The 144179-nt window shown below is 42.5% G+C and overlaps 2 protein-coding genes across 3 annotated transcripts; one reads left to right on the top strand and one right to left on the bottom strand.

The window, feature by feature from the left end:
* Positions 1-47392: 47392 nt before the first annotated feature.
* LOC147638612 (NAD(P)-binding Rossmann-fold superfamily protein) lies at positions 47393-103101 on the bottom strand. Of its 2 annotated transcripts, XM_086798533.1 has the most exons (13): positions 102899-103101; positions 102748-102803; positions 102583-102616; positions 101670-101768; positions 101420-101568; positions 71165-71203; positions 70843-70935; positions 70572-70670; positions 48480-48587; positions 48299-48382; positions 48133-48198; positions 47800-47890; positions 47393-47676 (listed from the first exon to the last, which is right to left on the bottom strand). In XM_086798533.1, exons 1-12 carry the CDS (start codon positions 102966-102968, stop codon positions 47807-47809), a joined length of 981 nt encoding a protein of 326 aa, XP_086654659.1. In that variant the 5' UTR covers positions 102969-103101; the 3' UTR covers positions 47393-47676; positions 47800-47806. The 2 variants fall into 2 exon arrangements, with proteins under 2 accessions (XP_086654659.1, XP_086654658.1); XM_086798532.1 differs by having other exon boundaries at positions 47393-47890.
* A 22987-nt stretch (positions 103102-126088) lies between these two features.
* Positions 126089-126894, top strand: LOC147638611 (basic blue protein-like). The gene is made up of 2 exons (XM_086798529.1): positions 126089-126369; positions 126456-126894. Exons 1-2 carry the CDS (start codon positions 126192-126194, stop codon positions 126770-126772), a joined length of 495 nt encoding a protein of 164 aa, XP_086654655.1. The 5' UTR covers positions 126089-126191; the 3' UTR covers positions 126773-126894.
* The last annotated feature ends 17285 nt before the right edge of the window (positions 126895-144179 follow it).

Raw genomic sequence — 144179 nt, 5'->3', positions numbered from 1 at the left:
AAAGTATTCTTGGAGAGCCTTAGTAAGGTCGGTCACAGACATTTCAGATATCTTGGGCTCCTTGGCAATTGGTTTTACCGTCATTGGCTCGTGCCCAGATACTTGCGAACTAACGGATTTTGTTTCTGAAGACACCTTTTTACCTGCAATCATCAAGTTGTCTTCTAACTGGATTGCATTGGCAGTGACTGCTTCCCACGTTGTAAGACCTCTAATGACTAGGCCATTGTAAATGTCCTCGTGGCGCAATCCTCGGATGAATCTATCGAGGAGTTGGTTGTTATTGAAGCGTTCATCGGGAGTGCAGCGAGAATTTAGATGCTTCAATCGACTTATAAAGTCTCTCACTGACTCCCCTTCCTCGCGTTCAGCTTTTTGGAGTTGAGATGCTACTCCCCAAAGCACACCCTCACGTATGTATTCCTTCAAGAACAATCTCTTGAGAGTGGGGTAGTGAGTGCGCTCTTCAACCCTTAAGGTTCGATACCAATCTCCGGCCTTCCCACTCAAGGTTAAGCCTAAAGCTTTACACTTATGCAGCTCATTGTGCTCTTCCAAGGAATCACACACGTGTTCAAAGACTTCAATGTGCTTCCTAACATCCTCGTTACCACTGAAGTTTTGAGTGAGCTTAGCCACTTGTACTGCCTTGCTTCTAGGTTCTCTCTCAGGCATACCCCGCATGTTTTCTGCAATGGATCGTCCGATCGTCTGAGCAAATGCTGCGAGATCACCTAAGTGAGCAGGCATAGTTGGTGGAGGCACTTCTGGGATAGCCTGGCTGATAGGAGTTGGCGTTGGTCTGAGTAAGTTGGCAAATGACGTAGGATATGATATGTGACTAGGCCTAGCTCCCCTTGGATAATGGTTATGATAAGGCGATCGTGGAGCATACGCCATTGGCATACTAAGAGGCGTAGGAGCTACCTGAGCATGAGTAGCGATAGGTACATAGGGTCGATAGGCACTGGCACGCACTGTTGTAGGTACTGTTCCACTAGGTAGCGGTGTCGTACTAACTACAGCGGTAACAGGTGCACTTTCAGCTATGCTCATCATTGGGGTAGGCATTGCGGATTCCTTAATGGAAAGTTGAGCCAAGGTTGGAAAACTAAAGTTACTGCTCGTGGGCTCAACCTGCATTGAGACTCCAGGCGAAACAACATACGAAGGGTCTATGGGACTCACCGAGGGAGTCTCCAATTGTGATAGGGTTGGTTGTTTGGCCTTGCCCGTATCCAAAAACCTCATAGGGCCAGTGGAAACTAGGTCCACTCCCCTATTTTGCCTCTCAATTTGGATAATTCTATGAATCACCTCACATATCATGTGTTGTTGCTCCTCTAGATTAGTGGCGCTAGATGTAGATCGTAGGACTTCTAACCAACCTACATGGTATGTGTAACCCGTGTATAGGTCCGTTAGAGTCTCTGTGTGTAGATCATATTCCCAATTTTCATTGAGAAATATCCCATCTAGACTTGGTGTGCCAAACGGTTCTCTTGAAGTGGACGCAATGTCACTTCTTATGGATTGGCTTCTAGGGACCTCTACTTTAGGAAGAGCATCGGAATGTGGTAGCTCAGTAGGGCCCTCATTAAACGAAGTGGGTAGAATATCCACATGGACACTCTTTGGGAGGGTAGGGTCCACATAAGATGTGAATGGCGAATCTACTACCCCTCCTTCCTCATTTACTTCGCTTGTCGCATGCTCAGAGCGTGTAGCTCTACTAAAGGTCTCTATTAAACGACTAAACATGCTAGATCTGGGCTGTGGGGCCCACACTGGCATGTTTTGGCTTGTCTCCTCAGGGTTCTTGGTAGGGTGCCCTTCCATGGCTTCTGAGTCGGAGGATGAGTCACTATCCACTATTCGTGGATCTTGGTTTGCACTCCCTTGGGTTCCCGCCGAAGGCCAAGATGCCAACGTGGAGGGATGGTGTGAGCCTGCGTAGACTGAAACGCTTTCTAGTGGTTCAGGCTCTAGCACCCGACCAGAACGTAGATACATATGACGTGGGTACCCTATGTGCGTTGGTAACTACCCTTGAAACTCACACAAGTGGTTTCTTAGGTGTTTCGCACCCCGTTTTTACTTGTTTTTGTGTTGTTTTTAACCCGTTTTTGACCCCCTTACTTACGGTCGAACTTGGACTAGGACGTGTGATAGCTCGAAACGAGCGTATCGTTTAAAGGGTCCTAGTGTGCTTTACAGCACCGTGTTCGCCTATCTAGAGCTCCTGTAATCCTCAAAATAGTCCGTTTCCTTTGGGGGGAAAGGGCAAAAGCCTATTTGCTTGTGGAGGAAAGGGTGAGGACTTTATCCCACATGCTCACTTTACTCCTTGGGGAGTGGGCTACATATAGGGCACAACTTCCCATAAGCTCTCACTTGAGAGAAAGCTATGGAGGCTCACTCTCCTATATATATATATCAAAAGACCGAGACCGAGGCCGGGGTCGGGGTCGTGGGTCGATTGGGGTTCTTTCTTTTCAAATTTTTTTTCTCCAATTAGAAAATCTTTCCTCTCCACATGTTTGCTTCTTTCTTTGAAAATAAAATTTAATTTTTTCTTTTTTATTTTTTATAATTTTTTTATTTTTTATTTTCTGTTTTTTTTTGTGGGATAAGTTTTCTAGGGTTTCCTTAGGGTTCAGCCTTGGCCGCGGTGCAGTTCGCACACACAGCACAGATCTGGGGATTCAAAAATCCCTCTCGCACGCAGAAACCAGATAACAGAACGTACGCCCACACGCGAAGCGAAAATATAACAAAAGAAACAGGAATACAGAAAACAAATTGCAGAAACAGAGATTGAAAACCACAGAAACACCTCAACAGCAATCAGACGCCTTTCCTACAGTGTAGATTAAACTTCACGCAGCAGCCGAGCTGCAAACTGGAGCTTGGTGCAGGGCAACTCCCCGGCAGCGGCGCCAAAAATGTGCACTTTTGCCGCACAGGTCGTAGCTGGGGACTTGCCAAACACCGTATGCGAGCCACGAATGGCTGCAAGCATACAACCAGGGAAGGAAGCTCAAACAGAATGCCAAAGGGTGTGTCACTCACCGCTCAACCGCCGCCTTGAAGGATTCCCGTGTCGCAGCCGTGAAGGAGGAGCCGCCGTCGCCGCTCTACCGCCTCTACGCCGCCGCCGTGCCGCTACACAGTGCTCGATCGCTCTCTCACTCACTCTCTCTCTCTCACACAAACGCAGGAGAAGAAAACCAAAGAGATAAGGCAAGAGCACTCTTGTATTCACAACACATGAGAATGAGGATTTTAGGGTTACATTTGACTCATATAGGTGACTTGGCCGTTCACACTTGGGCGCCCATACATGGCCGGCCGACCCTAACCCTTATCCTACTGATATCCAAGGTGCGCCTCTCATCGGCGATCACCCAATCCCTTCATCCTTAACATATGGTGCCGACAAGCCCGGCCCATGACTCAGAATATTTAAATTAATGACGTAAAATATAGTATGTCGCAATGTCCGCCATGGGTTAACATTTGGTTTCATGGCTAAACTAGGTTTGTGGTGGGTTCTTCTTAACTAACTCAACCGGTTAGCTAGTCTAGCTAGTTGTGTTGTAGCCAGCTAGCTAGGAAATTCAAATTGATATCATTTCACCACTATTAGGCTTGTTTCCTTCTCATAAAGCCATCACATTGATTTTTCTTTTGCATGTTCCTAATTGACCTTGGTGGTTTATCTTTATCACTTCCCAAATTTAAAAATAAAGTCATGTATTTTTTATCAACTATAGCCATTTCTGTAAAAAATCATAGATCTACATGAGCGTCTTTATCAGGTTTCTTAGCAAACTCTAGCCATTTTGAGCCAGGTTTGACATCATCTCCACTCAATCAAGTGTGGATAACTTGCACTGACACCTAAACAAGCTCAATGTTGCATATTAACACCAACCAAGGTGCGTACATACCAAAAATATCAAATCCCCTTCTCTGTTTTAAGAAAAACCAGTAAAACTAATAAAAACCAGTAGTAAAAGTGCTCTAATTCCTTTGATTCTTTTCCAAATTGAGAGACCAGGCATTCATGAGATTAGCAATGATGTCTACTAACTCCATGTAAAAAGAATTAGACCAATTGTTTAAGTTGAGAAAGTAATTAGCCGATTAATGACCCTCTGTTTCACTAATCACTGTAGACAGCTTGTTTATAATCAGCTCCATAATGCATAATTGTTCCAACCAACCACATAGAAACCTTCTCAAGTGTGCGTACCACAAAATTTCTAAGGAGATTTTAGGACACAAGACTTGAATTTGGCCTCCACCTACTAGCATAGTATTGAAAATTCTGCATTGTTTCTTCCCTACAGTCTGGACCGCCTGCTCTCCTGAGGAGAATTGGGTGGTTTGTTGTGGTAATTGAAGGTATATATGAGTCCCCAACACTCCTAGGTATGTACCCAATCCATCAATGTAGTGATTTTTGCAAAAAACCAGCTCCAATTTCATCCACAATGAACATCTCTTCTCTGTTTTTGTGAGGGCTTCAAAACAGTGAATTTCCACTCACTTAAATGCATCAACTTTGCTCCAAATTCAATGTGGTAGGGCTTGCACATGAGTTGCCAATACATTCCCATTTTCCAGATACATGATTCTTTATCAGATTTGCAACCATTTGCCTCATACATTCACCACACTCAAGCTTCAATGGAAAGCTTGCAAAACAAAAAATTTTCTTTGCTTTGGGCAACTCAAATCTAGTGTTGTTTGTGTTTTTGCACCTGCAATCCGCTCAAAGATGTTTAGTAGTCCTTACCTAGTAGGCCAAGCTCTCAGATTTGATGAAAATTGGTGTGCTCCAAGCTTCACAGCTCCAATGGCAAGCTTCACAGCTTCTTCTCCCTCTTCTCTCTCTCACTCATAAACCCTAATAGAGAGCACCAGGCTCTGATACCATGATGAAAAACAGGTAGAGGGAGAGGAGACACACACACAGGAGTAAACCCTAACCATAGAGGGAAGCCATCTCCCTTCTCACACAATGCATAAAGCCATAATCCATAATCTACAACACACTACATGTGTTGTGCCCACATGCTGTTAACCCTAGCTAATGTCCACACACTATGACCAGCTAGACGCGGTCATTTATGTCACACGTGTTACTACCTAACATGCCAGCACATAGTGCAACTGGCATAAGCTGACATCGAGCTTGAATCTCAACAAAAATGTGTTGACATGGGGCGTGGATGTTGTGTGCAAGAATGGAATACGTGCCTTAATAAGGTGTAGTGGGAGATTGTGGATGTGAACAATGAAAGGCATGAGTGCATGGATGGGCTTTGCATGGACCACAAGGTAGGAAGGACAACGGGGGCCAAAGTTCCTAAATGGATGTGAGTGAAGAGGGTTGACTGCACACCAAAAATTTTCCAAGGTTTGTTGGTTATAAGTGGAAGCTAATTTGGGTTTGGTTGTGCAGGATGTTCTTTCAGATTTACAGGTGGTTTGGTGATTGGTCTATCCGTCGATGTACCTATAAACAATCCCACAGCTAGCTCTACCCCCATGATTTGAGTATCTAGTCTATGACAGACCAGGTGTCAGACATCTATAGAAGCATGTAGGATTGCATGTAGAGAAGGGGCCAACCCATAGGGCTACCCCAGGAGGGCAGAGCCTAGAGCTCTTGTTGTTGGTATGGGGGAGGTGTGGAACCACCCCCAAGGGGCCAGGAGGGCCCCAGGCTGTGTCCACCAACCATGGCTTGGGCTGGAAAGGCTATCGGCTAGGCCCGTGGCCTCTGGTCAGTTAGCCGACTAGGCCCTAAGCCCTAGAGAGCCTATCAGCTAGCTATGGGATAGCCCACACCAGTAGCTAGCAAGTATGCTTGGTGTGGCCAGCCATGACAAGGTGTGAAACATTGAGTTTTATTAGCATTTAATGTTATATAAGCCAGTCGTGGAGAATATGTGCAGGCCGACTTCAGGAGGCTGGCCGACTTGATGCATGAAGGGGTATTTAAAGCCTTGTTGTCTCATAATTCACGAGACGGGTTGTTGCATTCCAAGGGCCAGCAAGATAGCCAAGGGGAAAGCTTCAATCAAGGGTGAAAAGTGTAAGTCAAGATTTTGTCTTTATTTTTTGATTTACATCATTCTAATAAAGCAAATGCACCATTTGTGGTGGGGTCCCTACACAGGGTATTTGGGGCCCAATACTGTCCTCTCTCTCTCTCTCTCTCTCTCTCTCTCTCTCTCTCTCTCTCTCTCTCTCTCTCTCTCTCTATTTTCTACACATCTACTTACATTTTGTGCCTTATATTCGTCATGAAAGATTGCTAAATTCTGAGCATTGAAGTTATTGATTCGATCACAAAGCTTCCACATGTTACATTGGTATCAGAGCCTTCTTCAAGTGTGAAGATTTACATTCCTCCATGGGAATTTGAGTTATGCAGGTTTTTAATTTGTCATCCCTTAACTTGATCCACTGGGTTGTGTGGTTGGTTTCTAGACTCCGGTGAACCACCCCCTTTCCGTGTGACTCCTGTCCCTCGAAGGATGGTTGGTTTTTTAGCCTCTGGAAGTCTCCCACATGCATAGTGGATGGTCAGATTGCACTCCAGAAAGGAAGTGCATTTTCCTACTATGGTGAGCTACGACAAAGAGAGAGAACATCAAACTTTAGAAAAGAGTGCACCAAGCAGTCCTTCTAGGGTGGAAGGCATGAGTGTATAGGAGATGTTCCAGCAGATAATGCAAGCAATCGTCGCAGAACACGGTACCAAATTGGAAGAGTGCACCCGTTCTCCAACTTATCTTTTTTTGTCTTTTCCTCCCTCCCCATCTATTTCCATAGCCATGGAAGACATTAAGGGCTCTTAAAGCTTAAAAATGGTCAAAAAGGGGTTTCTAAAGCTTGACTTGCTTGATTGGTGAGTGTTCTTGAGTAAATCTTTGATTTCTTGCTTAATGGGAGGCAAGAAAGCCTTATTAAAAATTTAGGTCTTTCATAAGTTTTATGTAAAAAATGCAATGCCATTTGGTCTTGTGATTAATGGAAGGCATATGCATGCTGTTTGAGAATTGAAAGAATCTTGTAGCTTCTTGATATTCTTCATTGATTTGAAAGAATTTAAGCATTCATAGCTTCTTGATATTCTTGATATTCTTCATTGAAAGAATTTAAGCATTCATGGCTTCATCTATGCCATTGGATGTGTAAGGATTCTTATGGATGCTATTTCATGTGCTATGGAATACGCAAACTCTTGGTTTCCTCTATACATATGTTCAAAGCCTTGGAAAGAGGCACATGATCTTGATTGGAAGAAGCTAAGAAGAAATGCTATGGAGTGCAATGATGCATTAATAAGCATGAGTACATGCTATGTGGAAAAGCTAATTCATGTAAGTGACCTCTCTCGCATACTTCATTTGCAATCTCTTTACATCCCAATTTTTCATCCCAAAGTTCATAGAATTTAGTATGCTAAGAGGAGTACCCTTAGCAAGAGGTGGAAGAAGGGACCAAGGGGGAGAGTGATCTTGAATTCTACTACCATGGTAGTGATGGTTAGAAAGCACTGTCAAAGGGCTACAAGATGAGTTGTCTACCAATCAGATACAAAATTCTAGGTCAACAAAAGATGTGAATGGATCCAAAACACCCTATTTTTGTCAAAAGTTATGCGGAATCCCAATAAAGAACTTTCATTCAAGCCCTAAACCTCCCATTTCTAATATTATTTTAGGGGCTAACTTGAAGCCGTTGACTTTTCCTAAAAGTTAAAACAGAGGTACATAGGCCATTGACGGAAGCAAAGTGGATCACATAGTTGGAGAATAAGTACTAAGAGTTGTCCAACAAGCCGTAGATCTCCAAATTTTGATAGCTCTACATTGATCATTTGGGAGAGACCAATTTTCTGTTATTCCTAGAGGAAGACCTCGAGAATTTGAATATGCTTCTAGAGCTTCTGGATCATGAGAATATAGAGTATGCAGATGATGTTAAGATGGTGCAAATAATGGTGAGAATGTATGTATAAATTCCAAGCATGCCAATGTGGGAAATGTCAATGCCAATGTGGGCACATCTAAGCATGCAAGTGAAGACCATCTACCATAGTAGAAAGACAGATAGCAAAATAAAGTGCAATTGACAATGCAATAGATAGAGAATGGAGAGAATTTAAAAATTTTAGAGATAGGTATAATTTGATAGTGCTATCCACCTGTGCACTCTCAAGTAGAGCTTAGATGGTGATCTAGATAGATGGAGGATGTACTAAGTGTAGAGGGTGTGGATACTCACAAACATTGGGTGCCCTAGCTTGTGAGATAACTATGTCCATATATAGTGTTGTAGGTGGTGTGGTAGATGCGTATACAAACACGGATGATTACGTGGCATAGACTCTAGATGGAGGATGTACTAAGTTGAGAGGGTGTGGATACTCACAAACATTGGGTGCCCTAGCTTGTGAGATAACTATGTCCATATATAGTGTTGTAGGTGGTGTGGTAGATGCGTATACAAACAGGGATGATTACGTGGCATAGACACTGTCATCGCCCTCAAAACGTGCCTAACTAACCATTGCCCCCACTAATAATGAGCCTATAACATCGAGACGGGGGGGGTCTCGCCCCCGGCGGATCCTTGTCAAGGGGGCTACTGGCTCTCCCCCAAGACCCCCCAACCCAACGTGCTGCTCTAGGCCCCAATTGGCACTTGAACGCCTAACTAGCTCCTAACCATCAATGGTCATAATAACAATTCCCTTGGCCTCTAAGCCGGGATTCCTATCAAAGACGTGCACCAATGGCTTCTCCTCATAATGGGCTCTTTACAAATGTGCACCAACGAACATAGATGTGAGATACATATTGAGAGGAAAATATTGAGTGTATACTAGCACTACATGCCAATGCAGGTGTACAAAATAAGCACCAACAAATGTGCACCAATGGCTTCTCCTCATAATGGGGGTCTTTACAAATGTGCACCAACAAACATAGATGCGAGATACATGTTGATATGCAAGCATTGAGTGTATACTAAAAGTATTTGCTAATGCAGGTGTACAAAATGCAAATGGTGGCCCTCCCATTACCAATGACATGCGAATGACGGTTCATGTTATGAGATCTATGATGGGACTCCATGATGGAAAACTTCAATCAATAACAATTCAAACTTCTCGAGGGTTTCAAAAGCAAGATGTTGGCCTTGAGAAGTGAAATTAAGAATGGAGGTATGCCACAAACAAGTCAAGATGCTAAGTTGCTAACGTACCAAGGTGATACTCCTTTGCAAGGTTCACACATGGAGAGAGTCTCTTATGATTTTGGGATTCACCAGCCTAAGAAAAATAGTGGGGATTATTTTACACCCCATCAAAGGGCTTAGTGTTTTGAGACATGGATGAGGTTGAGTATGGCAAGGAAAATCAGCCACACTTTTTGCCATCCATGGAAAATTTACATCAACACGTGCATTCCTCATTACTATGCTATACATGATGATAGATTCCATGAGGACAATGCACACGCTAGAAGAGATGAGTTCAAAGGAGTAAAAGATAGTGTCTCTTATGATTTTAGGATGCACTAGCCTAAGAAAAATAGTGGGGATTTTTTTACACCATCAAAGGGCTTAGTGTTTGGAGACATGGATGAGGTTGAGTATGGTAACAAGCAAAATCAGCCACACTTTTTGCCATCCATGGAAAATTTACATCAACACATGTATTCCTCATTGCTAAGTTATGCTAAGGGATAGGGAATAACCTTTGATTCTTCTCACCATGATGGAAATCAGAGGTACAAAGGGCAATTCTCAAGAGTGCATGGAGATACTATACATGATGATAGATTGCATGAGGACAATGCACACGCTAAAAGAGATGAGTTCAAAGGAGTAAAAGATAGGGTTGTTTTGGCAAAGTTTAATGATGAAACCACTTTGAGGAATTTAAAGAGTGGGGGTGAATAAATTGGACTTCTAATTTTGTGACGAATCCAAGAATAGTGAGAAAGTAAAAGTTTGCTTTGCTACGTTGCATTTAGAGAGGGAGATGCCCATATTAGGTGGAGGAATCTACAATATGACATTACAAATTGGGATGCCTTAAAAGATGAAATAAGGGAGACATTTATCTCTCAATTGCATAATGACAAGCGAGTGCGTGGTTGGGATGACTTGTAAAATAAATGCAAAGTAGTGTTAAAGACTATGCTACATGATGGGTTTAGTGAGAACTTCAAGATTGTCAAGTACATCAAAGGGTTGAGAATGAATATTAGGGCTAATGTGAAAGAGCAAAGGCCAACTACCCTCAAAGAGGCCATGTTATTAGTGGAAATATATGAAGATATACATGGTTAAATGAATATTAGGGCTAATGTGAAAGAGCAAAGGCCAACTACCCTCAAAGAGGCCATGTTATTAGTGGAAATATATGAAGATGAATATGGACATACATGGTTAAATAGAAGTAGCTACCAGAATGATTTTCATTCCAATGCATATGGGAAGTTTACATGAGATGCTAACTCTACTCCTACCATACAAACTCTACTCCTACCATACCTAAGTTTCCTACAGTCTATGGTAATGGTGTAAAGGCAAATTTTGGCAATGTTTTAGTGAAGGAAAGCCTTCCAATGGTACTAATAAGAGAAAGTTTGTTAAAGAGGACCATATAAATGAGTTATGAAGCAAAGGGCTATGCTATAAGTGTGGTAAAAAGTGGCATAAAGATTATGCCAAATCTTGTAAAGCACAAAATGTACCTCTTGACATGGTGCTTTCTAAGGTCACTGAAGAGGATCATGAGAAGGAGGGAGAATACTTTGATGATTGTTGCCAAGATTTTGTGGGGACGATGATCATAAGCCAGATGAGGAGTTTCCATTTGATTCTGATGGTGCTTTGTTCAAGCCATACGACTATGATGATGGTGCTTTGTTCAAGCCATACGACTATGATGATGGCTTAACCACACCTATGTGTACTCAGACTGATCCATGCATGAAGACCAATTTATGTACCTTATCTTATGATACATATGTCGATTGCAAGGGTGCATGTACCCTAAGACTCAAGGTATGTATCAATGGAAGGGTGACTCATGTCTTGGCCAATAGTGGGAGTGTGCATAGTTTTCTCAATGTAAATAGTATTAGATTACAACCCACCTCTTTGAAAAATTTGCATAATGTTCAAGTGGCAAATGGGGCTACAATAGATTACACAATGATGTATTATAATAATGAATTGAAGCTCTTACAAGATTACATATACAAAGTTTATTTGCTAACACTTGGCATGGGTCCTATCGATATCATTATGGGATGTGATTGACTCTCCACCCTTGGTGCTATTGCCATGAATTTTGAACAAGGCTATATGAAGTTTATGCATGGTAATAAGAGCGTTACACTGCGGGGAAATCATGTGTTAATGCTGAGCTTGATCAATGGCACTTGTTTTTTTCGGTGTAATCCCCACCCTAGCTTAGGAATCCCACTCTTTATATGGCCAAAGGCCTAACCTTGTAATAAAAACCAGCCATACAAGTCTTGTATCTAGTATTGATGGGAACCCCATCAGTGTGGGCGGTTGAGAAAAGCCCACTTGTATATAAGAGATGTATGGGAGTGTGAAAAGATACTTTTGTGAAAATAATCTCCATTTAGCTTAAGCTTATTAAGAGCTTTATTCTTCTTGTTTATCCTAATCTCTTGTTAATTCTTGCATGCTACCATGTTTATGTTAGTCATTAACTATGAGTCTTGTTGAATTGCTTGCTTACATGTGTGAGTGCTTAAGGAGTGTGTGTGCTTGAGGTAAGCTTGCTTGTCATCACCATAAGCTAGATTTGAGGTGTGATTGATATATATATATATATATATATATATAGAGAGAGAGAGAGAGAGAGAGAGAGAGAGAGAGAGAGAGAGAGGAAGCTTGCTAGCTTCTCGAAGGTCCAAGCATTGGATTGGTAAAGCTTGAGGGTTTGAAACCCCTTGAGGCTTCCATTCCCACGTTCAATGTTCTTTCACGCTCTAGATAGGGTGTACTCCTTGGTGAAGACTATGCTATTGTGAAGCTACAACTTCCTCGTTAATAAAAGATGCCATTGCTGAGGAGGAGAACCAGTGCTAGAGTAGATTTGGAGCATTCTATTGATTTATTGCTTGTTTTAACTTGCCCATAAGTTGCAAAACTAGGAGTGTGTGAAGTGATTTAGTGTGATTTTGAGTGGTTGGTGAAGTAAAAGAGTGATGAGTGGTTTTATCCTTATTCCTTGGTGTGTTTTATTGTTTTTTGATCAATGGGTGACGGTAGATGGATAGGTAACCCTTTGAGCACCTAGGTTGAAGTCCCACGACCTCCCAACAAGATACTAATCTCCTCGCCAATTGTATCACTTTTGCTCAATTTTTGCTTAGTTAGGCTAATAAGGAACTTTTAGTTTCTGTAAAAATTCTTGATTTTTTGAGGTTTGAGGATTGATTGATGGCATTAGCCTATCAATTGAGGCCCCTCTCTATGAGCCCAGTCGCACGGGAACAACGAACCAGCCTTGAGAGCAGAGAGCGGCATTAAAAGGCAAGTAGGCAGCAGCAGGTTGCATGTTGCACCGTCATCCTTCTTTTTGAGGTAGGCTCCCGCCTTTGTTTGTTTCTGGCTCTCTCCTTTTTTCCCCCTCTCCTTGCCGTCCAGGTGTCGCATCATCCACCATCAAGAGGGACTCACATGCAGCTGCGTCCCAATCGCACCGTCGAGGAATCAAGCCCACGCCATCCAAGAATAAAACTTGTAGTCGCCAAAACCTGTAGCTACATCCCTTAGCAGTCACGCTTTCTTGCAGCCACACCATGAGGGGGTGCGACATGTTGGTGAGGCCTCCTTCTCGTCGCAAGAGGGTGACAACATTGTCTTCTCCGGATTGTCATAAACTTCATTTAGCTTCGCATTGTCTTCTCCTTCTCGCCTTCGACTTTGTCTGTGCTGGTCGACCAGGTGGTGGGGCCTCCTCTCTCTATTTTTCTTTACTGTGTGCCGGTGATGTCTCTCTCTCTCTCTCTCTCTCTCTTTGTTTGCATAGTCAAGGTTCGTTTTGCTAGATTTGCATAGCCTCTTTTCTACACAAACCTATTCACCATCATGGGTTATTAGGCCCATTCAGGCTCTACTACTGCATTCCTTTAAAGGAAGTGTTAGTAAGGCTCCTCTACATATAGGGGAGGGAGAGAGAGAGGGCAACTTGGAAATCTTCCCATCCTTATGTGAAGCTAGAGGGGGTTGCACTTATGTGTGTTGGGGGGATGTTGTATGCCAACCAGCTTTCTCTTCCCTACATATCCCATTCTCTTTCTCTCTCGCTCCCTCCTCTAGGTTCATGTGCGGAGTTGTAAATCATGGGGGTTGTTGGGGGAGGTGCCTGTCTAGGGGAGCCAGTGGTGGAAGGCGGTGGTTATAAGCAGATGTCTGATAGGGAGGACAGAGTAGTGTCTCCCATGCGTGATAGGTTTCGAAGAGTACATGGGAGGAGAGAGTGCATAACACATAGGGGAAGGGATAATATGTATCTGCCATATGTGAACGTTTAGGACCTTCTCTACTGTGTGCCGGGTGATCTTTCTCTCTCTCTCTCTCTCTCTCTCTCTCTCTCTCTCTCTCTCTCTCTCTCTCTCTCTCTGTGTACATGTTGCAATGAGTGAGGGGATGACCTACAGCCTCGAACATGGTCTGCCCGTCTCTGTTGGGCCATCGGGATACGCCCATTGCGCAGGTGACTGGTGTTGGGGTCTTCAAAAAAAGTAGCCTCCCCATTATGGGGCGACGCCCACCCAGGAGATGGCTTGCTTTTTGCTCCTTTAATGAGGATGGCCCTTTTTTGTGCAGATTTCGGGTGATCTCTCTCTATGTCACGCAGTTCACGCGACCGACAGGTCCATCATGGGTGAGCTCTCTCTCTCTCTCTCTCTCTCTCTCTCTCTCTCTCTCTCTCTGGTTGGCATAGCTTGGTCGGCATAGCTCTCCTTTGTAAGTGTTGGTTCTTCCTCTCTCTCCCCCACTGAATTGTGGCCGTCCTTGGTGATGAACCGAGAGAGAGAGAGAGAGAGAGAGAGAGAGAGAGAGAGAGAGAGAGTATATAGCACACACACACCCATAAACACTCCCACACACATACATGTAGAGCACACATGGATGGACGTATAATATATTTTATATTTTAAATAGAGAGAAAGTTCACGATGAGACTATTTTCAAGATGAGCAACACACCCCCCCACACACACATGTAGAGCACACATGGATGCATGTACATATTACAAAAAATTGTATAGTGTAATGTATTTTAAATAGAGAGCAAGTTCAAGATGTATGATGCCCATGTTATGTTTTTTGAATATAGCTATGGAAACTTCTATTTTATGTACTGTGAATCATATATATATATGTATGTATGTATGTATGTATGTATATATATATAAATATATGTATGTATATATGTATGTATGTATGTATATATATGTATGTATATACATACATATGTATGTATGTATGTATGTATGTATGTATGTATGTATGTATGTATATATAGATATATGTATGTATGTATGTATGTATGTATGTATATACATACATACATACATACATACATACATACATACATACATACATATATATATATATATATATATATATATAGAGAGAGAGAGAGAGAGAGAGAGAGAGAGAGAGCCATATATGGTGAAACACACTCCCACACACGTACATGTAGAGCACACATGGATGCACGCATAATGTATTTTATATTTTAAATAGAGAGCAAGTTTAAGATGAGACTATTTTAAATAGAGAGCAAGTTTAAGATGAGACTATTTTAAATAGAGAGCAAGTTTAAGATGAGACTATTTTCAAGATGAGCAACACACCCAAACACCCACCCACACACACACATGGTATTACAAAAAGTTGTATAGTGTAATGTCTTTTAAATAGAGAGCAAGTTCAAGATGTATGGTGTAATAGACATGATTTCCTTTGTGAAAAGTTTGCATGTTGAAATTGGGGAGCGTCTAGGTGGATGTACTAGGGAATGTAAAGAACAAGCCGATTCAATAAAAGAGCAAGTACTGGCATTAGGTTCGGAGGTAATGAGTCTAAAGATATCCGTTAATTGACTCAATGCTATTATGAAGAAGATGAGCCGTATGTTGGAAAGCAGGACAGTTGCTTAGAGATTTTTGAGAGCATGATGTTTTTGTCTAGGAGAAAATTGTAAGCTTTCTTGCTTTGACTCCTCGGCCGATATTAATGAATTTCCTATTTTCTCAAAGTCTTTAATCTCCCTTTCTATTTTATTATTTGCTCTTTTTTCTTTGGAGTTTTATGTTTTTTTCTTGCTCTCTCTCTCTCTCTCTCTCTCTCTCTCTCTCTCTCTCTCTCTCTCTCTCTCTCTCTCTCTCTCTCTCTGTGGAGTAATGCTTTTGTTGGCAAATAAAGGTTAGAGACAGAGAGAGGTTATCACTTCTTAATGCAAACTGATTGTATTTGTCTCTCTAAATCTCTCTAATAATTACACAATGTTTGCTAATGTGTGGAGTCTATCCTTGAGAGTAGGGTCATATGTGTCAAGATCATATGTGAGGATAATGGCACTTAAAGCATAATAAATTTAATAAGACAATAAATGTGAAAATAGAATTCACATATTACTTTTTCCTTTTTCAAAGGAGTTTGAAGATGGCTAGGAGCTGTACATACCTAAGCTCGAACCAAGTCTGGGATGTAACATGTGCTTCTTGCTGTAATTGTTCGTTGCGAGAACAAGGGCTAGCATACAAAAAAAGATTCATGCTAATTTAATGTACTTCAATGTAAATAAGATCGAAACATTTGGAAGGGTTGAAGATGAGGAGTATAGAGAATTCTATGCTAGAATTCACTTGGATTTCGGGCAACAAAACAACTCCTACTGCTACCGTTCTTCAAGAACTTAGCAAAGAAAATTTGAATGTTTGGGCACATAGAGATATGGCAGGAGGCCCTGTTTCTTTTAATTTAAATAAGCCACCTATAGATAAGATTGGTCGTGTTGAAGATTTTTAACCTATTTCCTATTCGGTTGGCAATGTGAAAGGTATTAAATCCGGATGTCATTCTATAAGGTATGTTTTTTCATTCCCTTAGAATGGTAAACACCCACCAACCATGGTGTTATATTCTGGAGATTATACTCTTTACTCTTTAGGGACCCTTTCTTACAAGTGTCATTTCTGTGAGGCACTAATTTAGAAATGTGAGACATCAAGAAAGCTTCAACAATATGTAGGAAAACATTGTTGTGCAAGTAGGAATATCTCTTTATTGCCTTTGGAAAATCCTCTTCTTACATTAGCTGATCTGTTATTTGGTAATAACAATGTGGGTAAGGAATACATGAAGAATATACGCTTTTATAACAATGTGTTAGCATTCGTTTCACTGGGTGTTCACTTGGATGATTAGTTTACTAGGGGAGGAGTTGTATTTAATTTTTGAATCCATGGTACTACCTATCATTGTGTTGGTTTTGTAATACCTGATGAAACACGAGATGCAGCTCCTTAATTTGTGCAATTGTATGTGTATGATACAAAGCATGAGTTGGATGGTGCATTTCATACAATGAGAGAAATGTTATAGTCCAGTCCACATGCAGATCTGAGAATCATCAGTGAAGCTCGATCAACCTCAACGAAATACTTGGTTCCTGTGGGTAGTGAGATAGCGACTATCATGCCAAGTCAAGGGGATGATTTTTATGTAGGTTATAGAGATATTCAAATAATGTCTCGCATAGGTGTTATAAAAACAATATCTAATTTTCATCATTCATATATGCCTCTATTATATATTCTTCTGTTTCCTCAAGGAGAGGATGGTTGGCATGTTGGAATTCCACTCTATGGTAGGAATAGATAGGGTTCAAATGAGGAGACAAAGACTATAACTCAACAGTAATATTATGCATACAGATTACAAATAAGGGAGAATACAAATGCTTGCCTTCTACATGGTGGTCGACTTTTGCAACAATACATTGTTGATGCATATAGTAGCGTGGAAGAATCAAGATTAGTATTGATATGCAATAACCAGAAAGCATTGCGTGCTGAAGTATACTAAGGGCTTGTAGATATGGTTAATGTCAGTGATGGGGTCAATAGAGTCTCTGGGGGCACTTTTGGACGCTAGATAGTTCTACCATCTACATATACTGGGGGGCCTTGATATATGCATCAATTATATCAAGATTCAATGGCAATTAGGAAGATGGGTAAAATTGACCTATTTATTGCCTTTACTTGCAATCCAAAGTGGGATGAAATGTGTAATGCTTTATTATCGGGTCAGGCTTCCCAAGATCGACTTGACTTGACAGCACAGATCTTCTATGAGAAGCATAAGGATAAAAACATTATTTGGAAGGGTAGTGGGATTTATTTTTGTTATTGAATTTCAAAAAAGAGGCAAGTTGACACATATATCAGTATGATCTGCATGATAAAAAACGAGATATACAAAGGTTGCATGTTTATCTTCCCTTTCAAAATCATGTTATATTTAATGACCATCATGATTTGCATGTTGTAATTGGTTGTGATAGCAACTAAAGAACTACTCTCACTGAATGGTTCAAAGCTAATCAATTGCAAATGCAGAAGAAAATAGCTTGCTATATGTTGATTTCCCTTGCAAGTGGGTGTGGAATTCAACTCTTCGGTCATGGACTAAAAGAAAAAAGGGAAATGTGATTGGATATATGTATAATATTAGTCTGAGTGTAGGGGAGCAATACTATCTACGCATGTTACTCATAGTGTGTAAAGGTTGCAAATCTTTTGAGGAAGTATGAACAGTGAATGGGAAGTTGTATCCTTGTTTTAAGGCTGCATGTGAAGCGAGAGGAATGATGTTGGAAAGTGATGATGAGTGGTATATATGTCTTCAAGAAGCTGCATGTGAAGCGAGAGGAATGATGTTGGTGGAAAGTGATGATGAGTGGTATATATGTCTTCAAGAAGTTGCATGTGAAGCGAGATGAATGATGTTGGTGGAAAGTGATGATGAGTGGTATATATGTCTTCAAGAAGCTGCATGTGAAGCGAGAGAAATGATGTTGGTGGAAAGTGATAATGAGTGGTATATATGTCTTCAAGAAGCTGCATTTCAAAAAACAGGATTCCAACTGCATCAACTTTTTGTTGTCATTTTAGTTTTTTGTGAGCCTATATCTCCCCTACAGTTTGGGTCAAATTTTGTGTCGAACTTTCAGATGATTTTTTCCATGGCTTGTAGGGAAGGTGTGTTGATGAAGGTGTTTGTCAATCTATATCTAAGAATCAAGCTCTATTACATTTGCAAGACCTCTTACAACAAAATGGAATACGTCTACATGATTTTGAAGAGTTGCCTCTTCCTGATAGATCGTTGCTACTATCAACAATGGGTTGTTGATGGAAGAGATGATGTTTGATGCTATTCAACAGGTTGATTTGGCTCTTTCCATGGAAAGGAGTCTTAATAGTTGTCAATCTAGAGCATTTCCTACCATCCTTGAGGCCATTAATTTGAACAATGGTGGTGTTTTTTTCCTCAATGGACCAGGTGGATCACGAAAAACATATACATATATATAATGCCTTACTATCTTGATTGTGTGGAGATAATCAAGTTGCTTTGCCATGTGCATCTTTAGAAATAGCTGCATTATTACTTTCAAATGGACACACTGCCCACTCGCATTTCAAAATCCCATTGGTTTTGAATGCTTCTAGCACATGTAATATTAAAGCTAATATCCCATTGGCTGAGATGTTGAAGCTTGCAAGATTGATTATTTGGTATGAGGCTCTAATGATGCATATGTATGCATATGAAACATGGACAGGACATTAAAAGATATCATGCAAAGTGATATAGTGTTTGGTGGCAAAATTATGCTCTTTGGTGGTGGTGACTTTAGGCAAATCTTACCTGTTGTTGCAAAGGGATCACGTGAGGATATTATTGATGCAACACTGCGTCGGTCATATATTTGGAGACATGTGAATGTTTTAAAGCTCACCCAAAACATGCGGGTCATTCAAAGTGGTTATAATTCTACAGAACTAGAATTTTTCAATTGGACTTTACAAATTAGGGATGGATCTATAGATCATCCAAACAATGAAGGTAGAGTAGTAATTCCACCATGAATGTTGATCCATGGGAACTCCTTGCTGAGTTTGGTAGAATGGGTGTACAGAGATCTTCAAAGAGTGGAGGATTATGCATGCTTCTTTAGAGACCGTGCTATTCTTGCACCATAAAATCAAGAGGTGGATGAGATTGATGAACTAGCCTTGGCTGCATTACCTGGTCTTGAAAGAAAATACCTCAGTGCAGATTCAGCTGTTTCTTCTGAGAGTGACAGAATATTGTATGCAGTTGAGTACTTGAATAGTTTGAGTCTGGGTGATGGTTACCCTCCTCACCGCTTGCTTTTAAAGATAAATGTTCCTATTATTCTCCTCCGTAATTTGGATCCTCGGCGGAGACTTTGTAAACGGTACCAAACTGATATGTAAGCAATTTCACTCAAAGGTGATAGAAGCATAAATTATTACAGGTACAAACATTGGAGACAGGGTCTTCATTCTGAGGATAACATTCATTCCATTAATTCTTCAATTACCTTTTGACATCAGAAGGAGATAATTTCTTGTGAGGCTAACTTTTGCTATGTCAATAAATAAGTCCCAAGGTCAAACATTGAGGGTGTTGGGATTTTATTTGGCCACACAAGTATTCATGTATGGACAAATGTATGTTGCTATGTCATGTGTTAGATCATCAGATGCAGTGAAAGTGTGTGTAAAAGATACCGTTGACCATGAAAGAAGCAATGTGAAGGTACAAATGAAGTCTACACAGTGAATGTTGTCTACACAAAGGTATTGTAAATGGCATCTCGAAGAATGTAAATGTAATGTATGACCATAAGGTAGCCTACAAATTCTAGAGACTACATTTGTAGCTATCATTGTATTAATAAAAGAAACATTTGGAAGGAGAATGTTCATAAAGATGTGGCATGTGAGATCTATGTTGTCTTTCAATAAGTGTGCATGCTTTCAAGTTGATTGATGTTTCTTTTAGATTGACAGTTTTATTTTTGTGATGCGCAGACATGAAGATAAATAGGAGTCGGATGGAAAAATTCATGTAATTTATCTCCCACACTGGCGTTTCCATTGTCGGTAATATTGAATTAATATATATAAATATACTTACATTGTATGGAATAAATGGTTGACACTGAGGTAAAGCTACCATGCAGATCCAGAAGTATGTAGTGCCCCATCTATTACTGCAAGAGTGGTTTAACATTTTGAGATGGCTATAGGGGCATTGTGAGTTCTTCTTTGTTTTTAGGGACATTTGGATAAGAAAATGTTTTATTTTTGACTTGCTTTCCTTTACTGTGGCATTGTTAATTTGTATTGCTTAGTTCGAAATACTTAACGTCCAGAGAGAGAGAGAGAGAGAGAGAGAGAGAGAGAGAGAGAGCTCATGCTCGTGCGTAAATGATTAGTGGAGGTAGTGTTGTATTTGATATCAGAGATAATACTACATAGGATGGATGTAGCAAAGGAGATCATTTTCATTTCAAAGAAAACTAAGTGTTTTTTGGGAGCTTTGATATTGCATGGTATGGATATATATATGTAGGCCCATGAGGCCTAAAGTAGGCTTTAAATATAAGAAGGCCTTTTTCTCCTCTTCCTCTACAAGGCTAGAATACTCTTGCTTGTCAGAGACAGGTCACGCCGCTAGTATATTCCTATCGTTCGTTGATAGTCCTATCGGTCGATTTGCCAACTACACAGATCGATCATTGTATGAAAAATCATTTGTATGAGCGATTGTCGCTAGATTCTATCGCCAGCAGCTAAACTTCCTCGATCAAGGTTCAATTATTATATGACCAATCGTTGGTATGAGCAGTCATCTAGAAAGTCCTGCTGCTCGAAAAAAATGTTTTTTTCAACCCTTAAAATTAAAGGCAGTGGTTAGGGTTAACTAGGATTTAGGCGTAAAAATCGCTAAAAATTATACAAATACCGGGACTTATAACTAAAATTACAGATTTCATCCTTTTAAATTTAAGGCAATGTGAGATTCCAATTGGGATTTTCAAATTTCAGCCGAGAAAAGTATACTACAAACCGGGTTATGTGAGCACTGGAAAGTCCTATCGATGGGAGTGTAATCGCCAAGTTTGATCATCGACAGGGCCAAAATTTGACGGGCTACCCTAAATTTCAAGTGATGTAGTTTTGGGATGCATTTTTTAGATGACATAAAATTTCAAAATCTTGCCATTCAGATGACATGCATTATATCAAAATGAAAAGACCTTATAGATCTTGTGCAATCCCCCTCCCCCCACCCCTATCCATTCAAGCCATCTTGTTTGCCATTAGAAATTAGAATGAAAAAACAAGAAGTTAAAGGAAGAAATAACATCTAGGTTTGCCCTCACACCATAAGAAAGAAAGAGTACTATTATAATGAATATGCATTATAAATTGATTATGAATGGCCTAAATGCTTTATAGAAACCTTTAAACTAAGGCACTAACCTAGAAATAAATGGTTGCCAAATCCTTGTTGTTGTATCTTCTTGTGAAGTTTTGATAAGGATTACCTCTCCAAATCAAGATGGTCGGCTTGTGAATCTGTGAGAGAGTAGGAGACTTGAAGCCCATTACCACATGAAGTGGCTCCACGAGCTGCACTTAAGAGAGGAGGGGAATTGAGCCACTCCAGCAAGCTATGGGAGTGAGTCAACTCTCCCCTCGTCCCCTCGCCGTCCCCCCCCTCCCTCGCTCTACAAAACTATTAGAACATTAGTAGGAATTAGACACAAAAATAAAAACAGATATTTATAAATATTTAAAGCTTTTGAATTGAAAATCTTACTCTACTCCGTGAGATTTGACATACTAAACTCCTAAACACCAAACACACAAATGAGAGGACCTGAAGTAACATAACAAATTCACCAGCACCACCTAGTCTATATACGTAGATAAATAGATAAATATATGTTTAAGCTTATATACCTACATTTTTAGAGATAAAAATGTATGTATATAAGCTGAAACATATTTTTTTATCTATTTATCTACATATATAGATCCATATATATATAGATAAATAGATTTAAAAAATGTTTCAGCTTTACATTTTTATCTCTAAAAATGTATGTGTATATAGATAAATACATAAATATATGTTTAAGCTTATATGCATACATTACATGTATACATATTTTTATATATTTATCTACGTATATAGATACGGACAATTTTAGAGATAAAATGCATGCCTATAAGTTGAAACTTATTTTTATCTCTTTATCTACCTATGTAGATAAATAGATAAAAATATGTTTCAGCTTATAGACATACATTTTTATCTCTAAACATGTGTGTGTATAAGATTAAACATAATTTTATCTATTTGAATATGCACAACCAAAAACAACAAGAATATGATTCCATGTTGCAATTTGCAAGCAAAAGAACAGCAAGATCAAGCAACCATGGGCTGTGAAGAAGCGAGATCATAAGAGAAACTGAAACAGGATCTAGGTCTTTTTCAAGCTTTCAAAGAGAACAAACTGCAAAAAAAAATATAAAGTTAAGATTCAGGAGGGATCGCAATGTGCAGAACTTTATAGAGCTCGTGTAAGACTTCAGGGATACATGATTGGTGTTTGTGATGGTGGCTACGGCATGAAGCTACAGGCGTGTTCTGGTTGACATAGTAAACATCAAAGGCATAGGAGGCGGCCTGGGCGCAGCTAATGTGCTGGTGCAAGATAGATGAGCCAGCTCTGGCCTGTGACCCCCGTCTATGATGCAAGAGGGCGATGCTATGGCCAGAGATTATGGGCGGAAGGGATCCATAATGTGATAGAGCTGCTATTGTTGTCACATGTGATAGAGCCAAATTAGGGCTGAATCTTGGATGATAGAGCCAGATGTTGCTATACTGAAGCACTAGAACTAGATGAGGGGGAAGAGATCCTCGAAAGTTGGAAAGGGGAAGGGTCGGTGGTGCCATCGTGGTAGCAATTAAGATTATGATAACGTAAAATCATTTTTAATCTATATTATATATCTATGTAAATAATAAAGGTATACCAATACAAAGCATAATTTAGCCTATAAAATATATAGTGATATCATATATGTATATAGCTTAGAATTAATAATATAGTTATGAACTATAAAGTGTGTGTGTGTATTTTCAATCTTCTACAAGAACTCCAAGAACCTTATCTAACTTGACTAGTAAAAACGTTAATTCAATATTGTTTCCTATGGAAAAATAAGTAACACCTTAGTAGTCCTAAAAAGAATCAATAGATATCTCTAATCATATCAGCAGAACAGCCTATCAAGGTATAGGTACTCGAGTATCTCAAAGGATAGTCCCTAGAAAATATCACAACAATCCTCATATTGTTCATCATGTTAAACTTATCTTCGGAGAATTCAGAAAACTACCTATATGTAAAAAATCATCATTATCACTACATATCAGTAGTATTATGAAATACATTCTAGTGGCGGCTTCTAGACAACCCTATTTTGACAAAAGAAGCCATGTTCATTCTCATATGCACATGACCTCTCTTTATCTAACTAACCTGAGGGTTAAATTCTTAATTCGTGAGTTATTTTAACTAATTCTTTGGCCTATATTGAGGTCTGATGGAATTTCCAAAGTCCCCTAGTGTATCAGCATTGGGTAGCATCAATCGTGCATGACCAGTCACATGCCAATTAACTATATGCTGGTTATCATAGAAAAAGTAATACACAACCATATTTGGTGTGCCATCCATTTGGGACTGAATCCATGTCATTAGCCCTGCTCATGTCATTAGCCCTGCTCATGTCATTAGCCCTGCTCATCCCTCGGTAATATAGGATCATCATGCACAGAAAACTAGAGATATGATATTGAATCCATGTAATGAGCCGTGCACAAATTTATTTAAATTTTTTGAAAAAATAGAGTGTATAACAAGACTCATGTACTCTGATTTTATATTCACGTGATCACAAATTTTTTTTTGTTAATAACATGTGTTAACATGTTATTAACATGTTCACATGTTAACATGTTCTCAAAAAAGCCGGTGGCAAGCGACCTGGTAACCGGATAAAATCCCGCCGGGCTTTTGCTATACCCGGCGGGCCCGCCGGGATAAAGCAAAACCCGGCGGGTCCCTGCGGGGTCGTCATCTAGCCCGACGGGGTAAAATTTCCTATATATATGGGCCCGGGGGGGCCCTTTGGGAGTTCATTGCTGACAGCATACACAGGTAATGAAACTTGTGTGTGTGTGTGTGTATGTGGGTGTGTTCGTGCGGGCAGCCGCCCACTGTCGCAATGCGCGGCAGGATGTGGGTGGTCCGCCACACGAGGGATGTGTGTGTGGGTGAGTTCGTGCGGGCAGCCGCCCATTGTCGCAATGCGCGGCAGGATGTGGGTGGCCCGCCACACGACTGGTGTGTGTGTAAGGCCATTCTTCGGAATGGTGCTTACCCTGGGGCACTTAGTCGGTAACGCGGCTAGTCTGTGTCCTATGGTAAGTATGGCACGCCGTAGCGGTACTAGTCGGTAACGCGGCAAGCATAGTATCGTTATGGCGATGTCACCTTCCCTTCCCTTCCCTTTGTCAAATGCGGACATATGGTCGGTAACGCGGCCAGTGTATGTTCGTATCCTATTTGTATTCCCATAGAATCGGGCGGCATTTTGTCGTTAACGCGGCAAGTTGGTGTCGTCTGCTAGTGCATAAATTATTTTTTGCATATTGCGGCATTTGATCATTAACGCGGTCGAAAAAGTGTCGTAAATTTGCTTGCATATTACGGCATATGATCGTTAACGCGGTCGAATAAATGTCGTAAATTTGTTTGATTTGACTTGTATTGTTTTTATTGTGTTTGATCCATGCGATACTTGGTTGCTAACGCGGCATGAGTATTTCATGGATCAAAGATCGTGATTCGTGATTCGTAACTCGAAAAATATGAATATCTCTCTCTTCTTACCCCCCCTCTCTCTCTCATGATACACTTCACAACTCTTTCTCTATCTCTCTCATGATTCACTTCACAACACAATAGATGTGTAGATAATGATTTTTATTTATTGCTCTTAAAATATACATAATTCTTAATAATTTCTTTTTTCTCCCTCTATTTACTTAAAAATTAAAACAGTACATTATTTTCCTCTTTAGGAACTCACAAAAACATTAAAAATGTCATCTAATGTTTCTTCTCTCTATCTGTCACAACTCTCTCTTTCTCTCCTCTCTCTCTCTCTCTCATGATACACTTCACAATTCTCTCTCTCTCTCTCTCTCTCTCTCTCGCAATGATACACTTCACAACTCTCTCTCTCTCTCTCTCTCATGATACACTTCACATCTCTCTCTATCACGATAGGTGTGTAGATGAGGAGTGCTTTAGGATTACAAAACATTATTTTTCTCTCTTTAGGAACTCACAAAACTATAAAAAATGTCATTTAATTTTTTCTCTCTATCTGTCACACCTCTCTCTCTTCCTCCCCCCCTCTCTCTCTCTCTCTCATTCGATAATGTATACACTTCGTAAGCAATAATGCACTTGTTGCGGTTGTTTCACGTTCGATAATGTATTGCATGATGTTGAGTTCAGTAATATTGTTTGATATATTCTGTTTTTGTTTGATCATTGATAAGTAATGATACACTTGTTGCTGTTCTCTCACGTTTGATGATGTATTGGATGATGTTGAGTTCATTAAAATTATTTGATATTCCGTTTTTGTTTGAACATTGATAAGTAATGATATACTTGTTGCTGTTCTCTCACGTTTGCTTGATGTTGATTTCAGTAATGTTTGATATTCTGTTTTTTTGTGTTTAGTGATATTTGCCAGATTTACGAAGACGATCAACATGCTTTCCCCCGAAGAGCGTAAAATCGTTCTGCGAGCAATTCGCATTGAAGTGGTCATCACAGTGTCACAATGTGCTGATGATGTCGTCAAAAAGATCAATGAGTCTGAGATACTCATGCGAGATCTAATAGACCAAATATGGGAAAATGCACAGCGTCGGCTTCGAAGCGGAGGCAACGCTGAGTTGCTAGATAGACAGAAGATAGCAGATTTCAACCATCAACACATAACACGAACCATTTTGGGGAGCATGCGTGTAGCATGTAGTGATCTTAGAGATGCTGCCCCGCCTGAAGCCAATATGCAACGTCTACAGTTATGGGACGTTGTATGGAGCGAGCAAAGAGCCAAGAGCAAGCGCATGAAGGCGTTGGATGTAGAGTCCCTCCCCAAAAGAGTGCGCATTGCCCAGGACGTCGTTGCAACGTCCAGCCAGGCAGATGCAAGTGGTACAGGTGTCATTAATCGTACCATCTACAATTCTATGTGCACACATCTCATTGGCATCCCGCACGAGGCTTTGTTCGAAGGGCGAACAATAGGCTCCGGTGTTTTTGGCACAGTAAAAGAGTATACTGTTAAAGGTATATCATTTTTACCGGAGCACATTACTTTTTGCGGAAAGCGCTACAAAGGAGAAGGCAGCGCCAAATTCGAGAGCTTCCAGGCAGAGCAGAGTATGCAAGTGCTACATCCATCGATTGTCCGGTGCATTGCCTTTACAAAAGAGGCTCCTTGGATCACTATTTTCCCGTACTATAATGGCGGCGCTCTTGGTGATACTCTTCTGAAGGTTCCCTTCAGATTCAGTGAGTTCACCAAAGTAATTTTCCGTTTGGATCGAGGATGGAGACAACCCCCGCCTGATAATATCCCTCTAAGTCATCTAGAACTTTCGAAAATAAAACAAATAGTAATAAGCATGCCACATATTATGCATGGCCTTGGTGGAAGGCCTAGCGGCAGCACATATGGCAGGAATTGTACATACCGACCTACATCCATTTAATGTAGTGTTGGATTTTACAAAAGAGCTAAAGCCACGCATAGGTATTATCGATTGGGGGTTACTGCTGAGAGCGCCCAAAAAACGGGTGTCTCTCAATTTTGTATTTGAAGCAGACAAGAACCCTGAGAAGGTGGCACAGGCAGTCTCCTACGCAGACAGAGAGCGAAATAAACGACCGTGGATAGCCCCAGAGCTTTATGATCCATTTTTGGCAGATGCATACACTCCTGCATCTGATGTTTTTGCCTTGGGATATTTATTACAAACTTTATATGACTTTTGGCAGAAAGTGCAAGAGTTGTGGATGGATAATAGTTCCCATGACAAAGTTACAATGGATACTATTATTCATAGAGTCAAAAATTGGATGTTTCTGCCTAATCGCGATGAGCGAAAATCAATTTTGCAAGTAGTTGAATTTTTTAGATCACTAAATACTGACCCAACGAGGGCACAACGTCCTCTTGTAGAGCTATCGGTGTCATTCACCCCAACTTTGTAATGATACAGTATCAAGAGATTAAGTTTCAGGAATGGCATTTTGTTTCTCTCTTCAAAATTTGATGTGTCCAATGTTTGAAATATTATCTCATTAAGTCTTTGCAATATCTCTCTCCTCTTGTGGTGTTTAAGTTTATGTTTTCTCTTCAAAATTTGATGTGCGCGCATTGTTTGAAGTATTTTTGGAGTCGTGGATATTTCTCATCGAGTTTTTGCAATACATATCTCCTCTGGTGGTGTTTAACTTTAAGATTTTGAGAGTAATGGTCAATTTATCTTACGTTGATCTTTACAGTTCATTAAAATCCTAAAGTCATTTACGTTCATGCAGATATGGCAGAGGCGCAAGCGAACGAGCATCAGGAGTTAGCCAAGAAGGCATACGAGCGAATGAAGGCCCTTGCACATGGCCTGACAGCCCGCGAAGCTACAAGAACAGCATGCAGGTTGTCGAAATGGACAAATCCAACTTATGCCCAATGGAAAGACGTAAACAAACACGTAACCACAGAGATGATAAAGGAAATATGGCCATGTCCAGATGGCGAGATTAAGAAGGGAAGATGGAAGATTTCACGTTGCACTCACAATGATATCAAAACTAATGCCGAGCGCATTTTCTTGGAGGTGTACGGTCGTCCTCTCCATAACGCCGACGCTCCACTCTATTTTGCTAAGATGTTATATGCTCAATTTATCCTAGAAACTCCAGTGGACTTCGCCTCCAGAGAGGCCACTGTCAACACCCACGACATACGTGAAGAGACAGTGACATTCACAAGAGAAGAACTTGCTCTCATGGTGGAGGGCGCTGGATTGGAGTTAAACAAGGTCAAAGAAAGCTTAGGGGCACAGCTAGCAGAGAAGGAGAAAGAAGCTGATCGATTAACTCAAGCGTCAACTCCTCCCCCGGCCAATAGAGGGATTCAAGAGCAGCTAACAAAGATCAGTCAAGATGTGCAGAGCATCTCTTCACGTATTGCTCCTGTGCGCCAAGGAAACCACATCTCTCATTTTTTGATACATCCTGATCTTGTGGGAGTTTCTGCTGAGGCTACAAGTTCCTCCACCCCCCAATGTCCTGTATGCTACAAAGTATTCGATGGGTGGAGCGGCCAGTATATACTACCATGTGGACACTACTACCACTTAATATGTTTAGTGAGGCAAATGCAAAATACTTCCACATGTGCATTGTGCAGTGTCCCAATAAATCAAGGTATTTATACAGTGTTCGGCATGGCTAGCGAATATAAACCACCAGGACCTTTAGATGCAACTCCTAGTGCAATTCGTAATTTATTTCAAGATGAGAGCTAAGAAAAACAAATCCTACTTTTGTATTGATAATTTCTCCAAATATGATCATTTGTACAAGTACTTTTTATTAAATTAATGAAGTGACTTCTTCCTCTATGTCAGTATCCTGCTCCAAAATTCTTTCACCGTTTACTCTCTCGTCTGCTAAATTAAGCTCATCTAAGTCAATGTCTAAATTGTCTTCTATCTCAAGGGTGGTGCACAACGTGCGTCCTACATCAAAGTTCTCGTCTACTACATCATCACAATTGTACATCCATCTGGGCATATCTTCTTCATACTCTTCGCTTTCAATGTCTCGCAAGATCTTTTCATTGCAGTACATGTAAACAAGTTTATCTGCTCGATCTGCAAGAAGTCGATTGCGAATAGTACTGTGAATATATTTGTACATGCTCCAGTTTCTTTCTGAGCCTGAGTTTGAAGAGCACTGACTTAGAACCTTCATTGCAAGGTTGCGCAATAAAGCATAATGCTCACCACCATTCATCATCCACCACTTCCATGCAGGTTGCTCTTTAGCCATTTGTTGAACAAGGGAGTTGGAAAATAAACCCTCTTTCAATCGAAATGAGGTCATCTCCTTTATGCACTGTACACGATCATCATCATTATTATAGAAAGTGTTTACCACTTTATAAAAATCTTGCACCACCTCAACGTTGGACATCAAATCCATATTCCAATATTCAGGATCTAACATGTAAGCAGCACTGTGCAGTGGTGAATGCGCTCCAATCCATCTAGCATGAAAGTACTTCAACATGTAAGCAGCACTGTGCAGTTGGTGAATGCGCTCCAATCCATCTAACAGGATCTAACATGTAAGCAGCACTGTGCAGTGGTGAATGCGCTCCAATCCATCTAGCATGAAAGTACTTCAACAGAACTTTTCTTTGTCTACTGGAGAATGGTACACGCCATTGCTTTTCCACCACTGAATGCTCTAATTTCTCAGGACACTCCAAACTCCGCTGGACAGTCCACCATTGCATCCATGCTTTTCCGAGATTAGGCGCTCTTTGATCAAGACTTCGTACAGCATACATAACAGGCATCATTACATGGTATGCATCCATCACACTGTTCCACCAACTTCTTCTCGTAAGCGCTCCCTTCAAGACTTTGATTTTCTCTTTCACTTTTTCAAGTTGAGTGTTCTCCCAGTCATGAAATGCCATGCATGTAAATGTTTTGCAAACTGCATCTTTATTTCTAAGAAGAGACTCAAAAGTGTAAAAGTGAGTGCAAAACCTAGTCTCCGCTGGAAGCTTTAACATAACTGACATGCGAGGTCGAAACATATCTAAAACTCTCTGTCTCTTGAGCATGAATTTCACAAGCTGGTGAGCAGTGTCGACGATTGAGGCAAACCATTTGGTATCATCAGATTTATACCAATCTTTTAATACAAGATTCAAACTATGAGTATTACAGCCTACCGGAAAAATATGTGGATATTGTCGCTGTAGGATTTTGGATGCATTTTTACAATTTTTTGCATTGTCCATGACGACTTGGACTACATTTTTGGCACCCACTTCCTCTATCACAGAGCTAATGACTTGAGCAATGTAAGCCCCAGCAGTTTTGATTGAACCAGCTGAATCCACGGCACGGATGAAAGTCTCACCTCTAGGTGAAATAACCATTATATTAATTAATGGTTTTCTTTGCACATTAGACCATCCATCACTTACTATACTACATCCAGAAAGATCTATATTGCTAAGAATTATTCTTTGTACACGTTCTTTTACTTGCGCATAACATTTCTCTAATAGATCATTTCGCATAGCATGGTACGTAGGCGGTGAAAACCCTGGTCCAAACTCACCAATTTTCTTCCATGCTCTCTTCCAATGCTCACTGTCCACCATCATCATAGCACTCCCAGAAAAGTAAATCGCTTCAGCAAGGACGAGTTGTGCATCATCGAGTCGACCTTGACGTAGGCTTTCTTGCAATGAAGTTTGACGCATGGGTATATTTCCTACGTCAAAGTTTCGCTTGCAAGAAGATGCATTGGGTAGATTACTTTCTGGTTGCACATTGCCGTTCGGGGTACAAGTAGGCGATGTAGCGAGAGTTTGATGATTAGAACAACATTGTTCTTGCTGCCTTGATACATTAACGGTAGGAGTGTCGTGTTTTCTTGAATCTTTCTTTTGAATTTCTTCTCTTATGCGTTTGGCCACTATAGGTGCAGAGGGGTGGGTACATGACTTTTTCTTCGGTCCGCCTAAAAAGTGTTCTCTTAGTCGAGGCGCCCCACCTGATTTTACTGCATGGCATAGTTTACACTCCCAATCTATGAATCGATCACCAACATTAATTGCATATTGCCACTCTATCCCAGGTGCCTTTTTTTTCCTGCTATTTGAAATTTGGACTCTATTGGAGGTATCACTGGATCCAACATTGTCCTCCATCTCAACGAATAACCTATTCAACCAAGCATATAACAATGAATACACAAATGAAAAAACAACAAATCACTCACGTATAACAAAACATACATTAGCAGACAAAGTACTTCGAAACTATCTTGATAAATACAAAAGATCATCACATAACACAAAACTACTTCAAACTATCTTGCAAGGTCTTACTACAAAACTACTTCGAAACTATCATGCACATTGCACCCCCAATGAAGGATGCCTTTTGTACCCAATTAAGGATACTTTACACAATCAAAGATCTATGCTTGCCCAATACTCTAGTATAGGACAATAGACCTTCTCTAACATTCACAAAAAAAATCAAAGATCTATGCTTGCCCAATACTCTAGTATAGGACAATAGACCCTTGTCTACTCTAAACTATATCAAGTATCAAGAACCAATACAAGCCCCTAAGTAGGACTCTTGGCTCCATCAAACCATTCATAAAGCAGAATGAGGTAGATTACGTACGTGGCTCAAATGCAAAGCTGAATGACTCCAAAATTGTCCCTAAATCTCCGCAAGTATTAGCTACGAACCACACCCTGCCCCCAGTTCAAAGAACTAAGGACGAGTGGCTCAATAGCCTTAGGAGTGCCTACAAGGAAAGACGACAGCCCCTAAGATAAGGACGTTCTTCCCAAGAGGACACTTCTAGCAACTCGAGAGCTCTACAAGTACTTTGAGGAGAGATATCACGCCCCCAAAACAAGGACTATCTTCCCAAAAGTTGTACGATGGGCGTCGGGCAGTGTTTATATACAGAATAGTACCCCGCCGGGCTTTTATATTTCCCGGCGGGCCCGCCGGGATAAATAGTTTTCCCGGCGGGCCCGCCGGGAAAGATAAAAGCCCGGAGGTGTTACGGGACTAGTGGGTTCTGGCAGGTCATTGCTCAGGTCATGTGAATATACAATGTGATCACAAGTTTTAATATGTTAACAATAGGTTTTGTTAACGTGATCACGAAATTGTGAAGACGTTAATGAAATCCCTGCTCATGTACCAGTGTAGCCTATTTCATAAGATATGCACAACCAAGTATCATCAGTTAAATTTGATTATTTTAATAATTTATGCTTGCATAAAGACTAAGAATCTTTTTTGAAAAACAATTAAAACTTGAATGTGGCATAAGAACTGAGAAACATCTCTAAAAACCAGCATGTATATTATCTAAAATCGGATATATATCCCGTGTAGGATTCCCCAAAGGTCATCATCCAATCATGCAATACAAATCATACATAGGCGTATGGACATAGCACAATACGGGTTTCCATAGTCATTAACCCATAAGTCTATACTAAGCACATAATTACCATCTTTAATTATAAAGGGATTCAATCATCATGCGAGGTAGATCAACAAGAGTTACCTGTGAGAGGAGGAACTCCCTGCTGATGCTAGCACAAGAGACATGGCAAACAACCACAAGACACAATACATGGCTAAGTGAGTGTCTAAGCACTCACCTTGCTCCATTTATATAGGTAGAGCTTGAAGGAAGCTTTCAAAATGCCATAACTGCACCTCGCCGCACATCTGCAAAACCATGACATGCTTTCGTTGTTGGCTCCCACCATATTATGTGCATGGTCATAAATAATAGCTAGCTAGAGTCGACTCACCAGAAAGAAAGCACTGTCATGCGGCTAGAGTTGGCTCAGCGGAGATGAACACCTTGTCAGGCGAGTTAATCCTCACATGTATGAGATTAGGTGTGGTTAATCATTAAAGAGTCATTGTATGCGAATGGTCCCAAATTACAGGGTTGTATGTGTGAATCAACTTATCAAGGATTAATGCTAAGGGATGCACCCAAAATAAGATGTGCAAGTGAGTGTGTGTGTGTGTGTGTGTGTGTGGGAGATGGAGATAGATGAGTACTTTTTAGTGAGTTTTTTTATTAAAAAAACATGAAAAGCATATGTATGTTTGTGTGTATGTGTGTTAGGAGTTAAAAAGCCCTAAAACACTACCCTAACCAGAGTCCATAATGAATCAAAAAGGTCTCATAATTTTAAATGCAAGATTAAAACAATAAACAAGATCAATGGTACAATTGGAATCATGAACAACCAAGGTTACAACTTATGCAAGTAGATCACTAGGCCATAGTAGAAATCTTGAAAGAAGAGTTAGAAGCGGAGCCAGTAAGAGTGGAAAGGAGGCATCTATTACCTGCCACCATCAACAAAAAGCCAATTGTTAGTACAATTCACCTTTTCATTGGAAGACATGTGTCAGGGACACCCCCCACTTGTTATCGAGGTCACCACCTGTTTGGTCCTATTCTGAGCTATAAAACACATAAGCAAATATGTGGGAAAGTGGTAGATCACTTTATATTCTCATTAAGGTAGGTTTCATGTGAAGGTATTTTCATTATTTACTAGGCATGGGTTCCAAGGTGTGAAATCATTATTTTAATATTGCATTATTTTTTGGATCACTTTCCATGCATTATACTCAAAGAACCACTAATTTTAGTATTTACAACATCTTATGCATTAACATGTGTATCCCAGATTCAAAAGGTATGGTTAGTTTATATGATAAGTGAGCTAATATACTGTCTGTAAGGATTAAGGAAACAAGCATGAGCTATTATGTTAGCATCCTAGTTCTTAAGGTTAGAAAAGGGTAGGAATAAGTGATTAACTAAACTGTGTACTATGTAACTCAAAATAATGACCCAAATCTTAATTTATAGGATAAAATGGAGCACATTTTTATATTCTAAAAAGCTAAAAGGGATACCATTTAGCCAACTAAGGTTGATACATCATAATTCAGAAAAATCAGTAAGGCACTGTTAATATGTTGGCAAGGTTTACCCGGACCAAACCAGATTGTACAATATCAGCTTTGTATGATAATTTTGTGTGCCAAGGGAGTTCCACAAATAAACCAGCACAAAGGTTGAACCAGCCAGATTGAGTGAATATTCTAATATTTCAGATAACATTCCTGCATAATTAGGTAGTTAATGGTGGTAATCACCTCAAACCATAGCCAAGTTTTATCTTGAAAAATACCAGTCACAGTAAAATGGACTGCTATAGTAGATTATACCAGTCCAAGGAAAATTTGAATAAATCATTTTACGTTAGTAATAGCACACTAAGAAGGTTAACAATAATTGGAAAGTAATAGCACTCTAATAAGGTTAACATCCTTAGGGAAAATCATGAGCTTAAAAAACTAAATTTATTATCCAGTAAGGGAACCAATGGTGTTAAATTGAATCTAGACATTAAATTATTGAGGAGCCCTAGTCATGCTGAAGTCGGTTTAAAATAGCTCATCCTCAACCTACCCTCAGCAGATCGTCACTGCTCATGCATTGAAGCATACCATTATTACGTTGGCGATGGATACCAAAAATGGAGAATTGCAGAGGGTAATGTACATGCAGACCCTTCACCCATGAGAATACAGTAAACACAAATGCGATGAGTAGAGAAATAACCTAAGAATGGGAAGTAGACGATAACTATAGTGATTATACCTTCAGTGGGTTGTGAATTCGGTGGTGCATCTCTAGGAACCATTTCCTAGTAATGTCAATAACCAGAGCCAGCTTGTTTGCTGAGTGTTATCACAACCTTAAACTCATGTTCAAAGATCTAGACTAGGAGCAAAGCAACCTGATATTGTTTAGTACCGCTTGGTAAGGATAACCAATCAGATATAACCCCCCTCAATAGTGTAAAAGGCATAGTGCTAGGGTCAAATTCACAAATGGGGTTCAAAGATCAGAAACATTCAGTATAAGTGTAACTTTTCCAACACCTACAGTCACAGCCTCATCACTACTCATAGAAAACAGAGGAGCATATATTCCCGTAGCATTTAAAAATTGAAAATCAATAGTAATCAGCTTATACAAGTAAAAGGGACCAAACATCCTGCTTCCTAACAAGTAGAAGAGAGCACTAGTAGAGGGTTACTCTACCCGAGCCATGTTGGTTGCCAAGTACTCCGATTGGTAGATGTAGAGTAGAGGATGTACTTCGTAGTTTGTGACATTCCTTGTTTAAATAGAAAATCCAGGAGCCCTAGTCATCATCAAGGTAGAAATCGGCTTGAAACAACTCATCCTCAACCTACCCTCAGCAGATCAAGTCACTGCCTATGCATTGAAGCATACCATTACGATGGCAGTGGATACCAAAAATGGAGAACTGTAGAGGGTAATGTACATGTAGACCCTAAACACATGAGAAAACAGTAAACATGTGGTGAGTAGAGCGGTGACATACAACGTGTGCTGAAGTATCATTGATATAGAAGATACTATTGTGTTACAGGATTGTGTTACAGGTTGCATATAGAAATTGTCTGTTTGCAAGTTTCTAATTGCTATAGGAAAACATGTTTGACGGACTCAATCAGATTGTTAGTAAGAAGATGGACAAGAACAACTTCCCTACCCAAAAATTTGGAATGACCAATTTCTTGATGGGTGGACAATTTTGGGACTAAGACAATGAGGAGCCTCCAGAGTTGTCCAAAGAGAATGCCACTCTTTAGCAGATATAAAGGCATTCAAAGACTAGAATTAGGGTGTAAGGAAAGTCATGTATTGGCTTTCGATCAGTGTCGTAGACACAATGATAGGACACATACATGCAACACTCTAGCAATTATATGGCAAAACCTAGTGCAGATGTTCCAAAGGTACTTGTATCTTAGTCATCATGGGATCAGATAGCTCTTTCATTATGCCATGATTTAATACAAAGGCAAGGAAACTATAGCTAAAATAAGGGCTGCATATTGTGGAAAAGAAAAGCGTGTCTATTAATGAGTATTCTTTAAATATCAAGGGCATTGTTGAATTCCTTTGGTCTATCAATGTACTAGTGGAAGATGATGATTTGGTGAGTGTATGTTTGAATGGGCTTAGCAAAGAGTACAAGCCATTTCCAACTTTCGGGACTTGGTGTCTCGCTAATCATAGAAGAAAAGTCTCTAGGTGAGGACTCTTCTTCACAAAGCAAGAACACATTAGAAAAGGCCTTCTACTCTAATTTAGGCAAAGGCAGAGGTAGAGGTCATGGTCAGGGCCAAGGTAGTATCTGACAAGAAAATCAGAATTCTGGGCAGTCCAATGATTCGCAAGCAGTAACCATACACAGGCAGGGGGGAGCCAAAGAGGTCGAGGTGGTTGGCAAAGAAATCAGAGTGCAAATAGCATAGAGTGCTATTATTGTGGCAAACCAGGGCACATGGCAGAGGACTGCTATAAAAAGCAGAATGACATTAAAAGTGGAAAGTTGCAGCAAGGCAACTAAGAATCATCTAGTAAACATGGTGGTTCAGAAGTGAGCAGCTGTTTGTGATGCAGCACATGCTTAGTTTCACAAACAAGAGGAGATGTGTCAAGATCTCAAGATATATGGAATGTGGATTTTGGTGCCTCTAACCTTATAACCAGTCATGGTGAGTGGTTTAGAGACATGTAGAAAATGGAAAAACCAGGTTATATAGAAATAGGTGATGATATTGCACATCCCATTATGCATGTTGGTAAAGTGCCATTGTTTATGTAGGATGGCAAAATGAAGTACTTGGCAGATGTACTTCATGCTCCAAACATTACAAAGAACTTGGTTTCTATTGTGGACAGATGGTTGAGCAGGGTATACAAGTGAGGTTTAATCCTCAAGGATATTTTATGACTTCAAAAATTAGCGTCGCTTGGTTGCAAGGGATAATAGAAATGGCAGGATGTTTACTTTGGATGTGAATATGCGTGAGGTAAAGGCAACCATGTTTGTGTATGTAACATGTGTCATTGTAGATATTGACATATGGCACAAGCGTATTGGTCATGTGAATATACAGTGCGGCTGAAGTCTATGCACGCCTAAAATATTGTTATAGGTTTGCCAAAGTTTAAGGTTGATGGTATGCATAAAGTATGCGAAGCATGCCAACTTGGTAAGCAGGCCAAACATGCTTTCCCACATGAAAAGCATGTCAGTGCAAGGCCATTAGATGTTATACATTCAGATGTATGGGAATAGACCAAGATTGGAACAATTGTAGGTTATAGGTATTATGTTACATTCATTGATGACCATGCTAGGAAAGTGTGGGTTTAATTCATGAAGGAGAAAAGTGAGCTGCTCACTTTCAGAGATTTAAAGTCTTGGTTGAGAAGGAAAAATGCATGCAAATAAAATGCTTGATATCAGATAGTCGAAAAGAGTATTTCTCCAATGAGTCTAGTGATTTCTTGAGAAAGCAGGGAATAAATAGATAATTTACATGTAGGTACACTCCGCAACAACAGAATGGTGTTGCAGAAAGAAAACATAGGCACATTGCAAAAGTGGCACGTGCCTTGATGTGACTGAAAAGATATGCCACATTATTTTTGGATAAAAGCAGTAGAAATTGATGTGTACATTATGAACAGGACACCCATTGCAGCTGTTCATGGTGGTATGATGCTTGAACAAAAGTTTACAAGCATAAGACTGGATGTGTCTCATGTGAAAGTATTTGGGTATATTTCATATGTGCATGTTTATGATGAAGTAAGAACAAAGTTGGATCCAAAGGCAGAGAAATGTATATTTATTGGTTATGTAAGAAGTGCTGATGTTGTTGTACCACAAGTAAGAAGTGCTGATGTTGTACCACATGTAGAGCAGCAATCGCAGGTACTTAGTGGACTTGGAGAGTCCTCTAGCAGTGGATCCAATGTTAGTCCATGGTCAGGTAGGTTGAGGATAGATGTAGGTACACATGTATCACGCAAAGGGAAAGAAAAGGTAGAACAATCTTTCGTGCCTGATTTGTCAATAGGTCACTCATATGTGGATGGTGACTCTAGCGGCTCTAAGCAAAGCCTTGATGAGGAGCTTAGCATTTCATCTGTGGTTACTCCTGGTGTGTAAGGAGAACTAGGGATGTTTTCAGGGCGCATGGTAGTGATCCAGGTGTACAGAGGTCTACAAGGGTTCCTATATATGAAATTGAATTACCTAGATATAAGCCCATATTTCCTACATATAGAGGATTGAGTAAATGGGGAATACGATTGTCTAGATATATATAGGAAATTTCCATCTACATAACCAAGAAATCTCTCAAAATTTCCCATATATGGTAAAGTTCACTATATAGGAAGCCACAAAAAATTCCTTGTGTTGCAGGTTCTATGGGTTCTGTGGTGTGAGGAAGAACAAATGCTCCACTAGAATGTAACTCCCGTGGGAAATCAACGTCCACCTGCTTCTGTCTCTACTTCTACTAATACTGACTAACCATCAACGGAGTCTGTGCTGCTAGGAGACTGACTGTCAACAGAGGGGGTTGTGTGCTCTGATGGGCTCTGAGACTCTCAAAAGTGTGGCGGCATGTATCATTCTAGCTTGACTTTTGCTAAAGATCATGGCCACCATCATCTGATCCATCTAAGCCTGCAAGTTAGACTTCATGGTGAGTAAGATATCTCGCTGCATATCTAGCCGGGAATGAAGGGTTGGTTGCTCCTCACACGGATCGAATTCTTTGAGCTTCTTCACCATGAGAGGAGAATTTTTTTCCCTGCATAAATTGAGGTAAAGACGGCTTGTGACTATGTGACACACCATGTTTTAGGAGGGATCGATGGGCTGGAAATAGGCATTGATCGGAACTGAATCTGCACCATTGGATCTGAAGTGAACTACGAGTGAACTTAGGGTGGAGTGAACTAAGGGTAGACCAAGATGAAAATTATCCGACAAAAAAGTGAACTAGGGATTGCACAAACTTTTAGGAAGATTGCAAGGAATAATTGAGATTTCTTAGAGAAGCCTCAAAGTTTGTAACTAACATAGGGTTTTTATAAAAGATTTCGGACATGCCTATGTTTCACAAAATCAAGAGACACTAAGGTATAAACTCGGTCCCATGATCAATATTGTAGTAAACTTAGGATAAACTACGTGAGTAAACTATGACTTAATTAAGAGTGAACTAGAGATTTCTGGCAATCCAAGTAAACTAAAGGTGATCTAAGAGTGAACTAGAAGGTATCTGGATATAAAGTAAACTAGGGGTAAACATGGAGTAATTTGGGATTGCATACTCCTTCAATATTCCCATACTCCTATTAGGTTCCTTATTTATCATATAGGTAGATTTATTGCTAGGTTTTTTTTTAATTCATGTTGTTGCCTTGCTTTCTCATCACCTCTAGTAATGCTTCTCTTGTTTGATGTTTATTTTAATAGAAGGGATGGATTGCCTTGACAACTACACAAGTCACTTCGTGTGGTCAGAGGTTGATTCAGATGATGGTTCAAGCACCTATAAAACAAGCGACCATGAAAGTGATGACTTAAGCTCCTATGACACAAGCGACCCTAAAACATCAGTATGTTTTTCCCACATTCTACTAGACTTTCGATCAAAAAAATTACGACTTGATGAAGGTTGCAATCCAAAATTGTGAGTCACTATATATATATATATATATATATAGTTGACTCACAATTTTGTAATCATTTCCTTGCAAAGAGTCTCTTTTCTTCCTCATACAACTTTCATTCCATTTTTGCATTCACTACATATTGTATATGACAAAGGTGTCAATTTGTTAACGACGCTCATATGAGAGTTTAACTTGCTTACCTTTTCCTGATAGAACCTCTTGATTCCAATCCACTATGTGAGGCATAGTTGATTCATAATTTCGTAATCATTTCCTTGCAAATAGTCTCTTTTCTTTTTATTCCATTTTGCATACAATACATATTGTATATGACAAAGGTGTCAATTTGTTGACGAAGCTCATATAAGAGTTTAACTTGCTTACCTTTTCCTAATAGAACCTCCCAAATCAACTTTTGATATTGTTCTTCTATCCATATCATTGGTGCATTGGGATTCATGTTTGGCATGTACTCCGTTATATAACACAATAAAGGATGATTGGTGAACCGATCATCCTTGTGCCATGGATCCCTTCAGTCACACTCTCCGATGCACAAACCCTTTCATGAATTTCATAAATTGCTTAAAGAAGAATATCCATTGCCTACTTACGATGCCTAAAAGTGATATTCTTTCCACGATGTGACTGATTGTATGCACTTATATGTCAAAGAAGCTTCATGGGTAAATTTTTTTCCATAAGACATAAAAGCATTATGGAATCCAACTTCCTCTTTGGTAGATCAAGAAGGTTAATCTCTTTGGCAACAATACTTCTACATAATCAAGGCACAATATTATTAGAATTTACAAGCAAATGTATAAGCATGCCTATGACTATAAATAATATGCTTGTATTCTTACCTTGTAAGTTCTCCTAATCAATAAATAATATCACATATTCCAATCGCAAATGACACCTTTAAAGATAGAGTAGCAAGTTCAAGATATTTAAAAAATAATCATACTAAAATAATAAATAAATGGTTATAAAAAATAAGAAAGGTAAGCATAGCTTCTAATCGTATGACACTTTCAAAAATTTATGTCAAATTGTGGGACTTTAGACGTGATAGCTTGTTGTTATCATTAGTGAAAAGTTTTGAAACAAAGCTCCATGTCTGGTTGGTGTCCACACTTGCTTGATTCACAAGACTAAAGTGTGCTCATGTTTTGAAAGGATTCGTGGAGAAGCTTAATAAGTGGAACTATTTTGATATTTATTATATTGAGGCCATAGACGAGGTTTGTCTTGGCTTCTCAAAGATCGAACCTACAAGCATGCATGCCCTTCTCACCCGCCAAATTCCTCCATAAAGAGCATCCAATGTTTTGAAAAAATCATAGGATACAACAAATGTACCATTTTCAACTTTGACCAATTATACTCTAGTTTATAAAAGATAGACTCTTTCTTAAATTTATTCCATGCTAAATCCTAGTCTAGTAGAGTTATCATCAAAGGTGGTGGTCATTGCTCAATCTCACCATTAAATTCATGCACCTTAGTTATCCTAAAATGGGTGATCCATAGGTAGAAACTTCCTACAAGATGGGTACACACTTTTCAAGTTTGTACCCCACTTCGAATCAAGTTGATCTTCACATGTAGGACATACTTTATATACCTTTGTAATCCCTCCCATTATGATTATTTACTAAGTGGTAAATGATTAAGAAGTATGGAATGAGATAGTTAGAATGCAAATACCTCATATACAAGTGGTATTTTATACTTGACGTAGTGAAAGGCTAGGAAAGAAATGAATGGTTCATGTAAATCAAAACTATCATGCTCATCAGGCCAAGACTGATTGTAAACATCAATGCCCTTCTAGCGATACAAAGTAGATGTTAATGTTGGTTACTTAGCGCTTTCCTAAGACATTATGATCATTAATACTAAATCCTTAGTTAGATAAATCAATCAATACATCTCTTATGTAAAACAAAAAGCAAAATAGCTCACACAAATGTAAAAATGCAAGCATTTGCAAAAAATCCCACCCCGTTAGGAATTCCCAATACACCACTAACCTCTTCATTCATTAACTAGCTTTTCTTATTCCTTCCGGAGGAACAAAGACCATTGAACGTCATTCAACACATCAAAGCCATCAACAAAGCTTGTTCATTCTTCCCACATAAAGGTCTTCAACGTGATCACACGGACGCGATCGCCATCAGGAAGGGGGGGTGTTAATCCAATTCTCGGATTAACAAGAGCTACCGCCATTATCTTACATCAAGGAGTCACGGTAGATATACCAAAGAGTCATACATTCAAGATATGAAGCAATAGTGTCCAAAGCTACAACTTGGACAGGTGCCCGTAATGGTGGGATAGAGTATTTATGGCAATTCTCGCTTTAAGAGCGTGTGGTAGCAAGTTAGGATGAAGTCCTAAGTGATGTACTTCATGGATATATTATGAGAGTAGTCATTGTAATAGCATTAGGCCTCTTATGAGCCTAAAGTGCCCGACCGACCACAATTTAAGTGAGTGTGAACATTTATGGCCATGTGAATTTCTCTCATAATACAACATACTCTCATGAGCCTAAAGTGTCCGACCGACCACAGTTTAAGTGAGTGAACATTTATGGCCATGTGAATCTCTCATAATACAACATACTCTCCCATTGTGCAATTGAGTCTTGCTCTTACTAATCCCCTTGCTAATCTCTCCCTAATGCATGCTAGTGAGTGTGTGTGAGTGAGGTGAGGTAAGAGGAGGGATGAGGACCGGTAGTGCAACGCGACGGTGTGACAACGCTCGTGGGAGACGTGGTGGAATTGCTTCTCAAGGAGTTGTAGAGCTTGGAGACCTCAAGGGTTACGAGCTCAACCATTGGAAAGATCCTCACACGACAGTTGCGGTTCACCAGGTAATCTCCTTTTAGATGTGTTTCAACGAGGGTTAGGGTAAGCCATAACATTTTTGACGCTGCTGCCGAGGAAGATTCTATCATGGTATGGTTAGATTTCCCTACAGGCAATGATGTTCAGCACAAATGCACATTGATTAGCCCTCCGAGCAAGTCATAACATCATGACAATAGACACTTAGGTGTCACTGGGACAACCTAAACTCATCTCTACAAGCAATAGTCTTGCAAAAGGAACCAATGAACAAAACATTGAAGTTCCAGGTTACTTTAGATACACTAATCAAATAATCGATGGCGATATGGAATTTACATTTTATGTTACCCAAGATTCCCTTGAGTATGATGTCATCTTTGGTGGACCTTGGATAAGTAAATCGTTGTATTCACTAGATAAATCCATGCAAACAGTCGCCTTGAACACTCCTACACGCAATGTACAACTGCTATTACGGGAGGAAGAAACCTTACACAGGAGCTGAAACTTCTAACATATCTTACTGAAAAGATCCCTAGGATTTTGGTTGGATTGGAAATTTCAAATAAAATTACCACAACTTTATCCACCAACACGAGAACACAATCTCATGACTCTCGAGCTATGGGATTTGTTTGTTAGGTCAACCAAAACTCACGGCATATCCTGAAAGGATTACCTTTACACGAGACTTGAACATGCCATGTATGGGGTACTTTAAACATACAATGTATATTGAAACTAACCCCCTCACTTGCATGTTTTTTGTGGTTGAGTATGTGTTGGAAGCATATTTAATCTTGGGGCATAAATGGACTGTTGCTGCCCAAGCACCACTATGCTTTGCTAGCGCGATAGATTCATCATAATGGTCAACGCAAAAAAGTTGAGAATGCCATACTGCCAGAAAGAGGATCCAACTTTAATGGATATCTATGATGCTCAACGCAAAAGGATACAAGCCTCTTCCACAAAAGCCCCTCTACACAATGACCTACCATCTGCGTCAACAACCAACTCCGATAAAGCCTCTACTTCTTCAACCCCATCCTCACCTACGAAGTTCGATGCCAAAATCTCGCCAATCAGCAGTTATTCCTCAAGAAGTTCCCAGAGCCCAAACATCTATCTCTAACAGGGAACTCAAAGGAAAGGCCTTGGATCCTATGTATCTTCATCGACAAAACTCATCAAAGGAGACAACCACATGCTGACAGGCCTCGTCACTCATCGACCACCACTCCATAAGAGACTCTAACCTCATCATCATCAACAATGCCCATGAATCTCAAACCTGCAGACTCAACACCAGCCAAAGTTAAGGAGGGCCCCAATTCTTCCACATCAACCCTAAAGAAAACTCCACCAAGACTCCCACAATCATTATATCTTAATAGTATCAAAATGTGGGTGGAGAAGCAGCTACTTGTAGCTCAAGGATACTATGAAGGTCCCAATCAAATTTGGGCACCTCGACAGTCAAAACCTCTTTCTCGCGCATCACCAAGTTCCCTAAGCTTGCGCAAAGAAGAAAGCCTTAACACCAAGTATATCAGCCATCAAATTACAGTGTTCGTCAAAGATGGGTGCATGTGTATGTACTTGAACAACAAGGATACTATGATGGTAATTCCATCATATGGTTGCCGAAATCTAACAATGTGAAGAAAACCTCACCCATCGACTTCAACCCCAACAACTTCACCTAAAGTTCGACAAGAATTGAGGCCCAAACAACATTAAGCATATCACTCAACCACTCTCGTGCATTCAGCACCAACACGAGAGCTTGTCTGTTCAAACAAACAATCAGCAGTCCTCCCTACTGCCTCGACATCATTTCAGCAGCAAAACAAATTTAAGAAGCAATACGGAGACTTAGGAGCACATCAAGAACAAAATAACAATGCTCTTAACACCCCTCTAGAAGTCAGAGATGAGTGCTCAAGAAGTTGATGCTTGCAAATCATGACCTAGATGACCAAAAAAAAAAAAAACAAAAAAAAACAAAAAAAAAGCTACAAATTCACGAAATTCCATCTCACGAAATTACAATTCACGGAGTTCCATCTCACTCCTTAAGACCCTGCACTTTCACAATTTAAGCCCCATCACGGATTAAGCCATATCACGCAATAGCCACTATATATCTGTTAAGCTTATAGCTTATTATTGTTTTGGCTAAATTAATGTAATAGCTACTCCATGAGTACATATCCATACTAATTCACTGAAGAATATTTGCACCAAAGTCTCATCACATCGACAACTTCCAAGTACATCTTTGGACGGAAGACCATGGTGGACGAAAGCCTGGTCAATGGTACAACCCATCGCCTGAAATTTTTCTTCAAATTACAAACCTCTCCAAACGACGCCACTATCTTCACAAATCAATTATCTTCATTCCTTATTAGTAAAGATATCTATATTAGCCTCGCAAGTCAACGTAATTCCTTCAATCCTCACCAACAAGTGGCTACTTTAACATAGAGCAGTTCAATAAGAGTCTATATGACTTAATACTTGTACTTCATATAAATCTGCTTCATAAAGAGCACTTAAACATACATAAAAACATAAAAAGCACATGGACACAAGAAGACAGGATCAAGTCCTACTTAACAACATTTGACAAGAATCCTGCCACACAAAGAGACATCATCACAAGACAATTGCTTCAAATGATAAATGTCACTTCAATGAATCAAATGAGGAACTGAGAATCACCATCTCGTTCTGATGATTAAGTCTACGTTCCTCCGGATTTTTTCCTCCTCTTCTATTATTAACATCTCTTAGTGTCCCCACTAACAAAAATCAAATGTATTCTTGCATATGATTGTCAAAAAAAACTCACAAATGTAAAAATGCAATTATTTACAAAAAACCCCATCCCCCACCTCGTTTATGAATTCCCAATACACCACTAACCTCTTCATTTATTAACGAACTTTTCTTATTCCTTCCGAAAGAACAAAGGTCTAAAAGACGCAAAAACTCTATTAACATAGTTAACTGTTAACATAGTTAGCAACACGCTACAAGGTATACCTTCTTTACCTAAAAGGATAGCTCAATCTAAGATAATTAAAAAAGCAGCTCAAGAAAGTGATGATGAGGAAGTGAGCCAAGAGAACCTGCTCTAATTCCAATTGTTAGAGTGGAGACAAAGGTAGAACACACACACACATACAACAAGCAAGGAAAGACACAACATTCAAAAGAAGATTGATGAGAATGAGTTAAGTACAAGTGAAGTGACATGATAAGATTACTTACACACTCTCACTCATAGGAATGTGCATACGCTTTGGGGAAAAACCCCTAAGGAAGAAAAAAGTGTCCCAATCCATTATTAACCTGTATCCACACATCACTACCATGTAAATGGCTACTATACATGTTCTACCGTCGTCTTACAAAATATAAGTACATGTTCTAGTGGTAAGATAGCAAAGCGCCTTACGGTAGGTCAGGCAGATGAAACCATGTTAACCTACGAATTGCTTAACAATAAAGAATATAATGAAATGAAGAGTACCCATAAAGAGAAAGGCCTTGTTGTAACGGCACTACTTTCCAAGGTGATGTTTACAAAGATAACCCGTTCAAGCAGGTAAGATAACAAAGTGCATAATGAGAAAGCTCTTGTTGTGAAGGCACTACTTTTCAATGTGATGTTTACAAGGATCTACCACATTTATAAACACCCTCTCCATAGAGGAGCTTGTATTTAAGGTCTTTGTAAGAGTGCAAAGGTTAAGCTTTAAAGACTCTTTAACATATTACGATGAATGATTCATTATCAAGCACGCTACTTGAGTGATGCAAAAAATATACTTACCACCATGCAATTGTTGACATCTCAGGTTAACCATGCAAGGTGGGCATCTTTGCTTAGTCAATGCACAACACAGCAATGTGGAGATAAGAATACGATGCTTTGATTACCGGGTTGCAAGGGATGACAAGAATGCTTCTAGATATCTAATTATGTCCAACATGTATGCAGATGTGGGCATGTGGCGAGGAACAAAGAAGTTTGAAAGCTAAGAAAACATGCAAATGCATGGAAGAAGCCAGGAAAGGGCTTAGGGATGGGTGGTTGAAGAGGCTTCCCACAGAAACTAGATGCTTTCTTTGGACTTTTAAAGGCATTCCCCAAGGAAATACTTCCTAGTGTTCCAAGTGGAAGAGTGATATCAAGATCTAGCGTTCAGGCTCTGAAATAGTCGAACCATTGAGCAGTCCTGGCATTTGTATGGACAAGAAGCAACAGTTAGATGGGAGCAAGTGTTATTTCATCCATATCCTTCCCCCAATTTTTTTTTCTTTGGCTGTTTTTGCTGGCAGGTAGCTAGGGGCGATCAAGAGACGAGCCAGCTAACGGATTTGTGTGCCGATCCAGGGTGGGGATGGAGAGGCAAAGCCGGGAGAGGATGTTGGAGGTGTAACGCGGCTCGCAGAAGGCGTGGAGGGGCTAGTAAGGCTATGGGCTGCAGTGACGGCGAAGGCGGTTGGCTGGCAAGAGACGTGGCTAGGGCAGGTGTGTGTTCTGGGCAGTATCGGCTCCTTATGCTGGTTGTGTGCAGGTGGGCCAGCTGCTTTAACTGCTAGGAGGCGAGCGGGTGGCTTATGCAGAGGCACAGGGTGACGACTCGGAGTGCTAGCCAATTGTCCCCTCCTAGCTGCCCGCATAAAAATAAAAGATCGATTGCACACAATTAGAGGTAAGACAATCATGTTTTTAATCATTAAGATGATGCTAAATTTACATATATTGTGTGAATCGTGCAGCTCATGCAGGATAGGTGATGTAAAATCTAGTGCAATAATCACTCCCATGTCATATAGAGCTGCACAACATCCTATCATCTTTTGATGAACCAAGTACTTTTGCTGGCCTTGTATACATTCCCAACCAGGTGGGTGCTCTGTTTCCAAAGAAATGGTGTAACTTGTTGAAGAGCCTGTCCATTATAACCTATGCCTCGTTCCCCCCTCCAGCCTTTGTGATGTCCCATCAAGCTCCAACTCAATAAGCAACACTTAGTTACAAAACAAACACATGTAGAAATGTATTGTTTGCAAACGACTTAACTACAGAAATTGTTTCTCATAACAGCACAACCTGGTATTCAATTGTCCTTCTTGTTTTGACCGAACAGAAGACTTGCATTGTATGCCTGCTGGCTCTGACCTCTGACGCGGTTGGGTCCAATCTGCATTGCAAACACATCATCATTGCAAATACATCATCATATTGTACCAATCATCAGTTTCCAAATAGCCAATCATATCTTGAGCTTATCACTTGTGATACTCAAAGAACCAATTACAAACTTCATTCATGTTTGCATTAATGCATATATATATATATGCATGTATGGAAAGTGTGCATGCACATATGCATGCAAGCAAGCATACATTACATTATATCTACAGTTGGATCCTTGAAGAATACCTTGTCAATTATTGCATACCCTGCTGATGGTACATACTGAATCAAGTAGAGGAGAAACAACACTGGCTGCAAAACCACAAAACATCACCAGTTCATGGATCAGACGGATCATGTTTCTGAGGTTAACACTAGGCTCGAGCATAAGACATGTACACATTCTGTTTACATGATAAGAGATCCAGGCCTCCTTCAATCCATGTGTAGCTGCTACAACAATAAGCTCTGCACATCTTGATACTGGCATTCTTCGCTGGAAGCACACAAAGTGAGCAGTGATAACATGATACGAACATAAGGAGGCCTGCAGATTACATTTAGAACACTTTGAACACTTTGTTGGAACGTACCTCAGAAACCTGACGCTTGCTACCTGCTGATTTCTTGTCAGTTTCTGATGAGGATGTATCAATAGGGCCAGGGCAAACAACCGTTATCTTGACATTTTTGTCCGCTATCTGCCCAAGACAAGATAAACTGTCACTTAGTAACCCTTTCACAACCTTATCCTGATTAAAAATGAATGCTTTGTCTGTTACATGTATTGCCAAAACATCGTGATTAAGGCATGTGATAACTTAACTTGGTGCATTAGAAGAGACAATCATGCTCCATCAAAACCCTTTCACAAGATCCGAAATATTGGTTTGTGGGTCTAGCAAACCATGGCTAGCTTGGGCTCGTCTGCAGGAGAACATCATTGGTAATTGGATAAGCAAGACTGAGGGCTGAGGGCACCTTTTATAGGATGTTTTGCCAAGATGCAGCAGGCTTGTAGACTGTCCAGCTGCAAACATGTGGTCATGGAAAGCTGTCTGCTGGCAGAAATAGTGGTGGGCTTCAAATTGTTGATTATCAACCTTAATAATAAGGTTTTCCTTCACACTGCAGGCGCCCAGGCCTGACCCCATTTGGAGCGTCACTGTCCTCGGACGGACTGTGATTACTCACCCTCCAAACCAATTTCAAAACCCTTGGCGAACTGAGCGAGACTAAGCCAAGTCCACAGCCTCTCCTCATAGTCATGTGGATAGCATCTTGGAACGTCCAAGGCCTTGGGGATACCCATTGCCTGCAGACAAAAGATGGTCATCCCAAAAGGAGCTTCAGCGCGCCTTGGTGGGCGGCAGCATCAACATCCTATTCTTGAAAGAGCATCACCTTACAACAGGTCGCATTCAACGTTGTGTGAAGATACACTTTTTGGTCTCCTGCAATGGGCTTCTCTGCTGCGAGCAGCCAGCTTCCAGCCTAGGATTCTAGCACCATTACACCTGGACATGCACAGTCAGTGATTCTGTCTCTTGGAAAGAGCCGTGTTGGCCTCCCCAACATTTATGCCATGAGCAACTTGATGCACAGGATACAAGCCTAGCCTTCTGTTACCCATTAGGACTATGGATTCAGAGTTTGCTAACGGCCATCTTGCGGTTTTTTGGATGGGTGTAATGTGGCGGATTAAGAGACCTAATCTTGCGGTGAAACAACTAGCGAATAACTCCAAACAACACTTAATCAATTCACACAGCACAAATTAACACAGTACACCACAGTAGGGCCAAAACGTTCCTCCCCCCCCCCCCCCCCCCCCCCCCCCCCCCCCCCCCCTCAACAGGTATACTTTTTTTCAATAGAGAATTTGGGTACAAGAAGAAGAAGAAGAAGAAGAAGATATATATTAACGCCTTGCAAAAGACCCAACCAGTCTATGAGACAAAAGGCGTACAATGTGTCCATTGAATCTCATCATGTATAAAAAAGACCAAAAAAAAAAAAACTAACAATAATCTCTAGGTAAATGTAGATGCGTATGGATCATCATCATCATCCCAATCATCATTGATACAAAGTGGGTGTAGGGTAGCCACTAGTCAAACTACTCATCTAGTCACACTAGATAGAGAGAAGAAACATATAGTCATACTAGCAAATTCCAGTCACACTGGCAGAGCCCCCAGATTCTAGTCACACTAGAGTGAAGCGGTACCAGTCATACTGGCTATGAAGCATTACCAGTCACGCTGGCTAAAAATAGACACAATGGCTAGTCGTGCTAGTATTCATTATGTCCCAAAGAAGATCTTTTCAAATCAATGATGTACTTGCATCACAGCTAATCATGCTTAGGGAGCCAAATGGTGACATCTCCCCCCTCTTCTAAAGAGTTGGCCTCAACTGAAAAGCCTCTAGGTAGCTGTCAAAAAGCTGTGAATACTCTGTCACAGTCTACTCATACAATCACCTTGCATCCATGGCTAGATAAATGCCGAGCTTAACCAAGTATCTCCATTGTAGGCGGCCTTTAGGCAACCTCTTTTCTTTGTGGAAGACAACCTGCTCTAGTTGCTCCATCTCTTCCATCTCTGGTGGATCCTTAATTGGCTCAATTGGCTTAGGCCCCACATACTTGCATAGGAGGCTAACATGAAAGGCATTGTAAATCTTCCAATGATCCGGCAATGCAAGCATGTATGCCACTTCATTGATCACTTTAAATGGCCCATAGCATCTATTGAACATCTTCGGAGTGCTTTCCTCCTTAGCACGCCTTTTCTTGAGCTTGGATTTTTCAAATTCCAACAGGACCCAATCGCCAATTACGAAGTCCATCTCCCTTCAATGATTGTCAAAAGGAAAATACTTTTCCCACGTGGTCTTCTGAACAGCCACATAGCACTTCAGCAAAACCAAAATGGCTGAATTTGCACATGCAAAGGTTAAAGCAAGCCTTGTACGTTCTGTCTATCAAACTTCACCTTCTGATAGGTGATATACAGACACACATAAGCCTCAATGTCCTTCCGCAGAGTCAACCAATAGAAGTATGTAGCATCCATCTCCATCGTTTCTTGAATTGTAGAACACCTCACCTCTTTTTTTAGGGGGGTTCCCGTCTTACCCAAGGTAAGTCCTCTCACCACTTTTTTTAGGGGGGTTCCCGTCTTACCCAAGGTAAGTCCTCTCACCACCCTTCCCTTTTCTAACGTCTATGTACCCTTTAGAGAAAATAGAATCCTCCAGCACGTCACCAAATAAGTGGTAGTTAAGGGCCTTTATCCCATGGGATTCTGCATATTCCACGTATGACTCATAAAGAGAACCTGGAAAGGGAATCTTCTTGGCCCCTAAGGGGAGCTCGTGGCTCGGGCAATACCTAACCTTGACCGACATCCACCCCATTATTCCTGAGCTATCTCACCTATATCATTCAGCTCTTCTACATAGTCCTACCCGGGCCCACTCCACCTAGCATGGATAAGTCCCAATTGACCAACCCAATCGCGTCCTCCTTAAGCTTATCCAAGAGGTTAGCCACCTGGGGTGTAAGAAGGTAAAGAAATCAGCACGCCAAACCCACAAATCTTATCTTGAGCCTCCCATATAGAGTTCGTTGTAATGATTACAAGGGCCTTGGGATCTATCTCGCATAAATAGGACTATTCTTTATCTTGCACATTACCTTGTTGCCTGAGATTATCTTCTTGAGGATAGTGCACTGCAAGTTATTTACCGTAGAGGGAATGTTAGGTAACGTCAGCAGGTATTTATCCTGGATAGCCCTCATCTGAAAGCAATGATTTAGCCAAAGCACATCTAAGGCATTGATGGCCTCTCCCATTATGTGCTTGAGGAGCTGAACCAAGGTTAACTTTATCGCCATTTCACCCAGACTCCATAGATACAAACTCACTTGCTCCCTTGGATTCTGGATTACATTTATTTTTAATATGTCACCGTCCCCAGCAGATCAAGTAAAAACTCTTTCTATTAGGGACAACAGGGTTAATAGGTCTAACGAAATCCCATATCGAGTAAAAGACCGTAGACCCAACTGGGGGGTAACAGGGTATACCTGCCCTCCTGCTCTAACAACCACCCATTGTGGAAGTGCAAACCCTTCAAGGGTGTAGGTGTGTAATAGAGTAGTTGCCTAAGATTCTCCTCAATCAACTTATGAAACAGAAGTTTCTCCTCATCCCTAGGACTTTCTTCTTTGGTTTGAACATAGGGGCTTGGGTTCAAATTTTTCCTCATCCTTAGGAGCTTCTTCTTTTGGTTTGAACATAGGGGCTTGGGTTCAAATTTAGCATCTCCAACATTCATTATATGGCTGTTCATAATGTTCTAAGTGTAGAGATAGCTAGTGTTCACGGTGATCGTCTCTCACGATAGAAGTGAAAGAGAACCGTATGCTCTGATACCAATGTAACTTGGTTGAACACAATGCTAATCAATACACTAAATACACTAAGATTTGATGGACACTTGTTCAAAAACAAGAAGTAAATTGCTGAATTGACAAGAGACACACAATGAGCCGGAACAACCGACCCCTTCCTCAAATAAAGTATATTGATCTTGGGAGAATCAAGTACAGAGTGTCATGGGCATTTCTAACCAGATTTCCATACCAATGCATATGAATACAGTATTGCAAACAAGTGGTTGTCGATGTAGACTTGCAACCCACACTACCCTCTCAAGTGCCCATGTTCCCTACCATGTGCTCTCTATTGTTCCACCAACGCATGGTAGCAACAATCTGCAAGAGAGCACGTAGGACAAGAGAACACTACACAGGGTATGTGATCTTGTAATCCGGTTCCTCTCTCCTACTACTTGCTCCCATATTTAAGCATAAAAGCTTACCAATAGCAAAAAGACTCGATGACAGCAGAAGTCTTCGCGATGGAAGTCCTTGGAGTGTTGAGATCTTTGATTTGACGCCTTTCTTCGCGACAAAAGTCTTCAAGAGGATGAAGGGAACCTTGGGAAAGCTTCCCCTATGGTTCAACTTGAGAAAGGAAGGCTGAAATTAGGGTTTTCAGCAAAAAGACCAGAAATTACAGCAAAAATGAGAGCTGTTTTGCTGAATTTCAGTCATTGGGTGATTAGCACTTGGAAACACTCTTGGAAGCTTGGAAAACACCCTAGCAAGTTGGGTATGGCTATGGAGAGCTTGGAAATGGAGAGAAATGGTGGAAAAACAGAGTTTTCAGCCTCCAAAAATTTTCATAAAGAGAAAACATGAATTTTCTCTTAATAAGTAAGTGAATTGGGGTCCAATCAGGTGAAGGGACATGGAGAGATGCCCATTTATGAGTAAAAGGGGAGGATCAGGTCCTCGACATTGAGTCTTGTCCGCCTCGGGACTTCAGTGAGTGTGAACTTGGAAGCGGTCATAATTTATAAGTGACTTTTGGGCGCCCAAACTTTAATGAAGTGGGAACGCACTCACTTATAAATATTGGCTAAGTCCTAAGAGCTATTTGAGCCTACATTGGGTAATACTTACCACCTGTTCACATGCCACACAACCATGTCAACAGACAGTTTCACACGCACGGTTCACGGGCGGGCGTCCCCTTACCCGGAACTACACATTGGTCAAGCAAGCATGAAAACAGCATGCAATTTCAATTGCAAGCAAGCACATAAAGATGCTATGCAATGCAGCATTGGTATGGACAATCCCCGTTCATGAGACTATACCAAAATAGACGTGCTCCAGGCAAGTACACGAGGTACCAGACCCAATGGAACACCAATCCACTAAGCATTTCCGGGCATGTACATGGAGGCACAAGTCCCAACGGAAAGCCAAGTCTACAGTATCACATGAGTGGCATCAATCCCCGGCATAAACAACTACCATGGACACCAATCCAATGTACATACATAATAAGAAAGCAGAGGTGGACCAATTGGGTGGCCAAATGGTGACACAGAGGATGGAAGACACCTGTGTAAGGCCAAGGCTTGTTGCAGAACTTGTGTGAAGGCTTATCTAGCATGTCTCTATCTGAAGGCAGATTACAAGACATGAGTTTACAAGATTTTTACTCACTTATGGTTTATAAAGATACTTGTTCACACTTATTTATAAGTGGGTGGACATATGGGGATTTGGACAAGGAGCATATACATGAGGTGGACCTAAAATTTTAAGCCATGTGTGTGAACACTTCAAGTGGGTGCCTAACTTTGCATGGATCTTGCAAGCTTTTATATATATAAGTGGCGGTTGTTTATAACTCCCAAAAACAAGGGGCTTTTTGATATTTTTGGAGAGGCTACCACTTTTGGCACAAAAAGGGGAAAAAAGCACATCTATTTTTGGGTGGGTCGACTCTATAATAGGGTGGAGGAGCTTGAGGCATGATCATCATTGGGTGGCATCATCATGTTCTCTCTTTCCTTGGAGCGCTGGCCTACAGCAGCTTTTCCTCTCTCTTCCCACTTTGCTGGTCGTACAGAAGGGAGCAGCAGGCGGCAGCTTTTCCTCTCTTCTCAGTTTGCTGGTCGTACAGAAGGGAGCAGCGGGTGGCAGCTTTTCCTCTCAGGTTCTTTTTCTCTGTTCACTGGCCGTACAGGTGGGCAGCTCTCTTCTCCTCTTGATGGCCGTACTCTGTAGTAGGTGGTTGAGTGCTGATCGTACAGCAAGTGCAGCAGATTCTCTCTTTGCTGGCCGTACAGGTGGACAGCACACACTCTCTCTCTCTTCGCTGTCCGTACAACAACAACAGTGCGCTGGCCGTACAGAAACAGTTGTTTTCCTTTGCCGGACATCAGGCCGAACAGTACCACAGCTCTCTTCTCTCATTTGTTCTTGAAGTGCAGGCCGTACAGTGGAACAGCAGTCGGGCGGTCTCTTCTCTCTGTTTTGCTCAGGTTTTACAGAGGTACAGAAGCTGGGCCATTTCTTCTCCTCTCTCTTCACCACTCCCTCCTGGGCATTGGTTCAGGGGCTGTGTTTGGAGGTATCAAGGACTGTTTTGAGAGCCTTTTTCAGGGATTTTTGGCACAGAGTTCAGCATTGGGTTTGACAACGCACCGGGCTGTTGATTCATATTGGTTGGAGCGGTTTGTGCTTTGATTTCCGTGCAAGTGTTTGCTAAGGAAGCTTTGTGGAAAATCCGGTGCAGTTTTGCACCCGCACCTTGGTTTGGTTGTAACCCTTTTATTCATCGAAATAAAGCAGTTCCTATGGAGGGCCGGCCGTTCCAGCTCAGTGCTGTGTTTTGATATTGTTTATGGTTATTGTGTTTTCATATCTTTGTTTGGCATCTGAAGTCTTTGTTTATTGCTCTGGGTCCCCGATTGGTTTCACATATGCCTCAACAAAATGGTGTTGTGGAACGCCGTAACCACACAATCGTGGAAATGGCAAGGTGTAGGATGAAAGGGAAAGGGTTACCAAACTCTTTTTGGGCTGAAGCAATCAACACTGCAGCTTACATTCTCAACAGATCCTACACAAAGGCACTCAAAAGAATCACACCATATGAGGCCTATCCGAGTAAGAAGCCTTCATGTTCTCATTTTCGAACATTCGGTTGTGAATGTTACATGCATGTCCCAGATGCAAATAGAACTGCCAAAAGCAAGAAATGTATCTTACTTGGATACAATACAGAGTCAAAGGCATATTGACTATTTGATCCAAAGGCTAAGATAATAATGGATAGCCGAGATGTGGTGTTTATGGTGCATCCACATTCAGTGGAGGACAGGGATCTATCCACTTTATCATCAAACGAAGAAATAATCCACCATGTGCTGAGCCCAAGCACCGGAAAACTAGAGGAGGAGGAGTTTTTGGATCATGAAGACTCTCAAAAACCACACCAACCTGGCCCTGCACCTAGAGGACAGCCACTTCCTACGGGTAAGGAAGCTCTTTGATGATCGCAAACCCCCACCTAATGTTACAGAAACTTCAGCAGATGACTTACGCAGATCAAAGATGACTTACGCAGATCAAAGAGAATAGAGAAGCACAGAAGGTCTTCACAACACATTTTAAATATGGCCTTAATAGCTAAGATAATGGATTTAGTGAAGAAGTCCACAAATGTAGAAGAAGCCTTGGCAGATCCAAAGTGGACGGCAGCGATGCAGTCAAAGTATGACAATATCATAAAAAAACAACACTTGGGAGTTGGTTGATTAGCCACCAAAACGAAAGGTAATTGGCACCAAGTGGGTGCGGAAAGCTAAGTATAAATCCAATGATTACTTGGAGAAAAACAAAACTAGGCTAGTTGCACAAGGTTTTGCACAGGTTGAAGGTTTTGACGTCAATGAAACCTTTGCCCCAACAGCTCAAATGACCACTATTCGCACAATACTTACCTTGGCTGCTAATAATAAGTGGCCAATTTTTCAAATGGATGTAAAATCACGTTTTCTGAATGGATATCTCAAGGAGAAGGTGTATGTTGCTCAGCCGCCAGGATTTGAGCTTCCCGGATCAAAAAATAAGGTTTGCAGGTTGAAGAAGACTTTATACGGGCTGAAATAAGCCCCAAGGACATGGTACCAACGAATAGATACTTTTTTTTAAAATATTTGTCTTTCTAGAAGTGTATCTGATGCTAACTTGTATGTACTCAGAAAGGATGGCAAATGTGTGACAAGATCTTCATTTCTCAGCAAAAGTATGCAACAAAGATCTTAAAGGCATTTGGTATGATAGACTCCAAGCCAATAAGTACACCAATAGAGGTAAACTCTAGGCTTTCTTTTGAGGACACTTCATCTTTGGTTGACATCAAGATGTATGTCTCAAAGAAGGATTTCTTCATATAGATACTTTTACAGGCACAAAGACCCTTTATTTTGAATTGTGAGTGTCGGTGTATGTGCAAAGGCTGGCTTTTCTTCTCATCCTTAGTACCTACCACAATAGTGTGTTATGAATTCTTTTCATGTATTTGAGTCTCGTTAAAGAACGTTGTTTTTGGTTGTTTCTTTCTTTATGTAGGATTCTATCTCCTTCATATGGATTTTCATGACAACCCTAGCTCTAGCTCTTACCCCTTAACCGTAATAATTCTAACCTTGAAGCTTAATTGTACACTTGTGTAAAGGACACTCTCATCAACACATGTGACACACTTGAAAAGGAGACAAGGAGGGAACCGGGAGCAAAAGAGAGCAAGGGGGAGAGAGAGAGAGAGAGAGAGAGAGAGAGAGAAAGATATATTAACGTCTACGAGAGGCCAAAGTCGGCCTATGAGAGAGAGGAGTAGAGTGAAGAGAGAGAGAGGGGGGGGTAGAGTGAAGAGAATGAGAGAGAGAGGGGGAGGGAAAGAGAGAGAGAGAAAGAAAGATAGATAGATAGATATATTAAGCGTCTACTAAAGACCCAATGGGCCTATGAGACCAAAGTGATACCATAATGTCCATGGCATATCTCATCATGGAATGGAAAATAAATAAAACAAGAAGAAAACATAAACATAGCTATCTCACTGGGGGGATACAAAACTGTCCATGGAAACTCATCATGGAATACTAAGAACATAAAAACATGGGAGCAACATCAGCTCCAAGTAGATGGTATACCACTCTCCAAGATATCAAGCATGGGTATGGCAGAGAGGTCTCCCTCAGCTATGTCACGTGGAAAGGTAGCTTGACGGCGGTGGAGCATGTCCTCAATCTGGAGCTGATGAGGTGATCGTGGCCGACGGGGGGGATCGACGGCGTAGGGCACGCTGGAGTGCAGAGGCTCGGTCCGAGGTAACTCTTCTCGGGCGAGGTAGGTCTAGAGCAGCTCGTGGAGAGTCCACAGGATCACTTATGTCAGTGTCCTCCACCTCCTGGGTCCGGAAAAAACGGGTGATGGTTGGCTGGCGAGGGAGGGGGCGGGGTGGCTGGGGCCGAGGCTCTCTCAAGAAGGTGTCCCTATGTCTGCGGAGCTCAAGCAGGAAGAGGCCCAGGCAACGCTGGTCCTGGAAGTCAATGATCCTGGAGAGTGGACCGAATCCCTCACGAAAGACAGTGAAACCTCCCGCAGATCTCATAGTATACTGGGCAACGGCATATGTAATGCTCCACCGTCTCAACCTCTATGTGGCATAGTCGGCAGATCCTCTCCTTTGGGTCTCTGTATGAGCTTCCCAGCTCTAAAGATGCACTCAGCTCTACCTGTCTCCACTCTGAGGCGGTGGGATGAAACCTGTATCTGGCCAATCGGAATCTGCATGGCATGGGACATGTGAACACTCAAGTAGCACGGCTCCTCGATGAATCCATCCTCAGTGAGTGTGAGGAAGTGATCTCTGTAGAAGTGCATCTTCGTGGGGAGCTCCGAAGGTGTGATCCATCTGCAATGTATGTAGAGGCTAAGAAGATCTGACCGGATAACCCGGTTGGTATCCTCGTGAGACAGCCGGAGAAAAGGGGAGTCCAAACTGTACTGAAGGGGGGGTAGGCGGTCCATGCAAAGCCCATATACTAAGAACCAAGTGGAAACTAGTGCATACCATACTCCCGAGTGTCCCTCAAGTGCTAGCTGTGTCACATGCACTCTACACTGTAGTGCATGGTGACAAGCTGGCTCATCATCATCAGTGCAACATTATTAGTATCATTCAGGATCATATTTGTCATACGCCGTGACCCCATTGTAATCCTCAGTCCAGGATAAGTCAGGCACGAGCTACGTACGTCATTCTCAACCATAGCAAGTCAGTCAGTCAGTCTAAGTCCCTTAACCCACTTAAAGAGACGCATTCATGCATATACAGTCAGTAGAAACCTTAGGGTTTGCATCAGAAAGCATCCTGCATATTGCACATCATTCATGCATAGCATCTAGACCAATGCAAGAACGCCAGATATCATCCAATATTTATCAGGATTTTTTTGGTATTTTTCCCATCATTTTCAGCATTTTATACATATTTTATGCATTATTTATGGACATGAGCAGTCGGCCAGCTCTGTAGCCAGCCGACTGGCTCTTGTGGTCCATATAAATAGATCTATAGCATATTCATTCATTCATTCAATCATGTTCCTCAAAGGAGCCTTCAAGCGCTTGTCATCCTCAACACTAGGAGCATAAGCGATTGCAACTTCAGTAGCCTCCTCTCAGCGTTTTCCTCCTACAGCCCTAGGCACATCAACGCATGAGCATTCAGCCCATGCATCAGGAAAACGCAGCAGTTTCAGCATTCAGCCTTGTGTTTTCTGCATTCATCATATCATCGTTTTGCTCCTGCCACTTGGTGAAGGAAAAACGCAGCATTCATACTCAGTCTAGAACAGCCCCTCTCTTAGCCCTAGCTTTGCATCCCTCCCTCATTCCATTGGGAAGAGTGCATAGGCTCGACATTGGACATCTTTGGTGTTTCTACAGCAGTGTACAGTTCAGCCCAGCACTTGGTCTTCAGAGGTCTTGCGTTTGGCTTATCGACAGTCACACCGTCAGACTTTTTAAAGATAATAAAGCAAATACTATCTCGGTAACGGGATAGGGGACCCTTCAGTGGGTAATTCGGGACCCCATACGGTCTACAGTTCTCATCTCTCTCTCTCTCTCATATCTCTTTAAAGTTTGAAGTCTTAAAGTGGATTGCTAAACTCGTGAAACTCAGGATACAGAAGACGGTGTGAGCATTTGTGTGACAGGATCCTCCAATACAAATACTTCCGCTACATGTTACAAGCTGTCTAGAGGACTCCAAGGCAAGCCTCGAGTACCTGTGGGGATCCATGTGACTGATGCGATGGAGGTATGTGGTGCCTCCACTACCATCGATGCTGCAGCAAACTCTGCCTAGATAATCTGGTGTGGGACTAATGGTTTGCTGGGGTTCATACGAGAGAACATCATGACTTGGGGCCTCTCAACTTGCTGCCAATCCTCATCGGATAAATCTGGCGCAAGAAAGCTGCTCCATACATCAAGGCTGGTGTGACGAGAGAGTCAAAAAGCCAGCCCTTCGTCCGGCTCCTGGAAATGTGCCTGGAAGCACTGCCGCTCAAGTAAGCTCAAGGCTGCATATCCCCGCGTCACTCTGGCATGTGCTGCGGGAAGCATGGTAAAGTGTGGGCCATTGAAAGTGACACCAAGGTAGACATAGGATGAGACAATCACCATAGGATCCCCTCTATAAGTGAAGCTCAATCTGGATGTGAAGGGGCGAGAGGTATTGAAGACCATTACCTTGGTTTTACCAAGGTTAACAAAGACGTCCCGCTAAGTGCAAAAGTCATGTAAGGCATCCAACTGTCTTTGAAGCCCTTCGGCTGAGTCTGAGAGGACAACGATGTCATCTACATAAAGTAGTATGGGGATCAATATGCCTGCCAGTGTGGGACCAGCCCCGCCTAATCCATCAATGAAGCTCGAGATCTCGTCAATGTAGAGGCCGAAAAGAGTGGGTGATAGAGGGCAGCCCTGTTTCACCCCAATGGTGCTGGAAATCTCTTGTGATGTACCTCCTGAGGCTCTCACTCGTCTGGTGACGGACTCATAGAGGGCGATGATGCTCCAAACCATGTCAAATGGGACTCCGATCTCCTATAGACGGTGTAAGAGGCGGGCTCGGGGTACAGTATCAAAAGCTTTGCGGAAATCCACAAAGCAGCAGTAAATCCTCTGGTGTCGTGCTCTACCCTCCTTGATGATGGCACGGAGGGTGAAGATGTGGTCAAGGGTAGAGTAGCTCCTCTGAATGCCAGCCTGTCCTGAGGCTCTGCATCCCTGGCTCTCTGCAAATGAACTAAGCTCCGCCTCTAGCACTGATCCATAGAGTTTGGCTAATGTGTGGCCAATCATGAGGATGGGGGTGATGGTGTTGGTGGACCAAGAGGGTGTAAATCCTTCACAAAGGGCTCTATTGAACATGTAGGCTAGTAGGGGTGCCAAGGTATCATGGGCATGCGAGATGTACTCGGCAGTGAGTCCCTCATGATCTTGGGCTCGCCTCCTCCAGGCCTCTTTGCAGTTCGGCCCTAAGAAAAGTCGGTATAACTCATCCTCTTTCTAAGCACAGAACTCCCGTTTCTTGCGTTGAGTGAGCCGTTGAGAAATCCGTTGCGCTTGGCGCTTCGTGATTTGCCCAATCCGTACCTCATGCTTAAGACGGGAGCGTGTGGCCTGACATTCGTCATCATACCAACAGTTCTGGGGCATGGAACTGCAAGCTGGCTTGGCGGTAGACCGCCGCGTGCAGATGAAAGAAGCAGTGGCGGATGTGTGGAGTATGGTGGTGAGTTGTGTTGTGAGGGTGGATAGGGGGACAGTAGGCTCCACATCCTAGAGTTGGCGGTAGATGTGGTTGGAGTAAACAAGGTCAAGCTCATGATCAAAAAGGACCTGAGTGTAATGTGAGATGGGGGGGAGTGGTGGAGGGACGGGTGGTGTGCAGGTAAGAGTGAAAGAGAGGTAGGCATGGTCAGCTTCAAAAGGGTGTGGCGGAATGGAGAAGTCGGGGATAAGGTGTGCCAAAGCCAAAGATCCCATAAGGTAGTCCACAGTGCTAGTACCTCCTGAGTGAGGGAAGGAGGTGAGGGCACCGGAGGAGGGCCATTGGGACATCCCGTTATAGATAACGAGACCATGTGCAGCTTCCACCTCTAAGAAATATCTCCCATACACTGTGACCTCCTCACGGTCCTGTGATGATCGCTGCAGCCCTGTGTCAGTGATGTCCAGCTCCTATAGTCTGATAGGGTCGTCTAGATCGAGTAGTGGGACCTGCTGACTTCCCGTCTTGGCATTGAAATCCCCAAGCAAGAGGACTTCCCCCAACTGTGAGAACTCCATGATATCCCCATATAATGGTAAGTACGGTGACTGGCCATGCTGTGCGGCGTAAGGGGAGTGGCGTGGTGCAAAATAACACACAGCAATGTGGATGACTCTGTCACTGCTAAGCTGTAGCCAAACCCAAAGATATCGTGCATCCTCGTCCTTCCGGACGATGCTGAGAATATGTCAGAGATGGGATCTAAAAAGGACACCCCCCCCCCAAGAGCCACGTACTCCTCCTGATGTGCGGGTCTCGCCTCGAAAAGCTGACTCCTACTCATACCCAGCTATGTATGGTAAGCCCCTCTCAGGGCTCTGATGAGTCTCTGTATAAAAAATAACATCCCTACCTGTGAGAATCTCGCTCAAGCCTCTTGGATTCGACCACAACATGCCATTGCAGTTCCATACTGCCAACCCCAGGTGTTTGGTCTCATAGACCCCGCGTCCCTATTTGGGACGGCGGTCAGTGATAATGACTCTTACCATCTCTGTAGATAGCCCACTTGCCTGCTCTGCAGGCCTCATGAACAGTCACCATCGCCTCACGCCGGTGTGCCACCTGTGCTGGAGTGAGATCATCTCCCATGTACACCTGTGTGCCCTTGAGGGCAGCCCGCCTGTCTAAGAAAGCCTGTCTGCTGGTGGCATCAGGGAACTAATGATGAGGGGTCGCTCTCGTGTCATATCCTTTCCTGCCCTCCATGTATCTGCAAAGGGGGGGGGGGGGGGGGGGGCGATCCCGTCCACTCCTAGCATCTGGCAAAGCGTCATGGCATCCTTCTTGGGGGAAGCCCCCGTACTCGCACATGGAGGGCCCTATCCTTCCTGCGTTTCTCCTCCTCGAGAGTCTCATGTATGATGCTCTGTGGGGGTTTGTGCTTCTTCACCACCTCCACCCAATCTTTCTTAGTGGTCTGCAGTTCTTCCCGCAACTTATCACTCGCAGCTTTCAACTGCTCCAAGTCAGTTCTTAAACCCTCCTGAATATTCAGTTCCCCTTCCTCCACTGTATGGTCCTTGACCGTAGCCTTTAAGGCTTCCATTTCTGCCCGGAGTTCCCCTATCATTGGGGCAGCCTCTAGCATTCCTGTTTGTTGCAACTGGATCTCTTTCAACATCTGAATCACCTCTTCCTGGTGGTTCACCTGGGCTGCCAGTTCTTCAATCTTGTTGTTCTTTCCCTGTATCTCCTTGCGGAGGCCTTCCAACTGTTTTTCATGTTGATTCAGAACCCTGTCCAACACCTTCTTTTGTTCGCCCAGTAACTTCTTGGTGTTGTCCTCCACTGTCTTGATGTATGCCTCCAGCTCCTGTAGGTTCATTGTGGCTATTTCACCCTAGTTGCTGCCTTGGGGGCCTGAGCAAGGGCGGGTGGTAAAAATGGAGGCGAACAGAGGGCGCACAGGTGCAAGGCAGCGCAGCGTGCAGTGTACGAACAAGCGCAACACGACACACAGTGCAGCACTGGCGAGAGAGACCACCAACGCGCACAGAGCAGCACGACACAGTGTGTACGAACAGGCGCAGCACGACACACAGGGCAGCGCGGGCGAGAGAGACCACCAGCGCGCAGCGCGAGCAGGGAGGTGGGGGGTGCGCAACGTCACGCCATGAGCAGCGAGCGAGCGAGAGCGAGAGAAAGAAAGAAAGAAAGAAAGCTGTATTAATGTCTACTAGAGGCCGAACTCGACCTATGAAACAAATCAATGTACTACTGTCAATGTCGTCTGAATGTCCAGAAAAAAAAAAGGACAAAATGAACATGAAATAAACTATGAAAGTACTGAGCTAGTGGGGGGGTGTGATGGATGGAGCACTACTACTAGAGGCTCAGTATGCAACCTATATGCGCAGGGTATACAAGAATGCAATGCAGATCTGTCTAGCTCCAACCAGTACCATAATGGGGGTGTAATATGTGATACATAGGCGATGGCGAGGCAAAAATACCTCGAAGCATGATCTCCAGGTGTGAGTGTAAGTGAGCTAGCCGCTCCTGGATATGGTGTTGATGTCGAGCCCATATCTCTGTGATCTCCCTCTGATGTAGTCTGGGAGTCTAGTAGCCTGGTGCTCTCGGTCTCCGTCTGGCTCTGATGTCCGCAGCGCGCTGAAGTGTAACCCCCTCCTGTGTCAGGATAGGCACTGGGATAGATCTCTGGAAGAAATCAGTGCTGTCGCCCACCTCTCCCTGTGGTATGAGTCCGTAGCAGTGTCTCTCTGTGGCGTTGTGTCTCTAGCAAGAACTGGCCAAATCTGCGCTGGTCTGTGGACTCCATGATTTGGCGGAGTGAGGGATGTCCACTGAAGATGGTGGTGTATCTCTCTCTAATATGCTCTGCATCTGCATACATAATGTTCCTCACTCTCAACCTCCTCCTGGCATAGTCTGCATATCCTATCTGCTCTAGGGATCCGTGCTGCCCTACCTGCCTCAATCTCAAGCTGGTGTGATGACACTCTGAGCTGGCCAATCACCACTCGCGCACTGTGAGGCATGTACACATCCATGTATCCAGGTCTCTGTATGAATCCATCCGCTAAGATACGCATAAACTGATCTCTGTAGTATAGCATCTTCGGCGGTAGAGGCTGACTGGCTATAATCCAAGTCTCTTGAGTGTATCGCTGCCATAAATCTTGCCGAAGGACTCTGTTCCTCTCATTGTGAGAGAGCTAGATGTGTGGTGCATGTATATCATACTAGAAAGGTGGCAGGTGATCTATGTCGAGACCATGCTGTGAGCCACTGTATCATATGTGAATACCATGATCTCGTATCTCCACTGTGCAAGCTCCCTGGATGCCTCAAAAGCTCTATGTGAGAGTCGATCTGATGGCATATCTTTGATCCTCTGTATGAACATAGTTGCAAAAAAACGCGTTTCAAACTTTAGGCTACTCGTTTGAAACGTGCAAACGTTTCAAACGTTTGAAACGCGTTTTTTTGCTGGGCCAGTTTTTTTTTATGATAGAAAACGTACGATGCAGTATCTCCTGGCATTTCAGTTTTGAAAGTGACGCTTGAAAGAGACGTTTCCAGCCTTTGAAGTCTTCCAGGTTTGCTTGCACCCCTACCTACGCACCAGTCCTTCTCCCCCGGCCCCTACGCACCGTAGGTAACAGGTTTGTACTAACCCTAAATCCTGATTTTTTCTGATTTTGGACCAAATTTCAGATTTGAAATTTGGGCATTTTTTGCCAGGTTGCCTACATTGGTGCATGCACACCTTGCCTACGCATTTTTTGCCAGGTTGCCTACATTGGGCATTTCTTGCCAGGTTGCCCAAATTTCTTCATTCATTCATCATGCCTCGGGCTAAGGATGCCATGTGGAACCACGTAACTCCTGTGAGCAGATATGGGGGTTCAGGCACAGAAAGGTGGAAATGCAATTTTTGTGCCAAAGTGTCAGGTGGGTCTATTATTAGGGTAAAGGCCCATTTTACAGGAGTAAGAGGGGAAGGCATTGGCCCTTGCAGTCAAGTACCAAGAGAGGTTGTAGCGTCTCTTCAGCAATGGAAGAGAGAACATGAAGCAGCAAAGGGAATTCAGCCTATTGATGATGATGTACAGGATACAGATTCTGTAGGTGATGTGTCCAAAAGAGCTAGGACAGAGGATGATTTGCAGAGTCAAGCAGGTGGGTCTAGCTCCATTCCTGTAGCCCACAGATCTTCATTGCCCACCGTGCCTTCTCTAAAGAGGGCAGGCATTAAAGCAGGCATACAAAAGCAAGCTGTCAAGGAGGCCACACGTGAATTGACAAAGTTGTTTATACAATGCGCTTTGTCATTTCACGTCGTGCGTACTCCTCGTTGGAAGAAGGCCATTAAAGCTATCAGCCGCATTGGGTATGAGTGGGAGGGTCCATCTTATGAGTCCCTTCGCAAAACCCACTTAAGGAAGGAGAAGAAGGCAGTGGAGCTTGAGATGGAGCCTTTGAAGGCAACCTGGCAGAAATATGGATGCACATTGCTTTGTGATGGCTGGACAGACATGAGAAAGAGAAATGTATATAACATTTTGGTGTCCTGTTGTAAGGGCACAATGTTTTTGCGTGCCATTGATGCCTCGGTTCCAGGTACAGTTGTGCTTAGTATGTTGCTTAGTATGTTGTAAGTTGTAACTTGTAACTTCAAACTGGTTATGCTATTAATAATTATATGGGTTTTTGCCATCTATGATCTAATTCTTGATTCCTGAAGACTGCCATGTATCATGTATGATGTATCATGATTCATGTTACATGTATGATCATTGTATGATGTAAATTGTAATCATGTATGATGTATTAAGAATCAGGATTCAGTATGAAATTTGAATCATGGATTCATCATTCATGATGTATCATGATTCATGTATATGAAAGTTGAATGTAGATTTTAGCATTAAACTGTACCAAACATAAATTTATGGACACCCCCCTAAAAAAAACCTGGAAAAAACACCTGAAAAAAAATTTGAAAAAAACTTTTAAAAAACTTTTGGAAATTTGTTTGAAACGTTTTTGAAACGTTTCAAACACGTTTCAAAAACGCGTTTCAAAAAACGTGTGGCAACTATGTGTATGAAGCAGCAGATCGTCTAGAAGAGAGCGTCTACTAGAATAGGAGGTGCAGCAAACTCCATCCGGACAATGTCATGTGGGACGGAGGGTTTGCTACGGATCATCCGTGAGAGCATGAGAATCTGAGGCCTCTCTATCTGAGACCATGTGGAGGTCGCGAGCCCAGGTGCCCATACTGCTGCAACATACATCAAAGCAGGGGTGACTAGTGTGTCAAACAACCACCCCTTCCTGCGGGGCTCCTGGAAGTGTGCCTGGTGACACTCTCTCTCTAGCATGGCCAGAGCTGCATACCCTCGTGTGAGTCTATCCCTGGCTGCCTGTGCCATACCATAGTAAATCTTCCTGGCGGAGTCGTAAATCCTGGCGGAGTCGTAAATGTAATCCCCAGGTACACATATGAGTCTACCACCTCTACCTGTCCTCCTGCTAGTGTGAAGATGGCCTGTCGTCGAACCGGCCCTGAGGTGTGGAAAATCATGGCCTTGGTTTTCCCAAGGTTCATAGTAAGCCCCCTCTGTGTGCAGATGTCATCGCGAGTGCATGGAGATGGTGCTGTAATCCCATCCGCGACTCAGAGACCAGAATAATATCATCTGCATATAGCATAATGTGGACTATGGTACCTGAGATGTCTACCCCGTCCCCACCACCGTGACCAATGAAGTCAGCCACCTCATCAATGTATAGCCCAAATAGTGTAGGAGAGAGTGGGCATCCTTGCTTCACACCTATGGTGCTGGCAATAACATCACATAGCCCCTTGGGGCATCGTATGCGCCCGAGGACCTGCTCATATAAAGCATAGATGCCCCAAACCATCTCTGATGGGATCCCCAATGACGGTAGGCACTAGAAGAGTCTCTCTTGTGGCACCGTGTCAAATGCTTTGCGGAAATCCACAAAGCAACAGTATAATCTCTTCTCCCGCGCCCTAGCCTAGTCAATCAGACATCTCAGAGTGAATATATGGTCAATAGTGGAGAAAGCTCATCGGAATCCAGCCTGCCCTGGTGCTCGCAGTCCCTCCTTCTTTGCATATGAGCTCAACTCTGCCTCGAGCACTGCGCCATAAAGTTTGGCCAATGTATGACCGATCATCATAGTCCTGTAGTAGCTGGGGTCTAGCATGTCTCCCGCTTTGTGGAGAGGCACGATGGTGTGCATAGTCCACTCAGCTGGTAAGCCCTCCACTAGTGTCCTATTAAAGAGGTGAGCAACAAAGGGTCCCAGTGTAAGAGAGAAAGAAAGAAAGAAAGAAAGCTGTATTAACGTCTACTAGAGGCCGAACTCGACCTATGAGACAAATCAATGTACAACTGTCAATGTCTTCTGGATGTCCAAAAAAAAAAAGGACAAAATGAACATGAAATAAACTATGAAAGTACTGAGCTAGTGGGGGGATGTGATGGATGGAGCACTACTGCTAGAGGCTCAGTATGCAACCTATATGCGTAGGGTATACAAGAATGAAATGCAGATCTGTCTAGCTCCAACCAGTACCATAATGGGAGTGTAATATGTGATACATAGGCGATGGCGAGGCAAAAATACCTCGGAGCATAATCTTCGGGTGTGAGTGTAAGTGAGCTAGCCGCTCCTGGATATGGTGCTGATGTTGAGCCCGTATCTCTGTGATCTCCCTCTAATGTAGTCCGGGAGTCTGGTAGCCTGGTGCTCTCGGTCTCCGTCTGGCTCGGAGGTCCGCAGCGCGCTGAAGTGTAGCCCCCTCCTGTGGCAGGGTAGGCACTGGGATAGATCTCTGGAAGAAATCAATGAGTTGGAGCTGTCGCCCACCTCTCCCTGTGGTATGAGTCCGTATCAATGTCTCTCTGTGGCACTGTGTCTCTAACAAGAACTGGCCAAATCTGCGCTGATCTACATCTCTCTCTAATGACACTATATGCTCTGCATCTGCATACATAATGTTCCTCACTCTCAACCTCCTCCTGGCATAGTCTGCATATCCTCTCTGCTCTAGGGATCCGTGCTGCCCTATCTGACTCAATCTCAAGCTGACACTCTCAGCTGGCCAATCGCCACTCGGGCACTGTGAGGCATGTACACATCCATGTATCCAGGTCTCTGTATGAATCCATCCGCTAAGATACGCATAAACTGATCTCTGTAGTATAGCATCTTCGGCGGTAGAGGCTGACTGGCGGTAGAGGCTGACTGGCTGTAATCCAAGTCTCTTGAGTGTATCGCTACCATAAATCCTGCCGAAGGACTCTGTTCCTCTCACTGTGAGAGAGCTGGATGTATGGTGCATGTATATCATACTGGAAAGGAGGTGGCAGGTGATCTATGTCAAACCATGCTGAGTGAGCCACTGTATCATCTGTGAATACCATGATCTCCTATCTCCACTCTCTGAGAGCTGCCTGGACGCCTCAAAAGCTCTATGTGAGAGTCAATCTAATGGCTCTTGTGGCACCATGTCAAATGCTTTGCGGAAATCCACAAAGCAGTAATATAATCTCTTCTCCCGCGCCCTAGCCTGGTCAATCAGACATCTCAGAGTGAATATATGGTCAATAGTGGAGAAAGCTCGTCGGAATCCAGCCTGGCAGTTACTCTTCAAGCAAGAGCTACAGGAGCGCCTACAGGTGGTAGCACGTGACTAGGAGGCTAGATACATGTGGATTAGACTGCAGCTCTCAGCAGACAGGGTGTTATACATTGCTCTATGCTACTTCTCTCCTAGAGGATCGAGATATGCCATGACAGTAGAGGAGGAGAGTAGAGGGGAGGAGGAGGACACAGGGCCATTGGGAGAGTCACCATATGCAGCCCTTTCAGATGAGATCATACACTACTCCAACCTAGGGGAAGTCCTCCTTATGGGGGACTTCAATGCACGGACACAGAGCCGACAGTGCGACATTTATGATTTCGAGCACCCCGATGTGATGCACACACTAGAGGTGGAGGACACGGGAGCTTTTAGGGTGTCAGAGGACATGGGGCCAGATTACACCAGATATGGTCATCACTTACTTACACCATCTCGTTTTTTATAACGGGATGAGACAGTGGCAAGATTCAGGAGCACTGACATGCTTTCCACGATCACGGGGGGGGATGGTGAAAGATATGGTCATCACTTACTTGAGCTGGGAGCGCAACACCATCTCGTTTTTTTTAACAGGATGAGACAGTGGCAAGATTCAGGAGCACTGACATGCTTTCCACGAGCACTGACATGCTTTCCACGATCACGGGGAGGTGGTAGGTCGGGACTCCTGTGGCTGTGGTATGGGCGGCTGCTGAGGGTACGTGTGATCCGCACCAATAGGACAGGGGGGGATGGTGAAAGATGTCACTGCCTGTGTGGTCTCCATGGACCCCATGATGTAGTCCACTGTGCTACCCCCCCTGATCGTGGAAAGCATGTCAGTGCTCCTGAATCTTGCCACTGTCTCATCCTGTTAAAAAAAACGAGATGGTGTTGCGCTCCCAGCTCAAGTAAGTGATGACCATATCTGGTGTTATCTGGCCCCATGTCCTCTCACACCCTACAAGCTCCCGTGTCCTCCACCTCTGGTGTGTGCATCACATCGGGGTGCTCAAAATCATAAATGTCGCACTGTCGGCTCTGTGTCCGTGCATTGAAGTCCCCCATAAGGAGGACTTCCCCCAGGTTGGAGTAGTGTATGATCTCATCTGAAAGGGCTGCATATGGTGACTCTCCCAATGGCCCTGTGTCCTCCTCCTCCCCTCTACTCTCCTCTTCTGCTGTCATGGCATATCTCGACCCTTTAGGAGAGAAGTAGCATAGAGCAATGTATAACACCCTGTCTGCTAAGAGCTGCAGTCTAATCCACATGTATCTAGCCTCCTGGTCACGTGCTACCACCTGTAGGCGCTCCTGTAGCTCTCGCTTGAAGAGTACTGCTATACCTCCAGATCCTCTCGATGTGCTCTGCTTTATTTAATAGAAGGGGGAAGGGAGGAGGGGGGGAAAGAGGGTAAAAGGCTTGTCTTTACACAAAGGCAACAGTTCTGTTCTCACAAAAGAGTTAATATCAGGACCCAACGATGGCCAAGAGATTTACATCGCATGGAAGTGGAAGAGCCCCCTTGAGTTATGTGCAAATCTAGTATAAGTAGTCCGATCAGTCAGACAGTCCTCTTTAAGTTGATTGGGTTTTAATGTAAAAGAATGGCCCTTTGACCTACCAGGACATTAGTACATGTGAGCATTATTTTTTTAGAATTTTTATCATAGTACACCAAGTTCCGAATTTTCAATAGCCTTTCAGAAAATCTTGCATATTCCGCATCAAAAAGAAAAGGTTTTGGGAGACAGCAAACCTCAGCTCTGAGAGAGTGGAAGTAGCCATTGACAGCATGCTTTGAGGCCGAATAGATAGTTTGCGCAGGTGAAGGAATCTTTCCGGCAACACTGCTGACCTGAAAACCGGTGACAAGAAGTACTTAAATTATATATCCCAAAAACATCAAAAACTTGCCAGAAATGATGAAGCAGATCAGCATTCATCACATATCTCGAATCACAGAGCCTGTCGAGGTAGTAATGCCTTCAACAACAGAAAGAAAACATAAAAGAATCCAGAGAGCATACCAACACGATATTGCCACCACCTCTACTAATCATGGATGGGACGAGGAAACGTGTTAGGTGGATCGTCCCCATGACATTGATATCAAAAGTAGCCTGTCTTCAAAGAGCCTCCATCAAAAAGAATGGAACCATCACGTATGCATGAACATGTGTGAGTGCCTGCCTGCCTGCGTGTGAGTGCATCAATGTGCCAGATCATGTAGCTGGAAAAATGCTCAAATTAATGAATCCGATTCATTTCAGAATCATTCCATTGCATATTATTCCATTTCAGTGATTTACTTTTGCTTTTAAAATATCAATTGAGAGGGTGATGGTGTACCTTCAAGAACTCTTCGCTTGCATCTAAAGCTGCCATTTTCTACAACAATGAAATGCACAAGGAAGCAATTAATTAGACTTATATGACATGATGCACAAGAGAACGTGAAACGAAGAGAAAGGAAGGTTTTATTTACCTCTACAAAAGACCCAAGGGGTCAATGAGACCAAAAGTAGTACATGTGAACTGTGAGCAATCGTATGCGTTAACAAGGCAACAAAAAGAAAAACTAGGTAACCAAAACAGAACCCACGTACTACATGAATCCTGCATTTACAATGGAAACAACCCAACCAATCACGCGGTATCCTCATGAAGAGCTGAATAGGTGGTGTCATTATCAGCCTCCCATGGCAAAGCCGCTCTATGGTGCTGGCAGCTGCAGTATGTCCCTGATCTGAAGCAGGCAAGAAGAGGGTCTAGATCTTGAGGCTTGGGGGTGTCTAGCTCTCTGAAGAATTTGTGCTCTCTACATGTCTGATAACAGGGTGTACTCTCCTGCAGCGGTTGGTGAGGGCTCCCAATAACTGGTTGTGCATCCAAAAAAGCTAGCTGTCACCAGGTGAGGGCCAAAGAAATCAATGACAGTAGTTTGAGTGGTGTGACATGTCATGGAGTGTCTACATCCTGGCCTGTAGCCTTATTCGAGCCTCTAGGTGGTGACACATGTCTAATCTCTATAAACTTGCAACAAAGGACCAAAATCCTCTCTGAAGAAGCAACGGAATCTCCCTGGTACCTCATAATATGATGGGTTTCTGAACAAGTAGTGCTCCTCTGTCTCTACCCCACTGTAATGCATCACTTACGACAAAGGGCCAAAACCCTCTCTGAAGCAGCAATGGAATCTCCCACGTATCTCATAATATGATGGGTATCTAAACAAGTGGTGCTCCTCTGTCTCTTATCTCCCCCACTGTGCATAATCTGCAAATGTGCTCCCCCCACAGAATACCCCCTGCTCTTCCTGTCTCAATTCAAAGGCAATAATACCCTCAATTGGCCAATGGCAATCCTAATGGCATGACACAAAAAGTGCTCTTTATAGAACTAGAGTTTTATGGGGAGCATTAGCGCAGACAGCCATGTCCCATCCAAATGAAGGCTAGGCGGATGATACAGTGGATCTCTTGGTGTGAGCCAGCAGAGACGGGCATCCAAGGTGTGCGCAGAGAGGGGGGGGGGGGTGTGAGAGAGAGAGAGAGAGAGAGAGATGAAATGAAATGAAATGATATATTAACATCTCTAAGAGACCATAATGGCCTATGAGACCAAAACTAAGAGTACATCTAAAGTTGGTCTCTCATCAAAGAGAACAACCAAATGAAATTGCAAAGTACAATAAACTGACTATCTTACCGTTATAAGAACTGTAAGTAAGACTCCTAGATGATACTGAGTAGAAAATACTGGAAAATGTATATCAAGTAGATCCATGTATGGTGATCAGTTGAAGTGTTGCCCTCTCCTCAGATCAAGTATCTCCGCCATGGGGCTGTCTAGAATGGAGAGGTCGTAGAAGCAAGGTAGGCGCCTCCGATGCCAAGCAATAATGGCTCTGATCTGGCGATGGTGAGGATGCCGTGGTCGGGATCCTGGTGGGCGTGGCCGACGAGCACGACATAAGACAATTGCTCTATCAGTGGTGACTCCCAGGAGTGTGGCTGGTGCCCTGATGGTGGGAATGGATAATGTTGACCCTATGATGGGCATGAATGTTGGGGGCAGCAATCTTGCGAAGCCACTTCCATATGATAATCTAACACCTATGGGAAAGGCGAAGGATTATAAGGAAGGGGGAGCTGCTGTGAAGTTTGATACATTCAGTGGAGCCAAAGATAAATTAAAAGCACTTACCTTTTTACAGCAGTTTGATGCTGCTTTTTCTGGTGGGAATTACACAGAGTCCTCTAAGGTGAGGAAAGCTGCCACTTTTCTCAAAGGCAATGCTTTGCAGTGGTGGTCTACTCTTCTTCTGCAGGGCATAGCACCCACTACTTGGGTACAATTTAAACAGGTGTTCTCTTCCCTATGGCTCACATCTACATTTGAGGTGGATGTTATGACTGCATGGCACAAGTTGGATGCTTCAAAATGTGAAAATTTGGAAGATTATAATAAGAAGTTTTGGGAAGCTTTACTCCCAGTGACTTCTTACCGTGTAGTGCCTTTGTCTGAGCAGGTAGAGAAGTATTGTTGTGGGCTGCCCAAAGAGGTGCGTGATTATTGTATCAAGACTCGAGTAACGAACATGTCACAGATGATAGAGAATGCTATGACTGTTGACAGCTAATGCGTTACTCACTGGGGGTTCATCTGGGTTTAAAGGAAGTAAGAACTCGAGCAAGAAAGCTGAAAAATTTGGGCATGCTTCTCGTGATGCTAAAGGGTCTTCAGAGACGAGGTATAAGAAGTTGCCAATGCCCAAGAGAACTTCTGAGGAGAGACAGGCTTTGAGAGATGCTCGGAAATGTTTTTACTGTACTGAAGAGGGACATATGTCATTTAATTGTCCCAAGAGAAAGTCCCAAAAGGACTCTGACAATAAAGGAGAGCCCAAGTCAAAGAAACCAAAACCTTCTGTAGGGTTAGTTCCTGATCTTGTGGGGGAACAGCCAGGTGGTGAAGAGACAGAGTTGTGCAGGGCATGGGGCAAAGTGAGAGATCAGAATGCCTTGATATTCTTTGACACAAGTGCTAGAGCCAACTTTATTTCACCGGATTTGGCTAGCCGATTGGGGATTCGTGCAGAGGAGATGGGGCCGTTATTTGAGGCTAACATGGCTTGTCCAGGGTATGCAGAACCCGTTACTCCTATCATTGGGAAGCTCAGGCTTCATTTGCAAGGTTATGTGGACAGCGAAGGTTTTTTCATCATGCCTCTGGATGGCTGTGATGTTTTGTTGGGAATGCCATGGTGCCACAGAGTACATGCGGTGGTGGATACTTACAATAGGAAAATCACTCTGACTCATAGAGGGAAAGAACATGTTTTGGATGTAAAACTCAAAGGGGAATCTGTTCCTATTGTATCTGCTTCGGCAATTTCATCAGTAATGAAAAAGCATCTTTCTGCGTACTTGATTTATGTAAAGGATGCACAAGATGATGAGTCTAAGTCTAATTCGTCTAAGGACAGGACTGATTTCTTATGTGGGTTCCAAGATTGTTTTTCCGAGTCATTGCTAGGAGAACTTCCTCCTGAGAGGCCAGAAGATCATGCCATTGATCTAATTCCTGGTAGTACTCCACCAAATAGACCGCCGTACCGTGTTAGTGCAACGCCCAACAGGAAGAGATTATGAGTCAGGTACAGGAGCTTTTGAATAAAGGGTTGATACAGCCTAGCTCATCACCCTTTTGCTCACCTGTACTCTTAGGGCAAAAGAAGGACGGTTCTTGGCGCATGTGTATTGACTACAGGGCGCTGAACAAGAATACCATCAAGAATCGATTCCCCATACCGAGGATCGATGACATTTTGGACCACTTACAGGACTCCACAGTTTTTAGTCGCATTGACTTGAAAAGCGGGTACCATCAGATACGTATTAGACCCGAGGATGTGCATAAGACAGCATTCCGAACTACGTTTGGATTGTATGAGTTCTTGGTTATGCCCTTTGGTTTGACAAATGCACCTGCCACATTTAACAGAATGATGGACAAGATTTTCAGGCCTCATAGAGCGTTTGTGGGCACATTCTTTGATGATATGATTGTGCATTCACAAACTGAGGAAGAGCATAGAAGGCATATGGCCATTGTGTTTGTAGAACTCAGGAACCATAGGCTGGTTGTTAATGGCAAGAAGAGTGAGTTTTTCTTGCAAGAGGTACATTTCTTGGGGCATATTGTCTAAGCATGGAGTCCGTATGGATCCCGCGAAGGTGGAAGCAATTCTTAACTGGCCAGATTTGAGGACCGTGCATGATGTACGTAGCTTTTTGGGATTGTGTTCCTATTACAAGCGGTACATACGGTACTTTGCTGAAATTGCTTCGCCCCTTCATGCCTTAACAAAGAAGGCAACTCCGTTTAGATGGGCTGATCGGGAAATTACAGCATTCAAAAAGCTCAAAGAAAAGCTTACCTCGGATCCAGTATTGGTGTTACTCGACCTCCGAAAGGCTTTTGTTGTCCAGTGTGATGCATGCGGAAATAGCATTGGGGCAGTTCTCATGCAGGAGGGACATGTGATCGCCTATGAGAGTAGAATATTGCAAGATGCCGAGAAGCATTTACAGGTTTATGAGAAAGAGATGTTGGCTATAATTCACGCTCTTTCTACATGGAAACACTACTTGCTTGGGGCTGATTTCACTGTGCGGACAGATCATCAGACCTTGCGTTATTTCCTCACGCAAACTAAGCTTTCAGAGAAGCATATGCGTTGGGCAAACTTTTTGTCTATGTTCCACTTTCAGATTGTGCATGTGGAAGGCAAAAAGAATGTAGTGGCAGATGCTTTGTCACGCAAGCCACAGGTCTCTGCAGTTTCACTTGCTTATCATCATGAGCTTGATGAAATGAAAGAGCAGTATGCCCATGATGAGCACTTTGGCAGGTTGTATGATCAGATGTCTGAGGGTCAGCGGCATGAGCACTATACTCTCAGAGATGGATTTTTATTGATGCATGGCAGACTGTGAGTTACCAAGCCATTGCGACTCAAGGTTATGATTGAAAGTCATGCTCCACCGTACGCAAGTCATCGAGGTATTGACGCCACGGTAAAAGCAGTGGAGACTTTCTTTTATTGGCCAACCTTGAGAAGAGATGTTGATGCCTTTGTGAGGCAATGCATCGTATGTCAGAAGGTAAAGTTTGACCGTCAAAAGACACCAGGGTTATTACAGCCTTTACCTATTCCAGATAGACCTTGGGAGAGCATTGCCATGGATTTTATATTTGATCTTCCACAGACACAAACGGGCAATGATGGCATTCGGACTATCATATGCAGGTTCAGTAAGCATGCTCATTTCATTCCCGTGCGTAAAACGATCAAAGTGGATCATATGGTGAAGTTGTTCATGGCGAACATCTTCAGGTATCATGGCTTGCCTACGTCTATCATTAGTGACCGTGATCCACGGATGACGAGTTTGTTCTGGAGAGGGTTGTTTGACAACATGGGTACAACTCTCAAGTTTTCATCGTCATTTCATCCACAAACAGATGGTCAGTCGGCAGAGGCTAACTCTACAATGTTGGATCTTCTTAAGTGTTATGTGTCAGAGCACAAGCAACAATGGGAAAAGTATCTTCCTTTGGTGGAGTTTGCATATAATAACACCGTTCATACCTCGACAGGCAAGGCGCCTTTTGAGATTGTGGAAGGAGGGAAGAAGGTACCACCCATTTTGCATACAAAGGATAAGATCTTTGAGGCTGATCAGTATGTGGAGAGTATGGATGAAGCTTATCAGAGAGTTAAGTTGGCACTTCAGAAAACTCAACAGAAGCAAAAGAAAGCCGCAGACCGTCACAGACGTGATTTAGAGTTTGCATTGGGTGATTGGGTTCTTTTGCGCTTTGAAAAGGCTAGACTCAAGAAGATGAAGGGTAAAGAGCACTTATTCCCTAAGTTGAGCATGCGTTATTATGGGCCTTTTCAGGTATTGGAAAAGATTGGTGAGGTAGTCTATCGTTTGAAGCTACCAGATCACTGGAGGATTCACAATGCTTTTCACGTGAGTCTCCTTAGACCTTTCCGTGGGGATGTGCCTGAGGATGTATCAGATGAGGCTCAGCCAGAAGTTGAGGAACTTGATGAGATTCTTATTCCAGAGCAGATACTGGCGCATAAGGAAAGAAAGGTACGAGGTAAAGTTTCCCGTCGCTATCTTGTGAAGTTTAAGAACTATTCACCGATGGATGCGAAGTGGATGGAGGAAGGTGACTTAACAGATTCACCTCAGGTTTTGCAGCTTTATCTCGATGCCTTTGAGTTAGAGCCGACTCTTGTTGTGGCTCATTCAGGTTCAGCAGAGCATGGGTCTGGAGCATTGCCTGATGCTCAAGAGGGGGGTAGCACCTCCACTCCCTTGATACAGACAGGCTCAGATGACATCTAGAAGTCGCTTGGTGCAGTTTTTATCTCACCCGAAGGTACTGATGGCTGACAGTACATCTGTTTATGGGACTTCTATGATATATGTGTACTAGTCACATGGGATATTGTGGTTGTGTATGGTTCACAGTGGTATACAACTTGGACTACTACTACGCCATTGGTTTGCAGTGAATGTTGATACATGTGCATGGCTTAGAGAGATTGGGACGCTGATCTTGCCATATTGCATATTTCACTTTGGATATTTTGTTGTATCACCAAAATGCAATCGAGGACGCTTGCCATTTTTCAAGAGGGGGGTATGTCATGGCCTTGTGAAAATGGAACAGCACAAGTGTGGGCATGGTGGTTGCTGAGCAAAAATATTAAAAGATTCACATTTGGGGTGCCCGGACAAATGAAATGATGTGTGGACACTTCAGATGTGAAAGGGGGGACCAAGACATTAATGTTTTTAATGTTTTATTGATGGTTGCCCCTAGGCCTTAGTGGCCCCTAGGGAACTTTAATATTTATTAAAGTTGGGGCCCTAGGATAAGTTTGAAGAGAGGCCACTCCACTTTTGGAGTTGCATGCCTCTCTCACCTCTCTCTCTCTCTCTTGCTTTTGGGGAGTCGTGTAGGCTCAAGCGTGGAGAAAAAGAAAGGAAGCAACGTCGACTGCTGGCTGTGGGTTTTTGCTGCTGTTTTCTGTGCAAACCTGCCCGTACAGTCCACGTGTACATGTGTACGGCTGCTGCAGGACAGGCGGCTGTTTTCTCTGCTGCAGATTCTTCTGCCGGTACAGGCGGCGCTGACAGGCTGAGCAGGTACAAGTGTTGTGGGTTCTGACAGAAGGTGTACAGTAGGTACAATCGTACGGCCAGCAGGTACAGGTGGCTGTACGACTGCTGTCAGGTGGCTGCGCTGTAGGTACAGACCTGTACCATCAGGTACAGTCGGGTACAGCAGGTGCATAAGTGGACTCAGGCAACAGTAGCACAGTCCGTACAGTTTTGTACGGACAGATTGAGTAAGGTGTGCAGAGGCTATACGGACAGGAACAGTACTGAATTGCTGGTTTGTACAGGCAGGAACAGCACCTACAGTTGCAAACAAAGCTTTTCCAGAGCTTGGTTGGTGCGATAGTCAAGTGGTTGCAGGGGAAACAATACAGACAGTCGTTGTCAAGTGCAGACTGGTACGAACTGTTCACAGGTGCAGAACCACGTACTAACTTGGTAAGCTCTGAACTTGTTCATCTGTCTTTCTGCTTATGTCTGCTGCAGAGTTGTGCTATCTGGCCCCTTGTGAGAGGAGGGGTATGGCAGATTGAAAAGGGTGGAAACAAAGATTGGACAGTGAATGTATGTTTGTGCTGAGTTGTTGAATCATGTGCATGAGATATGCCAGATGTATGCTCAAGGCTGTCCTGCTGAATGGTCTTGGCTAATCAGAGGGAAGCACAGAGTGTTGCTGTGAGACACAGATCTGTGTGTGTGAATCCTCTGTGCTAAGAGGTATTGTGGACTGCCAGATTGGACATACAGGTGTATTCTCTTGGCTGGTTTTATTGTACTCAGCCTTAAATATTTTTGAATTTGAATAAAGAAATACCGCAAGGGACGCCAAGCTTTGGGGCCAACAGGTGTCGTTCTATTTTCAGATTTGGGGCACTCTAGCTCCAGTCAAATTTGTTTTCATATCTGGACTACAAGTGGAAGGGTGACTGCTAGTCTACCGCACTTCGGTTTCTACCAGAGGCCGGTTTCAGTAGCATTTATTTGCTTGACAAACTTGACACTTGAGAACATAATCTTCTACATACCCTTTCATCTTCGGCCAATAAAAAGTGTGTTTCACTAACGATAATGTCCTGTGTACCCCAGGGTGTCCAGCAAAAGAGGCGTCGTGACACTACTTAAGAATCTTGGACCTAATGTCCGGGACCTGTGGTACACAAATTTTGTCATTACGGATAGTAAATCATTCCGAATCGGAGGCCAACTGTCCGACTGCTGCACGACTTCGCCTGCGAGCTCCGCCTCCCCCCCCCCCCCCCCCCCCCCGCTGCTTCTCGCCGTCGCGTCCCCCTCTCCCCCCCCCCCGCCAGTCCCCCGCATTCTCCTCCGTCCTCTCCCCCGCCTCCTTCATTGCGCCCTTCCTCGCCTTTTCTCCCCCGCCTTCTGCCTCGCATCCTCCCCCGCCTCCTTCCTCGTTACCTCCCCCGCCTTCTTTCCCCCCCGCCTTATCCTCCTCCGCCTCCTTCTTCGCTGCCTCTCCCGCCATCCCCCCCCCCCCGCTTGCTTCCTTCCCCCGACTTCTCTTCCCCCGCCTCTCTACCCCCCTCGCCTTCGTCTCCTCCGCCTCTCTTCTCTCCCCCGCCACCTCTCCCCCCTCCGCTGCGCGTTTTTTGTTTTTTGTTTTTTGTTTTTTGTTTTGTTTTTTCCCCCCCCCCCCCCTCCGCCTTCTCCCTCTCCTCCCCTTCCGTCTCGCCCCTCCCCCCACCGCTAGCTCCCTCCCGCCTCAGCTCCCCCCTCCCCCCCCCCCCCCCCGCCCCCGCTATCCTGTAGCCCTCCGCCTCTCCTTTTCCTCGCAGGGCTGTGTCCCTCCCGTTGGTGACCCCGGTTTCTGGCCTTTTCCCTCTGGAGGACTCCATGGAAGCCGCTCCGACTACCCCTGCCGATTCCGGTCTCCGTCTGGAGTTTACAGCTGAAGATCTTCAGTTGTTTGTTTCCACAGTATCCGCTCTTGAGGCCTCCTCCTTGGTCTGCAAGATAGTGGGTAGCCGTCCGATGCGGAGAGAGCTTCGCGACCTTCCGCAAGGCAACCTTGTTGGCGTGCCCGCCAAGATCGTCAGCGTAGATTTTTTGGGACGTGGCTACTACCAGGTGGATTTCGAGTCCCCCCAGGCAGCTCAGATGGTGCTGGCTCGGAGCCCCATTGCCCTCCGCTCATCCCAGGCGTTCCTGGCGCGATGGACTCATGGTTTCGACCCCGCTTCTGACCCGCTAGCAGGCGCGACAGGTTTCCCCGTCACTATCTGCTTTCCTGGACTCCGTAGGGAGTACTTGCCCCTCTTGTCATCCATTGGCAAGGCGTTCGGACAGGTGGTGGAGACGCCTCAGACAGCGGCTTCAGTGATTGCTCGGGCAGCAGGACTCCCGGCCATTCGTGTTGTGGTTCCGTCACCGGAGTCCCTCCCGAAGACGATCCTCCTCCCTTGTCTTTCTGGAGGACATCTGATACAGCGCGTGGAGTATTCAGGCCTCCCCGGCCAGTGTTACACATGTCGGGAGATGGGCCATCTCGCACGCGCCTGTCCCCGCAAGGGGGTTCATCCTTCACGCTATGCCGCCTCTGGACCCCTTGCAGGAGACCCGAGTGGTGGCCATCCACCTCAGAGACCGGACATCCCTGGCTCGCCACAGCAGGCGCCATCATCTGACGAGCAGGCCCCGGCGGAGGATGCCGCGCAGACCCAGGAGGCTGGCGGATGGCAGGAGGTTCGCCGGCGGAAACGCCCGGCCCGCAGGGACCGTCGCAGACGCCAGCAGGCAGCACAGGCGACTCCGGCTGGCGTACAGGCACCTACCCGCACTTATGCTCCAGTCAGGGATAGGCGGCCAGCAGGTCCCACCCCGATGGACGAGGATTCAAACTCAGTGCCCGTTGGAGGCCGCTGGTGGAGCCTCCCATGTGGAGACCCCGCTCCCGCCTCCCCCCGCGGGGGGCCCCGCCCCCTCCTTGGAGCAGATTCCTGAGGATCCCGAGCCGCACTCTGCGACCCCCGGCTCCCCTTCCCCTCACCCGGAGAGCACTCCTTCCACCCCCCCCCAGCCCCCCCCCTCCCGCCTCCCCCGACGGCCCCCCCTGACACCTATCCTCTGGCAGATGCCTCTCCATCCTCTCCTCGCTCTCCCCCCTCCTCGCCGCGAGCCCCCATCCCTCCCTCGGCCTCTCCAGGATACTTCGCCAGACCACCCACTGCCCCGGGGCAGCGCAGCTGGGTAGGCCAGAGTTCAGTCCAGCGGCTGTTCCACCGCCACTCCGGGCCGGTGGAGATGGCGATCCTAGCTTCGCCCGCCACAGAGTTCTCTCCAGCCTCCCCTGGGGGGCCCCCGCGACAGAGTGATGGGGCTACCAGTGGATTACGGTTTTTTCAGGTGCCTCCAGCTGGATGCTGGCCCGTTCGAGACACTGGTCGCGCCCTTGCGAGTTTGCGTGGTGTGCCATCCCTCTCGTTCTCCTTCAGTGGTGAGCAGCATGGTGGCCTTCTCCTTTCCTCTCAGTGTTGCCCCAGACACAGCATGGGATTGCAACTCTGTAGAGGAAGTTTTGCGTGATCAGATACTGGAGTTTTCTCACCACTTCAGCGACTTGGGGCTCACGGACCTACTGCAGACCCGATTACACTCAGCCCGCATGAGCTTGTTTGGTATAGGAGATTGGCGGGCGGATCCGGTCCACACCTCAATTGAGGCGGTGCTACTGATTCTCCTCCATGCCGCCCCGAGGGTGCAGCCGACCTTTAGATACATATATGCAGAGGATTGGTCTCACGCCTATGCCCTGGACAGGGCGAAGGCGGAGTGGGGCTGGACACAAAGACAGGTCACCCTTTTTTTGGAGAGACTCCGCACCCGGACAGACAGTGACTATTCTCCCTCCAAGCCGGCGCCCAAGACTCACAGAGTGGAGGGCAGATCATCCGGGCCGGCTGAGAGGGGTGAGCCAGTGGCGGCTGCTTCACTTGCCATAGCTCATCCATGAGGATCCTCTCATGGAACATCCAGGGTCTCGGTGGACATCGCTGCTACATTGGTCGGGGCAGACTTCGCCAGGAGATCCAGAGGGCTCTCGTTGGAGGACCCATAGATATCCTTTTCATCCAGGAGCACCACCTTTCTGCCGGGCGTACCCGCACCTGCAGGAAGATCTTGCCAGGCAGGAGTCACACTTTTTGGTCACCGGCATATGGCTCCCAGGGGAACCAGGGTGGAGCATGCATCTCAGTCAGCGAGCAGCTTCTATCCGAGGTTGTGGACTCTGGCACTCTGGTCCAGGGTCGAGCGCAGTGGATCATCCTTCGGGTTGGGGAAGACCGCATTGGCTTCCTCAACTTCTACGCCCCTAATGGGGCGACCGGGAGAGCCGAGTTCTGGAGCACCATTAGGCAGTCCCTCCCCTTGGCAGACCACTGGTGCCTAGGAGGGGATTGCAACATGCTGGAGGATGCAGAGGACAGGATGGGGGGCAGCCAGGAGACCATTCATGGGCCGGAGCTCGCTGCCTGGGAGGAACTAGTGCTGCAGGTGAGAGGCCAGGATCCGTGGACTCTCCCGGAGTTTGGCAGGTTGCAGGGGAGTCTATCTTTTTCGCGCTCGGATAGACGGGCCACAGGAGTTAACCTTTCCCGCATCGACAGGTTTTACATTGATGAGTGGGCTTGTGATAGAGGTGGCACTGTGGGCATACTTGCAGGCTCCTCGTTTTCAGACCACTTTCCAGTGCTTCTCCAGATCGAGGACCCTACGAGAGGAGAGCGGGGCCAGAGCGTCCGGATTCCAGATTGTCTCATAGAGGAGCCCGAGATTGCGATCAGAGTTGAGCAGGTCTGGCAGGAGCTGCAGTTCAGGAGAGGAACGGCAGCCAGCGATCTTGCCAATGGCTTGCAGGAGATCAGTCGGATGCTCAGACAGGCTGCCTTGGACCGTCTGGAGGCCTTCAGAGAGCAGGAGAGGAGCCTACGGAGGAGTCTAGCGTCCCTCTAGAGACTCCAGGAGAGGGATCCTACGAGCCCTTGGATCTCAGAGCAGATGGAGTCAGCTCGCACTGAGATCAGATCCATCGAGGAGAGGAGGGTGGAGTTCCGATTCCATGCTCGGGCTTCTTTTTGGGGACAGGCTGGAGACAGAGTGACTCGAGATTTCTTTGAGGCGACAGGGCCTCGCTTCAGACGAGAGGGTCTCAGGCGTCTTCGACAGGCTGATGGCCAGGTTGTGGTGGATCCCCCCAGGGTTCGGGCGATAGCCACAGATTTTTACAGGGATCTTCTCTCTGCTGAGCCAGCAGATGACAGGGTGAGAGGCTCGGGAGGCAGTCTGGAGCTTCACGAGACCGGTTGTGCCGGCCCATTTGCAGCACTCCCTTCTCTCCCCCTTCTCGGATACGGAACTGGAGGAGGCTCTTCAGGCATTACCTCGGGGCAAATGCCCAGGAGAGGACGGTCTCTCAGTGGCTTTCTTCCAGAGGTATTGGGGCCTATTACATAGGGGCTTCAGATTGGCATTCCAGGAGATTATGGAGTCGGGAGTCATGCCGGACAGCATGGCAGAGGGGTTGATTCACTTGATCCCCAAAGAGGGAGGAGACAGACTGGAGATTAGACAGTGGAGACCGATCACCTTGCTAGGCACGGCCTACAAGGTCCTAGCTAAGGCGATCAGCAGGCGGCTTCAGCCTCACCTTCCGGACATCATCCACTCCACGCAGACAGGCTTCATCCAGGATAGGAGCATTCTGGATAACATTTTCTCTTTCTGGGAGGCTACGGCTTTGGCTAGATTTCGGCAGGAGGATCTGGCAGTGCTCCTTCTCGACTTCGAGAAGGCATATGATCGGGTGGACTGGGCCTTCTTGGAAGGCACTATGGAGAGGATGGGCTTCCCCCCTCAGTGGATCCGTGGGGTCTCTGCACTCTACACATCGGCTCATAGCCAGGTGCTGATACAGGGCGTGCGCGGAGAGAGGTTCCAGCTCTCGCGCTCGGTGCGGCAGGGGTGCCCCTTGGCGCCCTTTCTTTTTCTTTTTGTGGCGGAGGCCATGAGCACTTTTTTGACGGCACAGGATACAGGTTTGCGGGGCCTCCAGCTTCCCATCCGCACCTCGGAGGAGCTCCTAGACTCGGAGTTTGCGCACTGCTGTCTATCTTCAGGGAGGTGAGGAGAACCTCCGCCGCTTCGCCTCAGCCATGGACAGGTTTTGCAGAGCTTCGGGTGCTTTGATCAACTGGCACAAGTCGTGTGGGTTGTGGGTCAGTTCTATGCCCCCCCCGACTTGGAGGCCAGTTGATGGTTTTCAGTGGCTGCCCCCCGGCACTACAGTGCGTTATTTGGGATGCTACGTGGGCATTGACATATCTCCGGAGCAGCAGATAGCCCCCCTTCTTCTGAGCATTCGGAAGAAGCTTCTGTATTGGAGTACCGCTCGTTTATCTTTGGCTGGCCGAGTAGTTGTGGCCAACCAAGTTCTGCTTGCTACCATGTGGTACATCACTTCTTGCTGGGCCTTCTCGCGGGCGTGCATTGGCCAGGTGCAGAGGCTCATCAGGAACTTTCTTTGGTCCGGTGGCGACGGGCGGCCCGCCAGGGCCAAGGTGGCATGGGCTGTGATCACTCAACCGAGGGAGAGAGGCGGCCTGGGCATTGTTGATCCTATTTGCCAAAGCCGAGCTTTGCTTGGCAAGTTGGTAGTTCGTGGCCTCCTGCCAGGCGCGCTGAGCCGTGGAAGGAGTTTCTTGTTTCCAGGATGCTCAGCCGCACTCCTTCTCTTAGCGGCCCCTAGACCCCCAGCATCAGGTGGATCTTTACAGAGCAGCGATCCAGAGGAGTAGGCCTTGGCTTTGAGGAGCGTTTTGCAGCTAGCCTTCTGAGGGCCTGGGCGCATCTGAGGCCGTCACTCTTCCAGACGCCCCCGGGCACCGATGAGGAGCGCCTGAGGCAGCCATTGATCTGGAACCCCTTGATTCGACTTCCCAGCGGCCATATGGTTGGATTGCGGCCTCACGTGTCGTGGGGCCCATTGAGCTCCGGCCCAGCCCAGTCCCTAGACGACTGGATATGTTTTCAGCAGCTGCCTCTAGAGGCTCAGGAGAGGAGACTCAGTGGGATGAGGGGCAGAGAGTCGATGAGACAGGACATTGAGGCAGCCATCCCTCGGGAGTGGCGGACCCCAGTACAGGACCCTCCACCTCCACAGTGGATGGGTGTCTTTACTCGGCATGAGATCCTTCTACCGGTCTGCGGCACAGCGGAGAGAGTCGCCCCACTCACTTTCGAGGTGGGAGAGGGTGGCCAGCTTCAGAGGACACGACTGGATTTGGATGGGCTCCAGGGTTGTATTCTTCAGAGGGTGCGGGTGGTCGGCTTTCATCAGAGACAGTGGCATGTAGACCCCTCACCGGCCTCGATAGGGGAGGACTGTTCTTGGAGATTATGGGCTTGGGACAGCAGGCCTCTTATTCGCCTTCAGTGGGATCCAGGTGAGTGGTTTTGGCGAGATCCCTACTCGGCCCCCACCAGCCCAGGCATCCCCTTTTTTCAGTACACAGCGAGGCTGGGGCGGCGGATTCAGAGGCACAGGATAGCGAGCACCCCGGCGGCGGCCGAGCATTGGCGGCGACAGGGGCTCTCCCCTGCCTTTCTTAGGGACTACTGTGCTGCGTGTATACAACTCTGAGAAACTCGTAGCGATTATGAAGTGCTCGGAATTCCTTTTCTCCACCTTTTTCCACAGCCAAGGCATCCTTGTCGACTTGGGTTTTCACGGAACACGCGTAAGGCTTCTGGTCTACGAAGTCTGCCCAGAAGCGTGCAGTATGGGTCCTTTGGAAGGAAGCTCTTCGCGTTGGGTTCGCGCAGGCCTCAAGAGGGCAGTCGCAGGCACAAGGTGCAAGATGCCTGTTCCGCTTGGCTGCTGCAGGCGTAAAGCCACGAGGTGTGCGTCGCCTGTGTATTCGCTCGCTTTGCTGCCTTCGTTCACGCCCAGCCTGCGACCTTCCACGCTTACGGCTGCTGCCTTCGCCACTCGCCTAGGTGGCCAGCCGACTCCTTCACGTGTTCACGTAGAACTCCTCCACCTGCGCCTTGCGCAGCAGGCCGCCCGTGCTGCCCCAGAAGATTGGTGACGGCGTGTCTGGCTTCAGCTGCGGAGGTGTGAAACCCGCCGGGGCCTAATCTGCTGAAGCTTGCGTGGAAGGAGCAGTGCCTGGCCAGACCTCGTGGCTGTTGGGCAGCCCACGCTACTGGCTGGGCAGAGAAAGGGGTGTAATGCCCGCTTCTCTTACTGCTGAAGAGTGGGAAGATATGGATGAGCTGGCAAGAACTACTATCATGTTGTCTGTGTCAGACTCATTACTTTTCAGCATTCGTGAAGAGAAGACAGCTTGGGGAATGTGGCAGTGATTGCAGGACTTGTATGCTGAAGATGAGAGCTTCATAGCAGGCAGCCAACCGTACATCAGCTACAGCAGCTTCATCATCAAGCCCCCTTTTCCTGCAACAACAAAACCCGCCTGCAAATCAGAGAAAAAAAAAATCAGAAAATTACAAGGTATTTTCCTCAATTTTTTTTTGGGAATTTGCAATTGAGCAAGTACAATCAACAATTGAGCAGATACAGTTGTCGAATTGCTCAATTTTGAGCAAAATTGGCAAAATTGGGTGACATTGGTCACAATCAGGATCAATTTGCAGGAAATTGGTCACAATCAGGATCAATTTGCAGGAAATTGGATGTCGAAATTTGGGGCTTTTGATGTAATTGTGCAATTAAGCACTCATACATGCTGTATGATGTGAAAAATCGCACATTTGGGCAAAATTGCAGCAAATTGCAGTGCAAATCAAGGGGCTTTTGTGCCGATTTGGTTGATTTGCATGCAGGCAATCGCATTTGATGCTGTGGAAAATGTGCTGATGTCTTACAAGCACTCAATGTGCCTGTAAATCAAGGGGCTTTCATTATTTGGATGTATATGTGGCCAGGGGGAAGCATCGTGAACACTCTGGATGCCTTCATGTGCGTCAATGTACCATGTATGATCAGAAATTGATCTTAAATCAAGGGGCTTTTCAAATTTGAATGCTTGTTGAGCTTGGCAAAGCAGCAGGCAAGACATTTATGCCTTGAATCCTCAAAAGTCAGCTTGCAGTCAAGGGGCTTTTGCCCAATTTCTGTTCGGGACTGTTGTATGCAGTGTACAGGACTGTAAAAGTCTGATTTTCACTCATTTGGACAGCCAAAAGAGCATTTATTGCTATTGTACCTGCTAGTACAGATTTGGCACAGCTTTGTGCAAGTTCTGGCATGGCTGTACACTGTTTTGAGTGACCAAAAGGTTCAATTTCAGCTGCTGTACTTGCCGGTACAGGTTTGGTACATCATTGGTGAGCACTTGGTACTGTTGTACAGTACTTTGGAAGGGCAAAAGAGCACATTTAAGGTGCTGTCCAAAATCTGCAGCAACCAGATTTTGGTGTTTTCATCACATACAGTGGGAGAAAAGTTGCATTCTTGCTTCCGCAGTGGGAGATAAAGCTTGGGAGAATAACTGTGAGCACTTTGTGTGCTTTTGGTGCAGTGTTTGCACATTTTGCAGGGAGTCAGGCATTGACAGGTTGCATTTTGCTATGGCAACCACAGGTGAGAGCTCTTCATTGCTTCACATCAAGAAGCTTGAAGGCTCGCATAATTATGATATTTGGCAAACCCAGTGCTACAATGTGTTGCTCCAGAAAAAGCAACACAAGCCTATCAAAGAAAGGGGTGTAATGCCCGCTTCTCTTACTGCTGAAGAGTGGGAAGATATGGATGAGCTGGCAAGATCTACTATCATGTTGTCTGTGTCAGACTCATTACTTTTCAGCATTCGTGAAGAGAAGACAGCTTGGGGAATGTGGCAGAGATTGCAGGACTTGTATGCCCAACAAAGTGCCTCAAGCAAAGTGTATTGGTTGAAGAAACTCATAGGTCTTCAGATGAAGGAAGGGACATCTATGACAGCCCATCTAAATGAGTTTAATGGTATTGTCAGCCAGGTCATTAATCAAAAGTTGGCAATGGACGATGAGTTCAAAGCCACTTTTTTGTTATGCACTTTGCCAGAGAGTTGGGACACATTCAGGACAGCCACTAGCAATTCGCATGCTATGCTGTCATATGCAGATGTTGAGGGTGCTCTTCTTCAAGAAGAGATGAACAGGAAAAACAACTCTGTTGGAAAGTCCAATGCAATGAATGCACGTGGGAGATCCCAGCAAAGGGGGAAAAGCTAAGAAACGGGAAGGAGCAAGTCTCGCTCCAAAAAGGATTTGGAATGCCATTATTGTGGCAAAAAGGGACACATTAAAAAGCAATGCTACAAATGGAAAAATGATCAAAAGGAAAAGGGAAAAGGCAAAGACAAAGACAAGGATGAAGCCAAAGATGTAAAGCCAAAGGGCAAAAGTGGAGTCAAGATTGAAGAAATCAATGTGTCACATGCAGGTGGCAGTGAGGATGAGGTCCTATTTACGTCTTCACTTGATGCCCATTCACTTCTTACAGGTGGTCATGGTATGCACTCATGGATCATTGATTCAGGTGCCTCCTTTCATGTCACAGGTTGCAGAGACTTGTTTGTCAGGTATACTGCTGGCAATGAAGGAGTGGTTTATTTGGGTGATAACCATGCATGCAAGATTCTTGGCAGAGGTGATGTGAGGCTTGTGTTTTCAGATGGCTCACAGCTTATGCTCCATGATGTCAGGCATGTGCCTGAGATCAAGAAGAATCTGCTTTCTACTGGACAGCTTGATGATGCTGATTATGTTACCACATTTGGTAGTGGAAAGTGGAAAATTAGTAAGGGCTCACTGGTTGTTGCCAGAGGCTCTAAGGTGGACACTCTTTACTTTATGCATGCAGGTGTTTGTCACCATGCTAATGTAAATGCAACCGAGCTGCCGGAAATCTCTATGTGGCATAGCCGGTTGGGACACATGAGTGTCAAGGGAATGGAGCAATTGTCTCGTTTGGGTTACTTGCCTTCTCTAAAGTTTTCAAGTTTTCAATTTTGTGAGCATTGTATATATGGTAGGCAACTACAGTGCCCCCACAAGAAAGCTCTTGGACAGAAAGATGCTCAGTTAGAGCTTGTGCATACAGATGTATGTGAGATGCCTCAGCTTTCTTTGGGAGGGGCAAAATACTTTGTGTCTTTTATTGATAATGCCACACGCAAGGTGTGGGTCTATCCTCTTCGTTTGAAGAGTGATACATTCTCAGTGTTTCAGAAGTTTGTTGCTCTTGTTGAGAATCAAACTGGCAAAACACTGAAGGCTTTGCGTTCCGACAATGGTGGAGAGTACATGTCCAAACAGTTTCAGGACTTTTGTGATGCTAAAGGCATCAAGAGGGAGCTCTCTACTCCTTATGATCCTCCACAAAACGGGACAGCAGAGAGGATGAACAGGACCATACAGGAGAAGGTCCGTTCTATGTTGTCACATGCTGCATTACCTCATGGTTTTTGGGCTGAAGCTGTTATGACAGCCGTTCACCTTATAAATAGGTCACCTAACACGAGGCTTGGTGGGAAAGTGCCAGAAGAAGTATGGACAAGGAAGCCTCCGTCATACAAGCACTTGAGAGTGTTTGGTTGCGTTGCGTACGTGCACATACGCAGGGAAATGCGCACCAAACTTGATCCTAAGTCTCACAAATGCATATTCCTAGGATATGGTGACAGAGGTGAAATGGGGTATAGACTTTGGGATCCCATGAATAGAAAGATCATACTTAGCAATGATGTCATTTTTTATGAAACATGCATGTATAAGGAGCCTGCAAGGCAACAGGAGCCTCGCAGAGTCATCTTTGATGATGATGGACATCATGGACAACAACAAAGGGCTGTAAATCAGCCATTACAGCAGGAAAACCAGCCCTTAAATGGTGCTGAAAATGGTCCAAATGGACAGCCAGAGATGGCAGAAGATATCCCTATGGATATACCACAGTTGGAGGAGATACCGGGCATGACATTTCAGCCTTATGGCATGGAACAGGAGCCACCAATGGGTGATATGCAGGCTGGACAGCAACCTGCAAATGATGGTCATTGGGTACGGAGGTCCACTAGACCCTCCAGAGCCCCTGACAAGTTTGTTCCAGGGGTTGACTACTTGATGCTTACTGACTGTGGGGAGCCCTCATGTTATAAAGAGGCTTTACAGAGGGCAGACAAGGCTCTATGGGAGCGTGCCATGAAGTCAGAGATGGATTCTCTGCATAAAAATGGAACATGGAAGTTGGTGCCTTTGCCTGCAGGCAAGAAGGTTTTGCCATGCAAGTGGGTTTACAGGCTCAAAGTTGCACCAGATGCAAAGCCAAGATACAAAGCCAGGTTAGTGGCTAAGGGCTTCAAGCAGGAATATGGTGTGGACTTTGATGAGATCTTCTCTCCAGTGGTCAAAATGACCACACTTAGAGCTGTGTTGGCTTTGGTTGCGCATGATGATCTGGACTTGATTCAGATGGATGTGAAGACTGCTTTTCTTCACGGTGATCTCCATGAGGAGATATATATGCAGCAGCCAGAGGGTTATGCAGTAAGTGGAAAGGAGAAGCTTGTATGCAAGCTGAAAAAGAGTCTTTATGGGCTCAAACAGGCACCAAGAGAATGGTATCATAAATTTGATACATTCATGAAATCTCAAAAATTCAGGAGAAGTGACATAGATCACTGCTTATACACCAAGAAAGCTTTGGATGGCAGTCTATTGATCCTCATCTTGTATGTTGATGATATGTTGATTGCCGGGAAATCTCGTAAAGAGATGGATTCCTTGAAGAAGAGGCTGCATGAAACCTTTGATATGAAGGATTTGGGTGATGCAAATCACATTTTGGGTATGCGGATACTTCGGGACAGAAATCAGCATGTGTTGTATTTGTCTCAGAAGGAATACATTGGCAAAGTTTTGCAGAGGTTCAATATGGACGGGGGGAAGAAGACTAGTACTCCTTTGCCTCCATATGTGAAACTCAGTGCTATGGACAGCCCACAGTCGGATAGAGACAGGGCTGATATGGCCAAGATTCCGTATGCTTCAGCATGTGGCAGTCTCATGTATGCCATGGTTGCTACTAGGCCGGACATTGCATTTGCAGTGGGAGTGGTTTCTAGATACATGGCCAACCCTGGCAAGAAGCATTGGGAAGTAGTGAAAGGTGTCATGAGATACCTGAAGGGCACACAGGATATGTGCATTTGTTTTGGCAAACAGGATGCATTAGTGCATGGTTACACGGATTCGGATTATGCCGGTCATCCAGATAACCGGAAGTCTACTACCGGTTATGTGTTTACATTCACAGGAGGTGCTGTGTCATGGATATCCAGGATGCAGAAGTGCACAGCCTTATCTACTACAGAGGCCGAGTATATTGCAGCCACAGAGGCTTGCAAGGAGGCATTATGGCTATCTCGGTTAGTGGTTGATTTGGGCTATACAGGGGATATTCCATTGTTGCATTGTGACAGTCAGAGTGCCATCCAGTTGGCAAAGAATCCTGTCTTTCATGCAAAGACGAAGCATGTGGATGTGAAGTATCACTTCATCAGAGAGGTGATAGAGAACAAGCAAATTCAGCTTGTTAAGATTCATACGGATGACAACCCGGCTGATCTGTTGACAAAGAGTTTGCCTCCGGAGCGGTTTGCTCATTGCAGACACTTGATGGGCATTGGATGAGGCCAGTTTCAGCCTTGATATGGCCTTGTATATTATCATGTACATGCTGATTTTTTCTTTTCCTTTACTTAAGGGCACTTTGCCTTTAAGTGGGAGGTTGTTGGGGTAAAGGCGTTATGCCCACCCTTATAGTGTGTACAAGCCCATAAGTTATAGTACATAGTACACTTAGTACATTTAATGTACTAAGTGCACTATGTGTACTAGTGCAATATACATGTGTGATAGGGGAGTCACACACTCATATCATTATGAGTTGACTTATCCCCACAACTCTCTCTCTCTCTCTCTCTCCCTTGTTTCTCTGTGTATGTCTCCCACATGACCTAACCCTAATTCTCCCACATCAAAGAAAGGCGACCAAAAAAAGAACAAGGCGACCCTCAGATCAGAATTCAGCACGACCAGTACGACTGCTCCAGGGCTCTGATACCAGTTGATGTGGGAGAATTAGGGTTTGGTCATGTGGGAGACATACACAGAGAAACAAGGGAGAGAGAGAGAGAGAGAGAGTTGTGGGGATAAGTCAACTCATAATGATATGAGTGTGTGACTCCCCTATCACACATGTATGTTGCACTAGTACACATAGTGCACTTAGTACATTAAATGTACTAAGTGTACTATGTACTATAACTTATGGGCTTGTACACACTATAAGGGTGGGCATAACGCCTTTACCCCAACACTTCTGGCAGCGCCTTTGGGCCAGCTTCCGACCCCGGAAGGTGACGCTTTTTCTCTGGCTCACAGCGCATAGAGGACTGGCTGTGGGGGCTTGGCTAGCTTTTGGCAGACACCCAGCGTCCTGCCCTCGGTGCGGCCATGCACAGGAGTCGCAGCAGCACTGCTTATGGGATTGCCCACAGGCACAGCAGGTCTGGCAGCGCGCTCTCAGGATGGTTTTTGCAGGCTCACCAGGTGAGATGCTGGTGACGTGGGGTGCGGTGGCTTGGGCCACGGACAGCAGCCCGGCCCTTGGATATGAGGACGTCCCTGGCAGTGCGACCATCCAAGTCTCTGACAGGGCGATGGCGGTGGTTCCGACGCCAGACTTCTCTTCGGCAGCCCCTCAGGAGGGGGTCGGGCACAGATGGGAGATGATCAGCAGCATGACGGCTTGGAGAGCCCGATGCAAGGAGGCCATTGACCGCCAGGCGACTCCACCGGCGGAGGTCATACAGGCCCTCTGGGTGGACATCATTCACACCTTGAGAGGACACTGGGGGAAACTCCAGGGCGACTCGGCCCGCATGAGAGGGCGCCGCAAGGCTTTCCTCCGCACGTGGCAGCCTGGCCCTTTCCTCACCGCGAGGGGCGAGGATGTCACTTGGCACTATAGGCCTCCAGTTTGGCTTTTCTCACCTCCCACATGTACTACTAGGTAGCCCCCCCCCAGAGAGCGGCCAGCCACGGGAGTGGAGCTCAGGTGTTCACTGTGTTTTTATCCCTCCTTGCGAGGTGAGCTTTGTAGCCTTATGGCGTTTTCTCATTAACTAATAGAAGAATCGTTTTTCCGGGGAAAAAAAAAACCATTCCGAATCTGACCTCCTGCAGCCTAAATGGTAGGCTGCTCAGTCACTAAGTCTTGGTCAATCAATGAGCTCCCGTCCTGGATCTTCTGCCAAAATGGACCAAAATAATTATCAGTCCTGCAAAGCCCTCTCAATGACTGAAATAAGTTAGTAGAAATCTCGATGAACGACAAAGTATTCACCTCTCTAATTCGACTAAGCGCATCTGCGACGCTATTCATGGACCCTTTTCTATAACGAATCTCAAAATCAAAATCTTGCATTAATTCAGCCCATCGAGCTTTCCTTCCTCTCAAATCATCGACATCACACACATACTTGATTGACTTATCATCAGTCAATACCACAAACTTGGAGCCATATAAATAATGTCTCCAAACCTTGAGAGCGTGAATGACAGCATAAAGCTCTTTCTCAAGGGTTGGCCAACGAAATTGAGTGTCGTCTAGCTTTTTACTTTCGAAAGCAACAGGTCTACCATCTTGAAATAGAGCAGCCCGATTGCATAGTCACTGGCATCAGTTTCAAGAACATAAGGCCGACTAGGATCGGGTAATGCTAAGATAGATGCTTCCTTGACTTTATCTTTCAAAAGTCTGAAGGCCATATCCAGATCGTTATTCCAAGTGATAGGTTGATTCGACTTACGTCCATGACCTTTCCACAAGTCGGTTATCGGTAGTGTGAGCTGAGAGTACTCCCGCAAAGATTTCCGAAGAAAAACAATTCAATGCTCAATCCATTTCTAGTGATCTTGTGTCCCAAGTAAATGATATCTGTCATGAAAAACTCACATTTACTTAATTTAGCATATAGTCGATTCTGTCTTAAAATAGTTAAGACAATCATGAGGTGTCTAACGTGATCCTCAAGAGTACGACTATATATCAAAATATCATCCAGGAACACAACCACAAATTTTTCCAAATGTTCACGAAAAAGATCGTTTATCATTTGCTTGGAAAGTGGCTGGAGCATTGGTTAACCCAAAAGGTAATACGAGAAACTGAGTCCAACAAAAAGAAACCTGTGCCATACGTCAACACCCCACAAACAATTTGCATAATGTTACATCCAAAAGCAAACTCATTCTTGAAAGAGCTATCATGCTACAAAAGCTACTTTTTGGCAATTCATCTATCGAATCTATTAGCTCTATTTCCGTCATGCCTGTACATACTAGCATTCTTCGTTCAAACTTGCATTAAATAAAAAAATCTGAACACTTCCTTATGTGTGGTGTAGAATAACCAAATGGAGACTTGGCTGGACACATGCAGTCCATCTTTGGACCTAGATAGCACTCACCCTGACCATCAAGGGAGCTACAGCATTGCACCTTTTCAGACGCACTCCCGATATTTTTATGCCCCAGTGGGTAAGGACATGCCTTTCATAAATGCGTATCTGGTGATAGCCAATACATAAATCTATCTTTGTGAAATATTTCGCTCCGGCTAATCGGTCAATCAGGTCATCTAATCTAGGGAGAGGATAACGGTTCTTAATTGTGAGCTTGTTCAATCTCTTGTAATCTATACACATTCTCTAGGTGTTGTCCTTCTTTCTCCTAAGCAACACAGGTGCATCCCAAGGTGATTTACTTGGACGGATCTGGCCCATCCTTAAATAATCTTCGAGTTGTTTGGCCAACTCATCTTTCTCAGCTTGGCTCATCCTGTATGGTGGAATACTAACAGAGTAAGCACCAGGGACTAGGTCAATACGATGATCTACTGCTCTTTCGGGTGGTAAGCCCAATGGCAGTTCCTTAGGAAATACATCTTGAAACAAATCAAGTATCTTCTTTAATTCTTTGCTTTCAAACACACTTAATTCATTGACATCCATAGTAGCTATGAGAAATGAAGAAAGTGGAATCAAGACACAATGGAAAGCAATATACAAAGAAGAATCCATTATATTACCAAAATCAACTGTATGTACAAGAGGTCTCTAAGAGGGATGTATACAATCACCTAAGATACTATACTAGGTGTTCCTATGTTCAAAAGAAAAAGTATGACTAGACCAATCTATCTGGACTTGAAGAGTCTTAAACCACTCAATCCCTAATAACAAGTCTACATGCTCTAGATGCATAATATAGCATTCTAGAGTATCTTTGTAGTCTTGAATCCGGATCGGTAGCGTCTCCACCTTTCGATCCCATACTTGCCGACCCGCAGGTAGGCGTACCTCATAGGTATGATCGCTGGGTGTTGTGTCAAGACCCAATTAACAAAATTGTGTGAGCTGCCAAGGTCTTGAAGAATGAGGATTCTATGGCCATTCACTTCTCCATAAACTCGGAGAAGATCATGCACGTCAAAAACTTTAGAGTTGAACACACAATCATGAACTAAGACGAGAAAGTACAATAACTGACGTACTTGTCAAAGACAACTGGTTAGCTGCCTTTGGCTTGGGTCCTGCGTTGGTCTTTGTACCCTTTTGCTTCGGGCACTCGTTACGCATATGTCCTTTCTTCGCAGATGAAGCAACGTCCCTCCTCCTTGAGCTTCAAGGCCTTAAGGAGACGTTTTTTCTTCGCTGGGATCGAAGTGGAATTCTTCGAAGGTTGGTCCGAAGACTTTCCTTCTGTCGTGCTAGCCATCGGTGCGGAGAACTTCCTTTTGTGCTTGTTCCCCTGCTCGATAACGGGTTTAGACTTGGAAGAGACCATTGTATCATTATAGATACGAGCGGAATGAATGGCCTCGTCCAAAGTTTTGCATTTGTTGTTTTTAACCTTTAAAGAGAATGAGTCGGGTAAACCGCCTACGAAGAAACCCAAAAGAGTAGTAGGATCCATCTTCGTAGTTTTCATCTGCAAGTCCTTAAATTTCTGGAGATAGACCTCATAAGTGAGGTTCTGCGAGGTCATTGTCAAAGTAGCAAACCGGGCAACAATATCATAGTCATCCTCTTTCTTGAGGAACTCTTTCTTGAAGACTTCTTCGAATTATGCCCAAGTCGTTGGTTTAGGGTTGAGTTCTTTCCACCAAAGCAAAGCTTTGCCTAAAAGGAAACCTACTGTTAATTGGATCTTTTTGCCATCGTCATATGGATGAAACTAAAAATGGACCTACCACTTATGTAGGCATCCTTGGTACGCTGCTTTTGCTCGCCCCCCCAAGCTGTTCCGGAGTAATATTAGAGCCTAAAGCAGATGCCAAAGTATCCATACCTGAAAGAGTAGATAGGGTAGTGGTCAACAAAGAGATGGAGTACTGTAAAGCTTGCATCTGCGCGACGATTTGTGCTTGACGTTTCGAGGAAGAAGCTTCGAGAGCAACTTTAAACTCTTGGAAATCTAATTTTGAAACAAAATCATCGAAAAGATCGCCATCGGTGGCTTTCGTAGCCGGCAGGTCTTCACGTTCGGGAATGGCCTCCAACTCGGATTCTTGGGTCGACATCTTGAAGAGGGCAAGATGAGAGAAAAGATTGATCTCGCACAAATAAGAGTGCTAGAGAGCTTGAGAGCTTGAGAGATGTGTGGCAAGAAGCCCACTTAAGGGGAATTTATAGGCTTCCCCAAAAGCTTACTTAGCTTTTGCTTTTGTGTTTTATATATATATATATATATATATATATATATATATATATATATATAGTCTGTTTTTCTTTTCTTTTCTTTTTTACACTTATAAAGCAATACTTGGGTTTTTTTTAACCCTTTCACTAAGATTCAGCAAAAACAAAAGCAAGGTAAACGTGGCGTGGGTTTTTTTTTCTTACAAAAGCTAAAAAAAAATCACCACACGTATGCTTTGCGCTAATTTCTGCGGTACCTTAGCACCCATCGCCTGCCACCCTTACGCCTGTTTTCGTGCGCCTGCAATCGGCTGTGCGCATACACGTGCCCCTACGCCTGGGCGCCTACCTGACCGACTGTGCTTGTTTATACACGGCGCACCTGCGCTGCCTGCGTGTACATCCAGCCTGCGTGCAAGACTTGCCTGCATACGTGTACCAGATGCGCACGTCTACCCGCTTGCTTGTGAGTACCACCTGTGTGTACCAACGTGCCTACTTATAGGTGTCGTCACTCAGGTGGGCTACACATCAATCATACAAATGCTACACAGCGACAACCGGCAACTCTCTCTCTCTCTCTCTCTCTCTCTCTCTCTCTCACAAAAACAGCCAACAGGCCTTTTCTTTTTCCTCTCTCAAACTGTTCATACAGTTGCAAACACATCCAGCCCTTCTCTTTGCAAAGCAAACAACCCATACAAGACCACACCTTCATCACGGGTTCCTACGATGCAAAAGCAACATGCTGAAATTGAAAAAACAGCAGTATAAACAGAAAAACAGCAAGCTTCTCGAACTCATACCTTTTCTTAGACCTCATCTTCTCTACCTACCAATTTGCTCGTTCCCGAGGCTTGCTCTAATACCACTGTCAAATCCCCATAGGATCACCTCGTAGAACGCTCCTGGTACAAGACTCGAAACTTGCAAACTAACCAAGCAAACGTGAAGGGGGTGTAGGCCTGACTCACCTCCCAACCTTGACAGCCGTAGGCAAGCCCACAAGTCTTGGTTGTCCCCACCGAGCCACAAGCCGAGCTAACTAGATGGACGTACCGACCAATCTCTACCTCGTGACGTCCCATACCGCCACGAAGCTACCCTTGCGGGCCTCGAGAGTCGAGACTACTGTCGGCCTCGGCTGCATGAAGCAGGTGCACGTCTGCACTAGATCCAGGCTCCTGACCATAGAGCTCTCACAAAGACACGCAAGACTCTATGAACTAATAACTAACCTTGGCCACCCTTTTATAGGCTCTTGGCCGGTCATCGGTCGTCCACACTTGGGCACCCGCCCGTCAATACTAGGGTGCCCACCCGTTAGTCTATCCCTAACTCAGCTCGCCAACAATCAGTCTGCCTAGCTCCAAGCTTCCCCAAACCTCGAAGCTAAGTCTTGTGTGCGTGTAGCACACGGTAGATACACACTGTGCACATGACATACTTGGGCGCCCGCCCGTCCATACTAGGGTGCCCGCCCGTTAGTCTATCCCTAACTCAGCCTGCCTAGCTCCAAGCTTCCCCAAACCTCGAAGCTAGTCTTGTGTGCGTGAAGCGCACGGTAGATACACACTATGCACATGGCACCCGGTGCGTGAGTGCTTCTACATGTGCCTAACATGGGTCCGTGCTATGCCGCTCCCTTGCACCTCATCCCCATAAAGATGCAATTTCCTTGGCGCGGGCTAGCATACCCCCAAGGCACCAAGGGCCTTGGATAGTATTCCCACCTCACAACAGACACCTTGGATGCAGGCCTTGGTGAGATTAGGAGTTTACTGCGGGAGGCAGCTCAGAGCGGATTGACTAGATTCCATGAGTAAGAGAAGAGCATTCGCCCGAGGCCTTGCTTCTCTTCAGCAACTTTAAGAGAGCTCCCCAGATAGCCCGTGGATTGAGGATCAATTGGTTGCCGCCCGTACAGAGCTAATATCCATAGAGAAGCGTAGGGTTGGAGTACAGATACCATGCCAGAGCTTCCTTCTAGACCTAGGCCGGAGATAGAGTCACTGGGGATTTCTTTGAGATTGCATGCCTCCACAGGTGGAGAGATGGTATCTCCTCTTGAAATCCATGGACAACATGTGCATGAGCAAGATGATTAGCCTACACTAAATCTAATGTGATTAGAGTGGATTAATCTAAGGTGGGTGTAATCTAAGTGTACTCATGTTGATGAGTAAGTGCAATAGACTTAAGCACAATTAGGTTACAAGATTAAGACTTGTACTCATAGACAGGCTTGAGAACCCCCCCCCCCCCAATGTGAGAGCCATAGCCACTGATTTTTCCACATCCCTTCTCACGGGTGCCCCCTTATCCTTACAGGTGGTGGATGTGTGAGAGCAGGTCTAGCAACACGTGAGAGAGGTGGTTTCCCCTACTCTCCAGACTTTCCTATTGACTCCCTTCACAGTTGAGGAGCTCGTGGAGGCCTTGTTGGCTCTTCGTAGAGGTAAATGCCTAGGGGCAGACGGGCTTCCAGTCTCCTTTTTTCTCCATCATCACTGGGATCTCATAGAAGGCAGCCTTAGAGTGGCCTTCAACGAAATTATGACCACGGGTGCCATGCCAGAAAGGCTTTCAAAGGGTCTAATACACTTGAGTCCTAAGCAGGGTGGTGATAGATTGGAGATTCGGGAGTGGAGACCCATCACCCTCCTCAGGACTGCCTATAAGATTTTGGCCAAGGCCATCATCCAGAGACTTCAGCCCTTCCTCCCCGACTTGATTCATGATACTCACACAGGTTTTGTTCAGGATCGGAGCATTCTGGACATCATCTTCACTTTCTAGGAGGCAACAGCTTCAGCCCCAGGATGCAACAGTTGGATCTCATTGTGCTCTTTCTGGATTTTGAGAAAGCCTACGATAAAGTTGATTGGGGCTTTCTAGAGGGCACGATGTGCCAGATGGGTTTTCCAAAGGAATGGATCCGTGGTGTTTCCGGACTTTATTCGGCCTCTCACAGTCAAGTTCTCATTCAGGGAGCTAAAGGTGACAGATTTCCCCTCTCGCACTCGGTTTGGCAAGGCTACCCTCTTGCACCCTCTCTCTTTCTATTTGTTGCCGAGTCCATGAGCAGTTTTCTCTCAGCTCAAGAGAGGGATTGTGTCTCCCCATCCGTGCATATGAGGAGCTGCTAGACTCAAAGTTCGCACATGACACAGCAACAAGAGATGTGGGGAATCTTCAAAGATTTGTTGAGGCAATAGAGATCTTCTACCACGCATCGGGAGCGTAGATCAATTGGCACAAGTCGTGTGGATTTTGGGTTGGCTCTCCGCCTGCCCGTGTGCCACAGCACGTGAGGCAATGGAAAGATCTTTGAATTTTACATGCAAATTTTGCAGAGATCCGTCTCTTTTCTCGAGAAGCTGAAGCCATGTGGCACGGCACTCATCATCATACAATCCATTTCGAGGCTAAGAACCCATGGGAGGCTTGGAGATGGAACAAATGATGCAAGGGAAGTTGGCTTCAGTGGACTCATGAATGATAGAGGTTAGTTATGCAATGAAAATGATGCGGATTTGAGGTGGAGGTGGGAAGATAGTGAGGTGGTGATGGTAGGGAACGGGAGATGGTGAAAATAAGATATATGCAATCCACTCCAATAGGATGGTAAACTCTGCAATCTGTCACATGAGTAGAGGCATCAACTAAGTTCAAGCCACCACCGTATGCAAAGCAGGTCAAGCTGTCCGACAATGACCAACAAGACATCCCATTACATATCAATGGCTCATGCATGCCACCCATCTATAGTAAGCTCCTGCCATAGCTAGTGATATGCCCTATGTTCATTGAGTCCGTTTGCCCCTCTTCTTGTAGATATTGTGAAGTTCACCCAACAAGGAGACATCCTCCTATTGGGTGACTTCAATGCATGGACTATTGGGATGCTACCACACATGTATGACTTACATGCAAATCTAGTGATACATTCGGAGTTGGATCCGACAGAGCGAGGGATACACTGGACATCTTACAATACGTCCTATGCAAAAGTCGACTTCTCAACTGAAAAATAATACACCGCAATGTGTAAAAATCTGAAAGCCTGCCAATGAGGTGATAGCTCAAGAGGTGAAGATTTTTCCTAGGACTAAGAGGTCCTGGGTTCAAAACCCCCCTTGGTGCGCAGCATCGCCTATGGGTGGATAAATAAGCACCTACGGGCAGCTGTCTACCAACGAGATTTGGTAACTCTGGGAGGATCTTGGGCCAAAGGCCAGTTGAAAAAAAAAATCTGAAAGCCTAGCCAGATGGGCCACCTCATCCCATCTGACCCTTGTGAGTACCTTATGCAAATGAGGCCTAAACAAAATTGCCACAACTCCAAAGTCCCCTACTCCGCCAGAAGTACCGTTCTGGCCTCTCTATGTTAACTCCCATAATTATCCAGACACCTCGGGTAGCCCTCCTTCACAGTTTTGATGCAAGACAACACATCTCTTCTTCTTGTGAAGCTTTCTACAAAACCTCCTGTGTCTGACCATAGCCTGCCATCATGCTCAATGCATCCGTAGTCCCAAAGACCTCGTTTCACTATTTAGGACAGTGATCCATGGTGATGATGAAAGAGACAGAGCACTTACAGGGCGTGAATTAGCGGCATTGTGCACCATGTAATGAACTCCGGCACCATCAAAAGCAGCCTCTGCCTTTGTAACTGCCTCTTGGAGTACTTCAACACCTGCAGCTATGTCCAAAGGCAGAACCACTACCCCGTCTGGCACATTCGGGCCTGACAGCACCATAACCACATTACACTTTTCCCTTTGCAAAGTATTTGCTCTATTTTGTAGCTGCACAACTAAGGTTCCTTCACACAAATGGCAAACTCACCTGAGAGAGAAGCTTTTACACGTTCCAGCTCTTCCGGCCTTCTGGAGGAAAGGATCAGTTTTGCACCTAGCTGTGCAAATTCCTTTGCAAGAGCTTCTCCTGAAATACATATAACAAATATGAAACACTTTGAGGAGTCGAGACGGAACAAATTGCAACTAGCCTGTATATATTGATAGATGATAGATAAAAGCCTGTACATATATGTGTGTACAGTGTATGTATGTAGAAGCATACACATCATTGTATATCTCCAAACTTTATGTTTTGTTGAATAAATGTTCGTCGACATCATGTATACATACACACACATATTGTCATGCATGCATGCCCGCTTTCAACCTCCAAATGTATATATTGATAGATGACAGATAAAAGTCTCTACATATTAGATGCATACATATGCACACATATTTCAAACATGCTTACATTGATAAAGACACAGTAACACAGAGAGAGAGACTTTTCCTATCTCCAATGATAGAAAAAGTCTGCACACACAAGCACACGCACACACACGCTTCTGTCTCCAAACATATATAATGACAGATAAGAGTCTGTACACATTAGATGCATACATACGAAGTCATATATCATTTAGACACACAAACACATGCATGAGTGTACGTATACACACGTTTGCAGTGTGTACAAACATGTATGTCATCAATGCACAGTCAAAGAGGGTGAGTAATAAGGTTGTTAACTTCATAAATAATACAAGTGAACGTGTAAAAAGCTGTCGACCAAGGGTTCAGTACAAATAAACCGCAACAGGAGACTGATGGCAGTTAATAGCAAAACTAGTCATGGTTATCGCATAATCAGAATTAAAGGCGAATTCTGTTACTGTATTCAGCTTGCTCCAAGACGAACCCTAAGTGCAATACTTACAGCAGGTTAGATGGCTTACCAATGCCTTGGCTTGCTCCAGTAATCCATACGACCTGAGGAAAACCCAGCACAAAAACCTTTTACTTCGGCATATAAGCATGATTAGCAGAGAATTAAACTTGTTTAAACAGCAGGTGAGGCCGTCCACTGCAGATAATTGTTGCAAACAGGGGGCAAATTTGACCTTGTTTTCGACAGCACTGCGGCGTGCAGGGCCCTTTCTCAGTAGGGTAAGATCGCCTGCAAATGATAATGCATAAAGAAACGCTAAAAAAGAGATTAGGGTGGTGTATCAGAAAGAAAAAGAAAGGAGAGGGTTGTGCTGAAGAACTAACCATCTGCAGTTACAAATCGATAGGCTAGCCAAGCCACAAAAGAGATCAAGAGGAGCAGGAAGATGACCATTCTGGAAACTGATCTCTTTCAACGAGATTGCCAGTGCTGCAATCCAAATGCTTCATTGGGCTTGAAATCCCATTTTAATCCACACCTTTGAAACTTGAGTTTGAGTTTTCAGAGGTAAAACAAGGGAACTATGGACATTTATTGACGTATGGCCATCTGATCCAAATTTCACAATAGGTTCTCTTATCATACATTGGTTGCAAATAAGCAGCCAAAACGTTTTTATGTGCGGATGAATAATTAATGAATTTTGAATTTCCGGATTTGATGGATAAAGCCGTCGATTAAAGTGGAGTTTTCTATTCGCATGTTTGGACACGTGATGCTAGTGGGTTGTTTTTCCATGCTGGTGGTAGGCTTTTTTCTTTTGAGTTGTGTTTGCGACAATCGTATGGCGATCTTGTGGCCTCCTGCCGGGGGATCACCTTGTTGATGATATGCGTTCTCCGTTGCGGACGTGCTTATGTTCGTCATCGGTCTTCGTGAGACGGTGGTGCTGCTGCTTTGGCTTTATATGGCGTCAGCTTCTGTGTACCTACTGGTTAGTTCAATGCTACTAGCACTTGTGCTTATCGGGCTCTGCGGTTTACGTTTCTTCTTGTGTTCTCGAAGGTGCACGCTCATGGTTCCGCTATTTCTTATTTGGTTGTGCCCTGCCAAGATCCTCTAGATGCCGCTCATTTCATGCATGTGTTCGTTATTCCAGGCGTATCATCTTTGACATGTTGCTCTGCATGGCTTTGCGTGTTGTGTTGATGTGTATTCTGGAAGCATGCAACATGTGAACTTCGCGTGCATGCAGCAAGTGACGTTTGTGCTTAGTTGTGCTACGTTGCTCAGCTTCTCGAAACTCTAGCGGAGTTTATAAATATAACTTGTTGCTGCTTTTGCCTATGTGTTTCACGATGCCGCGTAGAAGGTTTCCTCTCTGTGATATTACAAATTCTACTCCTATCGGTGCTTCTGCCTCTTTTGTGTGTGATGAAGCACAGGGCACTGCCACCACAGTACCTAGAAGAACATGTGTCGACTTTGCTCCAGCAAGGGTTCTCACTCCTCCTACATGATCCGCGTCTGTGCGTAATCTTGTATCAATCAAAAGAGCTGCTAGATCTCAAGGTAATATATACATATTCGCTTGTTATGTGCATTTATACACTTTCTCTTCGTGCTTGCAAAAAAAACCTACTTTGGTTCATGAAAAGTACACCTCTCTTCCCTTTCTGGAAAAAAAAAGTAGCCAGCCTCCACGTCTCATCTGTCATAAATATCTCTACGCTCGATTATTGAAATTTCTAGCCTTTTCCTTGCAAAATGAAGAAGTTGCTTTTTGAGGCATCGGTTAGCCAGTGTCAAAAATCTCCTCCAGCCAAAAAAGAAAAAAAGCTTATCGAAGCCTCAATCCCCATAGGTGTTGGTAATGGGGACATTGACTAGTCAAACTGGGAGGCAATGGAGGAATTCGTACGGATGGAATGCGTTAAAGGCCCCTTGCGACGGAGAAAGGCAGCACTCTCAATCATCTACACTTCCAAATGGTCGTTACAATTATGGCCCCATCTTTGATAAGTATTGGAAAGCTTATTAAGATGTATATGCAGTGGGATTTATTTAAACCACAAGGTGGTCTGGTCACGTGTAGAGCACTGAAACGTACCCATATTCTGTTCCATGATCTATGCATAAAATTTCTCAAGATTTACAAAAAAATCACATCATACTTCAGAAAACAAAAAGATTTTCAATAAACCATAATCGTTGACAATCCAAAGTAACATAATAATCGCTAATACAAAATCTCAAAATCAGAGAGAGAATCACCAACAAAAGCTCTAGCAAATCTAGGCCTTTTATCCGATGCCCGTCCACCCAATCTCCACGCTGGACGTTGCGGCTATCCCAGGTATGCCTCTTCTAAATCTTGTCCTCTCTAGGTTCTACCAAATGGCTCCCAGAGAGCATAAATCACATTCTCTATCCGGCGTTCCCTGTCTAAGGACGGCCGGCCCGAATCTCTCTCTCTCTCTCTCTCTCTCTCTCTCTCTCTCTCTCTCTCTCTCTATATATATATATATATATATATATATATATATATATATATATATGTATGTATGTATGTATGTATGTATGTATGTATATATATATATAGATCCTGCACAGAAATCACCTCAAGGATCTAGAAGAAGCCAAAAACAACAGCCCATGAGAATTAGTAGATTATCATGCATGAAAACGATAAAGATAGAAATCCCTTCATGATCTTGAACCAAATTAGAGATGATACGTTTTTTTTAAAACGCTAGAAAGTAGTGTCGAATTCGTTTCGTTAATACCGGCCACCCCGTGCGGAATCTCCAAATTATCCGAACACACACTTTGTTCTTTTTATGAAATGAACTAACTTTCTTTAATACTTCTCTCTGACAAATAAAGTTATCTACCCCCTCATGTGAGGTTGTTATTGAAAATTAAGGGTCAATTTAGTGCTGGGCCCTGTTTCGAGAGTCCGTTGCGGTTATATTTACTATATAAACCCCCATATGAGTTTTCTTTAGGCTAAACTACTGACTATGACCCTCTTATACATTATCTAACATGGTTAAGTATAGAATAGAAATCGCTTACAAATGACACCACAAAACATGCATAAAAAGCCCCGAATTGACCAAAAATTAATATCTCTAAAATTACTAAATTTGTGACCAAACTTAATCTTTTATGTCCTCTAAGTATTTCTCACTTTTCAACATTAAATAAAGACGCTAAAAATCGTCGAGTCAAATGGACCCAAAATTACGGACATATTAGTACATTACATTCTTCCCGAGTTTAAAAAAAGAGCGCTGTCTTCAGCACATGAACTGAGGATAGTGACTCCTCACATGATCCTCGCTAACCTTGCGATCCAAAATTGTTTGTGGTTCTATCTCAAAATTTCCCACTTCTTCCACTCTTGTATTGTCACCAAGTATGTGATTTGGATGAGCCACATACTTCTTGAGTAAGCTAATGTGAAATACATTATGTGCTTTAACTCCTTCTGGAAGTTGTAGGCGATAAGATTGTCTTCCAATCTTCTTAAGTATCTTGAAAGGTCCTGCATATCTAGGTGCCAATTTCTTAAACTTTCCTAGTCTTAAAGAACTCTTCTTTGGTTTCACCTTTAAGAATACCATTTCACTCTCATTGAATTCTCTTGGTTTTGTTTTCTTGTCTGCATAACTCTTTTGACGAATTCGAGCAACTCTTATGCATTTACTTATGTCTCTTGTCTCCATCTTCATTTCATCAAACATCTGTTTACTTATCTCAACCTTCCAAACAGGATCATACCATAATACAAGTGACATGCAATCTTGCCCATATAATGCTTTGAATGGAGACATTCCAATAGTAGACTGTGGACTACTATTGTATGCATATTCCACCATATGGAAGTATTCATCCCACTTTCCAAGTTTATCGATGCAATACATTCTTAACATGTCCTCTAAGATTTGATTCACTCTTTCTGTTTGCCCATCACTTAGAGGATAATATGTTGTACTCATATTAAGTGATGTCCAAACAACTTTAAAGACTACTTGCCAAAAATTTGAAGTGAATCGAGAATCTCGATCCAATACTATACTTTTAGGCATACCATGTAACTTGAAGATATTCTTCACGAACACATTTGCCACATCCATAGCGGTATATGAACTCTTGATAGGCAAGAAATGAGCAGCTTTGGTAAGCTGTCTACCACCACAAAAATGAGCAGCTTTGGTAAGCTGATCTACCACCACAAAAATGCTATCATAACATCCTCTAGTCCTTGGTAGCCCAGTAATAAAGTCCATTGATATACATTGCCACTTCATCTCTGGCACATCTAATGGTAACATAGAGCTTGGTTTCTTTACATGCTTAGATTTCACCTGTTGACACTTTAGACATTTCGCCACATAATCCCTTACATAAGCTTTCATTCCTAGCCAAAAGAAACTCTTTCTAGCCTTAGTGTATGTCTTTTGAAATCCCGGATGTCCTACTATGGCAATATCATGAAGGTCAAGCAGCAACTTGCTCTTGATCTCCACAACATCAAGTAAGCATAACCTTTTCTCAATACATAATATCCCATCAATTACTTCATACTTTGCGAATGCATCTATTTCCTTTTGTGACCTGTATTTCTTTGTCAAACTCGCAAAAGTTGTTTTGAGGAAAGAATCTCTTGGGATTTCACTCTTTACATGTTCTCCCAAACTATTATGTATGATAGTGATTGCACTCACTAAAGCAACTTCTGGTTTTCTACTCAATGCATTGGCAACTTTGTTTGATGTGTAGCCATCTTGTGACTGTACAACAAAATTGTTTTAAAAAAAAATCTCAAGAAAAAGAAACTCTTGGCTATATCACAAAAATAAAAAATAATATCAGTCACCAAAGACATGCAACATCCACAATTAAGTGCGGACTACCCAACCTATGCTCTGATACCAATTGAAACGTACCCATATTCTATTCCATGATCTATGCTCTGATACCAATTGAAACGTACCCATATTCTATTCCATGATCTATGCACAAAATTTCTCAAGATTTACAAAAAAATCACATCATACTTCAGAAAACGAAAAGATTTTCAATGAATCATAATCGTTGACATTCCAAAGTAACATAATAATCGCCAATACAAAATCTCAAAATCAGAGAGAGAATCACCAACAAAAGATATAGCCAATCTAGGGCTTTTCTCTAATGCCCCGTCCACCCAACCTCCACGCTGAACGTCGCGGCTATCCTGGGTATGCCTCTTCTAAATCTCGTCCTCTCTGGGTTCTTCCAAATGGCTCCCAGAAACCATAAATCATGTTCTCTATCTGGCGTTCCCTGTCTAAGGATGGCTAGCCCGAATCTCTCTCTCTCTCTCTCTCTCTCTCTCTCTCTCTCTCTCTCTCTCTCTCTCTCTCTCTCTCTCTCACAGAAATCACCTCAAGGCTCTTGAGAAGAAGCCAAAAACAACAGCCCATGAGAATTAGTAGATTATCATGCATGAAAACGATAAAGATAGAAATCCCTTCTAAAAACATGATCTTGAACCAAATTAGAGATGATACATTAAAAAAAATGAAGACTAGTGTCGGATTCGTTTCACAAATACCAACCACCCCATGCGGAATCTCCAAATTATCCGAACACGGACTTTGTTCTTTTTGTGATGAACTAACTTTCTTTAATACTTCTCTATGACAAATAAAGTTATCTACCCCCTCATGCAAGGCCGTTATTGAAAATTAAGGGTTAATTTGGTGTCAAGGCCCTGTTTCGAGAGCTCGTGGCGGTTATATTTACTATCTAAAACCCCATATGAGTTTTCTTTAGGCTAAACTACTCACTATGACCCTCTTATACATTATCTAACATGGTTAAGTATAGAATAGAAATCGCTTAGAAATGACACCACAAAACATGCATAAAAAGCCCCAAATTGACCAAAATTTGACATCTCTAAAATTACTACATTTGTGACCAAACCTAATCTTTTATGTCTAAGTATTTTCCACTTTTCAAAATTAAATGTAGATCCTAAAAATTGCCGAGTCAAATGGACCCAAAAATATGTACATATGAGTACGTTACAAGCACTTCGACAAGTACGCATGCATACCTTTGAAGGTTTGATCGAGTATTGTATGAAAGACCTACACAGGAATCATTTTAAGTTCTTCTACCACTTATAACCAAACCCTGGCAAGATTTCGATGTCCGGTCAACCCTCTTCACTCGCATCCTTTCACTCCACTTACACTTGGGAACTTAGACCCGGTCACTTCTTCACACCCAATGGTCTAAATTACACCTTATCAAGGCACATCGACACCAAATCTCCTTTTTGCATGTTATATCCATATCAATGTCAACTCCTTACATGTTTGCCTTCAAGCCAATTGCCTTGCCTAGTCTCATCTTCATCATTGAGTCTTGTTCTTGTTCAGTCCATCCCTCTTTCCATCCATGACTCACAATTCCGACATCTACACACTCACAAGGGCTCCTAGCCTTCCATCTATGCACAGCATACTGGGAATTCGTGATGGTATCATGGAGAATCCTCCATCTTGCCTAATCGAATGGGCATCCTAATCGTGGTCTATGGAGTTGTCAGATCCATGCACCTAAGCAAAGATCTCCACACAATGAGATGACTCCCTCAAGCGCGCTCTGCATCTACCCCCTAGGCACCAAACTTGCCTACATCTGTGCTAATCAAGCGAGGTAGAGATACACAACAGGTCAAGCAATGTCGTAACGCCCAAGGTTAGTAATTTTCGGTGTTCCACAACTCCACCCCCAAGCTACCGATGCTCTATAATGCTTCCCTTCTTCTGTCCACCGACTTCACCCTGCTCTTCAAGCAAGCAGGGTAAAGAGCCACCAACACTTTAAAAAGAGGCTCGCAAACATGCTCGGATCCATTCGGCCATATCTAGCCACACAGGGTTCGTGGCTTACCAATGTTCCATTCAACTTAGATGTCTTAAAATTCTTCTATTCTCATGGAAAACCTAACCTCAATTACACCTATCTTATGGGCTAGCATTGGTACAAATCAACCACCAATTCTCTATCTCAAACCATGTGTAAGAGTCAAAGAAAGTAGACTAATAAGTGTCGAAGAAAGTGGAGTGTTGGAGTTTTCATGGAAAGAAGCTTCTACATGATCCCACCTTTTACCCAATGCCCATGCACATCACCTACGATATCCATGGGCTTTACATGTAATAGACACATAGGCATTATTCTTCATGAACCTACATTGAGCCTTATAAAGAGCCATCCACGTATATTTTGGATGGGGGGACCATGGTGGGCAACAAGCGTGGCCCATGGTACGAACCTGCATTGAGCCTTATAAAGAGCCATCCACGTATATTTTTGGATGGGGGGACCATGGTGGGCAACAAGCGTGGCCCATGGTACGACCCAGTGCCTGGACCTTCCTATAATCAGTAGGGGGACCTTTTGTGCCTCGTCTTTGACCACCCCACCCATTCAATCCACCTTGCCTCTAGCCAAGCGCTCGACAATGCCAAGTTCATCAAGCCACAAAGGCCACATAGCTCCCTTGCAGTTGTGAGCACAACCTTGCAAAAATTTGATGTCATGCCTCTAACAAACTACTAATCTTGACTCCCCAAGAAATGGGATGTCAAGTAAATGTCAAAAAAGTAGCAAAGAGAGTCGAAGAAAGCACTTGAGTTGGAGAAGCGTTTGTTTGGAGGAGTGTACACACACGGGCAGACCTTCTGCCCATTGCCCGTACACGTCACTTATATATTTCACTATGGACATCACAATTATTTTAACTTTTTGCATCTCATGTCACGCATTAACCTCATTAATGCTAACCCTCGAGGTCCATCTCTGAATGGAGGGACCACGGCAAGCGTAAGCTTGGCCCATGGTATCGTCTGAAGAACCCTCGACCTTGCCGGTACCTCCAATGCACTTCTATGATTATATCCTCTACTTTGACTCTAATTTAATACCAACACAACCTTGCCCTAGTCAACGTATTCATCTAGCAAAAGACCAACCTCTAGGCATCATGCTATGAGATCCAAACATCATACCCTATCTTGCCAAGCTATCTCGGACCTCCATCTGCCCATGCCAATCATTCCATAAAGTCCTAGCACCCAATCCGCCACTCATAAGGTGTGGACTACTTCTACCCACTACCTCATGTCGAAGGGTCCACGCCACTTCCACAACCAAATGGAGGCCCGACATGAAGAACACCTTCTATCACTTTCCATGCCGCCTCGATAAGTTGCTTGCCATCAAGGCTACCTAGAATTTCCATCACTTTGCCTTGTATTTAACCACAGATCGGTCCCGAACTATTCCACATAACCTCTCCATGGCATATCATGACTACCAATACCATTGACTTCTCGGTAGTAGTAGGCCTCACCACCAACTTAGGGTGAAGTGAGGATGCGGTCTTACCATTAGGAAGGGGGGTATGTTAACCACTTCGTAGGTTAATATTGTTTTGCCCACTCAACCTACTATAAGGCGCTTTGCCACCTCACCCACATGAACGGGCACTTATCTTTTATAAAAACTGTGTTGGAACATATAAAGAAGCCTTGCAGCCTTACCATGTTAAGCTCATGGCTGATAACAGCAATGATGTATTTCGCATGTTGTCTGCTGATGACAAATTGGATGGAGACAGCAACTACCCACTTTGTGGGCATACATGATGCAGCATGTTTTGGTTGCAAAAGGAGTGTGGAACATTGTGCAGGGTATGGATGTACGTCCAGGTTCTGTGGATGTAGGATCTGTTGAGAATGTTGCAGGTTCTAGCAGCTCTACTGACTTGGGTGTTGGACAGGAGTCTGCCACCTCTATCTACACTGACAGTAGTCAGAGCGCATTGGCAGTTGCGAGAAACCCATTTTTTCATGCTCGCACAAAGCACATTGAGGTGCATTATCACTATGTCAGGGAGAGACTCTCACCAGGAGAGATCAGCTTGGCCTATGTGCCAACACAGGACAACCTCGTCGATCTTTTCACAAAGACGCTTCCTCGTGAGAAGTTCGAAGCTTTCCGCAAAGCTTTGGGCTTGCTCCCCTTTGTGGACTGATCTACTTCGAGCATGGCACTTCCCTATACATGAGTGCCAGCTCTCGTTCACACCATCACTCCCAGGGGGGATTTGTTGCCATATAGATAGGCAGTGATGTGTGTGAACACACTTAGGACTGCCGGGACACTTTTTCCCTCTTTAGGAGGTTTTTTCCCCAGCTTGTATATACGCCTATCATTCTAGGCTAACTTATCTTTTGTACATTGACACAATCTAATATATTGTGTGTTGTGTGCATTCTTGCTTCTTCTTCTCCAAGCTTTGTGTGCTTTCCTGCAACCCTAATTCCAACATCAACAAATGTGTAAATTAATGTATAATTAGAGATTAATTAAACTCTTAATTAATATATCTTTTCTTTAAGCAAAATTAAGTAAACGAGAGGAAATTTTATCCAATTAATGAAGAAATTGATGTAATTAGGTGTTTTGATGCATCTAGATGCTCTCAAAACACTTAAAAACACTAATTTCAACTACTTACATGATCAATTTTTTGGGTTCACGTGAGGCCTTAAGACGTGAATGGCTTAAGGCGTGAAACGTCGATTTTTTTTTTTCCGCGTAAGACCTTAAGACATGAACGGCTTAACGCGTGAAACACTAATTTTTTATTTTTTATTTTGGTCACGTGAGGCCTTAAGGCGTGAAACACCGATTTTTTATTTTTTGCACAGGAGACCTTAAGCGTGAAACATAGATTTTTTTAAATAAAATTTTAAGTCTAGGGAGGAATTCGAATTTCCTTGTTTGGGGAGTATTTTTTGAATTTTAAATTAAGGAGATATTGGCATTTTCCCAAAAAGACAAGTGGGAATCAAAAAAGTCAACCCTTTTGTTGAAATATACAAGTGAATAGAGTGTGTGCGGGAATAAGCCCTTGGTTAGAGGCTGTAAAAGAGATTGAGTAAATGTGAAAGAACCTGTGAAAAGGTGAGAAGAATCTACTGGGAGAGAATAAAGGGTAGCATGAGAGAATTTAGGAAGTGTGGAGTTATTCTGGGAGATATTCAGGGAAAAGAGAAGAGGTGGAGAGAATCAAGCAAGAGGTGGAGATATTCTGGGAGTGAATCATGGAGAAATCAATGGGATTTGATGCTTGATGTAAACTCTATAAATTGAGGCATAGCCCTAATGAGAATTTGCTGGTTTTTGAGTATCCATGCCTACATTAATCTATTTGCTAATTACCTACTAATTACGTCTTAATTATTTGCTAATCACTTTGTTAATGATGTTGATTCTAGTGTTTGATCCACCATAGCTCATCACAATGCTCAAATTTCAACATGGTATCAGAGCCATGCCTAGAATCCATCAGGTTTATGAGCCCATTATTTAATTAATCAAGATTAGTAGATAATTAGGAAATAATCTAATTTTTAGTTATTTTTCAACTAGCTTATGTACCCCCAGCCAGTGGAGGAACTCCCTCTCCTTACACACATCACATTAGGCCAAATCCTTCCAGCCATAGCTAGCCAACTCAGTGCTCCTTCAGCCTATGCAAGAAACGCAGCAAACCGCCTACGCTAACGTCGGATTTTCGCAGATTAACGAGCACTCTTCTTCATCAGTTCAAATGTCTCTAATTCCTCCTAGCCCAAGGTGTTTTCAAGCATGCTCTACAAGCTAGTGAAGACAGAATTCAGTTTCATTAAGTCTACAGTGAGATCCAAGCTCTTCATCAAATCTGCAGGTGACTTTGGTAAAAGAGAGATTAAGCTTTCAATATTTGGTCAAATCTTGTGTTTCTTGGCTTAAGCCTCTACTAGACTCATTGCTATTGATGCTTTGAAAGCATTTGAGCTCATTTGAAGTGTAAGGTACCAGATCTGGACTCCCCGCATACTCTGTTTTCTGCACACAAAACAAAGCATTAATTTGCTAATCAGTGATTAATCAGTACTAATCACTGTATTTTGGTGCAATTGAGGGTTCAAATTAACCATTAGGTATTTGATACAGATCCCTATAGCTTCAGATTGCAAATCGGAGTTGGTTTGATACTCCAACCATCCCGTACAAATTGGCTACCCTTGATTTAGTGTAATTTCTGGGGGTGATTTTATGCTGATAAATTTGTTGTAATCATCTATTAAACACCAGATTGAGTTGTAAAAGGGTAGACACTGCCCTTGAATCTTGAAATTGGATCAAGAGGTAAGACCCCCTTCACATCACCATGAGTTCAGCACAGGAAATAGCCAAATTTAATGGGGAACAATTTTATACATGGCAGACAAAAACCATGTATTTGCTGATGAGGAAAAATCTGTGGGGATTAGTTGAAGGGAGAGATGAATGCCCAGAGAGAGGAAAAAATGAGTGGAAGAGCAGGAATGAAAAAGCATTGGGACTTATTGCACTCAGTTTAAATGATGAAATCATTCATCACATCACAGGGATACAATGGGCAAAAGATGCATGGGATGAACTCAATAAATTATTTGGTACACAAGCAAAAAATTCAAAGATAAATCTGTTAATGCAATTCTACAAATTGGACATGAAGGAAAGTGAACCTTTAATCACACACTTGAACAAATATAAAAGCATTAAGCTGGCAGCCATTGGCAAAAAGGTCGAAGATGATGAGGCACTAGCAGTGCTTCTGAAGAGTGTGGACAAAGGTGATTATGAAAACATTGTAGCAACACTAAAGAATGTACCTGAATTGAAGCTACACGGGATAGAAGCAGCTCTACTAGAGCAAGAGAGTAGAGGCAAAGAGAAGAAAGGGCTCGACTCAACAGCAGGAGAGGAAAAAGCATTCTTCACCTGAGGAGGATTCTCTTGAGGACGAGGACGAGGAAGAGGCAGAGAAGGAGGAAGGACCTTCACTTGCCACAAATGTGGAAAGCCAGGACACATGGCGAGAGACTGCTACAGCAAACCCAGTGGAGAAGGAACAACATCGGCAAACTTCATGGAGGCTCCAAAGAAAGTGGAGTCGGATCATCTTTTCGGAGAGAGAGAGAGAGAGAGACCCCACAACCCAATGTAACCTGCCCCAATAAAGTAAAACCACCTCTGAGCCACCGATGATGTAGGCCACGTGGTAGATGTATGTGTGAGCACTTTAGTCAAGGTCGCGGCCACTTATAGTAGCCTTGGACACATAGAGAGAGAGTGTGTCAAGGACTATGGAGTTTAGGGACTTGAGGCACTGGTCACGGGCTATCAAGTAAGAGGGAAACTTGGTATAGGGTCCAGGTGTGCTAGGATTATTCACTTGAGGGGAGGTGTTGAAATATACAAGTGAATAGGATGTGTGCGGGAACAAGCCCTTGGTTAGAGGCTGTAAAAGAGATTGAGTAAATGTGAAAGAACCTGTGAAAAGGTGAGAAGAATCTACTAGTAGGAGAGAATAAAGGGTAGCATGAGAGAATTTAGGAAGTGTGGAGTTATTCTGGAAGATATTCAGGGAAAAGAGAAGAGGTGGAGAGAATCAAGCAAGAGGTGGAGATATTCTGGAAGTGAATCATGGAGAAATCAATGGGATTTGATGCTTGATGTAAACTCTATAAATTGAGGCATAGCCCTAATGAGAATTTGTTGGTTTTTGAGAGTATCCATGCCTACATTAATCTATTTGTTAATTATCCACTAATTATGTCTTAATTAATTACCAATCACTTTGTTAATGATATTGATTCTAGTGTTTGATCCACCATAGCTCATCACAATGCTCAAATTTCAACACCTTTTATGACACCCCTTTACACCCTTTTATGACACCCCTTTACACCCTTCATCAATGACTCCCAAAATGGACAATTTGACATTTCATTGGCATCTTCTCATTTAATGCGCATATTAGCCTTAATGAGTTATGTAAAAAAGTGTTTAAAAATTAAACAAAGATTAATCCTTTCTCCTTTTAGACTAATCAAGAGCTTTAATTAACCATTAATCACTAATTAATTCACACCATTGAGCATATCATTGGATAGTGCATGGAATTGCTAAGCTATGTGCATCAACAAATGTGTAAATTAATGTATAATTAGAGATTAATTAAACTCTTAATTAATATATCTTCTCTGTAAGCAAAATTAAGCAAAGAAAGAAAAATTTATCCAATTAATGAAGAAATTGATGTAATTAGGTGTTTTGATGCATCTAGATGCTCTCAAAACACTAATTTCGACTACTTACATGATCAATTTTTTGTGTTCATGTGAGGCTTTAAGACGTGAACGGCTTAAGACGTGAAACGTTGATTCTTTTTTTCCACGTAAGACCTTAAGACGAACGGCTTAAGGCATGAAACACTGATTTTTCATTTTTTATTTTGGTCACGTGAGGCCTTAATGCGTGAAACGCCGATTTTTTTTTTTTTTTTTTGGTCACGTGAGGCCTTAACGCGTGAAACGCCGATTTTTTATTTTTTATTTTTTACGCGAGAAACCTTAAGCGTGAAACGTATATTTTTTTAAAATAAAATTTTAAGTCTAGGGGGGGAATTCGAATTTCCTTGTTTGGGGGGATATTTTTTGAATTTTAAATTAAGGAGATATTGGTATTTTTCCAAAAAGACAAGTGGAAATCAAAAAAGTCACCATTTTATGACACCCCCTTACACCCTTCATAAACGACTCCCAAAATGGACAATTTGACAACTCATTGGCATCTTCTCATTTAATGCGCATTAGTCTTAATGAATTATATAAAAAGTGTTTAAAAATTAATCAAAGATTAATCCTTTCTCCTTTTAGACTAATTAAGAGCTCTAATTAACCACTAATCACTAATTAATTCACACCATTGAGCATATCATTGGATAGAGGATGAAATTGCTAAGCAATGTGCATCAACAAATGTGTAAAGTAATGTATAATTATAGATTAATTAAACTCTTAATTAATATATCTTCTCTTTAAGCAAAATTAAGCAGAAGAGAGGAAAATTTATCCAATTAATGAAGAAATTGATGTAATTAGGTGTTTTGATGCATCTAGATGCTCTCTAAACACTCAAAAACACTAATTTCGATTACTTACAGGATTATTTTTTGGGTTCACGTGAGGCCCTAAGACGTGAACAGCTTAAGGCATGAAACGTCGATTTTTTTTTCTGCGTAAGACCTTAAGACATGAATGGCTTAAGGTGTGAAACACTGATTTTTTATTTTTTTATTTTGGTCATGTGAGCCCTTAAGGCGTGAAATGCCGATTTTTTATTTTTTGCGCGGGAGACCTTAAGCGTGAAACACTGAATTTTTTTAAGTAAAATTTTAAGTCTAGGGGCAAATTCGAATTTCCTTGTCTGGGGGAGTATTTTTTGAATTTTAAATTAAGGAGATATTGGCATTTTCCCAAAAAGACAAGTGGGAATCAAAAAAGTCAACCCTTTTATGACACCCCCTTACACCCTTCATAAATGACTCCCAAAATGGACAATTTTACAAGTCATTGGCATCTTCTCATTTAATGCGCATTAGCCTTAATGAGTTATGTAAAAAAGTGTTTAAAAATTAATCAAAGATTAATCCTTTTCCCTTATAGACTAATCAAGAGCTCTAATTAACCACTAATCAGTAATTAATTCACACCATTGAGCATATCATTGGATAGAGCATAAAATTACTAAGCTATGTGCATCAACAAATGTGTAAATTAATGTATAATTAGAGATGAATTAAACTCTTAATTAATATATCTTCTCTTTAAGCAAAATTAAGCAAAAGAGAGAGAAATTGATCCGATTAATGAAGAAATTGATATAATTAGGTGTTTTGATGCATCTAGATGCCCTCAAAACACTCAAAAACACTGATTTCGACTACTTAGATGATCAATTTTTTGGGTTCACGTGAGGCCTTAAGACGTGAACGGCTTAAGGCGTGAAACGTTGATTTTGTTTTTTTTCTGCGTAAGACCTTCAGACATGAACGACTTAAGGTGTGAAACAATGATTTTTTATTTTTTATTTTGGTCACGTGAGGCCTTAAGGCGTGAAACAGTGATTTTTTATTTTTTATTTTTTGCGCGGGAGACCTTAAGCGTGAAACGTATATTTTTTTAAATAAAACTTTAAGTCTAGGGGGGAATTCGAATTTCCTTGTTTGGGGGGATATTTTTTGAATTTTAAGTTAGGGAGATATTGGCATTTTCCCAAAAAGGCAAGTGGGAATCAAAAAATTCAACCCTTTTATGACACCCCCTTACACCCTTCATAAATGACTCCCAAAATGGACAATTTGACAACTCATTGGCATCTTCTCTCATTTAATGCGCATCAGCCTTAATGAGTTATGTAAAAAAGTGTTTAGAAATTAATCAAAGATTAATCCTTTCCCCTTTTAGACTAATCAAGAGCTCTAATTAATCACTAATCACTAATTAATTCACACCATTGAGCATATCATTGGATAGAGCATGAAATTGCTAAGCTATGTGCATCAACAAATGTATAAATTAATGTATAATTAGAGATTAATTAAACTCTTAATTAATATATATTCTCTTTAAGCAAAATTAAGCAAAAGAGAGAAAAATTTATCCAATTAATGAAAAAATTGATGTAATTAGGTGTTTTGATGCATCTAGATGCTCTCAAAATACTCAAAAACACTAATTTCGACTACTTATATGATCAATTTGGACCCCTAAAAACACATTTTCTAAAATTTTTACCTCTTGAATTAGATTAATCACCCTTAAAAACTAGTCAACTAAGAAAGATTAGTCGATTTCAAGGTTTTTTGATGGTTTTGAGAAATTTTTTGAAGGATTAAGCTCCTAATATTTGCTAACACTCTAATGCATACAAATCAAACAAAAAACATAAAAAATCAAGCAAAAATTAATGATTCTAACTCTATGTTCAACTCTAAATAAAGCTAAATTTCACTAAAATTTGTATTCTATTGCATTATTTGATGCAATGGATGCAAACTAAGCCTAATACACTCTATGTGCAAGCCCTAGGAACATTAAAAACCACATTATCAATAACAAAAATAATAATTTAAGCTAAAATTTAAGCAAAAAAACATTCTTTACAAAAATAGAAAAGAGACCTATTTCTTACAAAATCGTACACAAATCTCCATCAAATTCACATTTTTTTCATGGGAAACCATTAATCAAGACAATGGGCAATGGGTAATGCATAGCTTAGAGAAAAACGATGGAAAAAGCTAAGGGATGGCTCCCCGACAGCGGCGCCAAAAATGTTATGGCTCACCCTAACCCTCCTTAAAACACATCCAACAAGAGATTACCTGGTGAACCGCAATTGTCGTGAGGATCTTTCCAATGGTTGAGCTCGTAACCCTCGTGGTCTCCAAGCTCTACAACTCCTTGAGAAGCAATTCCACCATGTCTCCCGTTGTCACACCGCCGCATTGCACTACGTATACTCGTCCCTCCTCTCACCTCACATCACTCACACACACTCGCATGCATTAGAGAGAGAGATTAGCAAGAGCAAGACTTTATTGCACAATGGAAGAGTATCCTTGTATTATGAGAGAAATTCACTTATATAGATGGCCATAAGTGTTCACACTCACTTAAACTGTGGCCAACCGGGCACTTTAGGCTCATAAAAGACCTAATGCTATTACAATGACTACTCTCATAATATATCCATGAAGTACATCACTTAGGACTTCATCCTAACTTACTACCACATGCTCTTGAAGCAGGAATCGCCTTAAGTATTCCATTGGATCATTACGGGTGCCCGTCCAAGTTGTAGATTTGGACACCATTGCTTCATATCTTGAATGTATGACCTTTTGGTGTATCTACCTTGACTCCTTCATGTAAGATAATGGAGCTCTTATTAACCCTAGGAATCTGTTAACACCCTGATGCTGTGAGCATAACCTTTGGCAACCAAATGAGCCTTATGATGATCAATAGATCTATCAGGTTTACATTTAATCTTATACACATGCTTAGTGCTAATAGTATGCTTGTCACAATAGACAAGTCACATAACTCCCAAGTACTTTTCTTTTCAATGGAGTCCAACTCCAAGTGCATGGTTGCACCAATGCTCACTATCCAAAGCATCAACATGAGAAAAAGATTCCTCATTACATGTGGTGGCAAGAAGAAGAAGAAGAAGATGTTAACAAAACGTGAAGATGCATGACGAGATATAGCACGAGTATGACCATGTATAAGAGTAGGTTGTTTCCTATCATGTAAAGTGTCAATCAGCCAATGAGGTACATTCTTGGTCTCACGAATAGCTGCATTCTCATTGTCCAATGCATCACCCAAGGTCTCCTGATCTACATGTGGCACATCAGGACTAATTTGAGTAGTGTTAGATGTGGCTGAATTTTAAGAAGTACAACACCATGTGATGGCTGTAAATGAGCCAAAGCAGGCTTTACATCATTAGCAAGTAACCCAAATAAAGGCATCAATGTATCAAAGACATCTTCTAGTATGATTGATGGCAGTTTTTTACATGAAAGTAATGGGTTGAGATACAAACTCATCAAAGGTAACATCGCGAGACACAATGATTTTGCTTGTAGTAGAAGGCACATAAAGTTGACACCCTTTGCTTTCAATGTTGTAGCCTGTAAAGATACATTGTTGTAGCCTGTAAAGATACATTTAATACCCTTTGAATCAAGTTTATGTCATTGTTGTGCTAGGACATGCACATAAGCCAAACAACCAAAGACTCTCATATGGGTAATCACTGGGATTCTGCCATTCCAATCCTCATAAGCTATCATAATTTCAAGGCTTTAATGGGATAGCAATTCGTCACATAGTTGGCACACATGATTGCCTCAAACCAAAATTTACTAGGCAAATCCTTGCTTTTAAGCATACATCTGGCCATCTCCATAAGAGTACGATTATGTTCCTTAATAACACCATTTTGATGAGGAGTATAAGGTGTAGTACATTGATGAGATATGCCATGAGACTTTATAAAAATTGTGAACTTATTGGATAAATATTCCCCCCTCGATCTGTACACAAAGCAATAAGTTTATGCCACAAGCATTTTCAGCCGAAGGTAAAAGAAGCACGGAAGGATGCAAACACATTTGATTTGGCGTTCAAGCCATACACCCAAGTGTAATCATGAATGAAAGTGACAAAATATAGATGTCTCCCAAGAGATGGAGCCTACATTAGGCCACTATGTACAAGCTGCAATGATTGAGTAGCTCGCACAGTGCCATCTTTGGAAAATGAATGTCAATCTCATGTCAATGCATCTTCCCAAGTAAACAACCCTCTCATACATGCTTAATAGGGAGCTACAAAGAAGGTAACTCGAGAACCATGTTATGCTTTCACAACCGTATAAGAGATGGAAAATTAAGGTGACCAAATCGAGCATGCCATAACCCAGTGTCACGTAGAATTGTAGGGGTAGAAACAACCATAGCATCATGAGACTCTTGTATCCTGACATGCATATCCACCTTGTACAAACCATTGCACAATGTACTAGACATGACAATAGACGCTACATCTTGATGGTGATGAACTGAGCAACATGATTAGAAAACTGACCTTTAAACCTAGTTTTAGCAAGTGCAGATACAGAGATGAGATTCTTATGAATTCCAGGTACATACAATGTGTAAAGTGAGAACTGCATGCTATCAAATCTACATTACCAATGCCTTTAATGGCATACGATGCATTATTAGCACACATCACTATACCACCTTTAGGTGCATCTTGTAAGGTGGCAAACAACATCTTACATGGAGTGATGTTCTTTATAGTAATGCTATCAAAGTACCAATTAGCATCAGAAACTGACATACAGGGAGAAAGCATAGATAGGGTACTACATGTGACAAGCAATGCATATAGCCATCATGGACCAAGTTGGCCTCTTCCTTAGTGTCATCTATGGTAGCAACCAAACCTTGCTGCTTTTTCTTTTGCTTACTTGCAATACACTTTTTGCATTCTTGAATGACATGTCCAAGTTTTCTACAATAGTTACACTGTTTCTATTTGTCCCCACCCTCTTTTGATTTAGGAGGATCTAAACAGGTAGGTGCCTTGCCCTTAGGCTTAGCACTAGAAGATGTCCTAGATTTCCCTTTGCCACAAAAGGAGGCGGCAAATGCGTGATCCAATCATGCTATTTCGATTGCACCTGGATTGCTCTTCTTGTAACAAGAGAGCTACCAAATCATCAAATGTGTACTACAAATCCCAATTTCTAATCATCAAGTGCCAGAGTGGTAATAGGATTCAAGCAAACATTGAGAACTGTAGAAATAAGTGAACTGTCAGGTATCACCTCATCAATATTGGTTAATTGCTCTCACAAATCCTTAACATGGGTGAGAAATACATACATAGAGTCACCCTTGGTCATATGCTCGATGTCAAGCTTTTTTCAGTTATAAGCTACATGAGCTTCATTGTGGATTTGATGCAAAGAGGCAAGTATATCCCATGCACTCTTAGCAAAAGTACATGAATGGATATGAGGAATGATTTGTTGTCTACATGAGAAAGCAATCAATGCATGAGGTTGCATATCTTTAGCATACCATCTGAGCCGCTCTTATGTAGAAGGGACAGGTGTAGGTGGTAGAATCACTAGTCCTAATAGTGGACCCCCTAACATGCTAACTTGCATGTGCAGGACTAGCAGGTCTTAACTTAGCACTAAATACATATACTTATAAATTCTTTGCAACCAGTACATGTTTTATCATATATGCCCACATGGGATAGTTAGTCCCGTGTGGGCTAACTAGCAGGTGTAGGTCGAGCTTGTCCTCGTCGGTAGAGAGCATCCCGAATACATCATTATTCTAGCCATGACTTAAAGTAAACTAACAACTTCCCCAAGCAAAAGTCACTGCATCCCGAATACATCATTATTAGCTAAGACTCAAAGTAAACTAACAATCTTCCCCAAGCAAAAGTCACTGCACAATGCTTTGCTTGTCCTCAGCAAAATACATCCCAAATACTGTCAGAATGACATACGCGGAAGCTCTCAAGTTGCAGAGCGTAGGAGAGAGACGAGAGAGAGAGAGAGAGAGAGAGTTAACGAACAACTTTTATTAATCAAAGAGGTGGTTCTACAATGGGGGGGGCAGGGGTCATTTATATATCCACAAAAGGGAATTGCTCGACCGTAGGCCAATAAAATAAAATGTCAAATGGACAAATTATCTCATATGAGATACAATAATTCTAACAAATACATCATTATTAGCCATGACTCAAAGTAAACTAACAATCTTCCCCAAGCAAAAGTCACTACACAATGCACTCAAGACCCTCAATGTCCACTGAAAGGTAGTGTATTGAAATGACAAAGTGTAAGGATAGAAAACTTATTAGAATAGAGGCTTGATGACCAAAAAAGACCCTAGTGATGGGTGCCAGAATATCATATGTCGATGTTGAGTGCACGAAAAGAGAGCATTAGGAATGTCGGATTCAACCCAAGGCTTAATTTAGCTCTGTTTTTTGAAAAGCTGAAAATCTACAAAAGGGTTTTGATGGCCTAAACGAGCTCTAATCATGGATTTCTTCGGCTTGGGAGACTCAAAAAATGATGAGGAACACACTCAGGTGAAAACAGTGAACAAATTTTCACTACAAAAAATGGGATCTACAGCGATGGCACTGTCGCGGCGGATGGCCGACAGTGCCATCCGCCGCCGCGAGCGGAACAGGTGGCTTAGTCGACGAATGGGCGCTACTAGGACGGAGGATGTTGGTTGCCCAAATCAAGAAATTGATTTTGGGCTTCATTAATTGGCATCTGGGTGAGTCTTTTGGTGTAGGCAAAACTAAAAAGCAAGCAGGGACGACAATGACTATTTAATGGTCACAGCAGTGGTGGCTGGCTACACGGTTGCGCAGGGCACAGCAAATGCACATCGGTGCAAGGCAGTATGGTGGCACCGGGTAGCAGGGCAGCATAAGCAATTGTACAGATAACAGCAAGTCAGTGTAGATCCATGTATGGGTAGCAGGTTGACCATCTATGCTGGCTCTAATACCAATTTTGGGTATGGAAAAGATAGCTTGAGCAGAAAACATGAGTGAGAGGGGAAGAGTATACTTGATGATAATAATAAAAAAAGTACAAGGTACAATATAAGACCTAAGCCTAAAAGGCCAATGCACTGAAGTATGTTTCTACGAGAAAAAAACCCATGTCCAGTGAGGGTTGGATAGATCCTGTTCACACTAGAGACTTCTCGAGAATGTACCTAACAAGGCTCACGTGTCATGTCAAGGCTCACAGCTTACGTGTCCCAGGCTTATGGCTCACATTTCCAGACTCACGGCTTACTGTCCACAGCTCACATCTTTTTACGCGGGATTGTGGGCTCATGTCTCCTACCTGAGAGCTAGTTTGGCTTGGTTTTTGGGATTTTTTAGACTTGATGAAGTGTGATTAATAGTCATAATCCTAGTTAAGGATTGCAATTCATAGAGGCACATGTCACTGGATCTTTGAAGTTTGACATTAGCATGCAAGGAGATTACGAAAATGGCAGAATTTTCGAACAAAAATATGAATGTCTCTAAGGGTGTGTCCTCTTAAGTGCTGCTTTGTGTGGAAGATAAGGAAAGATACAAATAGACATGCTTCCACATGTGTAGTAGTGGAACCTCTTCTCTTCTCTTTGCTTAATTGGATGCTTCTTACTAGGCATTAAATTTGAAGCCCATTTTGAGCTACACAAGCATTTTAGGCCTCATGGATGCTTAAAATATAGGTTAGGTTGCAAAAGGTGACTGGACACATGTGTGTGTTCACCCATGGCCCATAGGTATCAAGTGTGTGTTAGTCTAGCAAAAAAGACATTGTGCTTTACTTGTTAAAACACACAACTTACAAGTTAAGAGTCACAAATGCTAATTATCAAAATGATATAAGGTACTAGGTAGTGTGTAGACTGTAGGCATGGACTTATTTAAGATAGAATAGAGTAATGTCATACACTTACCAGTGCCCATGTCTTAGTGGAAACAAGCCCATGATGCATTTTGGATAGGATTGAGATGTTTTGAAATTTAGGCAACAAGTTTGAATAAATTTGGCTTAGGATTAAGACATTTTGAAATTTGGGCATTGTTAAAAGGTTGAAGAAAATGCAAAGTTGCAAGTTGGCTTCTAAAGTGTATGATTGAGATGTTTTGAATAAATTTTGAACATGATTGAATCATTTTGAATAAATTTTGGACATGATTGAATCATTTTGAATAAATTTTGGACATGATTGAATCATTTTGAATTTTAGGCAATGAAAAAAATATAACGTTTGGTAAAGTTGAACAAACCTTGATGAAAACAATGCAAAGTTCCAAATTGACTTGTATAATTGGACACAAGTACACAAATGCATTTTGGAAGGATTGAGATTTGGAAGACAAGATTGAATATATTTCGAGATATTTTGAAATATGGGCAACAAATAAGTTAAAAAAAGAGAGGATAGGTTTTAGAAATTTAGAAATTTGCGCAAAAAAAACTTGGAAAAAAATGCAAAGTTACATCCAAAACTTAAGCAATATTTTCATAATAAAAAACACACGAAACCTCAGGTTAGGCTTCAAGCCTGCTTCTTACTACCCACTCATTTTTCTTTAGCTTCTCAGCTTCTTTATGTAGAAGCGTCCCATCCCCAATTTGTTGGCAGAAGTGAAAGATTTTCTTGGCGACGTGAACAACATGCTAAAGAACTTTGGCTAGCAACCACATTCTCCCCTCTTCCCAACCACTGGAACCATTGTTCACAAAAAAAAGATAGGTTCAACTTAACCTAAAACTTGTTCAAATTGTCAAAAATATCTTCTCAAATTCATGTTAGAAGGGGAAAAAACCTACTCAAATTTATGGGTGAGAAGGATTGACAGATTCTTCTTAGAGTGACCCCTGGGTAGACTCTAGAGTGCAGGGGTAAAGGTTTTTATGCGTCAGGTTTGGTGTCCACGTCATTCACGTGCACTACAGGCAGATCGCGGGACGGCGGGAGTCGGGGGAGGTAGAGGACGACGTGGCATATCAAATGGAATGTGATTTGATGGCGTTCGTGCTCATGCTTTGATTGAGTGGCGCAGCCGGACAAGAGCGTGTGCAGCGCTGGCAGATATGAATTATTTATCTTAAAAGGCAGCAGCCACAGCAACCTCGAGCAATGGGAAGTCCACGTTATCAAGCCACGTGCTCGCTTCTCCCTGAGTGCGTGTCAGTGCTCAATACTCATCATTATATTGCGTTAGTGCGGGCAGACGAAGAAAGAGGACTCAGGACGGGGACAGGTGGCTTGCTGACGGGGACTTCCAATTGCACACGGTGCTCACTATTTTTTTTAAAAAAAGTTTTGCGACTGCGTGACATGTCAGCAAAGCGAAGAGTTCGAGCATTTGGCGTCCACGTCAGAAAGCCACCTGTTTCTTCCCCCCCCCCCCCCCCCCCCCCCCCCTTTTTTTGACTATCGAATTTGCTGAGTGAAATACCCCACACACAACACAATCACACAGGCACACTATATATCAAAAGCAGTCACTACACAATACACACACACGCACTCTCTTTCTCTCTCTCTCAACCAACTGTAGGGTAGTAGGCATGGCCGCAGCCCAGGGAAGAGGCAGTGCATTCGCTGCAATCACTGTCGGGCTCCTTTACTGTAGTTGGTATGCTTCTGCAATCACTTGGACAGTGGGAGGCTCTGCAGGCTGGACGCTGGGTCAAAACTACACGACGTGGGCGTCCAACAAGACCTTCCATACGGACGACATCTTATGTGAACTGCCTACCAATTTCCTTTGAAACATTGTGTCTTATTTTCTCTCTGAATTTCCTCTGATTTCATTCTTGGGTTCCTTCCAGTCTTTCCATACACGCAGGGCCAGCACGACGTTGTGGTGGTGAGCCAGTCGGGCTATGATTCCTGCTCGTCGACGAATCAGCTCAGTAACTACACAGCTGGGAACACAAATGTGACATTAAGTGCAGGGACGCATTACTACTTGTGTTCATTTCCTGGGCACTGCTCGGGCGGGATGAAGCTGGCGGTGACAGTAACGAAGGCAGAGGGGGCGGGTCCTAGCCCCGCCGCCCCACCTTCCAGATCTGCCCCTTCCTTCCCTGCCCCCGCCGCTCTCGCCGCGCTCCTAGGCCTCGCCGCCACTGTCCTCGCCTTCTAAGCGGCTCGTCACACGCCCGGTGTACATTGCTTTTTATAGGCCTGCTTGCCATCTTTTGTCTGCGCATTTTTTAGGCGTCTATATATGATATGACTCAGGGTTGATTACATGTTTAAAGAAAATGCATATAAAACATTGCTTTTATCGTATTTTTGACGCTCATTCGACGTTAAGAAATTGGTCAGAAATCGACAAAACCGGGCCAACAATCTACAACCCTGAGACCCACGAATTATGTTACTTTTAAATTAGTGCGCTTTTATTATTGCTTGTGTTTCTGTCAAGGGGGTGTGCTTTTTGTGGTTTTGACCAGTGGGATTGGTGTGCGAAAAAAAGCTCTCCACCCAATGTTGAAAAGCTTTATCTTTAGATTTTGGAGGTACTTTGGGGAGATTTATGATAATGTGTGCGAGAAAAGGTTCACTAAAGAAAAACCTTTATGGTTTAAATATTGGAGGTATTTTTGGCAGATTTATAATAACTTGAAGGCTTTAATAACAAAAATCACTCTGATTTTTCCAAGTAGTTTTCAGATTTCAACAGGGCAAACTACATTATATTCGGGGTTTTTTCACACACTAATAGGGATGATCTATTGGTATTGTGTTTTGAGCTTTTTATAACAATTCACATGTGATTGATGACTCGTGATCCATGAATGTGAGCTCTTTATATATTCGCCCACCATAGATGTTGCGTCGTCCACTAATGGGAAAACAAAAGTGCCACATGTAAAGCTCGCTTGTCTGCTCTAAGGCTATTCACACAGTGGACTCCAATGGCTGATGCCCAAGCCACTCATGGTCAAGGGTGTTGGCTTGATGTTCAAAAAGCCACCACCCTTTTGGTTCATGCATGTGCTAACTACCATTGGTGGCCCTCTAATGCATTGCATAATGCCTCGTGCATATAGTACCCTAGAGATCGCGTGTCTCCCTTTACACCCATGCAAATCTCTCTCTTGCTCTATCTCACTCTCTCCAAATTTAGATTGCCTTCTCGCTCTAAATGGCCATGCTTGGGATGTTGTTAATTATTTAACCTTTCTTATAGTCATTAACATAGAGATAAGCATCAATAGGTGATTACTCATGTAAGATTTTTCTCTTCAACTTTTGATGATGTTAAGATATAAGAACTTTTTTTTCAGTCTTTTGTAATCATCTACTCTTTTTAGAATGGAAAAAGATCTTGTTTTGGACTAGAAAGAGAATTTATTCTAGAGGGAGGTAGAATATTTTTAGAATATTTTTGAGTAATATTATTCTTTAAGATATTCTAAAATCTCTTGAAACAGAATTTTGATCTGAAATTTTTAAGTTGCATCAGTTTTGGACGGTGGGTGAGCCAAGAGGATTCTTAGTTCAAAGTAATATTATTCCTTCAGATATTCTAAGATCTCTTGAAACAGAATTTTGATCTGAAATTTTTAAGTTGAATCAGTTTTGGATGGTGGGAGAGCCAAGAGGATCCTTAGTTCAAAGTTCTAAGCCTTGTAAATGTTTTTAGAATATTTTCGAGTAATATTATTTCTTAAGATATTCTAAAATCTCTTGAAATAGAATTTTGATCTGAAATTTTTAAGTTGCATCAGTTTTGGACGATGGGTGAGCCAAGAGGATCCTTAGTTCAAAGTTCTAGGCCTTGTAAATATTTTTTAATTTACAAATAGGATATCCTTATCTAATAATGTTGAAAAATAGGATTGAAAGAAAATGAAAAAATTTAGAATTATCCACAAGAAAATAGTAAAGAAAAGCTCACATGAGGTGGGGATTTCATAATCATGAGTTTCTAATATGTAAAAGAGACTTTTTGGAGGTTTTTTGACACCTCACAATAGTGGGATGCAAGCTTCTTTGAGGTGCTTAGAAGTCGCATTAAACTTTTATTTTTTTAATTCAAAAATACTTTAAAAGCATGGATATTTTATCTCTCATCTTTTCTCTTTCAAACTAGATCAAAAAGTGGGTATACTTAAGCCAAATCTTATCCTAATTGGATAAAATTGAAACTGAAAGTCTCTAGATTGGTTGGAGTCCTTCCTCACCTATGAATACACTCCCATTCCTTTGTATTTGCATTTTAGTATATTTTCACTTTAGTGTAATTTTTATTTTAGTGTTTCTTTTCTCTCTTTTTCTTGCTTCTTCAATTTGAAGCTTTGGTGCTTCACTAAACCATTCTGTCTTTCTCTAATCTTCTCTATGGTGGCCATGGGTCTCTCTCCTTTTGAATCTCAATCTTTTTCATGGTGGTCTAGCCTTTTCTCTTGGTGAACTGTCTCTTGAAGGCTATCTTTTTCTTGAAGATTACCTTCTTCTCTTGGTGGTGGCCAAAGCCTCTTTCTTGAGGGCTACACACTTCCTTGCAAGATAAAGAATCAACCTCATACTAAGGGTAAGCCTAAACAATGATGTTTGTACTATCTTGTTTTTTTTCACATGCTTTAGAAGCATGATGATTTCTCGTCTCTAAATCTTATTTTATGAATTAAGTAGATGTTAAATCTCTTCTTTAAGCATTAGGGATTCTTCTTTTCTCTTCCATATGACTTGGAAGTCCACTACTTCATGGTTCTCCTCTTAAACCATGTGGAGTTGGCTTATATGTTAATCTTTCATGTTTATGGTCAAGATATGATGTATATACTCATGTTTAAAATAAAGATAATCTTTCTTTTTGATTATGTATGCATGAAGGATAACCTTTCTTCTCTTCTCTTCAACATGCTTGGAAGCATGCCACTTTCATGGTTCTCTCTTTAAACTATGCTTTCTAAATAAGTAGATGATTAATGATGAAGATGTTAATCCTCTTGCTTAATACTTGATTTAGGGTTTACATAATGATGTCTAGATTATGAACATGGGCTTTATGTGGATGAGCTTTAACTAAGCTATCCCCTCTTCTCTAAACTTAGAATAGCCATGAAGATAGGGTCTAACCCATGCATGAGGATATCCATGTAGACTCATAGGTAGAATCAAATCATTTAAGTTAGCTTTTTAACTATGAATAGAGGTATATATTTTTATGTCCAAAAGTGGACTCATGAGTATATTTTAATGTTTATATCTATGCATGCTTATGCATAAGTAATTAGATGCTAAAAGAAGATGTTGGTCACATTTGTATGTTTACATTTATGTATGTGTATGCATGAATCATATAGATGTTAAAAGAAGATGAATGGTCACATTTGCATGTTTATATTCATGGTATGTATACATGAATCCTATAGATGCTAAAAGTGGATGTTTACTTACATTTTCATACACATAATTATAGTATGTGTATGCACGAGTCATTAGATGCAAAAAGAATGATCTTTAGTTACATTTTCATGTTTATGTTTATGCATGCATATTTGTAGATGTTAAAAGATGAAGTTTTATTATATTTTATGTGTACTTTTATACAAGCATATGCATAAATAATTTTGATATTAAAACAGAGTCTCATGATATATTATGTTATGTTTAATTGATATTTATTCATTTCTTTGGAAAAGAAAATGAAAGAAACTCTTAGGATGGATATTAAATGTTTATTTTTCAACCTTCTCAAATATTAGGTTAAAAATTGAGAAATCGTACAAAAAGCAATTAAGTTATAGCAAAATTTTCTTGGACGTAATTATCTTTGAAATAAGATGGTTGACGACCTAGTTCAATGGTCGTGAGTAAAGAGACGAGTAGAAATAATGGATAAAGATCACTTAGTCGTCGCAAGGTCAAGACCTGTGACACATAAGAACCTGTCCTTGTTTTGAAGAAAAAGAGAGAAATGATCCTAGTGAATATAATTAAACTCGAAGGTTAGATCCTCGAGCGAAAAGGCTTCTTTGATGGTGGGAAAGATCCCTAATAAGAAGTGAATTCGCCCAATGTCTGTGACTATAAATGAAGTCGTATAGAGAACCATCCTATAAATGTTGGTCTTGAAGAAAGGATCAAGGATCAATGAAACAACGAGGTGGTCATCCTCAGAATGGTCGAGAATTGTAGTGGGATAATGGTTGTGTTGTTACCCTCGTTGGAGGATCGAGAGAAGAATAGATTTTTTTGGAGAAAGAAAAGTTGTGGGATTATATTTAGATTTTCTTTTTGTATTACAGGACCCGAATGAGTCCTCATGTTAGGGGAATGATTCAACGGCTGTGCCTCGCTTTCGATGGAAAAAAAAGCGTTGATTCTGTGAACCAAGTGCGAGTCTTGTTCCATTGTCGAGTCTGACCGCCGTTGACCTTAGAATGAATGGGAACATAAGAAAGCTATTCAATTCTCAAGATAGGTTCAGAAAGGATTAAGTTGTCGGAATCAAAGGAAATGATTGTGGGAACTATCCTAAGGTTGTGATCACGCTCAGAATGGTGAGGTTCAAATTTAAGAAATTATTCAAAACGGATAGAAAAGAAACATGATTGCAAGAAATGGATCGATGAATAACCTTAAAAAAGAGTGACCTTATCAAAAGAGAAATGTCGTGGTTAGATAAACGTATACTTGACTTGTTTGCTTAGAATTGACCTTATGAGAAGAGAAACCTCATGGTGGTTAGATAAGCATATACTTGACTTATTTGCTTAGATAAGCGTATACTTGACTTATTTGCTTAGATAAGCGTATACTTGACTTATTTGCTTAGAATTCTGTTTTACACCAAGATCACCGATGGGCATTTGGTTATGTTTCAAAGGTGGAGGAAGTGATGTTGAAATAACAAAGGGCCGAAGAGAGTTGGAAATGAGAAACAACAATATGAGGAATGGAACTCCCCCTGACAGTTCGTTAAGAGAGTATCCAAAACAGTGATCATTGAATAAGAGGTAACTCCCCTTGGCGGATCGTTAAGAGAGTACCTGAAGAGTAAAAATTGGTATGAAATTAGGAAAATGGGATGACTCACCCTGGCAAATCGTTAAGAGAGCTTCCAAAGAGAAATGAGGATTGAAGGATAGCTCCCCCCTGGCGGATCGTTAAGAGAGCTACTTGAAGGGATAAGTAACATAAGAGTCAAGAACGAAGAAAAGAATTCATTATCAACTTAGAATTGAAGGTTCAGTGATGATCAGGCAATAGAGAAGATAAAGGTTCAGTTATGTTTGGATAGATTATTTGAATAAATATTGTTTGAATTTTAAGGTATGGCTATTTTCTATGCATGTGATGGTCCTTACTCTGTGTCGACGATGGGGCTTGGAAGGAAGACCTCTCTCTAAGTACCCGAAAAGAAACCCAATTGAATACTTTGGATTATAATTTAAACTGGAAAGTGGGTTGGCAGGGTGGACCCGAGCAATTATGGATGCTTTCCAACATTAAGACTGAAAATTGTTAGATGTTATAAGTTGAACCTTAGAGAATTTGAAAAGAAAACTCTTAATTTATGGTCTTTATACTTGAGAGGTAAGCTATCGGTATGAGCACGAGGAAGCCACATATATATCTTTTACTCTCAAGAGAAGTATGAAAGAGATTCTCAGAAGGAGTTGTATACCGATAAAGTTTTAGATGATTCGGGAAACCATTGGTTAGATAGACGTTAAAATGTTGTTGAAAATTCGTAGAGGAATTGCCTGTCTTCCGACAAGAAAAATTTTAGTCTCTTGCCCAAACATTCATGGGCGAGACCCCGAGCGAGACGCTCTAGTTGCTATTCCGTTGCTAGTATTCCGATGGACTGCAGAGGGCAGGGATCTCACAGTTGGTATCAGAGCAGAAAAAAAAGTTTTGGATTTTGTGTAAAACTTATAGGTTCTTTTGTGAAAATATTATCGTTAATCAAGAGACTGTTGATTTAGAATTCTTCTGATTAAAGTATAAGGAGCTATTAAGTTGAAAAGAGTATGGAATCCTAAAGAATGTCTCGTTTTGTCACAATTATGTTTCACGGTCATCGTGGTGGTAGGTAGGCCAATCCTCGTGGTGTTGACGAGGAAGAGCTCGACTCAGATGTTCGCAAAGCTCTTCATAGATCTCTACCTAGACCTTTTAAAGGTTAAGCGGGGAGCACTTGGGAGAAACAGTAGAGAAATGGATCGAAGCTATGGAGGAGTACTTTGATGTCATAGGTTACAATGATAAAAGTAAGATGGCTCTTGCCAGGCTGAAGATCGTAGAGATAGCCAGAGTAGCATGGAGGAACCACTTCGAGTCAAAGCGCTTGGATCGAAATACCCAAACGTGGGATGATCTCAAGGCCTACCTCAGAAAGAGATTTTGTCCTCCAGGCTTCTCCGAAACAAAGATGAATGAGTTTCTTGAGCTAACCCAGGGGAGCCGAACTAGGCATTCGCTCTCCTCCTCAAATATGAAGATCAACTGATGGCCAGGTTCATTGAAGGAATGAACAAAACCTTGGATACCCTAGTGAAGAATGCTAAGCCATTTTCTATGGCAGAAGCATCATGGATGGCAAAAGGTTTTGCCAAAGCCTTCGTAGTCCAAACTCCGCAAAAGTTTGTATCATCTGCATCCAAAAGAAACCAAAATTCTAAAGAAAATTCTGACTCCCCTCCACCAAAGAGAAACCATGGATCTAACTCCAACCAGTCCCATGGCGTGGGAGTGTTCAGAGAGGGAGAAAGAGCAATCCCCTGGAACTCAACTTCAGAAGTTCCACCCTTGACTAGAGCTTAGCGAGATGAATTAATGAAAGGAAATAGATGCTTTAACTACCAAGGATACGGCCATCGTAGCATGGAATGCCCAACTCCTTTTGGATCAAGGTTTTCAGGACAAGGAAGTCAAGGACCAAGATTCCACATTCCAGCTCCTTCCTTCCAGAGTTATCAAGGTTTCTTCCCTAACCAACCCTCATCTTCGATGCAAAGTAATGCAAAACCTCAGTCTCAGAATTGGGGAAGTCAAAGAGAAAGGTTCCCAAACCAGCCATCTACTTTCAAAGCAGTAACGTTGGAAGTAATAGAAGAAGAAGAGATGTAAGAGATTATCCTCCAGCTGCAAGATGAGGACATCTCGCGTTTTTCAAGTGCTCCCTCTAACTTTTGATGATGTAAAGATGTAAGAACCTCCCCTTCAGTCTCTTGTAATCATCCCCCCTTCAGTCTCTTGTAATCATCCCCCCTTTTCACAATGGAAAAAGATCTTGTTTGACCCTGTTTTGGACTAGAGAGAATTTATTCTAGAGGGAGGTATAATATTTTTGGAATATTTTTAAGTAATATTATTCCTTAAGATATTATAATATGATCCCCTGAAACAGAATTCTGATCTGAATTTTCTAAGTTGCATTAGTTTTGGACGGTGGGTGAACCAAGAGGACCCCTAGTTCAAAGTTCTAAGCCTTGCAAATATTTTTTTAATTTAAAAACGGGATATCCTTATCCAATAAGGTTGGAAAATAGGATTTAAAAAATAAAAAAATTTAGAATTATCCACAAGAAAATAGTAAAGAAAGGCTCACATGAGGCAGAGATTTCATAATCATGAGTTTCTGATATGTAAAGGAGACTTTTTGGGGAGGCCTTTTGACACCTCACAACAGTGGGATGCAAACTTCTTTAAGGCGCCAAGAAGTCCCATCAAACTCCCATTTTTTAAATATAAAAATACTCTAAAAGCATGGGATATTTCATCTCTCACCTGTCCTCTTCCAAACTAGATCAAAAAGTGGGCATAACTAAGCCAAATCTTATCCAAATCGGATCAAACTGAAGCCGGAAGCCTCTAGATCCCAGTTGGGTTTGGTTGGAGGCCTCCCTCACCTATGAATACACCCCCGGTCCTTTGTATTTGCATCTTAGTGTATTTTCACTTTAGTTTAATTTTCATTTTAGTGTATTTTCTTCATCCCTCTTCCTTGCCTCTCCAATTTGAAGCTTTGGTGCTTTACTAAACCATTCTATCTTTCCCTAATCCTGTCCATCGTGGCCATGGGTCTCTCCTCTTGAATCCTAATCCTCTCCATGGTGGTCTAGCCTCTTCTCTTGATGGTGAACCCTCTCTTGAAGATTACCCTCTTCTCTTGGTGGCCAAGCCTCTTCCTTGAGGGCTACACACCTCCTTGCAAGATAAAGAATCAAGCTCATACCAAGGGAAAGCCTAAACAATGATGTTTATACTATCTTCTTCTTTTCCACATGCTTTGGAAGCATGGAGATGCATGATTCTCTTCACTAAATCTTGTTTTATGAATTAAGTAGATGTTAAATCTCTTCTTTAAGCATTAGGGATTCTTCTTTTCTCTTCCATATGACTTGGAAGTCCTCTACTCCATGGTTCTCCTCCTAAACCATGTGGAGTTGGCTTATATGCTAATCTTTTATGTTTATGATCATGATTTATGATTTGTACTCATGTTTAAAGTAAAGATAATACTTCTTTTTTATTATGTATTCATGAAGGATAACACTCCTTCTTCTCTTCTCTTCCACATGCTTGGAAGCATGCTACTTTCATGGTTATCTCTTTAAACCATGCTTTCTAAATAAATAGATGATTAATGATGATGTTAACTCTCTTGATTAATGCTTGGTTTAGGGTTTATAATGATGTCTAGATTATGAACATGGGCTTTATGTGGATGAGCTTTAACTAAGCTATCCCCTCTTCTAAACTTAGTATATAGCTTCTTAACTATGAATAGAGGTATATATTTTTATGTCTAAAAGTGGACTCATGAGTATATTTTTATGTTTATATCTATGCATGCTTATGCATAAGTAATTAGATGCTAAAAGAGAATGTTGGTCACATTTGTATGTTTACATTCATGTCTGTGTATGCATGAATCATATATAGATGTTAAAAGAAGATGAATGGTCACATTTGCATGTTTAAATTCATGGTATGTATACATGAATCATATAGATGCTAAAAGTGGATGTTTACTTACATTTCTACATACATAATTATGGTATGTGTATGCACGAGTCATTAGATGCAAAAAGAAAATGATCTTTAGTTACATTTTCATGTTTATGTTTATGCATGCATATTTGTAGATGTTAAAAGATGAAGTTTTATCATATTTTATGCTTACCTTTATTTAAGTATATGCATAAATAATTTTGATATTAAAAGAGAAAGTCTCATGATATTTTATGTTATGTTTAATTGATATTTATTCATTTCTTTGGAAAAGGAAATGAAAGAAACTCTTAGGATGGATATTAATTATTCATTTTTCAAGCTTCTTAAATATTAGGTTAAAAATTGAGAAAACATTCGAAAAGCAGTCAAGTTATGGTAAAATTTTCTTAGATGTAATTATCTTTGAAATAAGATGGTCGACGACCTAGCTCAATGGCCGTGAGTTAAAGGATGAGAAATAATGTAGTCGCAAGGTGAAGACCTCTTACACATAAGAACCTTCCCTTGTTTTGAAGAAAAGGGGAAAGAAATGATCCTAGTGAATATAATCAAACTCGAAGGTTTGATCCTCGACTTAAAGGCTTCCTTGATGGAAAAGATCCCTAATAAGAAGTGAATTCGCCCAATGTCTGTGACTATAAATGAAGCCGTATAGAGAACCATCCTATAAATGTTGGTCTTGAAGAAAGGATCAAGGATCAATGAAACAACAAGGTGGTCATCCTCAGAATGGCCGAGAATCGTAGTGGGATAATGGCCGTATTGTTATCCTCACTGTGAAGGATCGAGAGAAGAATGGATTTTTTTGGATAAAGGAAAGTTACGGGATTATATTTAGATTTTCTTTCTGTATTAATGGCCGTGTTGTTATCCTCACTGAAGGATCGAGAGAAGAATGGATATTTTTTGGATAAAGGAAAGTTACGGGACTATATTTAGATTTTCTTTCTGTATTATAGGACCCAAATAAGTCCTTGTTTTAGGGAAAGGATTCAACGGCTGTGCCTCACTTTTGATGGAAAAAAAAGCGTTGATTCTGTGAACCAAGTGCAAGTCTTGTTCCACTGTCGAGTCTGACCGTTGACCTTAGAATGAATGGGAACGTAAGAAAGTTATTCAATTCTCAAGATCAGTTTGGAAAGGATTAAGTTGTTGGAATCAAAGGAAATGATTGTGGGAACTATCCCAAGGTTGTGATCAAGCTCAGAACGATGAGATTCAAATTTAAGAAATTATTCGACGTACAATCTTAACACACATGAGCAAAGCATTTAAAAAATCTTCGGGAAAACGGATTATCTCTCCTTGGAAGCCTATACTTCTTGCCTCCATCTACCAAAAAATATATTTAAGATAAAAATATTAGATATTTCAAGATCTAATTTTCAAAGAAAAAAAAGAAAAAAAGAAAAAAACTTACAAAACTCATTCGGTGGACGCAATCTTAGATTGTAAATTCCAAGGAGTCCAAAGCTCTCATTGTAAGTGTCTCAACCATACAAACCTAGCAATAATCTAGGTTCAAATAAATAAAGATATTTCCTATTGGCAAAAGAAATGTATCAATAATAATTTATATTTTTAAATAAAACAAAAAAGCTACATAAAAAGTAAGTTTCTATATATACCGTAATACACGTGCTCTCTAATAGTTTGATAATTAGAGATGTTATTACTTGTCCTTCCCAACATAGAGGGTCTACAATTAAGCCATAAAAATTAAATAGATTATGGTAAACAATGATGCCTATATTATAGCAAACTGTTAAGAAAAATACCTTCAATAACCATAGTGGTGAGGAGGGTAATCACCACCTAGGTTCAAACTGTTCAAGTACTCAATTGGCTACAATATTCTATCATTCTCAGAAGAAACAATTGAATCTGCACTGAGGCATTCTCTTTCAAGACCGAGTAATGTACTCAAGGCTAGTTCATTGATCTCATCAACCTCTAGATTTCATGGTGTAAGAATAGCACGATCTTTGAAGAAGCATGCATAATCCTCCACTCTTTGAAGATCTTTGTATACCCATTCTACCAAACCGAAAAGGGAGTTCCCATGGATCAACATTCACGGTGGAATTACTACTCTACCTTGATTGTTTGGATGGCCTATAGAGCCATCTCTAATTTGTAAAGTCCATTTGACAAATTCTAGTTCTATACAATAATAAGCACTTTGTCTGACTTACATGTTTTGGGTGAGCTTTAAAACATTCACATATCTCCAAATATATGACCAGCAGAACGTTGCATCAATAATTTCCTCACGCAATCCCTTTACCACATTGGGTAAGATTTGCCTGAAGTCACCACTAAAGAGTATAATTTTTCCACCAAACAATATATCACTTTGCATAATGTCTTTTAATGTCCTGTCCAATGCTTCATATGCATATCGATACATCATTGGAGCCTCATCCCAAATGATTAACCTTGCAAGCTTCAACATTTTAGCCAATGGGCTATTAGCTTTGATACCACATGTGCTAGAAGCATTGAGAATAAATAGGATTTTGAAACGTGAGTGTGCTGTATGACCATTTGAAAGTAACAATGCAACAATTCCAAATGATGCACATGCCAAAGCAACTTGATTCTGCCCATGCAATTGAGATAGTAAGGCATTATAAAGATATTTTTTGCTTGATCCACCTGGTTCATCAAGGAAAAAAACACCACCATGGTTCAAAGAAATGACCTCAAGGATAGTATCAAATGCTCTTGATTATTAAAAACTATTTAGACTCTTTTCCATGGAAATAGACAAATCAGCCTGTTGAACAAAATTAAACATCATCTCTTCCATTAACAAATCATTATTGATAGTAGCAACACTTGATCTATTAGGAATAGGCAACCCTTTAAAATCATGTAGCCATTTCCCATATCATTGTAATAGGTCTTACATGTGCAATAGAGTCTGATTCTTTGCTATAGAATGAAAAACACTAACATCAGCACACCTTCTCTGCAAGTCATGAAAAAGAATTTGTTCCAAAGCTGTCCAGGAGATATAGGCTCATAAAAAATCATTATAATGACAAATAGTTAATGTAGTTGGAATCCTATTTTAAAATGCAGCTTCTTGAAGACACATATACCACTTCTCATCACTCTCCAGCATTCCTATGGCTTCACATGCAACCTTAAAATAGCGATACAATTGTCCATTCACTGTTTGTACATCCTCAAAAGATTTACAACCTTTGCACACTGTGAGTAACATCTTGCATAGGTAATATTGCTCACTTGCACTCGGGCTAACATTATACATACGTCCAATTATATTTCTCCTTTTTCTTTTAGTCCATGATCGAAGAGTTGTATTCCACACCCACTTGCAAGGGAAATCAACATATAGCAAGCTATTTGCATCTGTATGTAATTGATTAGCTCTGAACCATTTGGTGAGAGTAGTTCTTTGGTTTCTGTCAGAACTAATTACATCACGCAAATTATCATGGTCATTGAATATCACATTATGCATCAGAAGATGAACATGCAATCTTTGTATATTAGGCTTTTCATCACACAAATCATATTGGCATGAGTCCCAGCATGTCTCTGATGCACGGACATGTACCGTGCATCCAAATATTGACCAACCTTGTCAATAACCCCATGTGTATCTTGCAACTCTATAGTAGCTCTATCATGTCCCTTGTATACATACTTATACGAATACTTCATTGCTATAATGGTAGAGCATACTTCTATGTTAATATGGGCTTTGTATCTCATAGTAGAGAGAAAAGGATTATATGGGACAACCCATCGACTATACACTCTATGATCCTTTACATCGGCGAGATGATGGATGAAACTACCATCATCTCGCCGCATGTAAGTTGGATACCCATTGTCATCAATGCTAGTAGTCTCAGAAAACTTTTGAGGGTACCAATGTTTCCAACTCCTGTCAACCATGCAAGGAGAGCACATATTTAGTTCCCCACATGGTTCATGGACATTACAACAATGACTGATTATATTGTGTAACTTAGGAAACATCACCTTATCAGAAAGTTCAACACATACCAACATATCATAGTAGTGATTGAGCAATCTTAGTCGGTTTACATCCACTTTCCAAAATCAATAATATATATGCATGTGACAAGACTCTTTTTTGAAATTCAATAACAGAAACAAATCCCACTACCCTTTCGAATAATGCTTTTTTCACCAATAAGTGCATCATATCCTTATGCTTCTCATAAAAGATCCGTGCCGTTAAGTCAGGTTGATCTTGGGCAGCTTGACCTGGTAGTAAAGCATTGCTTATTTCATCCCACTTAGGATTGTAGTAAAGGTAATAAAGAGGTCAGGTTTACCCATCTTCCTAATAATTTCCATTGAATCCTGGTACAATTGATGCATATATCGAGTCCCCCTAGTATGTGTAGATGGTAGAACTACCATGCATCGAGATCAATGCCCCTAGAGACTTTAGTAACCCCATCACTTATATTAACCATGTCTACAAGTCCTTGGTAAACTTCAGCATGCAATGCTTTTTGGTTATTACGTATCCATACTAATCTTGATTCTTCCAAGCTACTATATGCATCAACAATGTACTGTTTGCAAAAGTCAACCATCGTGCAGAAGGCATGCATTTGTATCTTCCCTTATCTATAATCTATATGCATAATATTGTTGTTGAGTTACAATCTTTGTCTCCTCATTTGAACCTTATCTATTCCTACCATGGATAGGAGTTCCAACATGCCAACCATCCTCTCCTCGAGGAAACAGAAGAACATATAATGGAGGCATATATGTGAACGATGTAAGTTAGATATTCCTTTATAGCACCTGTGTGCAAGACATTATTTGAATATCTCTAAATCCCACATGATAATCATCTCCTTGACCTGGCATGATAGCAGCTACCTCACTTCTTGCAGGAACCAAGTATTGCCTTGAGGTTGATCAAGCTTCAGTGAGATGACCGTTCTCAAATCTGCATGTGGAATTGACTGTAACATTTCTCTCATTGTATGAAGTGCACAGGCGTACGGATTATGTTCATACATCATTGTTTGCAATCTTTCAAGCACATTGTGATTTAAAGAAGATATCCCATGAAGTCTATTCTTTAATTCATGCTCTGTATCATATACATATAATTGGGCAAATTGAGGAGGAGTAGCATCTTGTGTTTCATCAGGTATTGCAGAACCAACATGATGATAGGTAGTACCATGGATTTGAAAATTAAATATTCCTCCCTCCCTAGTGAACTAATTATCCAAGTGAGCACCCAGTGAAATGAATTCTAAGGCATTGTTATAAGAGCATATATTCTTTCTTTATTCCTTACTTGCATTATCATTACCAAGTAATAACTCAACCAATGTAGGAGGAGGATTTTCCAAAGGCAGTAAAGAGACATTCCCACTTGCGCAAGAGTGTTTGCTCACATATTGTCCAAGCTTTCTTGACACCTCACATTTCCAAATTAGTGCACCACAAGGCACTTATAAGAAAGGAATCCTAAAATGAGTGAAGAGTACAATCTCTGAAACTTAACACCATAGTTGTTGGGTGCTTAACATTCCGAGGATATGAAAACACATGCCTTATAAAGTGACATTTGGATTTAATAACTTTCACATCGCCAACAACACAACAAAGAGCTTGAAAATTATCAATATGACTAATCTCATCTAGGATTTGGAAGCATGAAAGTGCTTGGTGTTCCTGCGCTTACAAATCATGGTAGGTGACCAGGGTGTCTAAAGGTTTGTTCATTCCTTGAATGAACTTGGCCATGAGTTGCTCTTCGTCTGCAGTGGTGAGTACTTGAGGAGGAGCAAATTCCTGGTAATATTCTTCAATAGTTTTGCTTCCCTGGTTTAACTCTAAGAATTCATTCATCTTGGTTTCTAAAAATTTCGGGGAGACAAAATCTCTTCCTTAGATAAGCTTCGGGATCATTCCAGAACTGGGTGTTCCTATCCAACTGGTTGGTGTCGCAATGGTTTCTCCATGCCACCCTGGCTGTTTCCACAATCTTCAGCCTTGTGAGAGCCATTTTGCTCCTTTCGTTGTATCCGGTGACATCAAAATATTCCTCCATGGCCTCGACCCACTTCTCCACAGCCTCGCCCAAGTTCTCCCCTTCACCCTTGAAGGGACCTGGTTGAGTTCTGTGTGAAGGGCCTTGCAAACATCAGGGTCTAGCTCTTCCTCATCTGTGAGAGGATTTGGCTATCGGCCCACGGTCCACGCGCCTCATGATTCTGCCAAAAATGATACATTATTAAATTTTTATTTGATTTCGTCAACAAGATACTAAGACTTAAGAGGCTCAAAAAATAATTGCCTAAACAAGATAAATGATCTTATTGGAGATCTATGACATATGTCCGAGTAACAGATCTTGCTTCTTCAATTCATCATATAATAAACAATCACTTATATAACATGGAATTTTCCACAAAACATTTCTTTATTTATATAAAGGTTGTAATATGTACATAGAGCATCTCAGCTCCAGAAAGTCAAAACCTCCACAGGAAATTCATAAGACGGCGATACTGAGCTACATACATCCCCCGATACAAATGTTCCCTCACTGCCAAAGGAGCTACTATCTTACTACTTGGGATAAAATCTAAGAAGTCTATAGATATGGCAGAAAAGTCTGAAATCTCGAGACTTGGGGTGATATTGAATAACACTATGAATCACTTTTAACCTCAATAGGACCATGGCCAATGAGATATTCTCCCTCAACATCGTGCGCTGGTTGCAAGAGGCATGGACATATTGCCCTGCGTGCCACTTGTGGTGTCGTCTCTCTACTGGGTCTAGGAAATATAAATCCTCGAAATGGTTTACGAGTCTGGCTTGGCTCATTCGAGTCGTAGTAGCAGAAGAGACGATATGCTCGAAGGCGAAAGCAGTCATATCCTGTGAGTGACTAGGTGAGATCGGGAATACCGGATAAGCATGGAACTTCCATCTATAAAACTAAATTCATGGATTAAAAGTCTTCATTAATGAAGCTTAAGGAATGAAAATACAATATGTAAATTCTCTTTCTAAGTTTTTATTACACATTTTCTGGATAAGAATTCATTTTTTCTTATTAGCTTTTCACAAAGCTCTGATACCAGTTGTGGGACCCCCATCCCCTCCAGTGCCCCCTCCTGTGGGCGCTGGCGGTGGAAGCAGGGATCCACACTCGGGGCCTCGCCCACCACCACGGATGTCCGAACAAGAGACCAGCCCAACGGTTCCTCCGAAACTGAACCCAGAAAACTTCTCTCACCCGTAAGGCACGAGCGATTCCACCAAGAAAATCATCTAGCGAGAGAATTGAATGAGTCAAAGTCTTAGCTAACCAAACTGATCCGACTAAACCCGAAAGTCACATGGTCAGATCAAGGAAGAGACTTGCACTTGGTCCATAGAATCACTGCTCTTTTTTCCCCTTTAGTGAGGCACAGCCGCCACTGATTCCCTCCCATAGAACAAGGTCTTCTTAGGACTTAATCTAACTAACGTAACTTAATCATAACTATTTGTATCGTAGGAATCCCCCGATCTAGCCGAACCCCAACTGGATGGGTTAGCCAACTGCCCACCAACCACTGTATTGGTAGGATTCCTTTATAAAAATTTGGTAATGTTTTGCCCGAGTACCGAAGAAAAGAGTTCCTAGGCCCCCTAGTCGGCGCTTCAAGCAAAATTCAAGATAGTCATACCATTTACACACCCAATATGAAATTGCCATTTTAACAGATTCGGTTGTCTTTAAAACAATCTTTCAATGAAACCATAGTATTACTGATCATAATCCTCCAAAATATTGAGTCCATTGTTTTACAAAAATATATCATCTGGACTCTCCGTTGAAGACCAGCTGGTCAACCAACGAGATCCAATATCAAAATTCAGTTCACAAAGTAATTCAGTTCATCCGTATCTTCCTCGACGTACGCATGGGTGTCCTAGCAACTCTGCGAGCCCATGCATCACCTGGTCAGAACCCTCTAGGATCCTACTTAGGTGTCCTAGCACTTCACTCAGGGACCGCTTCATCGGTCCTCGTCCATCGTATCGGAAGCGCACCATTTTAACCATACCGAGGCTGGTCAAGACCTTGGTAGGCTTTGCCGCGAGTGACATCCCTTGACGACTCCCCACCAGCTGTTGCAACAACGAGTCTCTCCTTAGTTAATCACAAACCAAATGCTTCCTCTAGCATTCTGGCGTAAAATAGTCCTTTAAAAAAAACAGAGGTTCTATGCAAGTAGAATTCCCTGTTTGAGTTTGATTCACAAAACCCTTTTTTTCATAATCCGGATTTTCTTAATGAGAATCATTCATCTCTCATCAGGGTAATCTACCCATCATTTGACTGAATTTCCAACTAGATTCTTGGTGATTTCGATTAAGGGAAGATTACGCTAATTCAACGGTAGTCTATTCTTTGTCTCAAGATTTGAAATTGGTCACAAGGTTTTTGCTTGATTCAGATTCGAGAGATGGGCAAGTAGTTTATTGGCCGCCATTCTCATAGTCGTGGTCTAACCAAAATTATTCGG

The sequence above is a fragment of the Cibotium barometz genome, chromosome 5 (assembly GCF_041138505.1).
Source record: "Cibotium barometz isolate CiBa-2024 chromosome 5, ASM4113850v1, whole genome shotgun sequence".
Taxonomy (NCBI): Eukaryota; Viridiplantae; Streptophyta; class Polypodiopsida; order Cyatheales; family Cibotiaceae; genus Cibotium; species Cibotium barometz.
The sequence above is the reverse complement of the archived record's forward strand: the minus strand, read 5'-3'. Positions and strand labels throughout refer to the sequence as shown.

Excerpts from the sequence above, each read along its gene's own strand:
- LOC147638612 (XM_086798532.1), bottom strand. The coding sequence starts at position 102,968 with ATGGTCATCTTCCTGCTCCTCTTGATCTCTTTTGTGGCTTGGCTAGCC. Across the intron at positions 71,204-101,419 it reads ATGCCGCTAATTCACGCCCT|AAAATGGCAGCTTTAGATGC; the intron begins GTAAGTGCTCTG and ends TCATTGTTGTAG. Across the intron at positions 70,936-71,164 it reads CAAGCGAAGAGTTCTTGAAG|GCTACTTTTGATATCAATGT; the intron begins GTACACCATCAC and ends CTTTGAAGACAG.
- LOC147638611 (XM_086798529.1), top strand. The coding sequence starts at position 126,192 with ATGGCCGCAGCCCAGGGAAGAGGCAGTGCATTCGCTGCAATCACTGTC. Across the intron at positions 126,370-126,455 it reads CCATACGGACGACATCTTAT|TCTTTCCATACACGCAGGGC; the intron begins GTGAACTGCCTA and ends GGTTCCTTCCAG.